Source organism: Hemicordylus capensis, chromosome 4 (assembly GCF_027244095.1).
Source record: "Hemicordylus capensis ecotype Gifberg chromosome 4, rHemCap1.1.pri, whole genome shotgun sequence".
In the NCBI taxonomy this organism is placed as follows: Eukaryota; Metazoa; Chordata; class Lepidosauria; order Squamata; family Cordylidae; genus Hemicordylus; species Hemicordylus capensis.
Window position 1 is genome coordinate 8,496,498 of NC_069660.1, and position 142,093 is coordinate 8,638,590.

At 47.8% G+C, this 142,093-nt stretch overlaps 1 protein-coding gene and 1 long non-coding RNA gene across 9 annotated transcripts; both read right to left on the reverse strand.

Annotated features, from left to right (window-relative positions):
• Nucleotides 1-24,654: 24,654 nt before the first annotated feature.
• On the reverse strand, nucleotides 24,655-88,973 carry ZNF512B (zinc finger protein 512B). 7 transcript variants are annotated; one of them, XM_053248919.1, is made up of 17 exons: nucleotides 88,736-88,973; nucleotides 64,797-64,923; nucleotides 62,175-62,254; nucleotides 59,447-59,575; nucleotides 57,032-57,210; nucleotides 55,773-56,029; nucleotides 53,833-53,904; nucleotides 51,547-51,708; nucleotides 47,010-47,134; nucleotides 45,272-45,364; nucleotides 43,126-43,227; nucleotides 42,078-42,248; nucleotides 41,051-41,242; nucleotides 35,603-35,704; nucleotides 32,443-32,505; nucleotides 28,883-28,981; nucleotides 24,655-26,740 (listed from the first exon to the last, which is right to left on the reverse strand). In XM_053248919.1, the coding sequence occupies exons 1-17, from the start codon at nucleotides 88,859-88,861 to the stop codon at nucleotides 26,447-26,449; spliced, it is 2,373 nt and encodes a 790-aa protein (XP_053104894.1). In that variant the 5' UTR covers nucleotides 88,862-88,973; the 3' UTR covers nucleotides 24,655-26,446. The 7 variants fall into 7 exon arrangements, with proteins under 7 accessions (XP_053104894.1, XP_053104892.1, XP_053104891.1 ...); XM_053248917.1 differs by having other exon boundaries at nucleotides 53,833-53,910; XM_053248916.1 differs by having other exon boundaries at nucleotides 59,432-59,575.
• A 3,615-nt stretch (nucleotides 88,974-92,588) lies between these two features.
• LOC128324390 (uncharacterized) lies at nucleotides 92,589-112,766 on the reverse strand. 2 transcript variants are annotated; one of them, XR_008306824.1, is made up of 3 exons: nucleotides 112,583-112,766; nucleotides 110,589-110,654; nucleotides 92,589-92,707 (listed from the first exon to the last, which is right to left on the reverse strand). It is a non-coding gene; the product is annotated as an uncharacterized LOC128324390 (long non-coding RNA). The 2 variants fall into 2 exon arrangements; XR_008306825.1 differs by lacking the exon at nucleotides 92,589-92,707 and adding an exon at nucleotides 104,201-105,272.
• Nucleotides 112,767-142,093: the final 29,327 nt, after the last annotated feature.

Consider the following 142,093-nt stretch of genomic DNA (forward strand, 5'->3'; position numbering starts at 1 on the left):
CTCTTCTGCACCTTTTCCAGTTCTACAATGTCTTTTTTTAGATGTGGACACCAGAACTGTATGAAGTACTCCAGGTGTCACCTCACCATAGTTTTGTATAAGGGCATTATAATATTAGCAGTTTTATTTTCAATCCCCTTCATAATGATCCCTAGCATGGAATTGGCCTTCTTCACAGCTGCCACACATTGAGTCGACACTTTCAATGAGCTGTCCACCACGACCCCAAGATCCCTCTCCTGGTCAGTCACCGACAGCTCAGATCCCATCAGTATATATTTGAAGTTGGGGTTTTTTATCCCAATGTGCATCACTTTACACTTGCCAACATTGAACCGCATTTGCCACTTTGTCACCCAGTCACCCAGTTTGGAGAGATCCTTTTGGAGCTACTCACAATCCGTTTTGGATTTCACTACCCGGAAGAATTTGGTATCATCTGCAAAATTGGCCACATCACTGCTTACCCCTACTTCTAGATCATTTATGAATAAATTAAAAAGCACTGGTCCAAGTAGAGATCCCTGGGGGACCCCACTTCTTACTTCCCTCCACTGTGAAAACTATCCATTTATACCTACCCTCTGTTTCCTGTCTTTCAACCAATTAGCAATCCACACATGTACTCGTTCCCTTATCCCATGACTACTAAATGTCGTCAGAAGTCTTCGATGAGGAACTTTGTCAAAAGCTTTTTGAAAGTCCAGGTATGCTATGTCAACTGGATCACCTTGATCCACACCTGTTGACACTCTCAAAGAACTCCAAAAGGTTGGTGAGGCAAGATTTACCTTTGCAGAAGCCACGCTGTTTCTCCTCCAGCAGGGCCTGTTCTTCTATGTGCTTTACAATTTTATCCTTGAGGATGCTTTCCATCAATTTGCCTGGAACTGACATTAAGCTAACTGGCCTGTAATTTCCCAGATCGCCCATGGATCCCTTTTTGAAAACTGGTGTTACATTTGCTACTCTCCAGTCCTCTGGTACAAAACCCGATTGCAGGGATAAGTTATATATTTTAGCAAGGAGACTGGCATTTGGCAATGTCACATTTGAGTTCTTTGAGGACTCTTGGATGGATGCCATCTGGCCCTGGTGATTTGCTAGTTTTCAGTTTTTCCAGACAGTTTAGAACATCATCTCTTGTCACTTCTATCTGACTCAGTTCATTAGCCTCCATCTTCAAAAAGCCTGGTTCAGGAATAGGTATATGCTCAGTATCCTCTGCCATGAAGACGGATACAAAGAACTCATTTAGCTTCTCTGCAATCTCCATACCTCCTTAATAATCCCTTTCACTCCCTCATTGTCTAATGGTCCAACTGCCTCCCCGGCAGGTTTCCTGCTTCTGATGTATTTAAATAAGTTTTTGTTATTTCCCTTGATACTTTTAACTAAATGTTCCTCAAACTCTCTTTTTGCCTCCCTTATTGTCACCTTGCATTTCTTTTGCCAGAGTTTGTGTTCCTTTCGGTTCTCTTCATTTGGACAGGCCTTCCAATTTCGGAAGGAAGTCTTCTTCCCTTTGATGGCGTCCTTGACGGTACCTGTTATCCATGCTGGCATCCTCCTGGACTTAGTGGTCCCTTTCCTCCTTTTAGGTATACAATCTAACTGGGTTTCTAGTATTGTGGCTTTGAGCAAACGCCATGCACTCTGGAGCGAAGTGACTCTCTTGGTTTTCTCTTTCAGCTTTCTTTTCACCATACTCATTTTGGAGAAGTTTCCTTTTCTGAAATTCAAAATGTCTGTGTTAGACTTCCTTGGTGATTCTCTCCCCACATGTATGCTGAATTTGATGGCACTATGGTCACTGTTCCCTAAAGGGTCGATGACAATGACATCATGCACCAGGACCTGGGTGCCACTCAGGATTAAGTCCAAGGTCGCCTTCTCTCTGGTTGGTTCCAAGACCCTAGGGCACAGTCATTCAGCGTATCTAGAAATTTGACCTCTTTGTCCTTACCTGACTGTGAATTTACCCAGTCTAAGTATGGGTAATTGAAGTTACCCATAATTACAGCCCTGCCTCTCCTTGATGCCTCCCTGATTTCATGCATCTTACCTGGGCCAAGAACTTATGGGTGGCCTTTATTAGTCAGCCTGCTATTTTCATATAGGAGCAAATATGGGAAAACCTCTTATCAACTAAAAATTGCAAAGAGATAGGGAAAATCAGGAATCCTTACGGGCACAATTTATAGACTCTGCAGAAAATAACAGACAATTGCAAATAAGCCAAATAAATATAAAACTCTTTATTGAAATTAATAGTGCAGCGTATCTGCTGGAAATACTGGAAACTAGAAATACTAGTTTGTCATTGATAAAATTGTAATTTAAGGGGGTAATTGGAAGATTTGTTTTCTTTTTAGTTTTTCTTAGATTTGTTTTTGTGTCAAGCCTTCCATATTAGATCTTGTGGAAGAAGTAAGAACTTGGGTTTGAGCTGATTGGTATTTCGTTTGTATGATACTCTAATGTTTATACCTGCTTGAATTAATTACATTTTAATCCAGCTCTTCCTCCTCCAGGAGCATATGTGATTTCCCCCTCCCCATTATCCTCACAACAATCCTGTGCAGGAGGTTAGGCTAAGAGAGTGGTGGCCTAAGGTCACTCAGTGAGTTTCATAACTGAGCAGGATTTGAACTCGGGCCTCCCCTTGTTGTTGTCCAGCAATCTGTCTGCTACACCACACAAGAAGCAAGTCCCAAGTGCTTGTATTTAAAGGCATGCTCAAATCCACCAGTGCCAGCACCAGGGGGCCCTCAGCCCCTCGATGGACCCCAGTCACTCTGGCACCCCCATGCAAGGCTATGGGCTCAGAGGTGGGCTCTGGGATCAGGGCCCTTGGCAGCTGTCCAACAATGCCCATCCTGGATACCCACCATCTGCAGGCAGGGACTGTCCAATCCTGACCAGGCAAGGCAGCAGCAAGCTCTGATGGGAGCTGCTGAATCAGCAAAGAGGCGGCAACAACTGAAGGATTTGATGCCTGCCTCTTTCTGGACTCTTAGGGCAGCCCTCCTCTCAAGGAGGTACCCAACACAGGAACATAAGAAGCTGCCATGTACTGAGTCAGACTCTTGGTCCATCTAGCTTTGTATTGCCTTCACAGACTGGCAGCGGCATCTCCAAGGTTGCAAGCAGGAATCTTTCTCAGCCCTATCTTGGAAATGCTGCCAGTAAGGGAACTTGGAACCTTCTTCTGCTCTTCCCAGAGTGGCTCCATCCCCTGAGGAGAATATCTTTCAGTGCTCACACATCAAGTCTCCCATTCATATGCAACCAGGGCGGACCCTGCTTAACTAAGGGACAAGTCATAAGAACATAACATAAGAACAGCCCTGCTGGATCAGGCCCAAGGAGGCCCATCTAGCCCAGCATCGTGTTTCATAGTGGCCCACCAGATGCCGCTGGAAGCCCACAGGCAGGAGTTGAGGGCATGCCCTCCCTCCTGCTGTTGCTCCCCTGCAACTGGGACTCAGAGGCATCCTACCTTTGAGGCTGGAGGTGGCCTGTAGCCCTCCAACTAGTAGCTGTTGACAGACCTCTCCTCCATGAAGTTATCCAAACCCTTCTTAAAGTCATCCAGGTTGTTGGCTGTCACATCTTGTGGCAGAGAATTCCACAAGTTGATTATGTGTTGTGTGAAAAAGTACTTCTGTTAGTTGGTCCTAGATTTCCTGGCAATCAATTTCATGGGATGACCCCTGGTTCTAGTGTGATGTGAGAGGGAGAAGTCATGCTTGCTACCACAAGACTGGCTCCTCAAGCAGGCCTCCCCTTCCTCCCAAGTAGACCCCGAGGAGCCAGGTATGTGCTCTGCCTTCGGGGCCAGAACGCAGCCCTAGCTTAGCATCACCTCTCTCCTGGAAACCCAGGGGCAATGGGGAACCAGGTTCTTGGGGCTCTTCTGATGGGGTGGTTGGTTCTAGCTCAGACGGTTCCAGGGGACTATTGTCAGGGGTAGGGATCCAGTCCAGGACAGACTCCCTCTCTTCTTTTCCCCTGGATTAGCATCCAACCGAACCCAAACAAGGCCAAACAATACTAACCTACCGCACAATGTTCCTGTAAGATGTATTGATATGATGCGGCTATTTCATTCTCACCCCATTATTCCTTCAAGAAGGTCAAGGCACCACACATGGTTCTCTTCCTCTTTATCCTCACAACAACCCTGTGAGATAGGTTAGGCTGAATGACTGGCCAAAGGACATCCAGTGAGCTTCATGGCTGAGTGGAGATTTGAACCTGGGTCTTCTGAATCCTGGGCCAGCATGCTAGCCACCACACCATGCTGGCTCTCAGTGTATAAGGAATACTCTGATCATTCTATAGTCAGTGGCTGATGCACAGGTGAAGCGAGAGAGCTGCCTCACAGAACTTCCCAACTAACAGTGGTGCAGTGGGGAAGCAGCAATTTTTTACGCCCTTCCCTTCCCCAGAGAGCCCTCTGTGCCACCCAAAATACGTCCACAAGGGCTATGCATCCCTCAGGGACATATTTTCAGGTGGCACAGAGGACCAAGGAAAGGGAGGGTGTAAAAAATTGCATCCATCTTCTGAATGTCAGCTGCTACGCAAGACCAATACAACCTGGTCTTGTGATGGAGAGTGCGTCATGTGGTAGCAAGCACCAACTGTCCTCTGCTAAGCACGGTCCGCCCAGGTTTGCATTTGAATTGAAGACTACATGTAAGCACTGCAAGATGTTCTCCTTAGGGGATGGGGCCGCTCTAGGAAGAGCATCTGCAAGCTTCCAAGTTCCCTCCCTGGCATCTCCAGATAGGGAGACACCTGTAAGCTTGGAGGAGCCGCTGCCAGTCTGGGTAGACAACACTGAGCTAGACAGACCAAGGTCTGACTCAGTAGAAGGCAGCTTCCTATGTTCCTAATACATGTGGTTTTGGGGACACATTTGAACTTTTATTTTTAACCTCTCTGTAAGAGTTCCTAATTTTCTATCACTTATCGGTCTCAAGGGGTTAACCCAAAGGACCAAATCCACATTGTTGTCTCCTCTTCTTCACGTGGCGCCATTGTCAGCATGTCTCTCTGCTGCGTCTGAAAGAATCTTTGCAGCTTTTGCCAGTTGAGCAGGCATCCCAGCGGCATATCCAGCAAACAAACAAGCTCTTGGCACAGCAGAAGCCCATTCTTTCTCCGCAACCAGGCCCCTCCCTTGCAAGCGACAGGTCATCCCTAGAGCTGCAAGTTTCAGCTGGCTTCTACCGGATGCATTTGCCTGGTCACCAACGCCACGTTAGGTTCTGCCGTTCAGCCCCAGCGACCCATTCCTCAAAGTGCCGTGTTCGTTGAATGGAACAGCTTTGGTTTTACAGGCTTTTAGGACAGCTGTCAGACTTGGGCGGTGGGAAGCAGATGGAAAAGGCTTGTCAATTTGTCTCTCAAGTGATTCTCCTACTCAGTATAAACACAGAGGGACTTTAAAAAAACACCAAAAAATTTTTAGAAGAGAGAAAGCCTTAAGAATTGGAGTTTGCAGCCAGTAAGCTGTGCCAGCATTTTGCCTGAGCTCTGCATCCAGTTAAAAAAATAATCACAGCAACATTTTTGGCTACAACCCTACACACTCTTGTCTGGAAGTGAGTCCATTAAGCAGAGTGTGACTTATTTCTGAGTAAACATGCATAGGATTGAACTGCATGGTGATACTCTCTTTGAGGTAGGGTGACTGGAATAAATCCATCACTTGATGTCTCATCTCTCCGTGCCTTGCAGCGGAATGTGTGACTAGCCTCCACTGAAAATTATTCTCTAAAGTGTAGTGATGGGATGAAGAGCACAGTACATCAGCAAGTGCATAGACCTCTGGATCAGAATGGAAGAGCACATGGCTATTTCACAGCATACACGCTACTTTCCCAACAATGACACTTCTGCCAAAAGTACAAAAAAGGCAATAAACATTTATTTGATACAGTTGTGGGGTTGGGGTTTTTTTTGTGTGTTTTGTTTTGTTTTTAATACATACAGTACATAGATTTGTCCCTTCAAGGGTCTCAGTGGTGCCAGTATTAATATGTATTTTTTACAGTACTCAAGCTGAGGAATTATCTTGTCAATGATTACCAAAAGAACAGATCGTCACAAATCAGGAGTTTATAAGATAGTTTACAGTTAAAACATTTTAATTTTTCATTTCTGTTTTGCAAATAAACACTTTTCAATATATATTTATATATATTTATATATGGTTACAAGTGATAAATTGAAAATCTTTTTTTGTTTTGTTTTTCAAAATACACGTATGCATTAGTGTCTGGAATCAGGAAAAAAAAATTAAAAACCCAAAGCCAAAACAAAACCAACAACAACAGTCAGAGAAGCCCTGGAATAGGTACCGCGATGAAGATCAGGAAGAAAAATGATTCCGCATAGATGCATGCGAGTCTATAGAGAAGGAAGCTAACTTTGGGTGTGTTGAAGTGAATGTGAACTGCACCGGAGCACAGCTCCTGGTGAAGTGCAGCCTTCCTTCACCCTTGATCCATCAATCTACAGCAAGCATATGGGGGTGCCAGCAATCACACGCATCAACACCCCCCCCCCACACACACACCTGTGACAGCTTCCCCATTCATTTCAAGAGAGGGGCAGCGCCATGCACATATTTAATTGTTGTGCCTGGGCCTCTAGATGAGGGCGATTGTCTCTAGTTCTGAATGCATTGCTCTAGGAAGTGAGACTGGCCAGGAGTTGGTCTCCATGGAGAACTACAGTAGCAAGATGATTAATTTCCCTGTATTGAATCAGCACAGTATCTTAGCATTGCATACACATGTTTCTGGCAGTTTTGTCTTCAACTTAACATGCTCCTACAAAGGAGACAAGACCATTGGGTCTCAGAAGGGCTGGTTTTCAGAGAGTGCATGGCTATAAAGCAACTTAAGCACATCTTTCTACATTTTGCTTGATGCACATGTTCTGTTTTCTCCACTGCAAGCGTTGTGACTGCATTAAGCAGATGTAGCAGCATACTGTAGACTGCCAGGTATTTAAGCAATTGACAGCTCGACCCTATGTGGCATCAAATGCACCAAAGAAGAGCATTTCAGTGGACTTAGGCACAGTTTAACTCTGCATAGAACCAGACTGTGAGATCTCTTGCAATGATATGTGAATGCAACGTGGGCACGTTTACCCCATTAGTAGGGAGGAACTGATTGTCAAATTACCCAAAGAGTTCTGCATGGATTCAAACAACCGCTTTCTCCATTGCATGGTGGTTCTGCAGAGGTGGGATCTAAGACTTGAAACCACTTATGTATTCGAAGATCACTTTGAGGTAAAGAGCTATGAAACTCAGCCACGGGAAAGGATTGACACAACTGATTTTTTTTTACCACGTTAGCCCTATCAGACATGATGTTGTAACTGTGTTCAGATGTCTGTACACAGATACATGTTTTTGTGTGAACAACAGTTCATGCATTCATTTTAGAAATGAACCTCAGTACAGGCCCCCTGAAATGCAGGACATAGATAGGAAGTGTATTGCTGTATCTGCATTCAGCATAACATGTGAATAACTGTACCTGTGTACAGATTTGAACCTGTGGACACTGTAAACAGTACAGATTGTACAAGTGTTGAACATCATTTTTTCCTTTTCATTTTTGGACAATGTTCTGGGCGATCATATGGGACTGGGTCATTTGAAAAGTTCAGCGTCTGTTGTAACCACGGGTCAACATGAATTCAACAGCTCTGATTTCTGCATCAGATAAAACAAGTCTCTGAAAATGTCACCATCTGATGGGAAAACAGTTGTGTGAACGCACTCGCCTTTCTATTTTAACAAGCTGAGCAGTAATAAGCTGTGGTCTGTTCAGAGCAGATCTGTGGTTTTGAGAATAGTAGTATATTCCCACATTAACACCAGCAATGCATCCCTTCTGCACTTCTGAGGCTTGTTCCTTCTGCTAGGATTAAAAACAGTGGCAATCATTGCTCTGCCCCCATGCCGAGAGGAAATGTTTGCCCTTCCCATATTCCTTTGCAATAAGTGAAGGCATACTGAGGCTTGTGCCTTTGAAACTGGCCCTATGCCCAACTCTATATATCCAGGAAGATAGACACAGGGGGACACTTCTCAACTGGTCATGCTGTCTCTTACTAGTATCCTGTGAACAGTGGTAAGCTACTGTCAATGCACTTTACTGCAGTCATTTACCACAGTAGTAAACGGCTGCTAACTGAACACCAAATTACTACTGTCCAAGTGAGAATCTGATAGCAATAAAGGAATTCCCGCAATAAAACACTGTGAAGCTAGGAATGCACTCTTAGGCAGAGCTTATAATAAATCTTGAGTCTGTGGTTTCCACAGGCTTTTAAAAACTCAGCGAACTCAATTCCGATGGGTAAATTCCCAAGTGACACCCCAGATGTAGGACTTCATGAAGGTTTCGCCATTCCTAGTTCTCACATGTAGGACTCCTGCTCTCTCATTCGACCCTGAAATGACTTGGGTCATTGCCAGACGTCTGCTTTCTCCAGGAATGATTGTGCTTTCGTAAGTGACGGGGGTCCAGAGGTCAAGTATGCCCAACTCCAAATGGGCTAGCAGATTCAGCACAGGATGATGGGGAGGAGAAAGCAACTGTTGCATAGCACCAGTGCGGATAGATCCACATCCTGGGATAACAGGTTTCTCCTCTTAGGAGATATTGAGGCTAATCTCACGATGCGGGGGAACTGGGCTAAGGGAGCCCAGTCTCGTTTTCCTCCATCGTGAGAACCACCAGGCCCAAGGGCGAGCCTGGTGGTTCAACGGCAGCTAGCCCATCAAAGTAGCCCTCTCCTTAAACTAGGTTAGCAGAGCAAGCGCTCCGCTAACCGTTTTTTTAAATCGTGAGTTGGCACAGTGCGGCAACTCACGAGGAGACCCCTGGCCGGGAGGGTACAACAAGCCTCCCGCCATTGGGGGGGGGGGCCCTCCTCCCCAGAACACCCCATGCACGTGCGTGGGGCATTCCGGAATTTCCGGGGGCATGTGGCCCTGGATCCCCGCTGCCCCAACCGGCTCAGTAACGGAGCCGGTAATCGTGTGGGCGGCCAATCTGGCAGCCCAGGGAAGGCTCAGCGATCATCTGTGGGGAAAAGTAAGTTAACCTGCTCTCCCCACAGACTCACCCAAAGCTCTTCTCACTGATCGTGAGAAGAGCTTCATAGAATTCATTCATACCATCAAAAACTGTTCTACCCAGGATTGGGAGCTGTGTGTGCTCCCCATTTTCAGTTGTGTGGAAGCGAGGTAGGAGGAAAACCTGGCTAGCTTTGGGTGCTAGCAAGGGGCTTCACATTTGCTCCTCCTCCACACCCAGCAGCAGTGCATCCAAGACTTCCAAGTCTTGGAATTACCATATTTACCTCCTTAAAAAGTAGAGGTCAAATACAGGTTATACCTGCATTTATTCAAAAGGAACAGGACTCTGAATTGAAGATGACCTCCTGATTTCCAGTATTTTTTAAAAAACTAGTCTTGGATTTAGGTAAATACAGTAGTGGAAGAAGGAAGACTGCTTCCAGAAATTTGAGGGGTGGTGGTGGTTAATCTGCTATCATTGGTCCACTGCCTGGCCCTTTGGTTCAGCAATTCTGAGAAGAACTTAGGTGAGGTCAAACATAAGAACAAGATCTAATAGGGGCTGAGGATGCTGATCGCAGTACAAGCACGGCAATACTCTTTCCCTTTCCCTTTTTTAAATCGAACGTTTCTAGTGCTAGTGAAGGCAAGGTGGGGGAAACCCCTGAAGACCCGTGAACAGTATTTGCTGAAGGCTCAGAAGCCTGGGATTCACTGAGTGGACATGAGGTAGGACTTCACTCTAAACTGCTCCCAATCTTTGCCCTCCCCTAAATCGCGCCCCCAGCTATGTCCCCTGTCCTAATATTAGTTCCTTCTCAATGGTGCATGCTTGCCAGCCATCCCTAAAACCCTTGTCCAAAGAGAAGACGCACACAGATATTAAAACTGGACAAAACAACATGTACAACTAGAGGAGAGAAGGAACTCAACAAGGCTGTTCACATGAGCAGTCCTGCCCAAGCTTGGGCAACCCTACCTGGGTAGAGATGCTCATTGCGCAGTGCATTGTGGGATATCTGGAGGCCAGGACTCATTTCACCAACCTCCAGAACACCGCACAGCTTACAACAGTGCCAGTTGTGTGGGCGCTCGAGCCGTGCGGCCCTGGACCACGCTGGATCATCTGGGAAGGAAGGTAGGTTGTTTCCTGCCCCACCCCACCCCTTCCCAGCACTCTCAAAGGCCATGTGAATGACCCCAACCTTTGTAATTCAAGAGTGGCCAACCTGAGGCTTGCCAGCTGTGGTTGGATTATGATAGCAGTTGAAGTCCATCTTCAGCTTGGCCACCTCTGCTATAATTTATTAAACCAATGATTGGATCTGGTTTTCCTCATCATGGATATTTTTTGGAAATCTGTGTTGATTTCTAAACTCTTCATTGGGAAGAGGGTTGCAGCGCAACAGTCACACAGAACAGGGACAGATGGTTGATATGCCATCCTCTGTAGCCCAAAAGAGCAGGTAATGCATTTCAAAACCTGGCTAGATTTGAAAAGGTCAAGTTCCCTAGTAAGAGAGAGCAAAAGATGTTGAGGGTCCTCCCTTGAAGGAATGATACTATGGCTTCATACCCAATCTAGTTATTATTTATTGCACAATCTATTTAGAAGATGGTCAACAGCTGTAGATCTGGAAACGATGGAACTTTCGACCATCATATTTACTCTATTCAGACATGATGTTGTACGAGTGTACAGATGTCTGTACATTTGTACATGTGCTTGTGTGAATGTACCTGTGTTCATTTCAAAAGGGGAAATGGGTACACTCCCCGCCCTGATAGAAAGCGTACTGCCCTGCCTGTGTTCAACATAACATGTGAATGACTGTACCTGTGTACAGATCTGTACTCATTGTATGAGTGTTGGAAATAATGTATGAATAGAGCTATTCTCTGCTTGGAAATGGGGGATGGGGTACAAGTAGACCCCAGAATTCTTAGCACCCAAGAAAGTAATGCTAATATATAATGGGAACGTGAGCAACTTGGGAGTACATGTTTTGGCCAGCACAAATCATGGACATATGATCATGTGAGGAGGGGATGTTCCCCATTCTCAAGTGACAGAGAAATTATGTCAGAGAAGAACAGCGCCACAACTGGTCTGGATGGAACAATAGGCTTAGCTGCAGTCCTCCTCCCAGCTTCAGGGGAAGAGCTGGTCTTGTGGTAGCAAGTATGACTTGTCCCCTTAGCTAAGCAGGGTCTGCCCTGGTTGCATATGAAAGGGAGACCAGAAGTGTGAGCACTGGAAGATATTCCCCTCAGGGGATGGAGCTGCTCTGGGAAGAGCAGGAGGTTTCAAGTTCCCTCCCTGGCAGCATCTCCAAGATAGGGCTGAGAGAGATTCCTACCTGCAACCTTGGAGAAGCTGCTGCCAGTCTGTGAAGACAATACTGAGCTAGGTAGACCAATGGTCTGACTCAGTATATGGCAGCTTCCTATGTTCCTAGGGGGTAGGATAACATGTGTCAGTAACTAATCTATGAAGAATCCAAAAGCTGAGATAAATGTGTGGATGGGGCATCAGGAACAGCCAACCTGAGGATGTCCAGCTACTGTGGACTACTACTCCTATCAGCCACATTTGTGGCTGGGGATGATGGGAGTTGTAGTCCAACAACAGCTGGAGACCATCAGGTTGGTCACCCCTGAATTATATAGTCCCCAATCCTCCCTAAAAAAACAACAAAAATGCTCCTCTGGGTTGATCAACTAGGTCCCATTGAAGGACCAATACTGGGTAAATTTATGATTAAGTATAGGTTTGTACCACTTCTCAACAACAACAAAGCATTCTCGAAACAGTTTACAGAACAGAAGAAAATAAAATAATAGTTCCCTGTCCTAATGGATCTCACAGTCTAAAGCAAGGGCTCCCAACCTGTGGCATGACAGATGTTGCTGAACTACAACTCCCATCATTCCCAGCTACAAATGATTTATTGTGCCTGGGGATGATGGGAGTTGTAGTTCAGCAACATCTAGAGCCCAACAGGTTGGGAATCCCTGATCTAAAACCAAAAACAGCAGGAAACAGCCACTGTACTGAGATAAAGTGGGGGCAATTTAGTTGACCAGGGGTATCAACTTCATTGTAGATTCAGAGTTCTTATCCTACATGAACGTCCCTCACATGGGCAGGCCAGGAATGCTGAGGTTAATCACAGATTGCTTGGAAATCACTTTGTGCTTGCAGTGAATTATAATCTTGACCAATCTGCACATACATGAGACAACAGCCACATTATTGCCTGTGCTGCTATGTATCCCGGGACAAGAGGCAAATCAAGAGTTCCTTTAGGGCAGTCTTGTAGTACCTTCACGGGTGTGTTGTGGCACAAACGGTTAATCTTTAAGGTGTCAGAAGACACTTTAAAAAATAGCGAACATAGCTACATTCATTATCTAGGGATTTTTCTTCATTTCCAGTGTGTTTGGGCTTTAAATTAAAAGCCAAAGAAGTATAATGGCCAATAAAAGCCAAATGGTCATCATCTTGGTTTTCCAAATAAGCCCTTCAAGACCATCCAACTTTCTCACACCATGAAAAATGGGCCTGTTGCTAATTGCCCCCCCCCCCCACAATGCTGCAAATTTTGGCTGAGAAGGAAAAGAGCTGGGTTTGATGAATGGGATGAAGCCTGTTGATATAAATTATGGATGAATTCATTTCCTGGCCTTTAATCTTTGGAAACTGCAGCCCATCCAAAACCTGTCCTAGACGCTGCATGTGTATAACAGATCACAGTGAGGTCTGAAAGGATCGGATGTGCTCACAGCCCCAAGCTTAAAGAAGAACTTATCCAGCCTATCCCCATGCGTCCCTCATGAGCCAGTACAACGGGGACATCTAGGATGATCTCACCACATGATCTTCTCTGGTCAAAACTATGCTGGGACTTCTAACTCAATTGCAGGTTGAGCTGCATGGTTTTTCAAGAAAAAAAAGAGGAGGTGACTGGATCAGTTCTGGGGCACTGCAGGCATGAAAATCATTATTATGAAGACTATTCATATGCCACTTTTCAACAGAAGTCTGGGCACCACCCTGGGGTGCCCCCACGTTCTGTTTCCTCTCCCTGAGGTATCCATGAATGGAAACTCGGCTGCCATTTTATTTATTTATATCTATGTAAACCGCTTTGGAAACCTTCGTTGAAAAGTGGTATATAAATATTTGTTGTATTCATATTCCTGTTCATATGCCATTCACCTTCATTTCCTCCCCACTCCCCGACATTTCTGCTGTTCTCATTGACAATGTGTCCCAATCGAAACGCCATGTTGTGCTGAAGTAAGGGCCAAACTTCATACCCCAAGTGAAGGGTTCCAAACTTGTTGTTGGGTACAACTCCCCATCACCCCCTTTGGCCCTTATGGCTGAGAATGTTGGGAGCTGTAGTCCAAACATCTGTGGATCAAAGGTTGGGAGACCCATCCTAAGCTACTTGCAGGAAGATGAAGGGCCATGATTTTGATGCCACCTGCACAGAGCCAGGAAGGAAACATGAACTCCAGCCCCACTGGATAAGTACATTCTGCACCCAGCCCCAAACCCACTAACAAAGTGTCACTTGCTCCTCTAAAGACTATCAATCACTATGGTGTTTCCATGTATTCAAAACATGAGTTGTACTCTATGGAGACTAAAGTACCACCTTGCATAAGTGGAGGAGCAGATGCAGAGAAGTGGTTAAGCCTTTGGTCACCATATGCTGTGGCAGTGAGTTGCACAAATGGGTGATGCATTGTGTGAAGAAGTCCTTTCTTCTGCCTGTCCTATTTTTCCTGCTGGTCAATTTCACTAGATCAGGGGTCCCAAGAATGGACTACAGCTCCTACAGTGTCTATCATTCCCTTTTCCCATTGTGGTTGGGAATGATGGAAGCTATAGTCCAACAACATCCAAGTTTGAGAGCCCTGGCTTAAGCAAAAAAGCCTGAAGATTGAAGTTCTGAGTTCAAATCTCAGCACAGTCAGGCGCTCACTGGCTGGCCTTATGAAGAAGCTACTGCCTCTTTGCCTTAACCCCTACAATCAAGGATTAGCAACACTGCCCGCCCCACAGGTTTGTTACTAGGATCGCTGAGAAAATGCAAGTGCTTGAACACTGGGGGAAAGTGCTATAGAAAGGCCAAATGTTAACATTTGAACAATGCACAGCCCTGGAGCCTGTGAGGTGGAAAACACAAACATAGCCTGGAAAATGCATCCAGAAAAGTTGAGAGTCCCCAAGCATTTCTACTAGCTGGTCTATCCAAATCTATGTCATTCGCAAAACACAGCTGGAAGCAAGAAAATAATATAAGAACATAAGAACAGCTCTGCTGGATCAGACCTAAGGCGTATCTAGTTCAGTATCCTATTTCACACAGTGGGCCACCAGATGCCTCTGGGAAGCCCACAGGCAAGAGGTGAAGCTATGCCCTCTATTCTGCTGTTGCTCCCTCGCAACTGGTATTTAGAGGCATCTTGCCTCTGAGGCTGGAGGTGGCCCATAGGCCTCCAACTAGTAGCCATTAAGATCATAAGAATAGCCCTGCTGGATCAGGCCCAAGGCCCATCTAGTCCAGCATCCTGTTTCGCACAGTGGCCCACCAGATGCCGCTGGAAGCCACAGACAGGAGTTGAGGGCGTGCCCTCTCTCCTGCTATTACTCCCCTGCAACTGGTACTCAGAGGCATCCTGCCTTTGAGGCTGGAGGTGGCCCACAGCCCTCCAACTAGTAGCCATTGATAGACCTCTCCTCCATGAAGTCATCCAAACCCCTCTTCAAGCCATCCAGGTTGTTGGCTGTCACCACATCCTGTGGCAGAGAGTTCCACAAGTTGATGATGTGTTGTGTGAAAAAGTACTTCCGTTTGTTGGTCCTAGACCTCCTGGCAATCGATTTCATGCAGTGACCCCTGGTTCTAGTGTTGTGTGAGAGGGAAAAGAATCTCTCTCTCTCCACTTTCTCCACACCATGCATGATTTTATAGACCTCTCTCATGTCTCCCTGTAGTCGTCTTTTTTCTAAACTAAAAAGCCCCAGGTGCTGTAGTCTTGCCTCATAAGAAAGGTGCTCTAGGCCCCTGATCATCTTGGTTGCCCTCTTCTGTACCTTCTCCAGTTCAACAATGTCCTTTTTAAGATGTGGTGACCAGAATTGTACGCAGTACTCCAAGTGTGGTCGCACCATAGTTTTGCATAAGGGCATTATAATATTAGCCGTTTTATTTTCAATCCCCTTCCTAATGATCCCTAGCATGGAATTGGCCTTTTTCACAGCTGCCGCACATTGAGTCGACACTTTCAACGAACTGTCAACCACAACCTCAAGATCCCTCTCCTAGTCCGTCACAGACAGCTCAGATCCCATCAACGTATACTTGAAGTTGGGGTTTTTCGTCCCAATGTGCATCACTTTACACTTGCCAACATTAAAGCGCATTTGCCATTTTGTCGCCCACTCACCCACTTTGGAGAGATCCTTTTCGGAGCTCCTCACAATACATTTTTGATTTCACTACCGGAGTTTGCTATCACCTGCAAATCTGGCCACCTCACTGCTTACCCCTACTTCTAGATCATTTATGAATAAATTAAAAAGTACCGGTCCCAGTACAGATCCCTGGGGGACCCCACTTCTTACTTCCCTCCATTGTGAAAGCTCTCCATTTATCCCTACCCTCTGTTTCCTGTCTTTCAACCAGTTAGCAATCCACACATGTACTTGTTCCCTTATCCCATGACTGCTAAGTTTCCTCAGGATTCTTTGATGAGAAACTTTGTCAAAAGCTCCTCATTGATAGATGTGTCCTCCATGACTAGCGCTCTCTCCATTTTCAAGCCTTCCTTTGCCTGGGGGCAGTTATCGCTTGCTCTAGGTAACTGGAAGAGCCACACATAATGCAAATCTTCTGCACTTCCTACTTGCAAGGGAACTGTCCTATTAAAACAGGTCTAGAACTTGGATCTCCAACACAGCAGCTTGCGATGTAGCATGGAGAGCTGGTTTTCCAAAGAAGGGAAAAGCCACGAGAAGCTGCCTTCTACTGATTCAGACTATAGGCTCCTCTGACCGGCAGAAGCTGCACAAGACCTCAAGCAGGAGTCTTTCCCAGCCCAGGTATCTGGAAGCCTTAGAGGTTTACTGGGCTTGGGATTGGAAACAAACTCCAGGGGCTCAGTATTGCTTGCCTCAAAGGAAAGAAGAGCATTAGAAGCCCCTGGATTCTTCTCTCGCTCAGATTTAATCTTCCTGTTAAATACAATGGAGACAGTGATGTCTCTCCACTGGATTCAAGAGCGAGACAGAAAAAGGTTCTAGCCCCCCACCCCACCCCAATGCCTGGTTGAAGTAGAGCTGCCAGCCCTGGAGGGAATCTTCAGGGATGGGCATAAGACCTAGTGCAAAAAGTTGCGCTAGTGCAGGAAGATTGCGTAGATGTGCAAAGTTACAGGGATTTTGCGCTCTTGCAAAAAAGCCCCCTGCAAAATATATGAGGTGTACCACAGATTGTGCACCTTGTTGTGCAAGCACAAACATGTTTGCACTAGTGCAACACTAGCCTGGAGTGCAAAGTCCAGACGTAGTGCAACAGCCTAGTGTTTGCACAACATCCTTAGGTATGTGCAGTAATCATCAGGAGGTCAGTTTAAATATCCAGGTGACTATTGAGAGGAAACCTGGAGATGTTAATGGTTTGATGCTGTGAAAAACACTGGAGAGAAAGAAAGATCTGCAGGAATCGCTGAAGCCAAAGTTGGCAACCTTAGACAGGGGGAAACAGCAACTCACTGGGCCTGCAGAGAAAGTGCTTGTTTCATCTGCTCAGTCCTGGAGCTGACGTTTGCAGCGGGGGATTTTGGAGCCTTGAAAGCCTCTAGCTCCCCAACTGCAAATGACAGCGATGGGGCTGTCCAGATCTGGATTGGCTCAGAAATAAGTTGAGCTATCCCCCCCCCAGTTTTTTGGAAGTAGCTTGGCTTATTTTCAAGACAAATCGGATACAGGCAGGAAATGGTCAGGTATTTAGTTGTATTATGTTTTTACCACCTGGGGGTGGGCATGGGGCACCATTCGTATTTTCTGCCTCCGGACATTTCTACTCTGCACACGGAAAGTGCTCAGCCAACAAGAGCAGCGTTTTTGCTTTCCTGAGTCATTAAAGCCACAGGTAGCAAATTTATAAAGTGACATGGAACATATTTTATGGCTTTGAACTGCAAAGCAAGAGCTAAAAATATCTGTGGCATTCAGGCACCTTTTTGTAGCTCTGCTGGAAGTCTTCAGCACAAGGAAACTCTTGCTGCATGTGGCAAGGGGGCCCTCTTGGTATTTACCCGAATCCAAGATGAGGTTGTCCCCCTATTATTTCCTGTTAAAAATCGGGGTGTGTGTGGGGGGGTCATCATCTTGAATTCAGAGTCCTCTTTCTTTGGGGTAAATACAGGTTATATCTCCCCACCCCCCAAGGCATCGCTTTACATTCAGAGCCACCTTCTACTTGGGTCAATATGGTCATTGGCTTCTGGACCCCTTGGCTGGTGGGCTGCCAACATCTTGCAAGGCCACAAGTTCTGCAGGCCTGTGGGCTCAGCCCAGGAACATGTGAGGCAAGAAGAGAGGTCTTTTGAACAGACATGCAGCTTCCCTCTCCATTTAGGAAACACAGCCCAACAGCAAACATTTGAGATTAAGTGACACATTGGAATAAGTGTATGTGTGTGTAAATTCCATAGGCTGTCCTAACCCTCCCACCCGCCACTACACACACACACACACACACACACACACACACACACACACACATTTTGCTTCCCTATTAATAGACAACGGCTGACATCCTAACAGTGCACTTGAACAAGCAAACCTGCGCTACTGCAAGAAAACTGTGCGGCTGCGTGAAGGCATGGGGATTTTCAAAAACACGCTATTGCACTCATGATCAAAAGTTTCCTTTAAAACATATGAAGCATTCCACAGGTTGTGCAGCTGTTGCAGAAGCACAAACAGGCTTGCACAAGCGTAACCTCTGTCTGGATCACAAGCTCCAGGCTTGGTGAACCAGTGCAACATCCTTGTGCAAGTGCACCCTTATTCAGAATGCCAGCTGCTGAAAGCAGGGGGGTGGGGGTGCATTTCAGCTGTGAAACAGGAGCAAAACGGTGTGGCTCCCTGGTGGAAGCCGCATGTATCGCTCCCAGCTGCCTTGATTTCCCCAGAATGCTCCTGTTGTAATGACACTAATCAGGTTCTGTGGAATAAAATGGAAGTTGCCAGCTGCTGGGAGGTGAGCTGTTGTTGTTATGAGACTAATGGCAATGGCGGAAAAAGGACAAGGCCAGCAGCACAAGAAAGGCTAGTTTCGTTACCTTAATCCACCCCACCTTCTGCACCCTACAATTGCCTGCATTCTTTGGAGGAAAACTAGGACAGTTAAACTGGTATTGATTGGATTATGGTGTACATATATTGGCTTCCATATAGCAGAGTGCACCATTGATCCAAAGAAAAACCCCGGACACAGCTTCTGGGGCACTCTGCCCACACTGTCTGCCCAGGTGGGTCTGCCACGTGCCTACCAAGGAGTGCAGCTGTGACAGTACATACGCCCATCACGCCCAATGCAAAGGTCTTCACAACTGCATGCCTTAGTGGGCACGGAGCAGCCCTGCCTTTGCAAGCAGCATGGGACTTCGGAAACAGCACAGGCGGCTCTGCCTTGGATCAGCAGTGCGTTGCGCTGTATGTTAAGCCACTGATAGTATCTAGTCACTTAATCATGCAAGACTTTGATGAAAACAACCCTTTTGATAATCAGGCCTACGGACACTTCTGCAAAATTTGAAATGGCTTGTATTCTAAAATAAGTTGCTTCAATAAATGTGATCACATCACCCATTTTGACTCTTCGCCTGGGAAACTTGTGATCCACCAAGCTGATGGGAGACCCACACCTGCCAGGTATCAGAGGCCACCTGGGCAAGCAGGGGCTCAATATTTCTTAATTCTGCTGCCCTCTGGGGTGCCAAAACCACGTGTGTTGACTACGCCGCAGCAGACCACAATATATGGCTCGGGCAACATTCAGTGTGGTGGCGGGCACAACTTATATTGGCCTGTTTTGAGACAAAGTGGGTAGATCTTGCTTGCTTGTGTCTTTAGTTTAAGCCTCCAGATTAATGGTATGTGCTGATGATTTGCTTAAGGGAAGTTTGAGAAGTCCCCGTCGGTATGGGTGAGAAAAAGACACATGTTGCAGCAGTGGAGGCATTGCAGTGCCTGAGGGCCAGTTCATACATTACAATGTCGTAGGTGCACAGCAAGCTGTACTCCTAAAAAATGGAATGTGAATATGATCCACTCATGCCTGCAAACATGTATATCAAACAGGTCCAGGGCAGAGAGCAGGAGCCAATCTCCCAGGCTTAGGGATGTGCACAGACTGGTCCGGAGCCCATTCTAAGGGCCTCCGGACCGGTCCGGACCTGGGGCCAGTTCGGCGGTTCGACACCGGAGTGTGTGTGTGGAACTTTAAGGGTACTTACCCCTCCCGCCGCTTTCCCCCCTCCAGCGCTCCTGTTTTTTAAAGCATTTGGGGCGGCAGGGTACCTCCCTGCTTCCCCTTCCCCCGTTCCTCGGCAAAAGGCTTCAAAAGCCTGACTGCGTGTGTGCACATCGCGTGCATGCGTCATGTCCATGTGTCGCGTACGTACGTCAGACGTGTGTGTGCATGCACAACGTACGCACATGACGCACAGACGTGATGCACATGCGCAGACAGGCTTTTGAAGCCTTTGTCCAAGGAACAGGGGAAGGGGCGGCAGGGAGGTGCCCTGCCGCCCCAAATGGTTTAGTAAAAGGGAGTGCTGTAGGGGGAAAAGCGGTGGGAGGGGTAAGTACACCCTCCCTCGCCCTTAAAGAGCCCCCTTCCCCAGTGCCAGACCGCAGAGGTGCGGTTTCGTGCACACGACTACCCAGACAGAGACCTCAGCAGGCCAGCCTTTTGCACAAAGAGCCACCACCAAAGAAAATCAGGTCATCTTGAGAAAGGCTTGCATGATTCATTACCTACATTTTATGGACTGCCCCATCTCAGTTGTGAGAGCACTTGTGCGTGCACGAGGCAGCACCCAGGTTCCAGGGCCCAGACTTTTCTCAGACCCTGGTTGAATGCAATTGCTTGCCGTTGCATCCAAAGGTTTCATTTCCCAAAGAGCAAGCTTGGCCAACTTTCTTTGGAGAAATGTGGATGTTTTAATTTAGCTGCTAAGATGGGTGATGGAGCTCATGTTTAGATGGCCCTAGAGAGCTGACCTGACAAGAGGTAAGTTGGCACCTCTCTGCATACACTCAATAATGCATTTCAAGGGAGGGATTTCTCTTTAAATTACTGAAGAGGCTCTCTCAAGCATGAAGAAAGGACTATGACTCAGCAATGGTGGAGGAGGGCAGAGTGCAAAATAAAAATGGGGGATTAACCAACTAGACAGTAAATAGATTTCCTTTCAAAATTAAAAATCCTTTAAAATGAGAGGAGATGGGGGAAATCATTCCAACCCTGCTGTTCATATGGGGCATTTGTATACACACCCACCCAAGATTCTCTGGGGGCCAGTTTCTGTACTAGTCCTGTTGAAAGCAGTGTTCCCTCTAACAGGTATGCCCAGCTATTGTTTACTACAAGTCCCATAATCCTGAAGCAAAGGCTATTGAAGCTGGGGATGCTGAGGGTTGTAGTCAACAACATCTGGGAATCCCTGTTAGAGGGAACACTGATTGCAAGTTTAAGTTTCAAAGGCTGGAAATAGACAAGAGATTTGAAGGCATTGATGGTGTGACAGAGATCCCATTGCCCTTGGTCGGGGCCAAGAATAGGCAGATGGTAGATCAGCCTCTGTTGGTAGATCTCTCACTGATTTGCAGCATTGGTTTCAGATTCCCAATTGTTTCACAGCAACAACAAAGAGGCTCGTTTTCTAAATTAAGCTGCTGAAACAAAGGAGGCTTGGAGGAAAAGTATGGATGGATTGGTGGTGACATGGGGGGGTGAGGAGAAGAATTCCTCCTGAGCATGTGCTCAGAAACACTCTGTTCCTTAATCTAAGCATAAGTCCCGCGCACCCATGACAAGTGCCTTGGATTCTGCACTCCAGCCTGCAGGGTAGATTAAGGGATTCTAGTAAAAACAACAACAGTAGATTCTGTACGCCTGATCACCCTTGGTGGAGACAAGCATTTCTTTTTAAAACAACCTTGGGTTTATTGCAAGTGTGCAATTTGTATAGCTATGTGCTGCCACTTTAGACTATGAAGATTCTGTAGGTTTTTTGAATCACTACAAAGATTTGCAAAAGGAGAGATTATAGGAGGTATGGCACATCACTGTCAGCACTCTGGAAAGACCATCATCTGTCTCCAACCAGCTCTTGAGGTGCCAGGTTCTGAGACTAAACCAGGAAGAAAGTAATCACAGATGTCCGTACCAATGGTCATGGGCACATTCTGCTAGACACATCTCCTGTGCAAGGCCTCCAGAAATGAATGGGATGCAACAGAGGATCGGTATTGGCATAGATTCAGAGATCCCACTACACATGTTGAGGTACTTTTGAATAAGACATGCAGGTGGGTATGTAATTTATCTACCCACACCCATTTCCCTGTCTGCAGCTTGCCATGCCCATAAAAACTAATTCTAGGGGGTTATGGAACCCACCAGAGCAGCTTCTCGGGGGCCGAGAGGGATGTTGGCAGAGCGAGAGAGAAAGAATGAGTCCATGCTGCCCCCGCCCCCTGGCTACATAATGGAAGCACGTTCTGCTTGTGCAAGAGGCTCTCTGGATCCAAGGCATTGTTTTGTGTAAATCCCATTCATTTTTACAGGGCAAAGGGAGGAGAAGGTTGATTCGTTTACAAATGACAGCGCTTTGGCCACTCCTAGGTTGCCATAAGGCCGGGGTGCTCAACTTGGATCCTTCTGCAGATGTTGGCCTACAATTCCCATAATCCCTGGCTATTGGCCACTGTGGCTGGGGATTATGGGAGTTGTCATCCAAAAGCTGCTAGGGGTGGGGGCGCAAAGTTGAGCAGACCTGCCATAAGCCCTTCTTGGTGTTCAGCGCTAATTCAAGATTTCCAAGAGCCACAGGACAGATCCAAACATCACACCTGAACATCTAGTTCTACCAACAACAAAATACCAATTTCATAATATTTTATAGCCATCCATGCTTTAATTAAAAACAAAAGGGGGGTGGGATATGACCCGGCACTTCCTGCTTCCATTTTTGCCTCCGTTTCCACAGAGTGATGATACCATAAGAGGTATGTTGTTAAACCATAGTCCAGAGACCACTGCTGATCCTGTCCAGTGGTCCCCAGGACCATAACAAGAACAGTATAGAGGGAAATGCCCACCCAATGCCAAAGAGGCAATTCATCTTTCAGCATAAGCTGAAAAGCAACTTGCCTCTTCAGCAACACAAGCGTCAAAATACCCAAAACCTTTTAAAAAGATACAACTCCCAACCTGCTATGTGGGCAGTTCTCTTCCATGCACACTCACTCTTGCTGGATTGCAGTTATGTGGAGGATGACAACTGTAGTCTCAATTCAGAAGCCTTTCAAATGTCACAGCTCACAATGGCGATAAGGCAAGAAAAAAGCAGTGGTCCACAAGAACCACCATCCTCAACAGGGGAAAAAAAAACGTTAAGAATTTATGTTCTAAGAAATGCATCTGAATCTTTGCACCTGCCCGGCATTCAGTTTGTGATTTAAACGAGGGGAGGGGAGAGAATACCCAAACAGCAGCTTCTCTTGTTTCAGTCTCCTTGAAACAAACCGGCTCTCAGTTCTGTTGTACTGTGCAAGAGACTGGGACTGCAGTGTGTGTGTGGAAGACATTGCTCTGGATTGGTTTTAGCAACATCATCAGGGGTCCTCCCTCCCTATAGAAGAGGTCAGCCCCTCAAACCAACTGCTACCCTCCCAGCCAATTAAAATGTGCTTAAATATATAGAGCAGGGAGAGAGAAAAGCCATGCTTCCATTGGAGAAAAAGAAATCTCTGACACTTCCATGTGTAGAAAAACTCACAAAGGACACTGTAGGTAATTCCTTGTACTGTTGAGTTGTATGTTGCTGCATGTTAAAGAAACCAGAAAACACCTCCTTTCGCCTAATTCTTCCTTTCCTTTGTAATTTGGCACATCGGAACATACGACGTCGCCTCCCTCTGAATCAGACCATGGGTCTATCTAGCTCTGTATTACCTACAGTGACTGTGGAATCAATCCACAGAGCCCTACCACGGCTGCATGACAGCCAGAGATTGAAGAGAAGAAGCCTTGGAGATGACCTAATGGGAAGAGCTTCCTCCGTTTAACTTCTGCCTGTGGTGGCTAAAGGTGCAGACCTTCTCCCTATTACACAAAAGTGGCAACCCTTGACCCAGGAAGCTCTTCTGATGAAAGAGCACTGTGACGAGGAAGACAGTTGACTAGCAGTAATGCCTCTCCTGCCTGCGTCCGGTCGACCCCCAGCAGCAGGGCTTAATGCAGACGTAACACTTAAAAACAAGCCATTCACACATAACCAACCAAGGTTAAGATGATTTCCCCAGGGCTATTCACATGACCGCACAGGTGGGTGGGTGGCAGGGTTCAGTTCTCCGTGCTGCTCCCAGCAATGTGGGTAAGCAGAGGCCATGTCTCAGAGAATTCCACAGTGCAATGGGTGCTGAGCACAGTGCAGTGGGGCGATCCTCCCAGGGGATGGGCGCTCTAGGTGCCCATCTCGATGACAGCGTGAGCTGCAAGCAGCTTGTGCTGGCACACGGTCCCAGGAGCCTTGCACCCTTAACCTCAGCTATCAGCCGGGCTTCGGCACTGGGTTTAGCACCGAAGCACCACCAGCATCCACAGCCTGGGCGTGGTTGCTTGTGAGAAAAGCATCTCTGTCTCTCGGGCCTTTTCAGCTCACTGAGTCCTAGCCACTAGACAACACCAGTTCTTTTTAGTTTGGTTTCAGATCTTAATTAAGTTTAAGGCACCAAACCATGGTTAGTGCTAACCATGGTTATATGTTATGTCTTCACTAAGTCCAACTACAATCCTGTAAGGTTGTTTCCACATATCTCTCACAGCGGTCGTAAGCCCCTATCAGGGCTGTGCCACTTTCAGATTCCAAGTGTGGGTTCACATGATTGGATGCCCTTCTACACAAGACAACTCCCTTAACAGAGAAAACTTGATGATGGAGAGAAGGGTAGGGTTGAATACTTGTCTTTAACATATAATTTTCTAATATCTGGAGCGAATGTTTTTTTGTATAGAGAAGCATTCAGCATGTGAGCTCCCCTCTGCAGTTTGTACTGCCCCAACACAGATTTACCACATCAGTGAGAACCACAGTAGCAGCAAGGTTGGAGTGGGCCTGGGGACAAAAAGAGGTCGTTCACATAACCGATTAGGACGAATGTCCTACCCAGGTTTGGGAGCTGTGTGTGCTCCCAGTTTTCGATTGTTTGGGAGCAAACCACTAGATAGGAGAAGGGAGAAGCAATTGTGTGGGAGACAGGAGCTGGGGAGGACAGGGCTGTTCTCCCCAGTTTTAATACCCAGCATTTGACCAAAAGCTGTCCTCCCCAGCTTTTCATCCTACCTTGATTCCACACAATCACTTCTCCCTCCTCCTACCTAGTTGTTTGCTCCCACACAACTTAAAACTGGGAGCGCACACAGCTCTCAATCTTGGGTAGGGCACTTGTCCAACCCGGTTTTCAGTTGTGTGAATGACCTCAAAGTGAAAATGGGGCCCTGCTCCCCGCTTCTTCTTCAGAGAGGGATGAGCAGGAGAGCAAGGAACAAGCTGTCAGCAGGCTCCACTCCCTCAGAGGCCCGGGGACATGTGTCCTGCCCCCTACCCCTTGTTCAATTGTAGCTGCACTCCTGGTGAGAACCAGGCACAAGGCTTCCTGTGCACTTTGATGCAACCAGATGTATGGGAAGCACACCTGGAAAAGACACCCATATTCCCTCTAGTACAGGACATTCCTGTGCTAAAACTGTGAGGCTGGTCAGTCATGCACATTCGGCAGCGCATACTGGTCCCACAACTGATCCCTTTAGCCATGTGATGGGTGAAAGATCAGCCATAACACAGGTGGGCTGTGGGGATCAGATCGATTGAAAGAACATAATATACGCACCAGGATACAGTGAATAACAAGCCCCATGATGCCACACAAATAGAATCTTCTAGAGAAGTCAACTGGGATTAAATAATGATGAATGAATTATACCAATGTAGTACTTTCCTTTCTCTTTGCATGTTCTTGAACATAATCAATGAATAGTCTCCTTTCAAAGCTTTCTTAAAAGTATAAGTTTTACAAAACTTTTGTGGTTTCCACAATAAAACTATCCAGGTAATTTACACTTTGGAAAAATGACAATCTTCAAAACTCCCAAAGAGACGACCTCCAAAATGTCTCATTGCCAAAAGCCCCAAAACTTTAGTTTTCTAAAAACACTTCATTTTCCAAAATGTTGACCAAAACAACAGAAATAAAAGAGTTTCCAGAATGGACGGCAATCTCTTGCCAATCTACTGGCAAATCTAAATGGAGCATAAACTCCAAAATCAGGGTAACAAAAAGACAACAAAAATTCTGAAATATCCATTGTCAAACAATTTGATCAGAACTTTTCTTTTTATAAAAGCATTTTCTATGAAAATTATAAAAGAAAGCTGGTTTGCAACCACAATCACAACAATAATTTCATTCATAGAATTCCCACCAGCTCTATTTCCTAACACATGACTGCTACCTGAAAAGCAATCCACAAATAAAATAGAATGAAGAGCTTACAACTGGGTTCCTATTGCACTTGTCTCTCCCTTCGCTCGAACAGCACCCGTTTGCTCTCCTCCCGGATCAAACAGCACAAACCCGCTCTCCCCTTGCTCGAGCGGTGTCAGTTTCAAAGACGACAGCAGGAGGAGGAAGAGGAGGAAGTGATCAATGGAGCTTCCCGCCAGCAGCTGTAGTATTCGACCGGTCCATGGACAGGGTGCCCAGCCCACAGGTGCCCACGAGCACAGGTCTATGCATGGTCCCTGGGGCTTTTCAACGCAGGAATCCTACCGTCTTTTTTTCCTTTTCTTCCAGTGTGAAACAAATGTCCGTGATTATGCTTTAAAGTGGTATTCCATGTTTAAAAAGGGGTGAGCAGAGGGTGGGGCCCCCAGCAAACTGGGAGTATTCCCCTTACCCCATTACCCTGGGCTGTAAACTAATCATTAAGGAGTCTTCTTGATTGTTTATTTTTCGGGCATCTTGCTCGCACCCCCTTTTTTGCTGTGCAGAGCCTTGCTGCCTCTCTCTCGCCCGTCAGGGCTGCAGTCTGCAGTCTGCCACGACCCTGTCGCTTTCTTATGGTTCGTCTTTCCTATCGTGCTCTCTTTACTTTTAGCGGACACTTCCGGGGGTCTTTCCTTTGGCTTTCGCCCCCTTTTCTTCCCATCTGTGCTTTGCTTTTTTTCTTCATTGCTGGGAGCGGTCTGTTCTTGGTTCTTCTTTTTCCGGATGACTTCTGTAGAAGTTTGAAACCAGTTCTGTGTTCCAAGAGGAACAGAAACAGATTCTTGGTTAATACTTTGCTGTTATGTGGGCCTTAACACGCCCTATTGCCCAAGCTGCACGGGGCTTTATAGCACAGCGCCTGTGCTCTGAACCATTCTGGAGACTCACAGGGAAAGCGGTCTCAGAACTGGTGGTGAATATGATACTTGGAAGACACAAATCGTGTCTTCTGGACTTTCTGATGCAACATATGATGTGGTGGGGGTGGGAAATCAAGGTTATGTGAATCACTAAGGGAAAAGACCAAGTTAAATCATTCATTTAAATCAAATTTTCCATTTTGGACTTTATATAGTTCTTGAGCCAGAATGTGTTTGCTCTAAGAATTAACATATTTTGGATTGCAACTAAATAGATCCTTTACGTAGCCTTTGCATCATTCACATTTGGCCATGTAGCCCTCATGCCTTTTGTAAAGTAGAACCATGTCTGCTGGTGGACAGGTAGGTACATATGCACGGAGACAAAAAAAACATACACTTCATCCTATGCACCCCCCTCCCATTTTTTGGAAACAAGTCCCACTGAACTAAGTGGAGGTTATTTCTGAATAAAGATGCACAAAATTGGGCCGTAACAAGTGTCCAGAACTTTCCAGGAGCAAGAGATGGCAGTGTTTCACCATGAGATGGAAAGTGAGTGGCCACATTGTTTGCTTGGGAATAATAAATAGTAATGATTTCAGAACTGAATACAGTGTAGAGCTCAGGTAGCTGGGCATAAAACAGAAATACAAATTCACCCCAGCTGGCCTTAGTGGATGATGCTGATGAGATACAGGATGGTATCACCTGGATTCTAGTGCTTGTGGTGTCTCGCTAGTCACTGGCTCACAGGATCAACTCATAATATAAGCACATAAAAGTGTAAGATTTTATTACATCAACATTTCCTTCTCCCTAAGGAAGAAGAGTTCAGAAGACCAGATTATTTTCTTCTTATTATTATCTTTGACTGATTTCTGTCCTTTGGAAATCCAAGAAAGCACACAGACAAATAGTAAAATCAAAAAGCTTATTCTCACGCAAATTCTAAGAGTTTCACGGCTGCTGTCTTCTTGGATTTCCAGAGGATAGAAATAAGCCAAAGATGTTGTGTGTGTGTGTGTGGGGGGAGAATCTGGACTTCTGAACTCCTCTTTCTTGGGGGGAGAAGGGAATTTTGAAATAATAAAAGCTTACAGAACTACTGTGTAGTATGACACAGACTGAGATTGCTTCCCCACAGTTCTTTCTTTACAAAGAAAAGCAGCCTTTCCATACATTCATAAGAGGGCCATAAGATCATCTGGAAAAGATGGCACTTTGTATTAAATCCAGATTTCATTTTAAATCAGATTTATTTAAAAAAAATCAGTTTCAAAATATTAAAATCTGATTTTATTACCCTTCATTATCCTGGAAAGCCCTGCTTGACTACAGTCCGGTGGTTTTCAAAGCATGTTCTGGAGTTCTTTGGACAGTGAACCCTGGGGTTATTTGGAAGCGGATTAGGAAGTTACTTGCCCTCCGCTCCGGAGCTTTAGAGGGAAGGGCCTTAGTTCAGTGGTAGAATCTCTGGTTTGCATGCAGAAGGTCCCAGGCTCAACCCCTGGTGTCTGCAGGTAGGGCCAGGAAAGCCCCCCATCTGAAACGCTGGTGAGTTGCTGCCAGTCAGTGCAGACAATACTGAGCTAAATGGGCAAGGGTCTGACTCAGTTTCCTTGTCATGCAGGGTCACAGTGTGAGTCTGCCCTACTACGGCACCACTCACAGCTCAGATGGAAAGTGACAAGACCCAACAGGCCTGGCTAGCCATGTGATCAGAGTGTGCAGCTTGGATCGTGCCCCAGAATCCATAGGAGTACGCTGATGTCCTGCTGAAGACACTTGAGTGTTCCCAGGCACACGAGTCAATGTGAAAAGAATATCTTGAAGTCAGAAACCTAGAAAGCCTCTCTGATCATACAATGAGAAAAGAACCACGCCCCCCCCCCCAAGGGAAGGCTCTAATCCAGCCATTCTCCATTGCAACGATAGCCCTCCAGGCCTCAAGAGGGTTTATAGCAGCTGCCAATCTACATTTGCAGTGGGATGTTTCCCCAAAGCGATTCGTCAAGAAGACCCGGCCCTTACCTCTGAGTGAGTCTTAATGATGTGGTACTTGACGCCACTCTCTGAGCTAAACTCCTTCTGACACAGAAGACATTGATACTTCCCCACAGAGTGGTCGCCCTGCAAAAGAAATGCCAGTGAATTCTCCCTCACTACTGCCACTTCTTGTTATATGTTTCCCCTGCTAACTGGGCAAAGAGGCACCTTTCACCGTGGTGATTCCCTTTATTTAGCAGGGGGAGAGTAACTGGCCCTATCCACTCCCAGAACAGGACCTCCAGTGACTGTTGCTGGTGTCTATCTTGTGTTTCTTTTTAGATTGTGAGTCCTTTGGGGACAGGAAGCCATCTTATTTATTTATTATTTCTCTGTGTAAACCGCCCTGAGCCAATTTTGGAAGGGCGGTATAGAAATCGAATTTTTATTTTTATATATATATAAAATAATATTTCTCTCTCTCTCTCTCTCTCTCTCTCTCTCTCTCTCTCTCTCTCTCTCTCTCTCATATTCTGCTCTTCCTCCAAGGAGCCCAGGGAGGTGTACACAGTTATGCTTCTCCTCACAACAACTCTGTGAGGTAGGTTAGGCTGAGAGACAACGACTGGTCCACAGACACCCAGAGAGTGCCTTGGTTGCATGGGGATTTGAACTTGGTGCGGGGAAATGACTTGACTAGTAAGCCAGAGGCTGCCAGTTCGAATCGCACTGGTATGTTTCCCAGAATGATACCTATATCGGGCAGCAGCAATATAGGAAGATGCTGAAAGGCATCATCTCATACTGCGCGGGAGATGGCAATGGTCAACCCCTCCTGTATTCTACCAAAGTCAACCACAGTGCTCTGGGGTCACCAGGAATCAATATCAACTCGACAGCACACTTTACCTTTACCCCTCTTGTCCTAATCCAACACTATACTATTGCTCTTGTTCAACAATTATTCTTGTCCAAATTACACAGAGATTGACCAGCAGAGTCTGGACTACCTTCTGCCTGCCCGTGTATGCTAAGGTGCTGTAAAATTCTAGTGCCCAGTCAATTAAAGCCTTGCTAGGAGAAATATCATCCCCTTACTCTTCCAAATATGTCTGGATTCAATATTGCTAGATGTGCAACCCTCACAGGAGCCAGCAATTTAATTCTACATTATGGACATCTATGTGGAGTGAATACTTTCTCTAATTCACAACAAATTCAGATCAATAGAGCTTTTGGAATTTGTCGTTTCAAGGCGGCCGAGCAGCTAATTAAAACGCTGGATTTCTGTTATCACCGACCTTGTGAAAAATGAATAAGGCTCTATCTACCACCAGAGAGTGTGTAATACATTCTTTATTGACAAGAACATAATGTACGAGTTCCCAAGAGCAGTGGAGGTGAGGGAGACCCTTAGAGAGTTGGCTTGTAACTGGATCTATGGTATCAATTTGAAGCAGGCAGGATTTTTATGTCTGGATATAGAGGCGGCCCCACACAACTGGGAGTACTGGAATAAACATTTTCTGGGCCTTTAGCAGCAATAGCTACTCACAGCAACACATTTTAACAATGGGTTTGATAAATACGAGAACAAGCTTCACGCATTTCATGTTAAGGAAGGGGAATTGGTCTTGTGATAGCAAGCATGAATTGTCCCCATTTGCGAAGGAGGATCCGCCCTGGTTTGCATATGAATGGGAGACTACATGTGTGAGCACAGGGGATGGGACCACTCTGGGAAGAGCATCTAGGTTCCAAGTTCCCTCCCTGGCGGCATCTCCCAGATAGGGCTGAGAGAGACTCCTCCTGCCTGCAACCTTGGAGAAGTCGCTGCCAGTCTGTGAAGACAATACTGAGCTAGATAGACCAATGGTCTGACTCAGTATAGGGCAGCTTCCTATGCTGAAACAGGCATGCTCAAAAGTAGAAGCTTTTTGCTGCTCATCCTGGTGGTCCTCAAAGACACTGCAGGTGGTCTGTGGGGGGAGAGGGGAGGTAGTGCAGTAATGTAATAATAATATAATCCCACTGGTAGGCCTACTGCGGGTAAATGTATGGTGACGAGTGCACTATGTTTGTGAGTGAGCATAATAAAAGTAAAAATAGCTGCGTTTTTAATACCCCTCAATATATTTGATTCCTGCCAGCTATAGGCTATGTTTATTTGTCTGTTTGTTTGTTTGTTTGATTTATATACCGCCCTTCCTAAAGTGGCTCAGGGCAGTTTACATTAAAACAAAAGACATACAATTGAAATAAAAAGCAAAACAATTAATTTTTTTAAAAACCATGTGAACCAGATTAAAATTAAGACAAGGAAGTTCTTTGCACGATAAGTGTGAAGAGCTTTGGGCGGGTCTGCAGGGAGAGCAGGTTAACTTGCCCAGCAGACAATCGATCAGCCGCCCAGATGATTACCAGCTTCGTCTCGGAGTCAGTGGGGAGCCAGGAGGTTTGGGGGCCTCCCGGTTCCTGGAAGTTGCACAATGCACTGCGCAAATGCGCAGTGCATCGTGGAGAGGCTCCCAACACTGGTCGGGAGGCTACTTGTGTGTTGGTGCTGTGTGGAGCTGCACAGCAGCGACACACAATCAATTAGTCCAGCTTTGGAGCACCATTAGCCCAGCTTTCGTACCCCAAACCCTGGCTAAGTGGTGGGCTACTTTACAGGGCTCGCTGTGCCGCCACCAGGAGTCACACGGCTCCCGGCGGTTCACACGGGCAGTGAATACTGGGCTGGGCTTCCCTGGCCCGGTTTTTGCTGTGCCTGTGAATAGCTTCTAGATAGCACTAAAAGCCAGGCTAAAAGGGTGGGTCTTTCAGGCTCTTTTGAAGGCCTCCAAGGACGATCATCCTCTTATAATATAAACATAGATTTATATTATATGTTTAAGACGTTTAGAACGGCTGGCTGGCCTGGCAGTCTGCAAAAGCTTTCGACGGCGATGTCGTGGTCCACAGAAAGGAAAAGGCTGGGATCTGCTCCCCTAGAGGGCTTCTCTCCCCAGAGGCACTTCCTGTGACTTTGACTGCCGTCAAACCAGCCGTCTGTGGGAAGAACAATGCAGCGGGAGCAGCCCTGATCCCTGGGATCCTCCAACCTGATCCCCAACCTGAAGACTGAAGGGGGAGGGGGGCGTGCTCTTTCTCCCACTGCCGCGGCCGTGCCAGCAATTTCTGCCAGAGGGTGATGCCAGAAGGGACTAGCATGGACTCGGGGACAGGGTTGCCAAGCGGATAAAAAGCACTCCTGGCCACTGCCTCAACCTGAGAAACCAGGGAGAATTGGGGAGCGGGGTGGGGTGAGGGATGCTCTGGGGGTGCCTTGGCAGCCCCCCCCCGGCCGGACCCTTGCAGCCCCGGGACATTTGCCCCCTCCCCCACTCCGCTCCATTATCTCTATGCACCTGGCTCTATGCACCTGACCTATTCTCAGGAGTCTTCAAAGGAAAGGGGAGATCAATAGGCATCAGAGCAGTCTAAAGTTGGCCAAACACAGCTAAAACCTGGAAGCCAGTTAAAACCAAGAACGGGAAAACCCCGGTGGATGCAAAACAGCAGAGACGCCCACTAGGAAGCCATTCCAAAAATTAACGCGTTACCTTGTTGCAGTTTGCAAGGTGGGCTTTCAAGCCAGAGACGCTGGAATAGATGGCTGCGCAGCACTGGAAGGGAAAGAGTGAAGCAGATGGTGAGGAGGGCCGGCCTCCTCCCCCCCCCGCCCTCTCTCCGAGCCCCGCTCTTGGGCTGCAGCCTCGCCAGTCCCAGGAGCAACTCCCGCATTGCGAGCCCCCCTCCCTCGAAGCAACACAAGGCTAATTGGGTAGGCGGTCCTCCGCTGAGGTCTCGCCACGTGCTTCTCATTAGTGCTAATGGGAGTCCTGTCACTCCGTCCCTGGCAGGAAAGATGTCGCCCTGAATGGGTCTTTTGAAATACAGACGTTTCCAAGCCGTTCCAGGAGGCCCTGCTGGGTGACGGGAGATCTTACGGCAAAAGCCGCGGCTTCGAGGGAAACTGGGCTAATTGCCCGGGCGGTGGCACAGTCCATTTCAGAGGCTTTTTCAAAGACATGGGCTAATTAGTACCCCTGGGCCACTCAGGTAGCAACATCCTCCTGGTGTAAGAGTCCCGATACAGGGATGTGCACAAACCTGTTTGGAGGCCCTTTTACGTGCCTCCGAACAGGCCCGAAAAACTGGCGGTTTGACCAGTTCAAAGGCTGGGGGGGGAGACCTTTATGGACTGGGGAGAGTGCTCCCCCCCCCCGGAACCACGTCCCCCCCGCCGGCACTGCAGTTTAAAGGGGTCTGGCGGGGTGGCAGTGTACCTCCCGGCTGCCCCGGTGCCTCCTCGGCCTGGAAGTGGACCCAGCGCACATGTGCACGTGTGAGCACGGCATATGCGCACACGTGCCTGACGTGAGCACACACACCGCGTACTTGCGGTCCGAGGAGGCAACGTGGCGGCAGGGAGATATGCTTGCCGCCCTGCCGTACCCTTTTAAACTGCAGCATCAGCAGGGGGAACGCGCTGCGGGGCAGGGGATAAGAGCACCCTCCCCAGTCCTTAAAGGTATCTCCCCTCCATCCTCGAGCCACCCCCTGCTGGTTCTGTGCACGTCCCTATCCCAATACCCTGTTCACAAGCCTTTCCAAACAGCTTAGAGCTGGACACCCCTGGCCATGACATCACTACACATGACATCACTACACATGACATCACTACACATCTTCTGCCTATATCTGTGCTGGGGAGTCTCTCTCTCTCCCTCTCCCTCTCAAGCACACACACTCATACTCACACGAGGATAGGCCAGAGAGAACATTGAAGCCTCTGAGGTGTCCTCTCCTGTGGCCCTGAGTGGAGCTCTCGCTGGTTGGGAGGATGTTCTTAGGCTCCCCTTCCAACTCACCAATGTTCTCTCCAAACAGGGTGTTGCCCTAGAGGCCTCCGCCCCATGGCAGATAACCTCAACACTGGGAAGGCTGAGGGGGTGGCCCAGCTCAGAAACAATGTCTGCCTTTCAAGCACAGCTGCACTACTTCCTTCAATGCAGCCGGCGCCCAAGAGTCATCTGCTGCTCCACCTTGGCTGCTCTGCAAAGGCTTCCCAGTGATGTCTGCATCGTCACAGAGGAGCCTAGGGCAAGGATTCTCAAACATAGGTCCCCAGATGTTGTTGGACTACAACTCCCATCATTAATGGCCTTCAGCCATTGCAGATGGGGAGGAGAGCTGGTCTGGTGCTAGTAAGCCTGAATTGTCCCCTTTGCTAAGCAGGGTCCACCCTGATTTACATTAGAATGGGAGACTACATCTGAGCATTGTAAGATATTCCCCTTAGGGAATGGGGCCATAGCTGAGAGGAAGAGCATCTATACCCTTGCATGCAGAAGGTCCCAAGTTCCCTCCCTGGCAGCATCTCCAAGTTAGGGCTGAGAGAGATTCCTGCCTACAACCTTAGAGAAGCCGCTGCCAGTCTGTGAAGACAATACTGGGCTAAACAGACCAATGGTCTGACTCAGTATATGGCAGCTTCCCAAGTCCCATGGCATTCCTTTCTGCAACCCTGGAAATCCTGAGGGGTGGTCGGCCAGCCAGCTAAGAAGCAGAGCCCTGCCCACAGATGTTGACCCCAATGGCACTGCCTGGTCTGGCAGCGGCATGCAAGGTGCCACCTCTGGGCAGACAGATGTTGGCGGACAGGGTAGAACCAGCTGGGTGACTGGATGCAGTGCTGGGGCCACCAGCTGGCTCTCCTTCCTGCAGGTGATCAAACGATGGCAAAGGTATCCAAAGCGGCTTTGTGGCGTTTTGCCCTCTTTCTTCTTGTCGACATATGTGTCTGATGCGTTGAGAAGACTGAACGCAACAGCCCTTGAGAAACTGAGAGCCGAAGTCTGCAAACCACGCTGGATTTGAATAACCAGCTCCTCCAATTGCATCCGCAGGATTTAAACCTCAGTGCCACCTTTCCCCTAATTAGGACACTTACACAACATTCCTACTGAAAAGCAAGTTGCTTCACAGGCTGAGAGAAGCCTCTGACACATCTGGTGATGTTCCAGAAGCAACTCGCCACAGCTCTGGTGCCAGCCGTTCTCAGACGGATGCAAGCCCACCGCTGGCCATCAACCTATGCTTGCCATGGAGGGACCGGCCACATGAGCCACACGGCTGGGATGTGGGGAGCTGTCATAACGGGAGCCCAGGCGTAGGTACCCAACTGCATTTTGCAGATTCCCGGCTTTGGACCTGGCCCTTGCTTGGCCCAGCTGTGAGAAGGGATGGCATTCCTTCTCCTCCTCCTCTGCCTCCTCTCTGTGCTCTGACCCTCTGTGTTCCCCAGCCCTGGCTCGACTTTCTCTGCCCATGCAATTGTGCAACGACACAGACTGCAACATCAAGACAGGCTGTGCAGCCGTTGGGATAAATTCTGGAGCAGGGCCAGGCAGGCCGCTGGAACCTGAAACTCATTCTAGATCACATTTCCCCAAATTCAACAAATCTGGGTGTAAAATCTAGTCCCGCTGGACGTTTCTGAGTAGCAGCAGTGCGAACAGTCCCTGCAAAAGTGATGCACCGTAACTGGATCTAGCATCAAAATGTGAAGCACTGCAAGAGAGAAAGGAGACCAGTTTGTTCCTGCCCTCTGCTTGCTCCGTCACCCTCTGTCCCTTTTACATCCACCTGCTCCCTGCACAATTCAGGCATTGCCTGAATCTCCATGTGAAAAACATAAAAAGGGGAATCAGGCCTTACATTGTTAGGGCAGTTGATGTGTCCTTTCTCCTTTACTTCATTCTTCCATGTCTCTAGAAGCTTTGGATTCAACTTCGGCAATCCAGGACGGGTGTAATTTAGCTACCGAACAAGAAGTTCCAGTTAATGGGAGTCAGCACATAATGCTCAGCTTCACAGAACAAGGGGGCAGTAAATTTCCCAACTCTCTTAAGTATTCTGATCTCTTAATCATGGCTGAGAGACTAGAAGTGTACTGCAGGCACATTTGCGGCTCTCCCAATCCTGCATGAATTATTCTCTTTTGACTATGATGCATAGTACAAACTTAGGTTATGATGCATAGTACATAAACTATGATGCATAGAACATAGAACTATGATGCATAGAACTATGATGCACAGAACATAGAACATAGTACATAAACTATGATGCATAGTACAAACTTAGGTTAATGCTAACCAGGGCAGCTGCTGTAGCCAGAGTTTGAAACTAGCAATTTCATCAAAACTTCTACTTCTGGAATCGCATCACTGTAGCCCTTGGGGAAACTACATTTCCCAGGGGCTCCTTGCAGCCCGGTGCAACAACATGGTCAAATAACATGGCATGTGCAAGTAGGGTGGCTGGGGAGGAAAAAGACCTCCCTCCCTCTCCCTCCCTTCATTTGCCCTACTTGCCATGGCTTGCCACTACCAGAGCACCACTCTGCTAAGAAAAGTGGGAGGGAAAGAGACATGGGGTGTGGGGTAAATCGGTGGCAGAGGGGTTAGAAGCTCGGGGCGGGGGTAGGTTCAGTCTGAATTCAGATTGACTTGGAAATAAGCCAGGCTATTTCAACATTTTGGAGGAAGTAGCTCAACATATTGTTAAGTCAACCCATACTGAGCCAGAGAAGCTTGCCTCTCGCTAGCTGAAACCGGGGTTTCAAGTGAGTCGCTGTTTGGGAAGATCAAGTTTGCGGTGGTCCGCTGGAGAGCTGCCACCAAATTTTGCTGACTGTGAATTTTGAGATGAATGTGGGTTTCCTGCTGAAGAGTCAGAGTCAAAGAGGCAAGCAAAGAGAGCCCCAATAAGACGGCGACATTTCTCCAGGGGATTCCGCCACATCCCTACTTGGGAAATACTAATGCAGGTTGTTAGTCAACCTGGGTTGCGAGCGTCCTCCTCTGCCTCTCACAAGCACTGGAGGTCCTGCTGGCAGTCTGGGGCTCTTGAGGAAGCTGTCCTCGCAGCGGGCAATGTTGAGAAGACCTGGGAGTAGAGACGCTACTGAATCTCACACTCTGAAATTTCCAGGCAAATTTGGAGACATTCAAGCCAAAGATATCCACTGAGACAGTGGAGGGGATGTCGCTCTGTGGCAGAGCACACGTATTGCACTGTGTGCAGAAAGTCCTCAGTTCAGTTCTCCAAATCTTCCCCTAAAGGGGTCTCAGAAGTGCTGGAAAGGCTGAATCCTTGGAAAGCTGCTGCCAGTCAGAGTTAGTCAATAGTGAGCTGGTCTGAAGACTGGTCTGATTCAATTTTGGTGACTTTATGTGTTCACATCAAGGAAAAAACTTCTCTGGGGGCGGGGTGTGTGGCACATCCCTACTATGGTCTGGATCCTTTAAGTTGACCAGGGTGAGGAGGGAGGTTTGGTCTCCTGTCCTTTGGGCAGGGAAATGGTCTAGACCAGTGATTGTCACTATTTTTCAAGCAGGGGCCACTTGGGCAAAAAACCTTCCACATGAGAGCCGTTTCCCACTGGGCTGACCTTCAAACAGTACTGCACTTTTCATAGTGCTGGGAGGGCCCTTTCAGAGAGACGGAGGAGCCCTCTCTTAAGAGCTCTAGGAAGAACGCAGTGGGCAGTGCTACACTTCCCAGCAAGATGGTTCAGGGGCTTAAGAGGGCTCTGTTCCCCACCGAGGAGCCCCCAGGGCTGGTCAAAGCACAGCACTGTGACGATGGTCATCTCCGCATAGGTTCAGCTTTGGCCAAAGCTTCACACTGGCCCAATAAACCATTAGTCAAGGAGCCGCATTTGGGGCTGATGGGGGCCCACCACCAGCCCCTGGGGCTTACAATGAAGAGCACAGGACTAGATGACTTTGGGTTCCTTCTGGAACCTATGAATCCAGGACATGGGGCAAACGTCATGTCCAGAGAATTTTTAAAAATGCATTTGTTCAGCCTTCCAGTTCCACAGCAAGACAAGAGAGAATTCAGATTTCAGAACACCATATCTAAAAAAGGACATTGTAGAACTGGAAAAAGTGCAGAAGAGGGCAACCAAGATGATCAAGGGCCTAGAGCACCTTTCTTATGAGGCTAGGCTACAACACCTGGGGCTTTTTAGTTTAGAAAAAAAGACGACTACAGGGAGACATGATAGAGGTCTATAGAATCATGCATGGTGTGGAGAAAGTGGATTGAGAGAAATTCTTCTCCCTATCCCATAACACTAGAACCCGGGGTCATTCCATGAAATTGATTGCCAGGAAATCTAGGACCAGCAAACGGAAGTACTTTTTCACACAACGCATAATCAACGCATAATCAACTGCCACAAGATGTGGTAACAGCCAACAACCTGGCTGGCTTTAAGAGGGGTTTGGATCACTTCATGGAGGAGAGGTCTATCATTGGCTACTAGTCGGAGGGCTACCTCCAGCCTTAGAGGCAGGATGCCTCTGAGTACCAGTTGCAGGGGAGTAACAGCAGGAGAGAGGGCATGCCCTCCACTCCTGCCTGTGGCTTCCAGGAGCATCTGGTGGGCCACTGTGTGAAACAGGATGCTGGACTAGATGGGCCTCCTTGGGCCTGATCCAGCAAGGGTGTTCTTATGTAACTTCCTTGCAATCTAGCAAGGTCTCATTTCCCCAGAAGCTGACACTGTGCTTTATAAACATCGAGAGGTGCATCATGGCTCCATTAAGCCTGGCCCTCAGGGATGGAACATGCATTTTCCTTGCCATTTGTTTCCATGTACAACAGGAAGCTTTCCACCTATGAGGAAGCTGTTGCAACCTAGTCCTTGAGAGACTGTCTCCAACTGCCTCCAGCCAAGAATGGAGGCCGGTTAACACCGGCAGCTTTATTTAATCAGCTTTCAATGTTTCGTTTTCTGCTCTCTTGTGAACAGTGCTCTTATTTCGCCTAAATTGATCGGGAAGAATTATTGACTGGAGAAGGTCCGTAACTCCTTCAGAAGATCAGCCAGCAATCAGAATGCAGAATCCTGTGATCCACTGGGCCACAGCGATGACCCACTCCAACCCCCCACTAATCACCATTCAAGCCTCAAGAATGGAGATGACAGCTCGCCCAAACCAATGCACAGACCTGAAGGCTCAGCATTCACTCTGCTGCAGGAGGCACACCATGCCAGAATCTACCCAGGAGGAGGAATCCTGGCTTTACAGTTAGGAACAGTTAGGGAGGAGAACTGGTCTTGTGGCAGCAAGCATGAGTTGTCCTCTTTGCTATGCAGGGCCCATCCTGACTTGCATTTGGTGCGGGTGGGGAGACTCCATGTGTGAGCACTGTAAGCGATTCCCCTCATGGGATGGGGCCGCTCTGGGAAGAGCATCTGCATGCTTGCAGGCAGAAGGTTCCAAGTTCCCTCCCTGACATCTCCAAGATAGGGCTGAGAAGATTACCCCTCCTCACCCCTGGCTACTATCTTTCAAAGAAAAGTTAGGCTTGTTAGTGCTAATGATGAGCTTAATGTAACAGGCAGTTTCACCTTAAGGGAGCAACTAAATGAGATAGCTGAAGATCCGTAACTGAATCTTCTCTCTTCCCCGCCGCCACACTTTTTTTTTTTAAAGGACATGTGAGGCCACTTTCCCCGACCCAAGTCAGGTTAAGGCTGAGGCAGTGAGGAAGGGATTTAACCCACCCTTTCACTGTTTCATGGTGCAAATTCCCTCTTAGCGGTTATTTGCCCCACAAGAGGAAACATCCATTCCAGCGGTGGGTGCATCCAGGCGTCCGTAACCTGAGCAGGGAGCCCACTGTGGAATTACACTGACCCTCCTTTGGTCAGCTATAGAACCCGATTCCTCCCATCTGTGCCTGAATGGGCTGTGCACAGCACAGGCTGGCTGGCCATTGTGACAGTCACAAAGCCACCTCCCACAGCCCTCTCTGGAGCCGTTTTGCAAACTCAAGACAACTGACTGGGTTGGTGTTTTGTTTGTTTGTTTGTTTAAGTAAGCTGAACCAAATGTTTATTTGCATAAAACTGCCAAGGCGCTTGAAAAAAAATAAATGCAGACAGCTTGCCTACGACATGGTCATCCAGTGGCAGAAACAAACCCCCCACCCCACAAAAAAGCACACTGACATCTTTATACGTATACCTGTATGGACCCCAATGGACCCAGTTGCAATACTCAATGAGCCTAAGAGGTGGGACTGGCTGGCCTAATCTCCGCTGCACTGCAGCACCTCCACCTGCAGATGGCCAGAGGTTGCAACTGCAGCTACCAGCTCAGAGCAAGAGTCAGGTGACACAAGGGGCTCGTTTAGGGTTGCCATATTCTGGCTTTCCAAATCCAGGTGCCTGATTTGCATATTATGTAAATTGGCTGGAAAATAATTTTCAGAATAGTAACTGCACGTTTTGCTCCGTAATTCCACTTCTACAAGGGCTAGAGCTTAGCTTTTTTTTTTAAAAAAAAGAAATCTGGGAAAATCTGGGAGGGCTAAGGAAGCTGGGTGAGATGCTTAGAATCCGGGTGAAACCCGGAATTCCAGGGGACATGGCAACTCTAGGCTTGTTCTCATGATCATCTGGGGGGTGGGCTGGAGGGAAGGCATGCTCCTGATGATGTCTCTCAGACAACCAGAGCCTCCTTTGGGCTCTGCAGCTCGTGTGCCTACATGAAAGCTGCAGCAGCATTCTCCATTGCTAAAATCAGGAGCTGGGACTGACACATATACCACAATGCACTGCAGGAACAGCAGAGAGGCAGCTCTCAGTACTGCAGCAGCTCTCCTCTCGCTGGCCCCACAAGCCACAGAACTCTATGGTTAAAATGGCCGCCGGCTGCCCGGGAGCAGCTGAAAGCTGTGTGGCAGCACAGATAACAAAGAAGGTGGTAGGATAGGCTCTCCTACGTCATTTTCAACCTGGGTAGTGGATCTGTATTACCCAGGTTCAGAGCTGTTGGGACTGGAGGCCTCCCACAGCTCCTCAGATGACCATGGATTCCTGAGTTAACCCCATCCTACCCAGGAACCTGTGGTCGTGAAAACAGGCTCAAGGAGTCAGTAGGGTCATCCTATTACATTGCTGACTCTGGGCCAGCAATTATGAGCTGCTCTTTGCCTGTCTGATTTGCAGTTTGCTTGCTTGCAGACCACTGGCCCCAAAAGTCCCCCAGCCAATCTCTTGCATAGGTGTCATGGAACAAGCCCCCACCCCCACCCCCGGATTCCACTTCTAGAGACATCAAATACACCAGAGGCTCTCACTCGCTTTGTTTCAGGGACCAGATCATCCTTCATCCTCCGCTTGGTCCAGTCCTTGGCCAGCTCATCCTCGGCTATTTCCTGCAGGTGGAAGACAGCAACTTGGGCTGATGTGCGACGGATTCTGCCACTTGGAGTCCTTTCAAAATCTTCAACCGGGCTGACTTCGGGCTTCGTTTCAGGCTGTTCAGGAGGCTGAGAAGAGAGAAGGGTTTGGAGCGGAGACCGTTACCAGAAGAGGGGGAGATCTGGTGGCGGTCAAGAAAGCTCAGCTCCATCTCGTGTCAGCAGTTTCAAGGGACAGCAAAGGTGCGGTCGGCAGTATTCAGCCAACAAATGGCACCAATGTTCCCTCTAACAGGAATTCCCAGATGTTGTGGACTACAACTCCCATAATCGCCAGCAAAGGCCATTGCGGCTGGGGATGGTGGGAGTTGTAGTGGCCAACATTGGAAATTGCTGTTAGAGGGAACACTGAATGGCACATGCTTAAAATTTGTACCTGGCGTATCTGGATATATTCCATGCGTTCATTTACAACAGTAACCGCCCAAAAAGGGCAACTTCAGACATTACACAGAACCTCTCTTAACACGAAGACCTTGGGGTTGGGTGTACTCACATGCTCACATCCCTATGCAATTAATTAATTAGATACTGTTTTAATTGTGTTTTAATCATTTTAACTGTTTCATTTTAACTGTTGAAATGTTTTAATCTTTTATTGGCTGTTTTTATTGTTTTGTAAACCGCCCAGAGAACTTGTGTTTGGGGCGGTATAGAAATGTATTAAACAAACAAACAAACAAACAAACAAACAAACTTCCTAGGTTCGGAAAAGCCAGGACAGGTAGATCTGAACATCATGGCCAATCTCAGCTTCTTGAATAACATGGACAACGTAGTCAGAGCCTGTGTCTTGAATAACACTACCTCACAGGATTGCTGTAAGTCCAAACTTGATCAAGACTGCAACCATGGATAAAACCACAGCAATAAATGGGGGGGGGGCACACACAGCAACCCTCACCGTCGACGGATGCTCCGACCGCACATGGTAGTCGTGCCCAGCCTTGGATTTGTAAGTCTTCCCGCAGTGTGGGCAGCTGAAGACTGGTTTTTCCACTTCAGAGGGCTGCTTCCCACACCGCTTCTGATGGTACTGGTACCCCATAAGGCTCGAGAAGGTTGCTATGCACCCCTGCAGAGACGAAAGCAACAGTCAGGGAATATGACCCGCATGCTGTGGGGGGCATGCGAGCAACTCCAAAGGGCTACCGGGAGCCCTGCCTGCTTCACTCACACACACACCCCTCTGCCTTCCTCCCTTTCCTTGGAAGGAGGGTTGAAGCCCGCACTGCAGACTCCAGCCAGCAGTTTGACCAACTCAGCGAGACAGACAAGAGTAGCAACGAAAGCTGCTTCCTAGGAATGAGTCCAGCTGCTGCTAAGAGACTGAAAAACAGACCTCAACTTCCCACTCCCCAAAGTGGCAAGCACAGCTCCATTATGGGCTGAGGATAGGGTTGGTGCTGGCAGCAGGGAGGGCAAGTAGGGGAATGCTTCACTGGTGGATTTCTGTCTCTTACAGAGCTCTGAGATGCTCAAGAGCCCTGCCAGATAAAAAGCTGGCAGCTGGTAGTATGAGGCATCATTCATAAATAGAGAGTGCAGGACAGGCATCAATGTTTTCCATGGGGCAGCCTAGCCTTGCACGTGAATTTCATCATCATGGCCCACATTAACAACATGGATTTAATGTTAAATGTGGGTTACCAAGATTAGCGTGATTGTGTGAACCCACACCAAGTAGGTTTATGGCTCGGGATGAATCTGAGGTTCCCGCCTTGGCATGGGTCCCCACAATCACATTAATGTCGGTAACCCACATTAAACCTAGATTCAAATGGTTGTGTGAACCAGGCCATTATTTAAGCCAGGGCTCTCCATCTTGGTCCCCACAGATGTAGTCAAACGACAACTCCTGTCATCCACAGCCATTGTGGGTGGGGATGGTGTTTTCCTTGACCCTGCTGGTGAGCTCGGTGCAAATATTAGCAAAGAGCGAAAACAGATACCTCGTTGGGGCATTTTAGTTTCCCCATCTGCTTTAGGACCTTCCTCAGCCTCTCCCGCTCTTCGTGTTCATTAAGAGGGGCAGCAGCTTCCACAGGAACAGGCTGGAGAGAAGGAACCGAGAGAGGATGCAATGTTATCTACCCACTCATACCCACCCTGTGCTGATTTCAGCCTCACAGAGACTCAAGGCACCTCTGCCTTAGTTTGGAACATGGGGCCAGGTTAGCAAAACCCACAGGTCAGAGTGGGCAAACGTGGCCCTCCAGCTGTGGTTGGACTACAACGCCCATCATCCCTAGCCACAGTAGCCAATAGTGAGGGGTGATGGGGGCTAAAACAGCTGGAGACTGGAGGGTCACGTTTGCCTACCCCTGCTACCAATAGATGAAGTGCATTTCTGTTTCTACCACAGCTACTAAACCAGACTCCAGAACCTGTGTTTCTACGCTCTGAAAGCCTGAGACGAGAATTTTTCCTCTTATAATTCTTTAATTTAGGTTCATCCAATGAAGCAGTCTTTGGAACAGATTCACTGGGCAACAGACGACGACTTCTTCATGCAATGTGTAATTGACTGATGGCGCTCACTAGCACAGGATGTGGTGATGGTCCACTAGCCTAGATGGCTGTGGAAAAGAATTAAGACACATTTATGGAGGGGAACAGATCTATGAGGAGCCAGGAGAAAAACCTTCATGAGCAAATGTAGCATACTTCCAAGTAAAAGATGCTGGGAATAAATATGAGGGGAAGGTCTGGAATGTAGGAAACAGTCTTTTACTGAGCTGGTCCATCTAGAGCAGGACAGGAGGACCTTGATATTCGTGGGGTTTCTGTTCCCCGCTGCAAGTCAGACAAAAAAACTCGCAAATATCGAGTCATTGGGGGGCTATGGGATGGTGGGGGGGAGGGTTAGGTTCCCAGTCATTGTGAAAATCATCCAAAATTGCCCAATTTGGGGGGGGGGTGCAGGGGGAAGCTGGCTACCATGTTTCGCTGGTCCCCTTGAGTTGAACTGTGTCCCCAAATGGCTAGAAATTGGCTGAAAATTACAGAGTTTAAAATAAAATGTGTTTAACGGAGCCATTTTTAGGCTCTCAAACACAAAATGGCGGCCGGTAATGACCTCTGAGGTAATTTACAGCCACCCCCAACCCGCGGATACGTGGAATTTTCCCCACTTATTTTCTGATCTCCCCCCGTGTATACTGAGGTGGGATGTTAATTACCCGACCGCGGATATGTGAATCCGTGGATGTAGAGTCTACAGTATCAAGGTTCTACTGTATTGCCTAAACTGGCTGGCAGCAGCACTTCAAGGTCCAAGGCAAAGGTCTTACCCAGCTTTGCTAGCCAAAGATGCCAGGGGATAAATCTGGGGCCTTCTGCAAGCAAATCAAGTGCTTCACCATGGAGCTATGGCTCCTCCCAAAAAGCTTGCAGTCAATACTGAGCTAAACGGACCAAAGGTCTGACTCTGTATAAGACAGCTTCACAAGTTTGCAGCAGTGCCCAGGGGCGTCTGGTCAGCCACTGTGGGAAAACAGAATTTTGATTCGGAACCAGCAAGGCCGTTCTTATGTACAATGTGCTCTGCAATGGGAGACTTCATTGCAATACTCCCCTTGCTGTTCTTTTAAGCCTCCCTTCTTCCCTGGGAACTTCTCAGAGAGACAAATTCTGAACAGGGGCAGGAGGATAAAAGCAGAAAGCAGCCCAGCAGTGTCATCAAAGGCTATGCGTACACAGGGGCTCCATGCAAGTGTAGAAAAACACACTATGTCAGGTGGACATAGCATTTGCTCCTGAGAACTTTGGCTTTTTATTTTTCAAATTAACAAGTTCCTAGCCCTCATGGTTGCAAAGATATAGTTAAAGAGCATGAGCAATGCCTGGTAAGACTGCAGAAGCCAGAAGGGTTGCTGAATCAGACTTCTAGTTGTTTGGAGGTGCAGCTGCATAGCAAATTGTCCCTCCCTCTGGCTACCAGAAACAGAAGTAGCAGCAAACATTATAGGACACAGCATGCCAAATAAGAGCAGTGTTGCAAACGTACAAAATGTTGCAACGTACAGTTTTTCTTGGTGTAGCATTTTGTCTTTTCTTTTGTAAACAAAGGCAGAGTGCCCAGGGGACTGCCCTTACCTTGTTGACGTGTTCAGCCATGGTGTGATAATTCAACCCAGCTTTGGACTTGAACTGCTTCTTGCAGTGCTGGCATTTCAAGGCATCCTGCAGCTGAACAAAGCAGACTGAGAATCAACAAACATATTCAGTGCAGAAGGCTGGGCTGGACATTAGCCGTTTTGGCCTAAACCCAAATAGGAAAAACATGACATAGGATGGAAAAGGACATGCAAGCAACAAAAAGCTCACACACTCAGCACAAACATGAAACCCTCTGCTGTTCTCCGTAGCTCATAAGAACGTAAGAACAGCCCTGCTGGATCAGGCTCAAGGCCTATCCAGTTCAGCATCCTGTTTCGCACAGTGGCCCACCAAATGCCTCTGAGGAGCCCAAAGGCAAGAGCTGAGGGCATGCCTTCTCTCCTGCTGTTACTCCCCTGCAACTGGTACTCAGAGGCATCCTGCCTCTGAGGCTGGAGGTGGCCTATAGCCACCAGACTGGTAGCCAATGATAGACCTCTCCTCCATGAATTTATCCAAACCCCTTTTAAAGCCACCCAGGCTGTTGGCTGTCACCACATCCCATGGCAGAGAATTCCATAGATTAACACCCCACAACACCCCAAATTTGCAACAGAATGGAGATTCTGGCAGAGGCGCTCAGTTTGTTCGGGGTGCTTTTCTGGAAGAATCTGACATTCTGGTCCAGGTTTTTGTGAGATGCTGGGAATGCAAGGCAGTATGGAGCTCATAGGAAAGTTTCATAAAGAGCAGGACTCAGATCAGTAATAAGATCTGGTGGAGAGAGAACTAGTAAGGGAGGGGTTCTCAAACCTGAGTCCCTAAATGGGACTACAACTCCCATCATCCCCAGCCAGGGTGATGTTTAGCTTAGGCCCTAGAGACTGGCACAGGTTCTCAAATTTGGGTTCCCAGATGTTGTTGGCCTAGAATTCTCTGTATCCAGGGGGATGATGGGAGTTGTAGTCCAACAGCATCTGGGGACCAAAATTTGAGAACCCCTGGAGTAAGGGATGGTGGGCCAATGCCCCAACCCTCATTCTCCCAAACAAACCTCTTTCCCAAATCAGGGGTCAGCCCAAAAAGACAGCAAGTAATTATAAAGAGCAGACCAACTCTGAGCATGTGCAGGGTACTACCCTCTCACCACACAGCCTCAAACAATCCCACATGTCTGGAATTAAGGGACAGAGTCTCCTCGTCGGAGGGTGAAACTTCCTGGCAGGCTGGAGGACTGACACCTCTCCTTCTACAAACCAGATGACAAGTACTACAGTGTATGTTAGGCATCAGGAACTGGTCGCCCCCGGCCAAATCTGGTTCCTTGGGTGGCAAGTGGAGGGAAGGATGCTGCATCCACCTCCAACAAGCAGGGACAGCTCTGCCCCCACCCCCTGCCCAATACCCTTTCAAAGTGTGGTTGTGAAAGGGGGCTGGCGCCGGCCTCCTCCAAGGGAATGGGCCACGGCAGCATTTTGCACATTATCTCAGGCCATGCCTGGAAACGAGGGAGAAGCCACTTCTTTGCAATGGGGAATGGAAGCCGGCTATTTTGGGGGGTGGGAACTGGGCCCCCACCCCTTCCAAAGCAGCACTCCGGCAAAACCAGTTGCTGATTAGCTTTGCCCATTTGCTGTTTCAACCGCCTAATAACGCTTCGGAGGTGGGTGGGGAGAAATGCTTCTTCTTCCCCATCCTTTAATCTTCCCCAACTTAGGAGTGTGCCGTTTCCTACTTTTTGGCAGACTTCCATGTGCTTCTTGAGACCGAGGACGGTCTTCCGAGTGATCATGCTGCAGGTCGGGCAGGCCACCTCCCCCTTCTCGCTGATGGTCCGCTGCCACTGCTCCTCGGGGCTCACTGGAGGAGGTAAGAAGCGCAGGCAGAGGATTCAGGCATGAGGGGCCCAGAGGAAAGCCCAGCGGCAGCTTGCTGGAGGCCCAGAGCAAAGACACGATCGTGAAGACAGCTTTGGCCCGGCGTGTTGGAGTTCTGTTGGCTTGTTTGGCAAACTGCAGCCGTCGGTCCCCCCCACCGACAATTGTGGGGGGATGGACTGGGACTGTGGTGGGACAAATGGTTAAATCTCCCTTCCGAGCCATGCCATGTTCCTAGTCCAGATTGAGGCTTCCCACAAACTGCTACTGGGCTGGTTCAAATGATATAACTGGCAGAACATGTGAATAGGAAGCAGGGTACCGAGCGTGCAACCGGCAAGATGTGCTCCACGGATGTCCTGAAGTTCTCCCGGCACATCCCTTGATCAGTAAGGGCAGCCGGGGGAGGGGGGGTGCTGTTCATCTGAATGGCCCCCTGGAAGATGTGGTTAGGGTTAGGGGCGATCTGGATAAGCAGCTCCCACACACGATCAAGGGAGGCGGGCATCCGTGGAATATATAAATATAAATATAAATATCTCCATCCGACACATGCAGGCCTGAATGTGTTTAAAATCTTATCTAATTTGGCCCTAAACTCAGGTACTCAAGACCTTGTCGCTCTATCCAGTTATCATGTTATACGTGAGCCCAGGTGTCTGTACACACATACATGCTTTTTCTGTGAGTGGCTGCATCTGTGTTCGTTTGAAAGTGAGCCTGGGTACGGGCCCCTTGCAATGCAGGATGCAGACAGGAAGTGTACTGCTTGTACCTGCGCTGAACATCATGTGTGCCTAACTGCAGATCTGTATGTGTGTGTACCGTACACAGACTGTACATGTGTTTTAACACAACATGTGGACCAGGGGCATGGAGACAATCGAGCAAGGGGCGGGGATGAGCGTCCCTCAGCCACCAGGGTCTGGGGAGCGGCCAAAGCACCGCCTCACCCTTGCTGAGGGCCATCTTCTTGCCCCCTTCCACGCCCAGCCAGTGAATGAAGCGCTCACTGGTTGGGAGTGGGAGATGCACCCCTCTCCCTACCGCCCCCAGCTGGTGTTCCATTATAATGCTAGCTGGGGGCGTCTTTCCCTGCCTCGCTCCAAGCTCCGGTGGACCCTCTCCAGCGCAGGGGCCACACACACCCCTGCACCCAACGTCAGACGCAGAGGGCATAGCCCATACTAGGGCCAGGGACAGTCAGCCCCCTGTGGATTTTCCCATCAGCGGTGCATTGAATTGCTGACTGGGAGCAACTTTCTCTCCCTCCTTGTCCCTGGTACTGGCCACACCCCCTGTGTGTGACATCAGGCGCAGTGGGCGTGGCTCAGGCACATGCACGATTAAGGGCCACAGGGGAGGGGAGCCACCGGCAGGAATTTGTCCCCCGGTGAGCTCCCTGCACCCCTGGTGCGGACAGGGCTTTTGCCTTGAAACATGGGGCTGACGCAGATCACTTCACCACGGCAGGGCTTGCCAGCTGGCCACAGACCTACAGGTTTTCATTCTTCAAGTAACCATAATCACCTATTTAAAAGAAGTTTCCAATGTCACAGGGGGAAATGGCTTGTCTACTTTGCATGCCTAGCTGCTGGTCCCACTTGGGTGGCATGGCTACAGGTAAAGAGCAATTCACATGATGTGCACATGTCAGGAAATCCATTTCCAGGTCTTGGCTGGGCCTGGAAGTGTCTAGGTTTCTTTGTCGAGCTGGTTACAGGACAGGAAACTCTATTTCTGCAAGTTAAGGGGCTCATCTTAATCCTTGTGCCATAGAAGCCGTGAAGGCTTTGTACAGTCTCATATATTATGCTGCCTTAGAAATGAGGCTGCATGCACTCTCACCTTTACACATGAGTAGACCTCACACTTACTCACAAGTACACCCCATACTCTTACTTGCGAGCAGACTCACAACTTTACTCATAAGAAAACCCTTCATCATTGGTACAAGTAGACCATCCACTCTTATTCATAAGACTCTGCATCCTTACTTATGAGTAGAGCCCATTCAGGTGATGTTGAGCAATGATTCATGAGGAAGGTTGACTGTCTGCTTGTGCGTAGGGATACACTTACTCATGAGTAAAATCCCACCATCACTCACAAAGAGGCCACAGGCTTACCTGTGAGTACACCTGCAATCTTACTCCCCAGTGAATACACCTCACTGCAACCTTTACTCTCCAGTGAGTACACCTGCAACCTTACTCCCTGCAACCTTACTTCCCCAGTATCTCCATGCGGCTGGACCATGCTCTCTGGCTTCATCCTGCTCCCAGGCTTCTACGGATGGATGGCCGTGCCTAGCAGAGAATGAAGCTGCAGAGGGCGGTGCAGCAACATCTGTGGGGCAGCATGTGACTGTGGGCAGCCTCCCACTTGGCTGGGCTGGTGTTCTTTGCACACATTTGCACAATTATAGATCCTCCACTGAGGTGGAGTGATGTGAGGAAAGGTTAACGACACTGTGACTTCTGCAGCCTTGTCTTCTCATTTCGATATGCCTGGCAAACACAATAATGCCTGAACTCTAGTGACATGCCCATCTTAAAGCAATGGAAGACGGCATTTGGCAGTGGTTCCATTAATGCAACTGTTCGGGACACCACACCATCTGGGCCAAATCTGGGCCGCCAATGGCTGAGGACCAGTTCTGAGACATGTCTTTATTTAAATGGCGCACCATAAGGCTGCCAAAGAGACAGGATCTCAAGCAAACACAGGCCTGGCTTTGTTCCGGCTGCAGCACACTGGACTAGGCCAAAGTGAGGCCTGCAGAGTTGTTTATTTGACTGGCCTCACATTGATCAGAGATTCAAGAGCCGGGAACATGGAAGAGGCTGCAGCTGTGTTTACTTGGAACATCCTGCCTTCCTCAAGCCAGCCGTGGATCCCCAGAGAAGCCCGCTTTTGCCTGGCTCAAGTGCTGCCTTCAGATGTTCCAGCAACCTGCTTGCCAAGTCCTAAAGAGGTGATCTGAAGGACAATTCACACGCCTCAGCTAACAAAACAACACAAAAATTGTATGCCACTTTTTAAAGTGAGGGGGGGATTGGGCATCTGCTTTGCGCACAGAAGGTCCCAGGTTCAATCCGTGGCAGCATCTCCAGGGAGGGGCTGGGAGAGACGCCTGAAACCTTGGAGAGCTTCCAACAGTCCGTGTAGACAATACTGAGCCAGAGGGACCAAGGGTCTGACTCGGTATACGGCAGCTTCCTATGTTCCTAGAGCTAGAACATACTCTCTTCAGTGGCAGATTACAGAGCTGAGCTGAAATGCCCTCTGCAATTTCACAGCCCCATTTGCCAGCAGCAAAATGTGGGGGGGAGTGGTTCTCCGCTGCTGCCCCTATGAAACAGGCAACGGCAGTGAAATAAAGGATAAGCCAAACGGGCAGTTTTAATTCCTCCCACAACTGCCCAAATTTTGAGCAAAATTCTAATGCTGAGAGTTTGTTGATGTTGTTGCTGATCAGCATGAATGCAGCTCAGCGTTGAAGTACACCCCTGTGGTGTCAGAAAAAATAAACAGCTCACATATGTTTAAATGGCCAAGTGTCCTCACAATGTACATAGAAGCATCAGTCCAAGTTCTTTTCCCAATTTTGCTTCCATACACACTGCAGGGATCCTCGGTCTTTTAAATGTGCATTACATGCGGCATCCGCAATTGCTGATGCTATACCTGTCGCTTGTCATTTAAATCTGGGCATGTTCTGGAGTACCTGGGGGCGGGGAATCATTTATTTAAATTTCACTTAAAATGGAAAGCATCAAGCAAATCTAAGCACCATAGCTAAGCATGGACTTAAATCCAGGTCTCCCACAGACTAGATTGTCACTGCACACTTCACATTTATTTTGTAGTTGAGGTTTCTCAGTTCAGTTTCACATGTTATGCTGTCTCTGTTGATTTGCATTTGTATTCTTGTTTGAGATCTGGTTTTAATCTCCCCCACCCCTTTCTCTCTCTCTCTAAACCAAGGACCTGTCAGTTGAGTGGTATGCAAATCTGATAAATTACGTGAGTGAAGCACACCTATATTTGCCATCAAAGGACTTTTGTTGGGAAGCTAGAACCAATCCCAGCTCCCTACTAAAACAGCTGTATGATAAATATGCCTGCAGCCATTGTTTGTAATATCCAGACATGTACACCTACATAACCACAGTGTGCAAAGAGGCCCAATATCCTAGAAAAGGGGCTCTCAATCTCAAGTCCCCAGATGTTGCCAGACTACAACTCCCCTGCCACAAAGTCCAAGGGATGATGGGGTTTGTCGTCCGACATCATCTGAGGACCCACAGTTGGGAACCTCTGTTCTAGGGGAATAATACAGAGCCGTAGGGACCCCAACCAGCACCAGAAGCCTTCTGCTAAATGGCCCACCTGTTGTAGAAGGAGCTGCCGAAGTTAGAGCTGCCTCCTTTTTCACGCTGGATCCCGGCAGTTTCTTTTTCAAGTCTTCGTTGTTGCTGCTGCTGCTGCTGAGGGCCGCCTCCAGCTTCTTCGCCCGATGTGCTTTTGCCTTGTCCTCAGCTTTTGCCAGCCCTGCGAAAGAGGAGCGGTTTGCAGAGAGAATCAGCACGGAGCTGCACGTTGTCTGAAGACAGTGGCCGGCGGGACGGGGCAGCCCTCTGTCGATGGGAGCGACTGGCTGGGGCGGCTGCACAACTGCAAAGGCAGACGGCATAGCAACGGGGCTGCTGCGGAATGCCTTCACAGCGCTTCCGGGCAACAGGGCAGGATTCCTTTCCACTGTTTCCAATGGAAGCGCCACCTGGGAGCAGTTCGAAGTCATTTCGCAAGAGCCCCATCGCTACATCATCGGGGCTGCCTTTCAAATTGTGCAATGAACCCAGAGAGTCCCTGCCATCGGCTGGCTGCTGCCGCCATGTCGGCCACTGTGAGCTCAGAATTTTGGGAGATGGGGAGCAAAAAGAGGGGGCTGGAATCTCTCCCCCAACCACCCAGGTTTTGTCACCGCCTGTTTTGTGGAGATGGTGTTCCTCCCAGTTGCTGGCAGCTGGCAAACCCCCCCCCCCACAAAACCCCCATGGGATGTAGCTCTGCAATGACATAGCATCATTCTGAGGGAAGAAATGGTGATGCACCCCACCCTCTCACCACCACCACCACCAAGGCACCACTTCCTCCTCCCCCAAAAATCACTGAAATGCTCCCCTCCAGATTTAGCCATCTATAAATAAACTAGTGAAAGAGGGATGAGATGGATAAATGAATCAGGTTCAATTCTCGCCTCTGGCACCGACTCACTTGGGGACCCTTAACCTTTCAGCACAGTCTCCCCTCACCTGTAGCTGCCATATGGGGACAATAATGCTCGCCTATCTTACAGGGGGGTTGAAGGGAATTCAACAAAGTAATGCAAAAGAAGCACTTTGTCAATTCTGAAGTGCTATATGAATGTAATGCGCTCTGTGTGGGACTGCCTTTGTACAATTTTGTCTCTGAAATTTTTTTAAAAGGCATTAAAGGCACATTTGTTCACCCAGGCTTTAATTAAACTTAAAATTAAACACAATGTTAAAAACTGTAATTTGTTTTAATTTGTACTGTTTTATGTAAGCCACCCGGAGGCATAAGTTTTAGGTAGTATATAAATACGTTAAATAAATAAACACAGGAGACCCTCGTTTTTTGCGGGCTCCGCAATCACGGTTTCGGCTATTTGTGGCCAGGCTAAACAGACCTGGTTTCCATTACTGCGGGCTGCAAATGCCAAAAACCACAATATTTGAAGCCTTACGCCTATGCGAACAATGGGCTTAGGTTCTGTAGTACCTCCTATAGGTGCAAAGATCCAAATATCGTCATTTTCAGCATTTGCGGTGACTGGGGGGAACATAACCCTGCCAAAAACAAGGGTTGCCTGTATTATGATTAATTTAGAATAAGCAAATTGGGAAGGACTGTATGGGGACAGGAGGCTTGTTCCCCGTGGAGAGCGTGGACAGCAGAGGCGTTCAGACAGTACCTCTGGAAACCCCAGGGTTTCTTAAGGACAAGATCCAAAATGGTGGCCCAGCTTCCCCAAATGACAGCTTGCCCATCACTGCTGATGTTTTCCCACAGTGTGTGTTTCATGTAAAGAGAACAGTGAGGCCCAGGAGGGTTTACCTAGTGCTCCACTGAACTGAGTATGCCCCCAAGGATAAGTTCCTTTTCACTGAACACAAGGAGTTCAATGGCAGAAAAGTCAACGTGGGAGGCCTTTCCTGAAACCAGACAGGTTGAAAAAGCTCTGCATCTGAGCGGGGGAACGCAGAAGGTAGAACAGGATCTGGTGGGTATCTGGGTAACTTGCAGTAGACTGCAATACTTCAGCAATAGTAAGTTTGTTTTGTTTTAAAGACTTACACCCAGACTAGTGTTGCACTAGTACAGGGATTCCTCACCCTGGGTCCCTAGTTATTGTTGAACTACAACTCCCAGCATCCCCAGACACAGTGGCAGCCATTGTAGCTTCCCCATTCTGGTTGGGGAAGATGGGATTTGTAGTCCAACAACAACAACCTTGGAGAAGCTGCTGCCAGTCTGTGTAGACCATACTGAGCTAGATGGACCTATGGTCTGACTCAGTATAGGGCAGCTTCCTATGATCCCCTGCTCTAGAAGGTCCACAAGTTAGAATGAGGCCAGCTTGTATTTTACCTTTCAGTCCGAATGTTCCTGAGATGGACGGTTGCTCCCCAGTAAACTTCTTAGGGGTTTTCTGTTTCCTTCCTAACTCGAAAAGGAGAAATCAGAGATAAAAATTTGGTCAAACACCTGCATGGTGAGTTCAGAACACAACAGCTGTCCTTATCCTGTACTTATCCAAATTAAGCCGGTTTGCAAATGGTGGCCTGTTTTGCATAGTTTGTTCTCTTTCCTTGAGCCACAGGGCTAAGGACATGCCTAAAGGCTGCATCTTCTGGCTAGAGACAGTCCAGCTTAGTCTCCCCGCTGACTTTTCAGATATGGCCAGCAGAATCCCCTGCCTTCCAAGGAGGCTGTCTGTTGCATTTCTGCATGAGTGACCATCCTGGGCTGCCTGACTTCCAGCCAGGAGGCGTGTCCAGATTGGTGACTCATGCAGAGACACAGAGCGTGGCCTCTTCTGAATCTTGGGCTTGGCCTACCCATGAGCTAGCAGAGTTCCCAGGTGGTCAAGTGGACTGCACCACTTCAGACTGCTGGAGGGGATATCAATTTGAATACCATCCCATGTGAAAATAAACTCCCTGCAGACAGAAAACTAGCACAGCTGGGAGACTCTATCCCAGCAGCCCTTTCCCTGCTGGGCTGGTTTTCAATTTTACTGGGTGTTCTTAACACATGGGAGCATTCAAAAACACAGTCGTCCACCCACGGTCTGAAGTGGCATGGTCCATTCTGCCACTGCGGCATTTCATCGCCACATTCTGCTTCAGGGATGGACCAGGCTTGACTTCTGCACCATTTCAGCTGGGGTAGCCCAGGGCATTATAGTGCCTCAGGCGTCAAATACTGCCTTCCCCATGGTGGGGGAGGCCAGCTCCCTTTTCAAATCAACCGTGAGAGCTTTAAGAGTGGCTCAGAGGACAGGGAGGAGGGAAGGTTATGCTGGCAGCCTCCTCCCAGGAGCATGGCTGCCATGGAACACCAGGGGGCAGGGGGTGAGTGTCCTTAGGCCACCGCCCCAAGCACTTCTGGGGGCCACCAGAGGCTCACCCCCCACTTCCCTCCACTCCTCCAGGGGGCCCCCAGACACTCGTCCTCCTCCACATTCCCTGCACCCATAGCTGCTAGTGGCAAGACGGACCTGCTGCCCTTTCGCAGCTCTGATTCCATTCAGCACTTCGTTCACGTGCCATTTGGGTCAGGTCGGGTCCATTCTTGCTCTGCTCAGAGCAAGGTAGGGAAAAAATGCACCTGACCCAACCTGAACAACATGTGAACAAAGAGACGCATGGAAACAGCAAGAAGACAGCATGTCTGTCTTGCCACTAATGGCCATGCGGGTGTGTGTGTGTGTGTGGGGGGTGTGTTGGCTAATGCGCGCTTGCGTGTGCGCACAAAACAACATGGGGGGCGGGGGGCAGAAAGGGCCTGTCCTGTGACTGCCAGCTCCCTGCGTGCTTTCCTCCTCCTCTCCCTTTGTGCTTCCTGAAAGCTCTGTGAGAAGTGTGAGGAGAGAGGCTTTTTGGAAAGCATGTGAGGGGCAGACCAGTCCCAAAGAGCTGCTCTAGCGGCAGCATCTGGCCACCCTGCTGGTGTCCCAGTGACACCTGCTGCCTGAGGCAACAAGCTCACACTGCCTCATGAAAGGAGCAAGGTGCTCCTTGCACGGCAGCCAACGTTTTCAGGCGGAAGAGTAAAGCGTAGCTCCAATTCTACATTTGGGGAAGGGGTGGGGCCTGAACCCCAGGTGGACATAAGACCAGCTCTGCTGGATCAGGCCCAGGAATGCCCATCTAGTCCGGCATCGTGTTCCCCACACCGGCCCACCAGATGCCTCGGGGAAGCCCACAGGCAAGAGGTGAGGGCATGCCCTCCCTCTCTCCTGCAACTGCTTCTTGCCTCTGAGGCTGGAGGCGTCAGAAGTCTGAGAAACCCTGCTCTAGTCTTACTGTGCTTCATCCTCTCGGGGTCTTCCTCCTGCACAGCAGCCTGTCTGCTCGCATGGTGTTTGGAGCTCCGGCCACCAGACGGCTGTGTGGCTGGGGTAGCCGCCTCCACTCTGCCACCAGCTGCCTTGGCTTGGGACTCTCGGCTGCCCTGGTTCATGGGCGCGCACTCTCCGTTCTCGGGGCGCTGCAGGGCAACAGCCTTCTCCATCTTTGCCTGTTTGGGATGGACGGTGGAGGAAGCTGAACCCTCGGCGGCTCTAGGGCAAAGCACATGGGGCTGAGGCAAAGCAGCGTCAAGAAATCACAGCTTCGTGGCTGAGCAGGTTCTCCCACCCCAATCCACGTGAGAGCTTCCCCTCTTCTCTGGCTCAGCCACTAAACAATACAGGAGAACCTCAGGATTTGTGGGGGTTCTGTTCTCCGTTACTACCGTGGATACGGAAAACAAGAATACTGGGTTATTGGTGCAATGGGATTGCGGAGGTTAGGTTCCAAGAGAGGAAAATCAGCCCCTTTTTTGCCATTTTCATTTTTAAAATGGGGCTAAAAGGCCCTAGAAATGTAGGGGGTGGCCTAGTGTGCTCCACAGGACCCCAGCAGTCCAGAAATGCCCCCCAGGAGTTGAAAATCAGCCGAATATTGCGAATTCTTCATGTTCCTCCCATTGTAGCGGCTCCCCCCACCACTCCCCCTGCATCTGACGCCAGGAGCAGGGGGCGCGGCTTCGCTTACAAACGGGGCCATGTTCCTTATCTGAGAGCAAATACCGGCCAGCGCTGCATTCCTGGCCGTGCTGTGAACGTGGCGCTGGCTGGCATTTCCTCCCAAACAGGGTGTACGGTCCCGTTTAGAGGCGAAGCCGCACCCCCGGCATCTGACGTCAGACGCAGGGGGCGTAGCAGGGGCACCAGGCGTGGCCTGATTGGTGGCGGCCCGGGTTCTTTGAACCAGTCCCCTCAGTGGTGGCTCCACCCCTGCTTACCGTGCTCCCTGCATCCTCAGCAGTCAAACAATGCCCCCAAGAGTTGAAAATTGGCCACAGATCAGCCCCAAATCACCATTTTTGGCCCATTTGAAATAAATGAGCCAGGCTCTCAGTGTCAAAATGGAGGCCAGAAATGACCTCTGAGGTCATTTCTGGCCACCCCTGCCCCACAGATTTAACCCCCCGCTTATACCAAGGTCGGGTGTCCTTTACCCGACAGCGGACACATGAAACTGCAAATAGTGACTCTGCAATCAGTGAGGTTCTCCTGTACCTCTTCTTGCCTCCGGCCTTGCCAGCGGCTTTCTGCACTTTGTTCTCCAATGGGGGCGCGGCCGCTGGCAATGGCCTGTCCAGATGGTTCCAGAGGCGGTGCTTCTCCAGCTGGGTTTTGGACGTAAAGGCGGCTTCGCAATAGGGACAAGGGAAGGTCCGCTTCTCCACGATGGCGCTCTGCAAGAAAGCAGACAGAGGGAGAAGGAGGTGGCACCGGAGCACAGGCTGAAGGCTGGCTTCCACACGCGGCAGAAGGAGGAGGCAGAAAAATCCTGACACGGTAGGGTGGATTGCACAACTTTGGGCTGCAGGTCTCATTCTTGCATGTGCCCATGGAAATTTAACAAACAGAAAGCCATCACATTCAGGCGCAAAGTTCTAGCCTACTTCACTTCTTGCTATACTAGCTTTCTACTTGTGGGGAGCTTGTTCAGCAAAGGAACGTTCAACAGTGGTACCTCCCATCTACAGTCTGTAGTGGTACAGTCCATTCTACCACGACCCCAGCATTCTACCTTTTTTGCTCCCACCTGTTTTTACCACATGTGTAAATCAGGCCTCAAGGAAACTCTCTGGTCTTCCAGGCTAAACACTGTGCTAGAAGCTAGGGTTGCATTTAAGGCCTTAGTTGATTTAACTGTATGACTAAGCTAATGAATTAATTAACTCGAATCAATTCAGTCACTCCCACTCGGCCTTCCTAGCTGGAATATGAGGATAATGCCCACCTTACAGGTTTGTTGTAAAGATTACATCAAGAAAACATAGGTTAAATGCTTTTCACTCTCAAAAGCACTATACAGATCCTAAGTACTATTATTATATTTGTATAAATCAGTGGAGGGGGAGTAGTTCTGAAGGAAGAAAAGATAATGTTCTTTCTTGGTTTTGAGATGTGACATCCATGTGTCCAAAGAGGCCTCTCCTTTGTGTGAGGAGAAGGAGGAAGATGTTCACCCCCCATAGGTTTCTAAGAAATTACATTTAATATAATTAACACTTTTTTAAAAAATCTGCAGCCCAATTAATCAGGGGTACTTTTTTAATTGATCAAAACATTAATAATTAGTTAATTAATTAGTTAACTAAACATTGCAGTCCTGCAAAAAACTAGCCACCAAAATATTATGCTACCAAAACACCTGCATTCTACAACTTGCCTAGATTTATGCAAATCAAGCACATTTATTTATTTATTTGTCTATCAAATTTGTACACCGCCCCAAACTTTCGTCTCTGGGCGGTTAACAATAGCATAAAACAAGTTAAAAACATATACAAAAACTTAAAACAATTTAACCATTTAAAAATAAACCAGAGATTAAAACCTAAAATTTGTTAAAAGCTTTGTATGCATTTGCCTGGACTTTGTAGACAGGCAGCTAATACACTCAAAAATAAATACATACAGTTTGCATAAATTATTTACAGCCATCTCACAAACCGGTTTAACACTGATTTGTACCAGATGTACCCCAGACCCTTGCAAGCTGATTTTTACAATAGGAAGGACCAGAAACTTGCAATTCTTTCTTATTCCTGAGATTCTCAGGCTACTAACTTCCACACTCTGTGTCATAGGAACATCCGTGCTGGATCAGGGCCAAGGCCCATCTAGTGCAGCATCCCGTTTCCCACAGTGGCCCACCAGATGCTCCTGGGAAGCCCACAGAGCCGAGGCATGCCCTCTCTCCTGCTGTTACTCCCCTGCAACTGGTCTTTAGAGGCATCCTGCCTCTGACAATTTCTTCACCGCAGCACTACAGTCATAGAGTCACAGTGCTTGTGTTCCCCAGGGCATTAGACTGGGACTCTGCTTACCACTGCCCCTTGTGGTGATACTTCACTGCTGGACCACTGTTCCCTCTAAGGTGTGCACGTATATGCACGTGCACACATTTTTTGATGTCCATTCAGTTAATTTTGGATTCCGCTCAGGTTGAATCAGGAAGGCCCCACTCTGAATGCCGGTGCGCACACACTGCCTTGATACTGCCGCCCAGAACAAAACTCATTTCGCCAACAGATGAAAAAAATTAGAGAGAACACTATGCTGGACCGGCCCCCTGAACCCTGTCATTGGTTCTCCTTACTACAGGAAGAGTATAACAGGCTTCCTGTCTGGTGCAGACCTTGACTAGGTTTTAAGGTCTTCTTGGGCTTAGTGTGTCAGCAGCTCCTAATCCGACTATTTACTCTTAGCCTTGTTCTTGCGGGTTTCCCAGATGCATTTGATTGGCCACTGTGGGAAACAGGATGCTGGACTAAACAGCCCTGTGTTCAGGCTCCTCTTAGGTTCTTAGTCCTGGAAACGCACGGTTAAGTAAGGTGAGACAGACATATTCAGCATTGAAAATAATATAATTGTAAATGTGGGTCACCAAAATGGAACACAGACCTCTGTCCTCCTTACCCCTTGACAGCGCTGGTAGTGGTATTTCAGGCCGTAGATGCTGGGGAATTCCAGCCAACAGCCTGAGTTGGGGCATTTCACCCTGGAATGGGCCTTGAACTCATCTTTCCACTGGTTCATCAGAGGCAGCTGGAAAAAGGAGATAAGGGGGTGGGGAAGAGACATCCATATAGCACATGGCCAAAAAACACTAGGGATGTGCCCAAACCATGGTTCGAGCACAGTTTGGGAGTGGGAGCTTTAAGAAGTGGGAGTGGGAGCTTTAAGAGAGCAGGCCCTTACATCGTGTTGCTGACCACACAAATGGTGCCCATGCACGTGTGGACGCCATGTGCATGCTGGCGTCGCGCGGCGGGGAGGGGGGGATACTTGGGCTGAGCACCGCCCCAGCAGGAAGCTGCACAGAGTCGCAGAGAGCAGGTAAGGACCTGCTCTCCTCTTTCTTAAAACTCCCACTCCCAAACGGTGCTCAAACCGCGGTTCAAGCCACGGTTCGGGCACATCCTAAAAACTCTACCTAATTCACCATGAGTAAGAACAAAACACCCAAAGGAGTACGATAGCTGGTTAGCAGGCTATTCAACCTGTTGTTTACCAGATCTGAACAGCACAAATCAGAACACAACAGGGCAAAGCCCAGCCTTTGTTCCCGTAAGACACCTGGGTCCCAATCCAATGTCTACACCCCTACAGATGGAAAACAGGTGACAGCATTATTGCACTTACAGCTTTCTCTGTGTTATCACCCCTTCGTTATTCCTACCCACCAAATGATTAGGGCAAAGTTGCAGTCATTTCTGCACAGAGAAAAGGGTGAGGGTAAAAGTTACGAGTGGGGTTAGGGCAACAATGAACAAATTGTTGTCCTCTCTCCATGGAGTAATATTTGGAGTAATATTTGCAGTAATATTCCTGCCCATTTTCATTGCTATTCCTCTGACAACATCGATAACATTTTATAGTGGTGTTTGTGCCTTTATAATTTTTTAAAGTGTTTAAAACACCACTGCAAATTTGGCCACTACGGGCCCGATGGTCAGGACAATAAAAGCATGAGAACACACTGAAAGTACTGCAATGATATTGTCTGTTTCCCAACTCCTCGTCAGAAACTACAATAAGTATTTGTCCCACCAGATGGTACCAACCACCCCAGCTGGCTCATGGACTAAAAGACCATATCTCAGCCATCACTGCAGCACCATCACTGCAGATGACTGGTACAGCCTCCTCCGTGGATGGGAACCCTAGGCTCAAAGGGGTTCTTTAATGAATGAAGATATCATGGCACCAGTGTTCCCTCTAACAGGGATTCCCAGATGTTGTTGACTACAATTCCCAGAATCCTCAAGCAAAAACCATTGCAGCTGGGGATTCTGGGATTTGTCAACAACATTTGGGAATCCCTGTTAGAGGGAACACTGCAATGCACAACTGCAGGCTCTGTGGTGTGGTCTTAGGGATAATTGCCTCTAATGCTACCTTTCCAAGAAGGATTTCCCTACACTTCCTAGCTGAATAACATATGCTGGTTTTCCACCCATGGAGCAAATACCCTATTTACCCAAACAGAAGGCAACTCTGAATGTAAGGAGATGCCTTAAAAGATAGAGGCTAAATATAGGTCATACCAGTATTTACTGAAAAGAAAGAGGAATCTGAATCCAAGACAAACTCCCCCCCTCCATATTTATTTATTTAACATATTTCTATACCGCCCACTACCAAAGTTTCTAGGTGGTTTACAATAATGAAAGAAACCAACAACAACAACAACAAATATTTATATACCGCTTTTCAACAAAAGTTTCCAAAGCAGTTCACATAGAGAAATAAATAGATAGATAGATAGGTAGGATGGATCCCTGTCCCCAAAGGGCTCACAATCTAAAAAGAAACACAAGACAGACATGAGCAACAGTCACTGGAGGTACTGTGCTATGAATGAATGAATGAATGAATGAATGAATGAATCAGACATGACTGTCTCCATCCAACCTGCCAGAACTCCCCCACTTTGAGAGAACTGGTGCGCCTGCCATCCATTTGCTCTCCTCCTTTACTTGGGAGCTTCCCATACCAAAATTAAGTGTGGGTTATTCAGAGGTTTTGCACAAATTCCAAGTGCAGTCTTACTCCCTGTACACATACTCCTTCAGGCTTCCACTCCTTCCTAGCACGACCTTGTTTTCTGTACACATGCCAAGCAGGGACCTCATGCAATTTTTACAGCACCATCTGCTGGCCAGCTCTTGCATTTTGAGAAGAACATGCTTTCTGTGTACAAGATCCCAGCTTCATTCTCCATCATTTCAGATAACAGGATTGAGAGAGACCTGTGTTTGAGATCTCAGAGAACCTCCAAGTAGGGGTGTGCAATTCGGTCTGAATTCGAGCCAAATTCAGACAGAACCGTGGGTATGTGATCCGGTTCAGACAAACCAATCGGCTGGTCGGGCTGGTTCAATGAACCAGCTCAAAACAGTTTGAAGCAGTTCGCAATTGAACCACTCGAAACCAGCCCAGTTCATGGCAGTCTGGTTCACAATGGAACCAGTTCTGCACATCCTCTAAATGACAGTCAAGAGATAGCGCATTGGACTAAATGGACCAATGGTCTGACTCAGCACAAGACAACTTCATAAGTTCAAATCCAACAAAACTGCGCTGACCCTTTTCCTCTCTCCTGCCGCACTACCAGAAAGGTAAAGTAAATTTAAAATCTTACAGGAATATCCTTCAGGGCCTGGCTGTCTGCCTTTGGTCTTCCTTTCTTTTTGCTTTCTGTTTTGTCATTGGTTGCATTTCCTATAGAAAAAACAATTGGAAATGTGATTTAAATTAACACATATATTAACTTGAGGTCTTATTGGATGTTCACTGATTTTAATTTATTTCCCATCTCATGATCACAAAGTCTCAAAATAGCCTAACTCGAGTGATTCTCAAACCTGGATCCCCAAATATTGTTGGTCTACAACTCCACTAATCTTCAGGCATAATGCCCACAGGCCATTATGGCTGGGGTTGATAGGACCTGTAGTTCAACAACATCTGGGGACCCAAGGTTTGAGAACCGCTGGTGTTAGGTTATATCCACACTGCACTATTTTCAGTGAAGTAACATGGCTTCATGGGGAGTTCTAGCTGTCATTTTCCAGATGCAATATTTCTTCTCTATGCGCTATCATGTGGCAAGATTGGAGATTTACCATCTCTTCAGTTCTGCAGAAATAAGTCACCTTGTGATGACTTTGCCATCTCAGCAATGAACATGAGAATTCACCCTTTCGCTCTCTCAGTTTCCCCCTTCTCCATCTGTTCTGCTGTACTGTACTTAAAATGAAAGCACAGCTGGGATCATTGTGACTGCCCTGAAGTCTCTCAGCAGCAAAAAACAAACAAAAAAAACCCCAAAAGACTGGTCACAGCAGTCCACTCCCAGAGCAATCTGCTTCGAAGACAGAATCGACTTTTCGATTCACAGCTGCAGTAATCCTCCCCTGGTTTGGTTCTCCAACCCTGGTTCTGCTTCAGTATTTCCTCCGGCACCCGATCCATTCCTGCCTTTCCATCTGCCTTTGTCTCCCTTTGCCTCCTTCACTGGCCTTCATCCCATCAAGACATAGGTCCAAGGATGCGATACGGCCATATCTCTCGTCTCGACCCAATCCTGCAAAGACTTTAGGGCAGCTCTGGTGAGTCTGGCCCAAACACATGCTGATTTGTTAGTCTCACCAGACCTGTTCACACATTATGTTCAAGGCAGGGGCGTAAGAAGGCTGGAGTGGGCCCAGAGACAAAATTTTAAAATGGGCCCCTCGCTGATACACACACACACACCACAATATATAGTCATGTGACTTGCCTCTGGGGGGCCCCTCGAGGCGTGGGGGCCCCCAGGCAACTGCCTCCCCTTGCCTAATAGTAGTTACGCCCCTGATTCAAGGCTTGCACAACGAGGTACAATTATTCACATGCTGTGCTGAACACAGGTACACCAGTACATTTCCTATCTGTACAATGTATTCGAGGGGCCTGTATCCAGGTTCACTTTTAAAATCAATGCCGGTACAGTCATGAAAAGACTTGATTAGCAAGTCAGAGGTTGCCGGTTCGAATCCCCGCTGGTGTGTTTCCCAGACTATGGGAAACACCTATATCGGGCAGTAGCGATATAGGAAGATACTGAAAGGCATCACCTCATACTGTGCGGGAGATGGCAATGGTAAATCCCTCCTGTATTCTACCAAAGGCAACCTGTGGGCGCCAGGAGTTGACATTGACTTGACAGCACACTTTACCTTTACTTTACAGTCATTCACACAAACATACACATCAGAACGCAGGTACAACATGAGCTTATATGTCATCTCCAGTTATACTGTGTGGGCCCAAGATGCCCAGGGCTGCTTGCTGCAGCCTCAGATGGGGTTGCTGTCCCCTGCAGTCTTCCTTCTTCTGCGTTCCTTTCCCATGCTCCTGGGAGAGTTAGGGAGCCAGCGTGGTGTAGTGGTTAGAGTGCTGGACTAGGACCGGGGAGACCCTAGTTCAAATCCCCATTCAGCCATGAAACTAGCTGGGTGACTCTGGGCCAGTCACTTCTCTCTCAGCCTAACCTACTTCACAGGGTTGTTGTGAAAGAGAAACTCAAGTATGTAGTGCACCGCTCTGGGCTCCTTGAAGGAAGAGCGGGATATAAATGTAAAATAAAATAAAATAAAATAAAAATTCCTCCCTGGCCAGCCCTTCCTGCTCCCTTTTACACAAAGGTGCCCTGCGCACTATGAAGTGAAGCCAACGTCAAAATAGTTTAGCCATTATGGCTGCCATCAGCAAACTCTGGGAAATGTTTTGTAAGGAGGGAAATATTCTCTCTTAAAGATTGCTGGCTCCTTCGCAAAACTACATTCTCAGGAATCCTTGTCTGGTACCCATGACGGTTAAACTGATTTGAAACCATTGGCATGTATAGTGGCAAAGTAAGGATTGCAAGTCGGTGGTACTCCTCCTCCCTGGCTTGGGAACAGGCTCTGAATAGCCTCTTCCCAGAACACAAGGAAAACAACTGACCTGCAATTTTTACAAAGCTGGGGGAGACCTGAATAGGTTCCCCATCTCCCAACTCAAAGAAGTTCATCCAGATAAAAGCCCGAGAATCTTTAATTTGAGAATGGCTGTTCCTCCTCTCCAGAGGGGTAGAAATATTGCATTGGAGTTCCTCTAACCAGAATGCTCATTTATCAAGAAGTATCTCATTATGCACTCTCTAGTATTTGACTTTTCTCCCCATGGTGTTGCTCTTGATTTAAAAGTAGCCCCATCTGGAACGGATGACATGCATCTTTACCAAGCCTTGATTGCTCATATGCTGGGTTTATCTTCAGCTCTGTCTTGTTGCCCTCTTTTTCTGTGCTGTTCTTGCTGGATCCTGCAATCTTCTTCCCACCCCTGTAGGAATAGGAGTCCGCCATTGGCTGAAAGCAGAAGAGAGAGGAGAATGGGATCAAACATCGCTGATTGTTCAAGGAGAGAGCAAGGATGGAGAGCTACACATTAACACTTATCATCATGTTTGAAAAGCATCTCAGCTCTACCTGTTCCAAAGTTTGAAAGTTCCCTCTTGCAGAAAAAGGAAACTGGAAGGGCCTGAAGCGAGATGGAGAAGGAGGAGCTACTGGACTTCTTTCTTCTTCTGTTGCTTTAAGTATACTCTAGTTACTTATCACTCTCATTGAAGCAGGGAAGAGCAGCTTTTTCTATATTCCTTTTAGTGACACCATTAACCAGGAAATAATACACATACTCCAAGAACTACACAGCAACATGTAGGGCAGGGTTAGGGTTCTCAAACTTGGGTGCCCAGATGGTGTTAGACTATAACTCTCACTAAGCATTTTGCCATGGCTGGGGATGATGGGAGTTGTAGTCCAGCAACATTTGGGGATCCAAGTTTAAGAATGCCTGAAGTAGGATGAAACAACTCTTATAACCCCACATGGTACTTTATTTCTTATGCACTCTACTTCTGACTAAAGAAACCCGAATTTTCTGCAGATTTTCACAAGCTTCCAGGTATTTCCAAATATAAGAACATAAGAATAGCCCTGCCGGGCCAGGTCCAAGGCCCATCTAGTCCAGCATCCTGTTTCACACAGTGGTCGACCAGGTGCTGCAAGGAAGCTGAGGGCATGCCCTCTCTCCTGCTGTTACTCCCCTGCAACTGGTATGTACCCCTACAACTGTTATACTGATGTGGACAAGACAACCCCATGTATTATACAGCCAATGTTCTCTCCACATCCAAAGGCAAATAATTTATTAAAGAAAGATGGCCTATATTCTCTGAAAGACCTAACAGACAAGAGGAGTCTGTGCTTTGTTCCTTTTCTCATTTTCACTACAAGATATCAGAAGGGGAGGGGAGTGAATTTTAATGAGATCTAAATGATAAATTTCCAATTTCCCCTATTAATGGGAAGCAGTTCGAAACAGAGAAATGTGAATCTTATCTAAATTCTCTGTATTAATAATTCAACTGGTCTTTCCTCTAAAATTATGAGCATCAAGGGAGAGTCCCGCTGGAAGAATTTTTCAACCTCAGAGCAGCTATGACTGAAGAATGTTTAAATCAGTAAATCAGCCTAAGATCCCCAATAGCCATGTCAGAGTTATGCATTGCAGACTAGAGTCTCCAATGCAGAGTTGATTCTGCAGGAATGTGGACATCAACTTTGTTATTTAAAGAAAATAACGTTCATATCATCGTGGTTGCACAGTAACTGAGAAAACCCATGGGCAGTTTCATCTGAGTTTGGGGGTGAATTCAGACAACACAGCTGAACTCAGTATGGTGACTGATTATATCAGGGTGCCCAAATGTTGTTGGACTACAACTCCCATCCTCCCCAGCCACAGTGGCCAAAGGCCACTGTGGCTGGGGGTTATGGGAGTTGTAGTCCAACATCTGTGTACCTAAAGTTGGGAACCCTTCGCCTGTGTGGACATGGAATTTGTCTCTGCTGGATACCAGCCTGGATTTGAAGTCTACACTTGACCAGATTCATTTGCTGAACCAGGACTCTCATTGCCAGAAGTTCTCCTTGCAGACGCACCTCCAAACCAGGCTTTTATTCACATTTTATTATCTGCAAACTGTACAACTGCAGAATTGCACAATGGTGGAATTGTACAATTGTGGGTTTTTCAAAAATTAAAATGTATTGCTTTTATGCTGCTAAAAGCCAGAAATATTTTTAGTATTATTATTTATTCATTTATTTCCCTCCCAATTTTCCACAGGAGCACCAACGGTGGAGAAATCTTGCTTTTTAATGGCTACTGTGAGGCAGATACAGAGGAAAATCTACTGCCCACATTCCAACATCTGTAATTCTAACGGAGCAGAACCCACAGAATAATGGAGCAGTTATGTAGTGGAATGGATGGACTCTAACCTAAACCCGCTTTATACTGAATCTAACCATTATCCATCCAGCCCTGTCTGGTGCACTCTGACAGGCAGCATCTCTCCAGGGTCTCAGGCAGAGTTTTTTTCAGTTATGCTACATGAGATCCTCTTAACTGGAGATGCCAAGCATTGGACCTGGAATATTAGCCTGTGCCCTACGCATAAGCTAGCCAATCATCTCTGTCAACTGGCCATGGAGTGAAACTGATCTTGCCATCAACCCTATTGTCAGTATGGCGGTAGTAAGGATTGGGGCCTACATAAGCACACAAGCTTGCTTACCATCCCATTGTGCCCATTTTCATAGACAAATCCTAGTTCAAGGGCTCTCCGCCGGCACCGTGAGGAGACTCCCTGAGTTCAAAAATAAACCTGTTCACTCCGCTCAAAATGCACAGCAGGTGACTTTGCTTTTCCACCTGGAACAATAGCTGACATACTGCGCAATGCTGGGTCTGCCTTGTAACGGAACATGTGTGAAGCTGCGGAAGAGCAAGAGTTGTGCAAACACAGCTGCATGATGGGTGGCCATTGGAAAGAAAGGCTGTCCATCACACAGTGGCACTTATGTGTTGATTTTAAAATATTTCTACCCCGCCCCACCCTCAGTACACTGCTGCTCAGGGCGGCTCACAACATTAATAAAACAGATACAGTGTAAAATAAGATACTAATAAAATTAAACAAGTTACGTTAAACAACTTTAAAAGTAAAGTGTGCCGTCGAGTCGGTGTCGACTCCTGGCACCCACAGAGCCCTGTGGTTGTCTTTGATAGAATACAGGATGGGTTTACCATTGCCTCCTCCCACGCAGTATGAGATGATGCCTTTCAGCATCTTCCTATATTGCTGCTGCCCAATATAGGTGTTTCCCATAGTCTGGGAAAGATACCAGCGGGGATTTGAACCAGCAACCTCTGGATTGCTAGTCATTTCCCTGCTGTGCCATTAGGTGGCTATAAAAAGCTCAGGTTAAAATGACAATTGAATTTTTTTTTTTTAAGTTTCAAATTAAGTTATGGACTTAATCACAGGACTTCCAGTGACTGTTGCTGGTGTCTATCTTGTGTTTCTTTTTAGATTGTGAGCCCTTTGGGGACAGGGAGCCATCTTATTTATTTATTATTTCTCTGTGTAAACAACCCTGAGCCATTTTTGGAGGGGCGGTATAGAAACTGAATGAATGAATGAATGAATGAATGAAGTTAAGTTATTTAAAAAGCTGAAAACTAAAAACTAAAGAACCTACCAGATATAAGCAGCAGATAAAACATTTAAAAAGCCTCTTTAAAAAGATGTGTTTTTAATTGTTGTTGTTTTTTAAACACTGAGTGAGGGGGCATAGCGTAGGTCTTCGGGGAAAGTGTTCCAGAGCTGAGGGGCCACAACGGAAAAGGCCCTGCCAATCAGATCTCTGTTAGTGGTGGGGCCATGAGCAAGGCCTGAGATGATGAATCAAGGGCCCTGGCAGGTTTGTAAGGGCGACTGCAGTCCGACAGGTACCCTGGCCCCAAGCTGTGTAGAGCTTTAAAGATCGAGACCAGCACTTTGAATCTAGTCCGGAAGCGAACCGGTAGCCAATGAAGCTGACGCAGGATGGGTGTAATACTCGTGAAGCGACTTGTGCCCACAAGCATCCCTGCAGTAGCATTCCGGACCAGCCGAAGCTTCCGAACCATCTTCAAGGGCAGCCCCATGTAGAGCAAGTTGCAGAAGTCCAATTTGGATTTTACCAAAGCATGAGCGACTGAGGTCTGGTCTGACTTTTCCAAGTAAGGTCTCAGCTGGCATACCCGCCGTAGCTGGGAAAAGGCACCTCCGCGCACCCCCATCACCTGCGCCTCCAAGAACAGTGTTGGGTCCAGAAACACCCCCAAAGTGAGGACTTTGTCTTTCAGCAGGAGCGTGACTCCATCCAAGACCAGATTTACTTCACTACTCAGATAATCAGTTTTACCAACCCAGGGCACTTCCGTCTTATCTGGATTCAGTTTCAGCTTGTTTGCCCCCATCCAGTCTAGAACAGCCTCCAAGCCCCAGTTCAGAGCATCCACTGCCTCCCTGGTGTCTGAGTCATCAGCACATTGAGGGCACCACAGCCCACACTCACAGATGACCTCTCTCAGAGGTTTAATGTAGATGTTAAACAGCACGGGAAACAGAATCGATCCCTGTGGCACCCCAAAGGCCAAGGGGTGGAGCAAGCATCCCCCAGCACCACCTTCTGAGTATGACCCTCAAGGTAGGAGCGGAGCCACTGTATAACCGTGCCCCCAAGTCCCAACCCAGAGAGACGTCCCAGAAGGATACCGTGGTCGATGGTATCGAAAGCCAATGAGAGGTCCAGAAGAATCAACAGAGTCACACTCCCTCCCTCCATCTATCTCCTGGCGCAGGTCATCCACCAGGGCGACCAAGGCAGTTTCCATCCTGTATCCAGGTCGGAAGCCAGACTGGAAAGGATCCAAGAAATCAGATTCATCCAGGGCTGCCTGCAGCTGAGACGCCACAACACTCTCCAACATGTTGCCCAAGAAAGGGAGGTTAGAAACTGGCCAGAAATTATTTAAATCATCTAGGTCCAATGAGGGCTTTTTAGTAGGGGCCTGACGACTGCCTCCTGCAGCTGAAGGGTCACCACTCCCTGCTTCAGAGAGGCGCTCACCAGTGCTCCTTCACAGGGATCCCCAGATGTTGTTGACTACAATTCCCATAATCCCCAAGCAAAGGCTATTGCAGTTGGGGATGCTGGGAGTTGTAGTCAACAGCATCTGGGAATCCCTGTGAGAGGAAACACTGGCATTCACCACCCCTGCCACCCATGGACCCAGCCGCTCCCTAGCAGCCTTCACCAACCATCAAGGGCAAGGGTCAGGCAACACAGTCCGCAGCACAACTTGCACAATTCTTGTGTTTTGCACAAAAGTGCTCTTGCACAACTGTGCGCGTGTTCCATTTCAAGGAAGATGGTGTGGGGAGCAGCCATTGCTACAAGTATTTCGCTCTCTGCTCCTTTCAGCCCTCCTCTGTTCAAAACACAGGCTGTATCCCAAGGCAGCGTGGGGACTTCTTGCTGAGCAACCAAACTGCCCCAAGCAGTGCTTTGGTTTCCATCCTCCTACTATGTTAGGGACTACCGACTGGCAGTCGTTGGGGCAAAATCTAGCCCGCAGAAGGTTGCCAGCTGGCCCACTGACCACCAAAGCATCATCCCCGCCTTCCTGCTGCTCTGAATCAGACTGCTTCCCACATTGCTGGCTGCCTACAGGACACAAACTTCAGAGAAGGAGACAGTGTACCATAGTGGTTATAAGCAGGCGGGCTGGGAGGTCCCTGGTTCACGTCTACTCTGAATTCACCGGGAAGACTGTCCATTTGCTGCCTGCCTACTCATATATTTTTAAAGAAATTAAACATTACAAAAATGCTACATGTCTCCAGTGCTTGTAAGGAAGTCAAAAGCCAGGAAGCTTAAGATATCTATAAAATTACTGAGATATAGTGCAAAAACTGCACACCAATCATCATATGTATTTACCACACATGGCATGCACACTTCTCTCCACCTTTATGCCCCACCCATGGGCTTGCACCCTCCAACCTCCTTCTTCATGATTCCAGTTTCCAACACTTCTTGGCTTTGCCCCCAGTCCTAATTGCTGGGCTCCAATAGTCCCAGAGAAACTAGAGGCCGAAAAACAAAACAAAACCCAGCAGCACCACATAAGAGGCGCTCCCTGGATGCTCTCCTCCCGTGTCTGCTTTTGCTTCAAGTCAACTTCCCCAGGTATTACGCCTAATGTGGTCTCAGGCAGGGAGCCAGTCAGCTTGCTTGACATTATTAATTAATAGCGCAGCTGCTGCAAGCAAATGGTCACACTGCTGCTTGGGGGAGTGAGGTTGGCCCCAGAAATATAACGCGAGGCTTGTCCCAAAGAAGTGATTAGCCAAGACATTGGGTGGCGATCCTGATTGGTACTTATTATAATCTGGTTTGGGCTTTTTAAAGTGCTAAAATGGAATGCCTCACATAAGAGAAACCAACCTTACAGCAAGGACTGTGTGTTTGGGTACACAATCTGCAAATTCTTTCCATTCATGTTAGAGATGAATCAAACCACCTTGGAGGAATTTATAGGAATGAATGATGCCTTCTACCTCTCATTGGACTATTGATCCATCTAGCTCAGTATTGTCTACACAGACTGGCAGCGGCTTCTCCAAGACTGCAGACAGGAATCTCTCCCAGCCCTATCTGGAGATGCTGCCAGGGAGGGAACCTGGGACCTAGATGCTCTTCCCAGAGCGGCCCCATACCCGAAGAGGAATCTCTTACCATGCTTACACATGTAGTGTCTCATTTGTATGCAACCAGGGCGGACCCTGCTTCACAAAGGGGACAATTCATGCTTGCTACCAAGCCACCTAATGGCACAGCGGGGAAATGACTTGACTAGCAAGCCAGAGGTTGCCGGTTCGAATCCCGAAACACCTATATCGGGCAGCAGCGATATAGGAAGAAGGCATCATCTCACCCTGCACGGGAGGAGGCAATGGTAACCCCCTCCTGTATTCTACCAAAGACAACCACAGGGCTCTGTGGTCACCAGGAGTTGACACTGACTCGACGGCACAACTTTCCCTTTACCACAAGACCAGTTCTCCTCCCATAGACCAGCGCCCGCATAGACCAATCAGAATAATGTCTACTGTGATGGGCAGTGGTTTCAGGCAGGAGTCTTTCCCAGCCCTACCTGGAGATGCTGCCAGGGACTGAACCCAGAACCTTCTGCATGCCAAGCAGATGATCTGCCATTGAGCTACAGCCTCATCCCCTGAAATCCCATGTGGTGGAGAGGTTGTCTGGAGAATCTTGGGTAGAAGAATTCCACAGAAAATCTGCTTCCCAGGGCTCAAAGGCAAGGAAGGCCCCATTCATGTGTCTGCCAGAAGGGAGGAAGTGTTGGTGCAGACCAATGTTACCACTTTCTGGGTTGTGCCCACAGTTCTCCCCTCTGGCAGACACTCTGGCTCCCCTCTGGCTCAGCCTCTAGTCCAGAAGGGCCATGGTAGAGCATCTGGTCTGCATACAAAAGGCTCAGTCCCTGGCATCTCCTATTGATAGAATCTATCTATTCTATTAGTTGGAAGATGATGGGTAAGGCTCCAGTCTGCCAGCCAGAGCAGACAGCACTGGACTAGATGGACCAATGGCCTGACTCAGTATAAGGCAGCAACATATGTTCACAGGTGATTGATTGATTGATTGAGAATATTTCTATACCGCCCAAAACTTGCATCTCTGGGCGGTTTACGATTAAAATCATTTGAAACATTAAATCAATCAATTAAAATCATGTAAAAGATTAAAAACATTTAAAATCCAGTATTAAAATTATTAGGTGATGCTTTTAGCAGGGAGAATCCAAACTGTGCATCAGAGGCTACAGCCTATGTCGCAGTTCTGAATGCTCCTGGCCTGGACATGAGAACTACAGTTCTTTGTCTTTCTCTCATATCTGCTTCAAATGTTATTAGAGAAAAAGTTATGCAGCTTTCCCTTAAAAAAAAGAAAAAAGTGTGCACTGATGCTCAACACCCCATGTTAAAATGCACATTAAAAAATTTTTCCATGTGAGCACATGAACATATGCAAGCCCATATTAATTTGTAAAAGAATGGATTTCCAGTTATCTACAATTGCACTCATACACTCTGATACAGCTGAAGAGATCCACACACGGAAGCAGGTTTCCATGAGCATGCCACTTCCTTAGTTACGAAGAGAAAACTGGACGAATATCAGAATACACATTTTAATTGGATACCTTCTGTCCTCTTGCAGGATGGGGCTCTAGCTCCATGGTAGAGCATCTGCTTTGCAAGCAGAAGGTCCCAGGTTCAATCCCTGCAGCATCTCCAGGTAGAGCTGAGCCTGAGAAAGACCCCTGCCTGGAACCCTGGAGAACTGCTATGAGGCAGAATGGACAATGGACTGAACTAGAGGCACCAATGGTCTGCCTTGCTATAAGGCAGTTTCCTGTGTTCCACGGCTTCCAATGCCATGCTCATCCAGAATGAACATCCCCGTCCACATTCTGGTGAAACTAGTCATGGGTAGTACCTATTTAAGGCACTACTAGAGCTGGATTGTGGCATTTAAGTGCAGTACATATTCGTCACACAGGGCTGAATCATTCATGCGCACGAGTGCATGAAACCTGTGACGGCATTTTAAAAAGTGGGAAATGAAAACAGTGAATTATGAACTAAAGAATAAAAATGGTGGCAATGAAAATGACAGACTGTGACTGTTCCTTGCAATATTACTGCAGTGCCTGTTCCTGAGAACGTAGATTCATCAGATCATTCACGCGCATGCTTGCACTAACTCCACAGTGTTCAGAAAAACTGGAAACTAAGAGAAACAATTTCTATTCATAAAGCAGCAGTAAGCAAGCAAGCAAGTAAATAAATAAATATATGTGCACACATACACCCACACCCATATATGCACACACTTTATTACCTTCCCACCTCCACAATCCCCCTCCACACAACTACAACCTTGGACATATTGAAGCAGTTTTAATTTCTTTAAAACACTTTTTAAAAAAAACCTCAAAAATGAAGATACTTACACACACACACACACACACACACACACACACACACACAAATCCTCTTCAATAATGCTCACAAGACCTACAGGTACTGAAATATCTTCAAATGCTTGGAAGGACAGAAGGAGCAAACCACAGAGAATCTGTATGGACATCTCTAGCCACTGGGGCTCTGCAGTTTGGGGGAATCTCCAGAGGACAGCTGGTCTTGTGGTAGCAAGCATGACTTGTCCCCTTAGCTAAGCAGGGTCCACCCTGGTTGCATATGAATGGGAGACTAGAAGTGTGAGCACTGTAAGAGATTCCCCTCAGGGGATGGAGCCGCTCTGAAAAGAGCATCTAGGTTCCAAGTCCCGCCCCCGGCAGCATCTCCAAGCTAGGCCTGAGAGAGATTCCTGCCTGCAACCTTGGAGAAGCCGCTGCCAGTCTGGGTAGACAATATTGAGCTAGACAGACCAGTGGTCTGACTCAGTATATGGCAGCTTCCTACGTTCCTAACCAGCTGACATCATCATGTGGTTTGCTAAGACAGTCTGCCATTCCATAAGAACAGCCCTGCTGGATCAGGCCCAAGGCCCATCTAGTCCAGCATCCTGTTTCGCACAGTGGCCCACCAGATGCCGCTGGAAGCCACAGACAGGAGTTGAGGGCGCGTGCCCTATCTCCTGCCATTACTCCCCTGCCACATGGAAAACGAGCAAAGGCCTTACCACTTACTTACTTACTTACTTATCTATCTATCATATATTTACACCGCCCAAAACTTACATCTCTGGGCCAAAACTTACATCTTAACAAGATTAAAAGTAAAACATTAATTAAAAACAAAAACAAAAAATTTAAAAGTAAGAAATTTAAAACACAATTTAAAATTTTAAAACAATATTCTAAAGAACAACATTAAAACAATCAAAACAATATCAGTTAAAGTTCTGGGTGAAGAAATGCGTCTTTAGAGACTTTTTTAAAGATGTCAGAGATGGGGAGGCTCTTATTTCACTAGGGAGTGCATTCCAAAGCCTTGGGGCAGCAACGGAGAAGGCCCGTCCCTGAGTAGCCCCCAGAGGAGCCGGTGGCAAATGCAGACAGACCTCTCCTGATTATCTCAATGGGCAGTGGGGTTCACAACGAAGAAGACGTTCTCTTACGTTGTCACTTGTCAGACAACTCCGGATTCACCATGCAGGAGAACACGTAGAGCCATGGCGTACTGGAAAAGCACTCGCTTTATTATCATTTATCTACACATTCAGACAGGTGCCACCGACTGGTCTGTTTCATCCAGACATCGAGTCCTTCCCAAGGACCTGGGATGGCTGGATTTTATCACCAATGTTGTTGCTGTTATTATAGATATTGTCGCAGAATATAGGCTGTTCCCAGTAAAGTTGCTTTTTGGCTGATGGTGATTTCTGTGGCCCCTATGGTGTTGAGGTGCTCTTCAGGTTGTTTTGGAATTGCACCTAGGGCACCAATTACCACTGGGATTATTTTGGTCTTTTTCTGCCACAGCCTTTCAATTTCAATTTGTAGATCTTTGTATTTGGTGATTTTTTCTATTTCTTTTTCTTCTATTCTGCTATCCCCTGGTATTGCTATGTCGATTATTTTCACTTGTTTTTCTTTCTTCTCAACTACAGTTATATCTCGTATATTGTGTGGCAGATGTTTGTCTGTTTGTAGTCGGAAGTCTCAAAATATTTTTGTATCTTCATTTTCTACAACTTTTTCAATTTTATGGTCCCACCAATTTTTGGCTACAGGTAGCTTGTATTTTTTTTTGCAGATGTTCCAGTGTATAATCCCTGCTACCTTGTCATGCCTTTGTTTGTCGTCATTCTGTGCGATCCTTTTACAACAGCTGATTAGGTGGTCCACGGTTTCATCTGCTTCTTTACAAAGGCGGCACTTGCTGTTTGTGGTGGATTTTTCGACTTTTGCAATTATTGCATTTGTTCGTAGTGCCTGTTCTTGTGCAGCCAGTATTAAACCCTCTGTTTCTTTCTTCAAGTTGCCATTCTTAAGCCATTGCCAAGTCTTGGTGATGTCTGATTTTCCACTTATATTGGGCAAATATTGACCATGCAGGGGCTTATTTTTCCATTTTTCTGCTCGGTTCTTGACTTGTTCTTTCTTGTAGGCCTGCTTTCTTTCATTGGTGTTGAATAGTTTCTAGTTATTGACCATTTTCAGTGCATCTTCTTCACTGTCCTTTATATATTCTTCAAGGCCTCTTTTCTCCTCCTATACTGTTTGATTGACTTATTATTATTGTTTGAGTATTTATTTCTTGTTTACACAGTCATACAGGTGTTATTGACTGGTTTGTTTTATCCAGACATCGAGTCCTTCCCAAGGACCTGGGATGCCAGAATTATATTGTCAATTGTTATAGATATCGTCGCAGAATATAGGCTGTTCCCAGTAAAGCTGCTTTTTGTAATTGGCCGATGGTGATTTCTGTGGCCCCTATGGTGTTGAGGTGCTCTTCAAGGTCTTTTGGAACTGCACCCAGGGCGCCAATTACCACTGGGATTATTTTGGTCTTTTTCTGCCACAGCCTTTCAATTTCAATTTGTAGATCTTTGTATTTGGTGATTTTTTCTATTTCTTTTTCTTCTATTCTGCTATCTTCTATTCTGCTATTAATAATAATAATAATAATAATAATAATAATAATTCGATTTCTATACTTCTCTTCCAAAAATGGCTCAGGGCGGTTTACACAAAGAAATAATAAATAAATAAGATGGCTCCCTGTCCCCAAAGGGCTCACAATCTAAAAAGAAACATAACCAGCAAGAGTCACTGGAGGTCCTGTGCTGGGGGTGGATAGGGCCAGTTACTCTCCCCCTGCTAAATAAAGAGACTCAAACGGTAAAAGGTGCCTCTTTGTCCAGTTAGCAAGACCTTCTGCTTTACATGCAGAAGGTCCAAGTTCCAGTCCTCGGCCTCTCCAGGTGTGCCTGGGAAAGACCCCTCTGAAATCCTGGAAAGCCACTGACAGTCTGTGTAGACATCATAAGGCAGGTGCCCCCAGGGTCTGACTCAGTGGAAGCGGCCTGACATACCAAGTCAAACCATCGGTTCATCTAGCTCAGTATGGTCTCCGCTGAGCGGTGGCAGCTCGCCAAGGTTTCAGGCAGGAGTTTTTGCCAGCCCTTCTTGGATACGCCCAGGACTGAGCCTGGGACCTTCTGCGTGCAAAGCAGATGGTAATTCGGATTTACACCACTTGTGCTCAGAGTTCCCTCTAAGGTGTGCACACGTGCGCGCCCGTGCACTCACAAGTTTTTGGAGGTCCACTCGGTTCATTTTAGATCCCGCTCAGGTTGATTCAGGAAGGCCCCACTCCGAATCCATGTGCGTGCACACTGCCTTGATACTGCCGCCCAGAACAAAACTCATTCCGCAAACAGATGGGGGGAAAATCAGAGAGAACACTGCTTGTGCTGTAATACAGATGACCAAGCAAGCATGAAGCAGAAAACCTGACCACACAGGAAGCTACTGGCTTATGGATTCCTGCACAAAAGAAGCCCAGCTGTCTTGTTATGGCCCAGTCATGACGAAGGCCATCACAGTCCAAATGAACACGGGAAGCTGACTGATACAGTCTGCTTGGTCAGCATGGTCTGTACTGACTGGCAGCAGATCTCCAGGGCTTCTTCAGGCAGGAATCTTTCCCAGTCCTACCTGGAGATGCTGCCAGGGAGTGAACCTGAGACCTTCTGATTGCAAAGCAGATGCTCTACCACTAAGCTAATGCACTGGCCTCAGCCACTCTTGATATAAGACACAGCAAAATGACCTGCCCTCAGTGGGGGCACCTGTCGTGCCTCTGCTCCAAGTGCCAGGTGCAGTCCGCAGGACACACCCAGAACAAAAGCAGATGCAGAAACACTGGGGTGAATTCCTCTAAAGTAAAGGTAAAGTTGTGCCCTCGAGTCGGTGTGGACTCCTGGCGACCACAGAGCCCTGTGGTTGTCTTTATGCCATCTTATTTATTTATTTGTTATTTCTCTATATAAACCACTTGGAAACATTTATTGAAAAGCGGTATATAAATATTTGTTGTTGTTTGGTAGAATACAGGAGAAATTTCCCATTGTTGCCTCCTCCCATGCAGTGTGGGATCATGCCTTTCAGCATCTTCCTATATCGCTGCTGCCCGATATTGGTGTTTCTCATAGTCTGAGAAACATAGCAGAGGGGATTTGAACCAGCAACCTCTTGCTTGCTAGGCAAGTTATTTCCCTGCTGCGCCATTAGGTGGCTGAATTCCTCTAAAGGAGCATAATTTGTATTATTTAATTAATTTTTGTATTATTTAATTAATTTAGAATATTTATATAATGCTTTTCAACCGCCCCTCCCCCGCCAAGTTCTCAAAGTGGTTTACATCAGAAGAAATGAGAAGATGGTTCCCTGTCCCAAAGAAACTCACAATCTAAATAGCAACACAAGGGAGGAACCAGCAACAGTCTCTGCGAGGGATGCTATGCTAGTGTGGATCAAGATAGTTGCTCCCCCGTTGCTAAATATAAGAAACGGCGCATTGGTTCACTTACTGTTAAGGCTTCTTCTGGTTGCTGCTGCCAGGGACATTTCAATGGGTTATCCCTTCTCACTAGCTCCTAGGCAGGACAGATCTGACGCATTAAGGCGAAAACACGCCCACTTGAGGCTGAGGGGGATACCCCCGTTCCAGTTCTTTCGGGACAAGACAGGTAAGGAATAAGCAAACAGTACATTACGACACATAAGGAGGCTCTTCACACGATTAGTGTGAAGAGCCTCTAGGGGGTTTGCCTGCTCTCCCCACAGACAAGCAATAGTCTGCTCTGGGCGGCTGCAGTGGCCACCCCCACGACTGCCGGGTCCGTCACGGAGCCGGCCAGGGCTGTGGAGTTCGGGGGCCGCGTGGCCCCTGGAAGTTCCAGCATGCCCTGCGCAAGCGCACAGAGCATGCTGGAGAGACCCCCAAGCCGAGAGGCAGCTTTTCAGCCTGCCGGTCGGAGGTCTTCTCGTGAGTAGCTGCGGCACGGAGTCGTGCCGCGGCTACTCACGATTTTAAAAACCGGGTTTGCGGAGTACTCGCTCCGCAAACGCAGTTTAAGGGGAGGGTTACTTTGGCGGATTAACCACCTGGAGGCCACTTGGCTCGCCTGCGAGGCCGGTGGTTCTCACGGTCAGGAGAAATCGGGCTAGGTTCCCCTCGCCCGATTTCTCTTGATCGTGGAAATAGCCTCAAGGAGTATCAGAGGTTGCAGTATAGCAGAGGCTGCAATGTGTGAGGATAGGAAGGATGTAACGTTGTCTGGAGCTAGTCTAGACACCAGTACCCTCAGAGGAGCCAGGAGCCTCATGGTTTGTAATAAGCGATTCCTTTCAGGGATAGGCAAGCGCGACAAAAACTGGGCGGGCCGAGATGTCCCTGGCAGCAGCAACCAGAAGAAGCCTTCACGGTAAGTGAGCCAAATGCTCCGTTCTTGGTTGCTGCTGCCAGGAACATCTCAGTGGGACATACCACAGCTTGGCCAACCAGGGCGGGAGCGCTTTTGCCTATTCCTGGGGAAGGACCCGTTGTAACACCCTCCTGCCGAAGGCCGCTTGAGCCAAGGCATGGGAATCTATTTTATAATGCCTGGTGAATGTTGATGGGGCAGACCAGGTCGCTGCCCTGCAGATGTCTTGCACTGGCGCATTGGAGGAGAAAGCTGCCGTGGTTGCTGCTGCCCTTGTAGAGTGTGTGGGGACGTGCGAAGGTGGCTTTAGGTGTTGTGCTTCGTAAGCCGTGACCATACACGCCCGGATCCATTTCGCGATTGTAGCAGAAGTAACTGCTGAGCCCATGGAGCTCGGATGGAAGGAGAAAAACATCGTGCCTGTAGTCCGAAAGGAGGCTGACCTCTCCATGTATCTCTTTAAGCATTGGCGTACATCTAACTCGTGCCGCAATTTCTCCTTTGGGTGAACCAGGTGAGGGCAGAAGGACGGTAGAAACACGTCTTGAGACTGTTTCTCAAGGAAAACCGCCACCATCTTAGGGCGTAAATGGGTCCGGAATCAGCCTGACAGCGTCTTTCTGGAATATGCAGAAAGATTTGTTAATAGATAACGCTCTCAATCCCGAAATGCATCTGGCCGATGTTATGGCCACCAAGAAGGCCAGTTTAAATGACAGGACCCTGACTGGGATCGTGGAGATGGGTTCAAATTGTGAGGATTGCAGCACCCTTAAAATCACATGCAGGTCCCATGTCGGGAATCTGTGAATGACTGGGGGTGATAATAGCATGGCCCCTCGCAGGAATCTTTTAAGGTGCGGATATGTCTGCCAAGTGTCCTTAGGTCCTTAGTCGGAGTAACGATGGTGGCTCAAGAGTTGCCACTCAGTTTCCAAGCGGCAAGCTGTAACCAGCCCAGGTTGGGGTGATTTACCGGGCCCTGGGTGAGGAGATCTCTGAGGATTGGGGGTTCCCACGGGGGTTCTGTTGCCAGATGCAGAAGTTCTGGGAACCAGGGCCCTCTGGGCCAGAACGGTGCTATCAGGATGACTTATGCCCGAAGAAGATGTATCTTTCTTAGGACCCTGGCCAGCAAGGGTGTTGGAGGATAGCCGTACAGGAGCCCCCGTGGCCATCTGCTCGAGAGTGCGTCCACGGCGGCTGCCTCCCTGCAATGGAACCTGGCCATGAAGGCTTGCGATTTCACGTTTTCTGGGGTTTGTGAAGAGGTCGATGATGGGTTTTCCCATCCTCGTTGTGATCTGTGTGAAAACCAGTGGGTTCAGGGACCATTCTCCCAGGTGAAGGTCCTCCCTGCTCAGCCAGTTGGCGATGAGATTCAGCTCTCCTTTTACGTGGTGAGCTGTTATGGAAATGATTGGATTCCACCCACCTAAGAAGAAGAGTCATCTCCTGATACAGAGACCTGGACCGGTTCCACCTTGTCAATTGATGTGGGCTTTGGCCGTGGTATTGTTGGTCTTTATCAACACGTGCTTTCCTTACACTGTCGATTGAAATGCCTCTAGTGCTAGTCAGATGGCGTGCAGCTCCCACCAGTTTATGCTGTGTCCCCTCTCCTGGGGGTCCCACAGACCCCGAGTTGACAGATACAGACAATGTGCTCCCCAGCCCCTGTTGCTGGCGTCCGTGGTCACTATGAGCTTTGGGGGGGTGCAGGAACTCTTTCCCTTGTAGGAAATTGCCTGGTGATAGCCACCACTGGAGAGCTTTGCATAGCTGAGGAGGTATGGGCAGTCACATCCTCTTTTTCCCTGCGATGGCTGACTGGTGAGGTAGTAACAGGAACCACTGCAATTCTTGCAAGTGAAGGCGAGCCCACAGAAACACTTTTATCGTTGCCATCATGAGACTGAGAAGTCTTGCCAGTGATTTCAGAGGGGCTGCTGGTGCTGCGAGGGCCTGTCTTACCTCTGCTGTAAGTGTCGTGTATCGGTCCTGGGATAGGAAGAGGTGCCCTTGTGCCGTGTCTATCACCATGTCTATCACCATGCCCCGGTGGTGAAGCTTGTGGCTTGGTGTCAGCTGGCTCTTTTGTCGGTTTATTAAGAACCCGTGTTGATCCAGCACTGACATGGGTAGTGCCAAGTCCTGGTGCACTTCCTGTACTGAGCGTGATTGCATGAGCAGGGCGTCCAGTTAAGCGAATATCCAGACCCCACGCAGACGGAGGGGCGCCACCAGAGGTGCCAACACCTTTGTGAACACGCGGAATGCAGAGGACAGGCTGAATGGCAGAGCAGAGCACTGATAATGGCGGCCGGCACACATGAAGTGAAGAAATGTTCTGCTGTCCGGGTGTATCGGGACATGCAGGTAGGCTTCCTTTACATCTATCGATGCCAGGAGGTCCAGGTGGTGCAGAGCCTCTGACACTGATCTTAAGGTTTCCATGAGAAATTGTTCTCACCTGACCCATCTGTTCAGGAACTTTAGGTCTAGAACTGCTCTTCTGGATCCGTCCTTTTTTAGGACGGTGAACAAGACAGAATAGACACCGCCTCCCTCCTGGGGTGTGGGAACTGGCTCCATTGCCCCTATTTCTAACAGATGGTGAATGGCTGGTAGCATCCCCAAATGCTTTGACCATGAGAGTCAGCAGGAACCTGGGCTCTGTGTGTGTGTGTGTCCAGTCCTATCCTGTACCCATATTGGGCTACCCTTAGAACCCAGTTGTCTGTGGCGGAAGATTCCCAGGCGGGAAGGAAGTTGGCAAGGCGTCCCCCCAACCTGGTTATCTGCATGTCATTGCTGAGAGTTTGGCTGTTTAGGTTGCGTGGACTGTTGCCTGTAGTTTCCAGCGCTTCTATATTGGAAATGTTGTCTACTCCAGGAGCCTCTTTAGGCTCTGGTATCTCTGTCCCGGCCCCTGAAGGGCCGGAAAGCTTGAAAAAGCTGAAATGAGTGAAGGTTTCTTTTAAACGGAGGCCTCTCTGGCCTCCGTATTACTGATGGCCAAAAAACCTTCTCTCGTTCTCCCCATGGTACTACATCAGATCTACCCTGCCTAGGAGCTAGTGAGAAAGGATAACACATTGAGATGTCCCTGGCAGCAGCAACCGAGATGCCACCATTTTAAAAAGTACCTCTTGGCCCTATTGGGGGGAATGCACTCAAAAGTAAACCTTTTCAGGGGAAAGAGATCGTGGCTCCCATTTTAAACCTGGGGGTGGTGTGAGAAGGCCTTCAGCTGTCACAAGCCTAAGAAATACGGAACAAAGCCATGAAACATGGATGGCTAAACTGTTCTTCATAAGGAAGAGGCACTACCTTCCTGACCACCGACTTTAAAAACTATTGCTGAGTCACATGAATTTAAGAAGAGCCCTGTTGAATCAGTCCAAGCGTCCAGAGTCCAACATCCTGTTTCCAACAGCCACCAGAGAGGTGGGGCTGCTGATCAGGTGGGCAAGACCCCATGAGCACTGCTATCCACATGATAGCATCATTCACATGGACCCCCAGGTACACAGGATCCCACCACAGGAAAGAGTCATTCACACTGGAGTGTGTGTGTGTGTGTGTGTGTGTGTGTGTGTGTGGATGAAGAGGCCCTTTACACTAAAGTAGGGCTTCTCAAACTTGGGTCCCCAGATGTTGTTGGACTGGCTTTTGTGGCTGGGGATGATGGGAATTGTAGTCCAACACCATCTGGGGACTCAAAGTTGAGAACTCCTGCACTAGACAATTCCTAGACATCCACCAAAACTCTGTGTATATGTGTGTATGTGTGTGTGTGAATTCTCACCAGGTTTATTTCAGACATCTGAGAAAAGCAGCTGTTCCCTTCTAGAACTCACACCACAATAAATCTGTTAGTCTATAAGATTAGAGCTAAACACTATCCTGGCATTTATTTATCTATTTATTACTTTGGGTGGGGGCATCCTCCCTACAAAGACACCTCACCACACTGTATCGTTACAACTCCTCTGAGAGGTAGGCTAAACTAAGAGTGAATGGCCCAATGTCACCACATCTTTTTTTAAAAGGGTATTGTAGAGTTGGGAACTGGCAGTCTCTGGCTTGCTAATCAAGTCATTTCCCCGCTGTGCCATTAGGTGGCTTCCAGATTATGGGAGAAACCTCTATCGGGCAGCAGCAATCTAGGAAGATGCTGAAAGGCATCATCTCCTACTGTGCAGGAGGAGGCAATGGGAAACGCCTCCTGTATTCTACCAAAGAAAACCACAGGGCTCTGTGGGTGCCAGGAGTCGACACCGACTCCACGACACCTTTTACTTTAGAGTTGGGGACGGTGCAGAAGAGGGCAAACAAAATGATCAAGAGCTGAAGCATCTTCCTTACAAGAAAAGGCGACAGCAGTTGAAGATTTTTAGTTTAAAAAAAGATTACTAAAGGAAGACATGATAGAGATCTATAACATTAAACATGGTGTAGAGAGAGTCGATAGAGAGAGGTTTTTCTCCCTCTCTGAAATCAGGGTTTCAGGAATTCAATGAAATAAGGAATTGAAAGGAGATGTATTTATATTTACAGTATATATCACTTTTCAACGAAAGTTCACAAAGCAGTGCACATAGCGGGGGGGGGGGGGAGTCCTGAACCACTTTTTGGAAGGGCAGTATATGAATCAAATATAAACAAACAAACAAACTTTACTGTCCCAAAGGGGCTCCCAATCAAAAGAACAACACACAAGAGAGATACAGCAACAGCCAATGGAAAATACTGCATGCTACTCTGAAATGGGACAGTTGCTCTCCCCCTGCTAAATACAGGAGAGCCCCCCCCCCTTAAAAGGCACCTCTTTACACATTTAGCACAGTTAGGGCAGACCAAAGGAAGTACTTCTTTAAACAGCTTACAATTAATTTATGGAACTTGCTGCTCCAATATATGGGGATGGCCACAAGGCCAGGGGCCCATTCACATGTTATGCTCAACAATCATACATCAATATACAATGTTCACAGGTACAGATCTGTACACAGGTACAGTCATGCTGAACGCAGGTACAGAAGCACACTTCCTATCTGTCAAAAGCTTCTGAAGGGCCTGTATCCAGGTTTTAGAATGAACACAGGTACAGTCATTCACCCCAATACGCACATGTGTGTACAAACATCTGTACGCTTGTACACCATAATGCAGGCCTGCTCAACCTAGGTCCCCCTCCGCTGTTTTTTAACTACAACTCCCATAATCCCCAGATACAGTGGCCAGTAGCCAGGGATTATGAGAATTGTAGGCCAACATCTGCAGGAGGGCCGAAGTTGAGCAGCCCTGGCAAAATGTCTGAATTGGGTTTAAATGATTTAAAAATGGGATTAGACAAATTCATGAAAGAGAAGTCCATCAATGGCTACTAGTCATGATGACTGGATGCTGCCCCCAGGTTCAGAGGTAGTACGCTCTGGAATAGCAGCTGCTGGGAAGCAATGGTCGGAGAGAACACCATTTGTCTACATGTCCTTCTTTTTGGCTTCCCAGAGGCATGCAGCTAGTCACTGTGGGAAACAGGATGCAGGACTTAAGAGGAGTTTGGTCTGATCCAGCAGGCCTCTTCTGCTGTCAGCCAATGAGCTTCATGACTGAGCAGGATTTGAACCCAAGCCTCTTCAGCCAAGTTACTTCCAGTCTTGGTGCCTGGCTGAGAGAGGCCACCAAGTGGCAGTGGGAAAAGTGGTGGGCAAGGGAAGGGTTAATCACCCCCGCCCCCCCGCTGCCTGATAGTCCACCCGCCATGCCCCCCACCCCCACATTAGCTATTTCAGGCAAGCGCCAGGAGTGGGGGGTGGAACCCCATGTTTGCCTTCTTACACGTAGTTCCGACCATAGGGATTCCCCTCCTCCTAGCCTCCTGGTGATTTCTACAATTTTCTTTCTTTCTGTGCAACATGTGTACCATTTTGGAACTTTCTTAAAATGAAAGTTCTTGGACATGGGACCTCAAGAGCACTATTCCTACATCCACTATACAAAGAACAGATTAAATTAAATTAAATTAAATGGACTTTTTTTCTGCAGACATTGCACTTAAAAGAAAAGTGGAAGGAAGGAAGGAAGGAGTCGGACGCGTACTGTATTTTGAATGGAACAGATCTCCTGCACAGCAGTTTTTAAAAGATAAGCTTTAAAAGAGGTATAATTCTGCTCCATCAGTGCAACTGTGGATTTGTTTGTGCATACGATTAACTGAAGGCTGCTCTTTCTGGAGGATTAGCAACTATTACCATCACCATTCTGCTCACACGCAGAAAAGCAAATGTGAACGCACAATAATGATAATTTTAAAGGATACTAAATGCCATTGATCCATCATTACTGACAAGAACTGAAAAGCCCCTAACAAGCTGTAGAAACAACAGTCCAGTCGCTCTGCGGATCTCTACCCTGCTTACTCTCTGCCAAAGGCCTTCTGGACAGATGACCAGAGCACCTGCATGGACCTGGGATAGCAGAGTCATGACCCCATTATGGGCTCCATCTGTGGCCTTTGCGAAGTCCCTCTTTCAGTCTCAGTTCTCATGCCTCTGAAATGGGAGGCAAGATTCAAAGACATTAAAACATCAGGGACTTTCCTTCTCAGCTCTGCCTTGCTCATGCCAGAATCTTCGGTTGTTCAATGTCACCAACGCACATGGCAATTCAGAGTTAATACAAGCAAAAGAGCGGGGGTGGGTGGTGGGAAGGGAACAAGTATCTGCCCCAAGGAGCTTACAAGGCGAGACATGGGTAACAAGGAACGAATGTAAGCCAGTTCCATTATGCATTATAATCAAAGAGCCCTGCTGGATCAGACCAGATGCCAGACAAGCCCAGCATCCTGTCTCTGACACATCCAGGAAGCCCACAAGCGCTGGCTGCCCCTTTGGCTTGTCCCCCAGCAGTTGGTGTTCAGAGACACACACTGCTTCTGGACCTGGAGGTTCCAATGATGGCTAGCAGCCAATGCTAGGCTTATGGGGTTTGTTCAAAATCCTGAGGCTCAGATAGGAAAGGTGGGTTTTGAGGCAAAGGGAGGAGGCACCACGTGGCCCCAACTCAACTGAATGCAAGAGCATTTGAGGCACATATGAAGGCTGCCAACAAAACGTGGGAGTGGGGTTAGGGCCTCTCTTAAGGCCATATCCCGACAATCCGTTATCTCCTGTCTCCAAGCCCTGCAGACATGATAGTGCAGAGGCTCCCAGCCTCCAGGCCCCACATGTTGTTGGACTACAGCTCCCCTAAGCCCTGGCCACAATGACTGAAGGCTGGAGGTGATGGGAGCAACGTCTGAGTACCCAAGACTGAGAGTCCAGCAACGTCTGAGTACCCAAGACTGAGAGCCCTTGCACTAGCACAGTAGCAGGCAGTCTTGGGCACTCTGGCTGTTACTGAACGACAACCCATCATCTGCAGCCACAATAAATCAGGACAGGTCTATCGATGGCTACTAGCCTGGTGGCTTTAGGCCACCTCCAGCCTCAGAGGCAAGATGCCTCTCAACCTGTTGCAGGGGAGCAACAGCAGGACAGAGGGCATTCTTCCACCTCTTGCCTGTGGGCTTCCCAGAGGCATCTGGTGGGCCACTGTGTGAAACAGGATGCTGGACTAGGCCTGATCTAGCAGGGCTGTTCTTATGTAAATCATTGCTGGGGATTATGGGAGTTGTAGTTCAACAGCTGGAGGGCCAGTGGTTGTCTGCTCTTGTCCTAGTCACGCAGGGCTGCTCAACTTTGGCCCTACTGCTGATGTTGGCCTACAACTCCCAAAATCCCTAACTATTAGCCACTGTGATTAGGAATTATGGGAGCTGTATTAAAAAAAAAAATAGCTGAATGGCCGAAGCTGAGCAGCACTGTTAGTGGGAGGGAAGGTGGCAATACAGGCTATGCTCTCCCTGCACAGAGTGTGGAAGTGTCTGAGCCAAGAACGCCTGCCTTTCCCAAAGCCAGCCCTTCCTGGCTGAGGGCCACACTGTGGGGAGTTGGATTTGCCCGAGAACAGCATCTGTCAGAAAGCGACACATGGTTCCTCACCACCCAGGAGGGCCCATAGCACATGCAAGGCAGACCCAAGCCATTCTGCCGTCCCAAGCACATGCAGCGCACGATCCGTGCGGGGTGCTCCAGCTTCCCAGAGGATAGCCACACAAGGCTCAGTGGCAGACCACAAGCCTTGCATGCATTTGGGCAGAGACTCCACCTCTGAGGTCTCCTCTGGAAAGGGCTGAGTAGCAGCCACTGGGGAAGAGGTTAGGAAAAACCCTTGTCTGAGTCTGCGGAGAGCTGCTGCTGCCAGCCAGAGTAGACAAGACTGAGCTAGACGGACTGAAGGTTTGACTCCATAGAAGGCAGCTCCGAATGTTCATCTTCTCTGCTGGGGGCCTGGGGATGTTCCACTCAGATCACACTCCTCTGCACTGGCAGCCCTAAAAAATACTGGCACCCCCAGAAGTCACTTGGGTTGCTTGTGCAAGAGCCTGATCGCATCGGTCTACGCGTGAGTCTGCCTGCTCTTCATGGCCCTCCCCAATCCAGTGCCCCCACCATGGGTGATTCAGTCTCTACGGCCTTCTTTTTTCCTTCTCTTCCAGGATCGGGGACTGCTGACCTTGACCTGACCTGACCTGAGGTGCCCCCAGGATTCTGCTCCCTGCCCTTGACAGCAGACCCTCTTTGCCAGCCCAAAAGCCCCCCCCCACTTGCCCAGTGACCTCCAGGTGACCTGCTCCCGTGCCCTTTGCCCCTCGGCTGGGCTCCACTTCCCTAAGGGTCATGTCAGTCACAGGGCAACACACCTGCTGCGTGTGTTTGGGGGGGGGTTTACACCACCTGTCGCTGCAAGGCCAGGCTGCTTAGTTTGCAAGGGGGGAGCATATTCTACCCCAGAGGGAGAAGCCAGCCCTGGACTGGAAGATGTTGTGTCTCCCCTCCGATTTCTCTCTTGCTCTCCCCTCTGCCTAGATTTCTCTAACTCGTTGGGTTTTGTTTTTTTTAAACAGGCATCGATTCCTCCCCCCTCCGCCCCACTTTCTTTTTCCAGTTTTTTGTTTGTTGGTTTCCTTCTTCCCCTCTTCCTCTCCCGAAAATAAATAATTAAGAAAATGCAAGGGTGTGGAGGAGACAGCAATGAGATTTGTTTTTCCTCGCAGAGAGGGGGAGGGGGAGCAGGGACGGCGGGGGTGGGGGGAGCACCCCACCCCCACCCCCACCCCCGGGCGATCGTTTCCTCCGTGTGCCTGCAAACCAAGAACCACCCTTACGACTGCTACAGCTCTCGAGGCACGGGTCCCCGCTCCCGCCTCTCCCCCCCCGCGCCACCCCCCTCCTCCAAAATTTAAAAAAAAAATTATGCATACAAAATAAATAATTAAAAGCCAAGGAAAAGCAGTGAAGCAAAATGGCGACTTTTTATGTAGAAGGAGGCGAGGAGGGAGAGGGAGCGAGGGATGGGAGAAGAGGCGAGGGGAGAGCGAGAGAGAGCGGGGGGGGGGGCGAGAAAGAAAGAGGGAACCTTTCTCCTCCTCCTCCTGCTCGCGGCCGGCGCTTCTGCTGCCCGCCCGGCTCTCTCTCCGCTCCGCGAAAGGAAGCAGCCAAGCCCTGGGGAGGCGGCGGTGGCGATGGAGGCCGGGCAGGCTCGGGGTGGGAAAGGGCCGGAGGGAAGCAGGGCGGGGAGGCGAGGCGAGGGCTGGGTGGCGAAGGGGCTCCCTTACCTCGGCGCGGGCGGGCGGGCGGAGCGCTTCCCGTCCGCAGGGCCCCCCGTGCGCGCACAGCCCGCAACAGCCGCCGCGATCCGCCCGGCCAAAGCGCCGCCGCCGCCGCCGCTGCAGCTGGCTCATGCGCGGAGACCCCCCCCCACCGCGCGCGCGCTTCTTTTCTCCAGACACCCCCCGCCCGCCCCGCTCCCTTCTTCTTCTTCTTTTTCTCCTTCTTCTTCCTTCTCCTCCTCCTCCTCGCTCCCTTTGACAGTTTTACAGCCGGAGAAAGAGGGAAGCAGCAACTTGCAACTCTCGCGTTATTATTTTAATCGTGCAAACTGCAGGGAGGGATCGGCCCCCTCCCAGGCGCCCGCCAGGAGACGGAAAGGCGCGCGGTGGGGGGGGGGGGAGCGGGAGTGGGAGAGAGGGTGGGTGGGTGCGCGGGGGGAGGGCACCTCCCTGGCAGGTGCGCGCGCCAGGAGGAGCCACCCTTGGGCAGTTCAGGTTGGGGGCACAGCAGGAGTGGAAGAGCCGCGCAGCGAGGAGGCACTGCAAAGCGGGCAGTGAGGAGGGCGAGCAGGCGGGGAGTCAGGCTGCATTTCAAAATGTATTTCGCGGTGGTTTCCCGTTGCTGGACTCTCTGCTTAGCATCACCCCGATATTATCATCATCATCTCCCTTTCTTTATGCATGGGAGTAAACCCACCACTTACTTCCGAGTACATATATGCATAAGACTGCACTGATACAGGACTTTGGGGGGAAGATATATCATTTACGTTTACACAGATCCTGGGTGGTTTTTAAAAGTACATTTTCCATAGGAAGAACGGAGCGACGAAGAGTCTCGTGGCACCTTGAAGATGGCAAGCTTTGGGGTTGCAATTTTGCTCCGGCTTCCTATTAGTGGTTCATCATTTATTTATCACACCCAGGCAGGCACCTCCTTTCAGGCAGCCAGGACAGGAAATGTCATTGGGTGTGTGAGAAAATTGAACTTTTTGCAGATTTCAGCAAACATGGTTTTCAGAGGAAGAAAGGAACGACAACAAAGAGTCTTGTGGTGGCACCTTGGAAACGGCCGCATTGATTGTGGCATAAGCTTTTGTGCAGCCAGAAAGCAGTAAAACCAGAAAGCAGAGGTGCAACCGAAAGTGGCTGCATCACACAGGAAGGAAGAGAAAGCAAAAACCTTGAAACGCATTAGGCAATCTTGAAAAAGAGCTGATAGATAAACTTTTCTTATACTCATTGGACACAATCCCACAAAAGTTAGTTGTAATGTGATTTTTATAATCTCATTGCATTGTTCTCGATGGTGCAGCCCAAGCAGCCCTTTTGTCTAAAGCTGCAATCCTATGCATGCTTACTTTGGAGTAAGCCCTCTTGAACTTAATGGGACTTACTTTTGAGTAAACATGCATAGGCTTGCACTATTTGTCATGAGCAAATTTGCTGGGTTGTGCCCTGTGGCTTTGCCTGCTCTTCATAAATGGATGTGGGGCAAAACCCACCATTAAAAGCATGAAGTGGGCAGAGAGTTGTCCACTCCGGATGCAATCACCAGCGGTTGCTTTCTGTGCTGGGATTCTTACCAAGAATGCTGGACGAGGCAGACCACGGCCTGATCCAGCCAGGCATTCCCTATGCTCTTATGTTCTACTGCAAACTAAGCAATAAAGCAAAATGCAGGCCTGATTCTTACGGAGGTGGAGAAACCCATATGTCTACCTTTCAGATTACAAGGGTCACATGACCAGTGTTCTCTCTAATGTTTTTTCATCTGTGTTCGGAATGAGTTTTGTTCTGGGCAGGAGTATCAAGGCAGTGTGCGCGCACAAGCATTCAGGGTGGGGCCTTCCTGATTCAACCTGAGCAGGACCTAAAATTCACTGAGCAGACATCAGAAAATGTGTCAGCGCACGCACCTGCTCACCGCTTAGAGGGAACAGCGCACATGGCTGAAAACTCTTCCAGACAAAAACACCACCAAACCCTTCACACAGAAAACTAGCTGTCAGGGAGAAGGCTAGGTGAAACCCCTTCTCTATGACATGCTTATCAAGTTAGAGGGAAATTCCCATACTGAATGAGGAGGAAGTGGATTATACTGGCACAGCATAATTTAGATGAGTGTTTTCAACATTCCGCCATTATATGCCGGGGGGGCTACTGCTGAACTCCTTGGCATTTATGCAGTGGGGTTCCACAGAGTTCCATTCTTTCCCCTATGCTGTTTAACATCTGCATGAAACCACTGGGAGAAGTCATCTGGAGATTTGCCCATCAGTATGCAGATGACACTCAGTTGTATCTCTCTCTTTCATCAGATGCTGGTGAGGTGGTGACTGTCCTGAATCAGTGCCTGGATGCAGTAATGGACTGGATGAGGGTGAAGAAGCTGAGACTCAAGCCAGACAAGACGAAGTCTTGCTGGCCGAGGGTTCCTCTGCCTGGGTGAATGATGTTCACTCTGTTCTCGATGGGGTTGTACCCCCGCTGAAGGACCAGGTTCGCAGTTTGGGGGTGCTCATCTCCTTTTATCAGTTTCGGTTGACGCACCAACTGTGACCTTTCCCTGACAGAGATAGCTTGGCCATAGTTACTCACGCTCTTGCTTAGATTACTGCAACATATTGTGAGTGAAAATGGTCTGGAAACTGCAGCTGGTACAAAACAGAGCTGCAGGGTTATTGACTGGGGTGCTTTCCAGATTACACCCTGCAACAGGGTCACATTGAATCTGTGAAGTGTGCTTCTACGCTTCCTGTGTTGTGACACCGCAGAAAAGCAGGGTGCTATTCACCTTTCTAATGCCTTGTTTCGAATTTAATCACTGTGATATAGTGCTATGATATCATACAGGTGAAACTCGGAAAATTAGAATATCGTGCAAAAGTCCATTAATTTCAGTAATGCAAATTAAAAGGTGAAACTGATATATGAGACAGACGCATTACATGCAAAGCGAGATAAATTAAGCCTTAATTTGTTATAATTGTGATGATCATGGCGTACAGCTCATGAAAACCCCAAATCCACAATCCCAGAAAATTAGAATATTACATGGAACCAAGAAGACAAGGATTGTAAATAGAACAATATCGGACCTCTGAAAAGTATAAGCATGCATATGTATTCAGTACTTGGTTTGGGCCCCTTTTGCAGCAATTACTGCCTCAATGCGGCGTGGCATGGATGCTATCAGCCTGTGGCAATGATGAGGTGTTATGGAAGACCAGGATGCTTCATTAGCGGCCTTCAGCAATTCTGCATTGTTTGGTCTCATGTCTCTCATCCTTCTCTTGGCAATGCCCCATAGATTCTCTATGGGGTTCAGGTCAGGCAAGTTTGCTGGCCTGACTCAAGCACAGTACACTGTACACTTTTCAGAGGTCCGATATTGTTCTATTCTACAATCCTTGTCTTCTTGGTTCCATGTAATATTCTAATTTTCTGGGATTGTGGATTTGGGGTTTTCATGAGCTGTACGCCATGATCATCACAATTATAACAAATTAAGCTAAGCAGGGGCCACCCTGGCTGCATATGAATGGGAGAATAGAAGTGTGTGCACTGGAAGATATTCCCCACTTAGGGGATGGAGCTGCTCTGGGAAGAGCAGAAGGTTGCAAGTTCCCTCCCTGGCAGTTTCTCCAAGATCGGGCTGAGAGAGATTCCTGCCTGTAACCTTGGAGAAGCTGCTGCCAGTCTGTGAAGACAACACTGAGCTACATAGGCCAATGGTCTGACTCAGGATATGGCAGCTTCCTATTTCCATAACTTTAAAAATATACTGCTTTCTAGACAGAAGGGAAAGAGACGGACACGAATAAGTATCATTAAAACATGCCACAACTTTTTTAGAAGAAGAAGAAGAGCCAAGGCCAGAAGAGGTCATTTCAGCTCCTCAGAGCTCTGTTGCAGCCAGAGAACAGGCCCTAGAGAGGTGGTGGGAGAGCGGCTGTTCAAGGCCTGCCGTGTGTCCTGCGTGAAGGAAGGAGAAAAAGAAGAAGAAGACACAAGGACTCCTATAGGTTTCCATCCCTTAAAAGAGTTGGGGTTTCAAGAACTGGGAGGCTTTTCTTCTCCAGGGGGCTCATAGAGTAGGAGTCACTGTATATGGTTAAAAAAAGGCACAATACAGAAGGGTTAAGGCCTTCCACTGCAGTCCAACTGGTGTAATGCCTACCACTATTTTGCTGATAAAACTATCCTGAAGGCAATCAAATCAAGCAGGAGGCTTATGGGAAATTTCTGGGAAGAGAATGTGTCGTTTTGGACACAGTTGTTAAAGCATTTGTTATTTTTAATGATCATTGCTCTCTCTCTCTCTGTTTAAGAAAAAGAAAAAACAAAGTACAGATTTAAGGTGAACACAAATTACCTGCTTCTTGTTGTATCCTTATTCAGTGCTGAATAATCATGAGGTGGGATCACACTGTCACTGTTACTCAATCCACTGATTTCATTTAACTGAGTTTTTTTCAGGGGGGGGGGAGTGTGACTTTATCTTAGTTGAAAGGTTTTACAAAGTTTTCGATGTTCAACAACAGGAAGTTCTACCTAATGATTTGGGTAAGCTCTTCTCCATAGTGTCTAGTCAAAACAACTGGAAATTCAGCAATCCAAAAACCTTTGGTTTAAGATGAGAGTTAAGATGCTTTACTTTTCTGCCCGCGCTCTGAAAAGAATGGAAATTGCAACTGAAGGTGCCCATCTTAACTTTGTACAGTCTGGTATATGACGATGGCTTTAGAAGTGAGGCTGCATGCATCCACACTTTGGCTTGGTCTTTGGGCTGGACATTGGGCTGGGGAGGGATGCATCCAGGCAGACATTTAACAAGTGCAGTTTCCCTAATTACTTCCTAGAGATGCCTCTGGTGAAATTCTGCCTGATGCATCTCTGATCACTGCACAGGAGACTCTCCTATCCTGGCTGCTCCTCCGACCCTGTTTACGGTCGTGAAAACAACCCTACACATATTACCCGCATTTGTCAAATAGCCCCTGACATGCATCGGCTTGCACTATTTGTCATGAGCAAATTTGCTGGGCTGCTGCAGCTCCCCTCCACAGACACATGTTGGAAAGCATGGCTTTGCACGTTGGCCTCCCGCAGCATGGGGAAAGGGGAAGGAGGGGCCGCCACTGGGGTCTGTATTTGGGCCTGTACAAATCCGTTTGGATGGCAGCCAAGATCAGGCCGGCTGGTAGAGTGGCAGAAACGGAAATTGGATCCTATATGCTCAACAACCACTGTTGCTGTTCCCTGAAGCCACGCTGGGGATGGAAGTGGGGTTGGGCTGGAGGAGGGGGCTGGTCTTGCAAAAGGCAAGCCTTGGTTGCCAAGAACAGGCAAGTCGGAACAGCTGCTGCTAAGAATTGCAGGGGCCCGGACTCTGGAGCGTGGGCAGGGCAGGGAGGAAGGCTGCCAGGAGGAAATGTGTGGGGGATACCAGAAGAAGAGAGGGACAGTTCTCGTGCAAAGTTCCCAGCAGAAGTTCTTGTGCAAAGGTTTGACCGTTTGGAAAGTGGCAGAGCGTGAGACCGACACAATGCACACACACACATACATGGATCGTGATGAGCACGCTTGTGCAGGGATTATGATCGTCAGCCGTGGCTGCCGTGTGGGGTTGCCGAGTCCTCAAGGACTCTGAGTTTGTGGAAGCCTCCCCATCTTCAGCTAGGCATGAGCAGAGCTGTCCTGTTCTCCTCCAAGAAGTGCTGGTGGATCGTGGAAGGAGTCCATTCTGCTCCAGGTCTGGTGCAGAGTGAGTGAGTGAGTGAGTGAGGGTCCAGTTCCACGGGGCCTCAGGCTGCAATGGGCCCCCTCTTGTCTGCTTGCCCAAAGACCACTGCTAAGCTCCCAGCATGTGGGGTGGCGAGGGCACTTTCAATGCACAGGTCAGGGTCTGACTCGGTATCAGGCAGTTGCCTGTGTCCCTATATACCTGCATTGGTGGTCTGTGGCAGGCACAAAACCTCTTGCCCTTTACCTTTTTGAGTTTCTGCCAAATGGAGTAGTCAGGGAAAATGGCAAATTAGAAATGGTAATATTACTTGTCCGTGCTAATTGCAGTACAAAGGGCAATGGGAGGCAGAGCAACAGACATCCAATAAACGCACCCATCCTTCAAAAGAAATGCAATTTACAGCCAAGGACAAATATTTGCCCAGAGCCCACTTCTCATCTGCCCACCTCCCTCTTTCTCCCTTCCTCCAACTACCTGCTTCTTCTCTCACCGAAGCCTCTCTGCATTCTCACTGAATGGATTTTGAAGGGAGGAGCCAAAGAAATCAAAAGATGAACGGGGGGGGGGAGACAGGGGTTCAGGATAGGACCAGTTGTGGGTTGACAAGTGAGAGGGAGATGATTAAACTGAGCGGCCACCTCTGTCAATAGCTAGTAAGGGTTCAGTTCTTCAGCAGTTTGGTCCTTAACTTATGAATGGCAAAGCATGGTGTGGGTGGTGGGCGCGGATTCATTGTTCGGTGAGAAAACTCAGTACAGTGACCTGAGAGAGCTTGAAGAGGCACAAGGGATCCGTGGCTTCCTCATAGACTGTTGTGGGTGCAACCAGGAGCGTTTTCAGACAGCAGGCTTTGCTGCGGGTTTACCAAGGTTTTTACTGCAAGTTTGAATTTGAAAAAGAAAAAAGGAAAGATGCAAAAAGTGGATTTTTTAAACCCTGGATTTAAAATCGGGCTATGTTCCCATGTGTACTGAAAACCCAAATTGTGCCATGTGCAGTGCTCCCCAATAGCTCACAGGGACTTTGGGGTAAATCTGGCTGATATGTGAATGCACACCTTCCATGCCAGAGAAGATGTGAGCTGAAAGCCCCATCTGGAAATGCTCCAGGGAGCTTGGAGGGCAAATGTCCCCAGCTTGGACCCAAACACATCTGAAAAGACTCCTCTGTTCCTGTGTCCTATCAAGACCTCTCAGCTTGATTGAAGACACCCAACCCACCTTTTCTGAGAGGCCTTTGGCTTAACCCAAGGGTTGTAGGAACGTAGCAAGTCGCCTTATATCAAGTCAGACCACTGGTCCATCTGGTTCAGTGCGGTCTACACTGACTTGCAGCTCTGTAAAGATTCAGGCAGGAGTCCCAGCCCTGGAGGGCTTCAGGGTTCAATTCCTGGAGATGCTGCCAGGAATTGAACCTGGAACCATCTGTATGCAAAGCAGCTGTGGCCCAGTCCCCTCAAATGTAAACACCCATCCAAATGCAAACCCTTCTTAGCAAAGGGAACAATTCATGCCTGCGACCACAAGACCAGCTCTCCTCCATTCAGACACATGCACACTGAATAAGGCTGCCAAGTTCCATTTTTGACAGGGCTTCAGTGCCTTTAATAGGTGTGTGAAATGGAGAAAATTAAACAGATGAAACTTTTCCTGGCATAAAGTAAAGGTAGAGTTGTGCCGTTGAGTCAGTGTTGATGGAGACCACGGTGTCCCGGCGACCATGGAGCCCTGTGGTTGTCTTTGGTAGAGTACAGGAGGAGTTTACCATTGCCTCCTCCCACGCGGTCTGAGATGATGCCTTTCAGCACCTTCCTATATTGCTGCTGCCTGATATAGGTGTTTCCCATAGTCTGGGAAACATACCAGCAGGGATTCGAACCAGCAACCTCTTGCTCCCTAGGCAAGTTATTTCCCTGCTGTGCCGAGATGTATAAAGAAATAAGAACAACCTTACTAGATCCAACCAAAGATCCACCTGGTCTCCCCACCTCTTGAAAGCATCTGGTTTGCCACTGTAGGACCCAAGGGAGGCTGCCAGTATGACTTATTATGGTTATCTGAATCTCCAGAGTGTTCCCAATAAAGCTGGGGGGTTGTGAGGAAATTCCCTCAACACTTGCCCACCAGCACCTGGGAAGGCAACACCTGCATCACACCAAGGGGTTAGCTCTGTCAGCCTCCTTCCCCTTCAGAAACAGAACAGAGATACCTGACTGGTGAGGAAGCCACAGAGTTATAGCATTTTCTTCTGTGGAGACCATTAGACAGCTTTCCCCCTCAGAAGCAGAAGGGGTTGTTTACACTGGGAAATTTTCTGCTCTTTCGCTGAAGCCCCTCTCCCCACACCCTCGCCAATGAGGTCCATTAGCTTTGCCCACCTGCTTGTCTTAACTGTCTGAGCTCATGAACATTCTATCCCATTGACTAACATAGGGGCAGTTAGGGGTTTTGGATGTCCTGGGAACCCTTAGGTTTTCTTCTTCAGATTTTTGTGAAACCAAAGTATCTGCGGGCCATCCCGAGGTTGCTCGCACTTGCCCTTAGGTTCTCCAATTCTCTGCCCAGAAGGATCATAACATCAGCTCTTTCGGATCTAGTCTATAGATTAAGTGCCCAACAGACTGGAATTACAAAGAGGTAGATCCCAACTAGACATTAGGAAGAATTTCCTAACTGCAAGAGCTGTTCAACAATGGAACAGTCTGCCTCATGCAGTTGTGGCCTCTCTTTTTGCTGGAAGTTTTCAAACAAAGGCTGGGCAGCCATCTCTCAAGAATGCTATAAAGTTTCCTATACTGAGCAGGGGGTTGTCTAGAAGCTCTCCAAGGTCCCTTCCAACTCTAACCTTCCATGATTCTGTAAGACTGCTCAAGAGATTTTGAAAATGGGGTTTATGCAAACAGGTAACTAGGTTAAAGCTCCCCGTTTGTGTGCAAAGCCTCTGGATTAGCATTTTCACTGAAGGGGTGCCTAGCCTGGCTGAGCTCGGAAGACCTAGAATACAGCTGTTTCTAGAATCCTTCGGAAAATGTCTCACACCTCTTCTCTCTAGTGCCGGAGAGCTCTGTGGAGGATTTCTGCATTTCTAATTAATACTGTATCTTTCTATTTGCCTCCTCCAAGCAAACATATATTTGAATTCAAGCACAGAACAAACAATATTCAAAACAAAACAAAACTCAAATGCTTGTGTAGATGTTACATTTATGTGCTACAAACCATTCAAAGCAGTCTCAAACCGTCTGGGTCTATGATACCATCAAACAGGGGTGTCGGACCCATGGGTTGGGGCAGCCAGACAGCCCACCCAGCAGATGCCCAGACACTGCACCCCGAAGGTTTCACACACACCCCACCAAATCTCTCATATTGATAAGTGGGGTCATTTGGTATGCCAGGCCAGACACAACACCTCCCACTTATTACTAGTAAGCTTGCTGGGTGGAGCTGTCAAAAGTCTAGGCAGGTCTTGGAAGATATGAATAATTCCCGCATAAGCAATATATACTTCTACAACCCTAGCCCGATTCAGACATTATGCCGTACAAGTGTTCAGATGCATGTAATACACATGTTTGTGTGAATGACTACACCTGTGTTTGTTTTAAAAGTAAATCTGGATACAGGCCCTTCAAATGCATGCCTCAGATAGGAAGTGTACTTCTGTAGCTGCATTCAGCATGACATGTGAATGACTGCACCTGTGTTCATCTGTACCTATGTATACTGTACACTCGTTGTACAAGTGTTGAACATAATGTGTGAATGGGCCTCGTATCACCAAGCCCAAGTGTCTTAGGCCAGGGGTTCTCAAACGTGTCCCCAGAAGTTGTTGGACTCCAACTTCCATCATCTCCAGCCTTCAGCCATTGTGGTTGAGGATGTTGGGAGTTGTAGTCGAACATCTGGGGACCCCTGTCTCAGATGTATTTTTGTGCCTAGGAACTATTAGGGTTACAAATGAATAAGTTGAATAAGAAGAGTTACTTTTCTGCTCAGAAGCATTCACCTGCTTATACTGATCAATGGCAGACATGGTGAGGAAAATTATTCAGAGTAGCCCCATTAAAATTAAAAGGACAAGTTAGGCATTGCCTAATTTGATGTAAACCATTTAGAGTCATTTGGGTTGGGCAATATAGACATGTAATAAATAAATAAATAAAGGTTAATAACTTGTCCTTTTAATTTCAGTGGGATTACTTTGAATAATTTCCCTCATCATGTCAGCCACCTTCTTTAAAGAAAGTAGAATGTAGTTGCTCCTTACCCCAGGAGTTTCAAACCTGGGACCCCAGATGTGTGGCTGGGGATGATGGGAGTTGTAGTCCAACAACATGTGGGGATCCAAGGTTGGGAATCCCTGATCTTGCCCCTTATTTTCTTCTCTGGCTGACTGAAGTTTTCTGACAGAGTTTTCTCCAGCCTTGCTATCTCAGATATTGTAAGTAGAGTGGCAGAAAACTGGGATTAGGACCTCCCGCATACAAAGCATGCATTCTGCCACTGAACGATGGGCCACACATTATAGCCTTGGAACTATTCTGGCACCACAGACATGGATCTAAATCTGGGCAGGCATAGGAAAAAACGAGGGATTGTGAACCAAGGACATCCATGCTCCTTGCAACAGATCCAGAAGCAGGAGCTCTGGTGGTATCCTGGACATTGTCGTTCCTGAGGGTGTTCAGGATCCTGCTGGCATCCTGTGGTGTAGTGGTTAGAGTGCTGGACTAGGACCGGGGAGACCCGAGTTTGAATCCCTATTCAGCCATGATACTTGCTGGGTGACTCTGGGCCAGTCACTTCTCTCTCAGCCTAACCTACTTCACAGGGTTGTTGTGAGGAGAAACCTAAATATGTAGTACACCGCTTTGGGCTCCTTGGAGGAAGAGCGGTATATAAAAAATGTAAAAATGCAAAATACCAAAAAAAAAAAATAGTCTTGTGGTAGCAAGCATGACTTGTACCCTTTGCTAAGCAGGGTCTACTCTGCTTTGCATTTGAATGGGAGACTACATGTGTGAGCACTGTTAGATATTTGAGGTCCCAGATTCCTTCCCTGGCATCTCCAAGATAGGGCTGAGAAAGACTCTTGCCTGTAACCTTGGAGAAGCTGGTGCCAGTCTGTATAGGCAATACTGAGCTAGAAGGACTAATGGTCTGATTCGGTAGAAGGGAGCTTCCTATGTTCCTAAGTGCTCTACAAACTAACTGTTCTCCACAGAGAGGGAAACAGTGTTAAACTAGTTAAGGTCCGCAGTGATTCTCAAACTTGGGTCCTCAGGTGTTATTGGACTTCAACTCCCATAATCCCCAACCAAAGGCCACTGAGGCTGGGGATTATGGGAGTTGAAGTCCAATAACACCTGAGGACCCAAGTTTGAGAATCCCTGGTCTATAGTCTAGAAATGGTCTTAGAGTCAAGTTAAAAAAAAATCCAGTTAAATTATGTGACTAATAGTCTGTTTTGATCTCACTGTCCCCAAAGTGTTGTTTCATAAAGGCCATGATGCATCCTCCAAAATGCAGCATCTTTTGGTGAGCATAAATAGGTGCAAAGTTAGTTTGAGAGGGTGTGTTTTTAAAAGCAGAGGGTTTCTACTTCTATTCTTCTATTTGCCACGTAAGTTGTTATTGTTAGAGAGTAATTACTTATCCTTTATAAGTCATTGGACAAGAAGCCAAATTTAACTGAGAAAGAAGAGTTTGATATTTATTACTAACTAAACATAGCCTAAGAAAACAATAAACAGACTAAGGCCGTATTCACACATAATGCAGAACCACAGTTTGATGGGCCAGAGGTTCCGTGAGTGTTACTTGTTACGAAATGCAAATCTCCATCTTAACTCAATAATATCTTACACATACACTCTGAGTGCTCTGAATGGGGGACATTCCTCCCTTTTGTTACTAAATGGGGACAGTTTCTTATTTTTGTCATTGAGGGGACAAGTTACAGACCTAAGCCCTTTTCCACAATAAGTAGACATATAAGTTCAGACCCATTAAGGAGGAGGTATCTCCAGTTTGGAGGAAAAATCTCATGCCTGGATTGGACTAAGGCCAGCGTTACATCAGAGATGCGCTGACTCTTTCCATTGGGTCCTAGAGCTGTCTCTCTCTGGAAGAATGGGAAAGACTTCTCCCTCTTTATTCACTATAAAATAGGGGACAAGAACCTATTTCACGGTTCTATCACGACAAGAACCCCAACATTTTGTCACCAGTACGGTCATGAGTTGCCAGCAACTTAATGCTGCTTCACCTAAGGACTTGCCTACTGCTAGACTAAGATAAAACTCAGTGCTAGTTAGTTAGTTAATGTTTTGTACTTTCTTTTGGATTCCTGTCTGCCAGTTTCCTCTCTTCCCCCCAATTCTTTATTCTATGTGCAATCCTTGTTTCTTAATAAAGTTCATATACTTAGAAGTAGTTTCAATCTGGTTTAAAAGATTTTGGATGGTTACTTGCAAGACTCTTCCCCATGTGCCTCGTAAGGTCATGTGCTACTGTTGAGCTGTTTTTAGAATAATATATTGTTGTCTAGAGCTGGGTTGTGTGGACTCCGGCTGTACAGTGCCTGTAAGGCCCGAGCCAGACAGTTCTAGGTTGCTGAAGCTGTGTCTAAGCCTGGTCAGTGGCTTTGGATCAGTCTTCAACTGGTGGCAGCCTACCTCGAAAGAGCTGCGTGCTCCTAGATTGGGATCAGAGCAATCTCTCTACTGAGAGTAGATCCCAGGAAAGTGTAGATGAAAACCCCGTTTTGTCGCATATGCGAATGCGAGCATTTAGGGGTTGGCACAGCGACGAACCCAAGGTTTCAGATTTCTAACTCTAGTCTGAACCCTGGGGTTGTAGTGAGTTCCATCGCTGCAACTTGAGGTTTGATGCAGTCTGCAGTACATCAAAATTCAGAACCGCAGGCTGCGTCCCCTGGAACTGGAGTTGAGGGAGGAAGTTCCTCCCTCAACTCTTGCCGTGATTGGCTGTGTGGATTGTCCTTCATGAAAGAAGGAAGCCCACACAGCAAGTTCCCCCTCCTCTCTGCCGTCTTGCTGACTGCAGAGGGGGAGCTCTCCCTTTCATCCATATTAGGACAGGAGAGCAGGGGGAGCGGGGAGCAGAACATTACGTGTCCATGTGGCCTAACAGTCTCATAGGAAAAGAGAGGGAGAACCTCTCAGTTTGAATTCAAGGCAACAAGTAAGGAGGAGACAAACAACAAACAAACAAAAAACACAGTGACTGCACCCCCAACAAGCCAGTACACAGACACGTTCAAATACATACAAGCATGTCTTAGATCTAGAACAGAGACAACGAGGCTATTCTCATGACCAGGGAAAATCGGGCTAGGAGAGCCTAGCCCAATTTTTGCTGGTTGTGTAAACCACCGGGCTCGCAGGAGAGTCCGTTGGTTTACAAGCGGGTAACCTGCTTAATTGCCCCTGTCCTTAAACCGGGTTTTTAAAATCGTGTGTTGCTGTGGTGTGGCTCTGTGCCACGGCAAACCACGAGTAGATCCCCGAGCGGGAGGCTAAAAAGCAGCCTCTCGGCTCGGGGGCCTCTCCAGCATGCCCTGTGCCCCTGAACTCCCAAGCCCCCACCAGATCTGTGACGGAACCGGCCGTCGTGTGGGCGTCCGCTGCGTCCGCCCAGGGAGGGCTTACTGATCATCTGCAGGGAGAGCGGGCTTAGTCTGCTCTCCCCGCAAACCTGATTGGGCTCTTCTCACTTGACCGTGAGAAGAGCCTCAATGTCTGTAGCAAACCCCAACGGTCATAGTGCAAATCATTTTCGAACACATGTTAATACCCAACAGGCTGTGAGCTGGCCCTTTCCAAGCCATTTGCTCAGTTAGAACAGAACAGGATTTGGATTTATAGAGCAGCTTTCGTAGGCTGCTTCTTTCAAGCCCCTTTGCAGAGAGGCCTGATTCAGATGTAGTGCTGGCTGTGGTTGAGCATTACATGCATGGCTGGCATGAGCCTTTGGTTTACACAGTTCCCCTCCCACCCCTTTTAGCATCTGGGGAGAAAGTTTAAAGTTTCCGTCTGAGGTTTGTAACAAACCACAGTTTCCTGTACCTAGGAACATAATAGGCACACAGGAAGCTGCCTTGTGCTGAGTCAGGCCGCCGATCCATCTAGCTCACTGTCGTCACCTCTGACTGGCAGCAACTCTCCAGGGCTTCAGGCAGGGACCTTTCCCAGCCCTACCTGGGGATGTTTGAACCTGGGACCTTCTGCATGCAAAGCAGAGTCACTTCCACGGAGCTGCAGCCCTATCCACATCCCTGGTTTGCGATTCGGGTTGTAGCCCTATTCAGACATGATTGAATGGAGGCTGCATTTGCGTGCCGCCTCCGAAAGTGCGCTGGAAGCCCCGCCTGGCCCATCGCCCACTGCCAGTTCCACATGCCAGTTTCCCTGGCATGTCACTGATGAGTCAAGGCATTCCTCTGGAGAGGCAAACACGATCAGCATTATGGCAGGTGGTCCCATGATCAGCAGGCTCGGGCCACTGTGGCTGTGGATGATGGGAGCTGTAGTCCAAAGCCATCTGGGGACCCAAGGTTGGGAACCCTTATTCTATGCAGGGGCTTAGCTAGTGGAGAGGGGGCCTGTGTTTGCCCCTCTCCCTGGAAGCCCCTTGGAGTGAGGGAGATAATGAAGAAAATAGGGAGGGGTGGTGGTGCTTGGGGACCCTCAGGAGCAGTGTGGGGGGGTCCTTTGAACCCATCCGCTCAGTTATAGCCACACCCCTGGTTCTATGGTTTTGTATCAAGTTTGAACCTATTCACTGAACCTTTACATCTCTTCATGACCTGGCTCCTTTTTATCTATCTCCTCCATCGCTTTTGCTCTGTTCTCCTCTTTGGTCTCTCTGTTCAACAAAAATTAATTTTCCTATTAAACCCGCTCTCTTGTGGCATTCCTCATCTTTGTGTTCTCTCTCTTGTGGTTCCCCGTGTACGGAATGTCCTTTCTTTCCATTGTCTTTCCCCCTCTTTTTTGTCCCGCTTCAAGACATTATTTAAAACTCATCTTTGTGCTTTTGCACTTCTTGATGTATCCAAGGTCTCTTTCAGCTCTAAAATTCTGTTATTCTGTGGTTTGGTGCCCCCCCTCAACACCCCCCCCCTTTCCTTCCTATGGACAGATGCATTCTTTTCTCCTTTAACTCTTTTTCCTTCTTTCACTCTCTCCAAGCTTGAGCAAAGTTCCCCCATTCACCCCATCTCCTGTTTCTCTCTTCTTTTTCTTTGGGGCTATTCTCACAATCAGCAAAAATCAGGCTAGGAGAGCTGATCGTGTAAACCGCTGAGCTCACAGGCGAGCCCGGCGGCTTACAAGCAGCTAGCCCACTTTTGTAGCCCTCCCCAAAGCCCGGGTTTGCGGAGCGAGTGCTCTGCAAACCCAGGCTTCCCAACTGTGAGTAGCCGTGGCATGGCTACTTACGAGTAGACCCTTGGAGGGGAGGCGAAAATCCGCCTCCCAGCTCCGGGGTTCTCCCCAGTATGCCCTGCGCACTCACACAGGGCATACTGGAGCTTCTGGGGGCCGCACGGCCCCCGAGCTCCCAAGCCCCCACTGGCTCCATCACAGAGCCGGCAATCGTGTGGGCAGCCGATCCAGCCGCCCAGGGCTCCCTCCCTGCTCTTGTGCGGGGAGAACGGGCTTTTACAAAATCTATGGACAGGGACTTGGTGTTTTAAAATTTATTTCTGTACTGCACCTCATGCATTCTAGGCACTCAATAAATAACGGATGATGATGATGATGATGATGATGATGATGATGATGGAGCAGATGATGCTATGGGACTAAAAGTGCCTTTCTGGACGCTTCCTTGTTTCCCACCTGCTCAGCCTGTATCTTAAAACAGTTATAACAAGCAACCATTGAGAACCAGGGTAGTGTCATAGCTAGAGTGTCAGACTAGGACTGGGGAGACACGAGTTCAAATCTCAGTTCAGCCATGAAACTGACACTGGGTCAGCCACTTCTCTCTCAGCCTAACCTACCTCTCAGGAGTCCCATTCACACGTTATGCTCAACACTCGTACAACAGATCTGCACACAGGTACAGTCATTCACATGCTACGCTGAGTGCAGGTACAGCCATACCCTTCCTATCTGTATCGTGCGTTTGAAGGGTCTGTATCCAGGTTCATTTTTAAAGTGAACCCAGGTACAGTCATTCACACAAACACATGAACGCGTGTACAGACATCATAATGTCTAAATCAGGCTGAGGTTGTTGGGAGGATAAACGTAAAACCGTGTTATGAGCTAGAAGTATAAAAATAAATACAAATTAATTAAAATTGCTCTCTCTGCACAAGTCCCCTCCCGCTCAGAGAATGGGGTGAAGTGGGGGAATGGGACGCTATGTGCAGGTGGGCTGTCCAGGAAAGGTGTCAGATGCTAACAGCAGTATCTACATTCCAGCCAAGGGAATGCACTTTCTCTTCATTCTGAATGCAGTTCTTGGGATGGTACAACTTGTCCCAGATCCCTCCAGACGTTGGGCTGCCTGCCCTGAGCGCTGGCACGTGTCGTGTGGGTCTACAAAGAGGGGAGGCTTGACGGATGGGAGGCGGGTGAGGAGGTCGGCCTCTCCTGCCCTTTCCATGGATAATTGTTGGAAAATGAACAGCCTGTCTCTCTCCGGTGAATGAATCAACTCCAAGCTGTTAGGATAAATTGTGCTCATGGCTCGTGCCACCGAGTCCCCCTTCCACAGCAGCAGGGCCGCTGCTGTAAATCAGCCGCCGACGGTCCTAAAGTGGGGGAGAAAAATGCCGTTGTCTAATCGGGATTTATGGGGCAGTAAACTTCGCCTGCCGCTTGTTAAGTGCACAATGCACTGTCCCTGGGCTTGAAAGGCATTTGGCAACTCCTCTCCTGCACTCTGGAGTGGACTTCCATGATATCTCAATGCACAGGGCGTTCTGATGTGCTTTTTGTCCCCACCCCCCACCCCCAGCATGCGACTGCCGGATCTGGCACAGCATCAAAGGCTCATTTATGGCCCATTTTCTCATGTGGGATGCGCCATCATGTGCCAGCAATGCGCTCCTGCCATTAGCTTACACTCAAACAGTCTGACTCTACCCAAGAGGATAAATGGACACAATTCATTTGATCAAAATGAGGACACTTGAGGTCAAACTAAACATTATTTTAAGCACATGACTGAGGCTACCATGCTTGTTTTTATTCAGTAAATTGCAGCCACATTGGGAACGAACATGGGTGGGGCAGGGCGAAGGGGGCTAACCTTCTGCCCTGCTTTTTTCCTGGTCTGGATCAGGCTCTGGTGGCTGCTATTTGCTCTAGTGGGCAAAAAACTCCCACTGCACCAGTGGTGGCCTGAACTAAATGAATGAAGTTTTAAATAACCAAAATGAATCAAAAGCAGGGATCTTCAAGGCTGGGCCCCCAGATGTTCTTCCACTCCCATAATCCCCAGGCCCAGTGGCCTTTGGCTGAGGATTATGGGAGTTGAAGTCCAAGAACATCTGTTGAGGATCCCTCGATTAAAGGAAAAACCAAATTCTATTCTTAGGAACAAAGAAGCTGCCTTCTACTGAGCCAGACCCTTGGCACTGAACCACATTTGCCATTTTGTCACCCACTCACCCAGTTTGGAGAGATTTTTTTGCAGCTCCTCACAATCTATTTTGGATTTCACTACCCTAAATAGTATAGGCTCATCTGCAAATTTGGCCACTTCGCTGCTTACTGCAACTTCTAGATCATTTACGAACAAGTTAAAGAGCACTGGTCCCAGTACTGATCCCTAGGGGACCTCACTTCTTACTACCGTCCATTGGGGAAACTATCCATGTACTGTATTCCTACCCTCTGTTTCCTGTCCTTTAACCAGTTACCAATCCGCACATGAACCTGTCCCCTTATTCCAAAACTGCTAAGTTTACTCAAGAGCCTGTGGTAACTTTTTCAAAAGCTTTTTGGAAGTCCAAGTATACTATGTCAGCCAGATCACCTTTATCCACATGCCTTTTGACACTCTCAAAGAACTCTAAAAGGTTATTGAGACAAGACTTTCCCTTGCAGAAGCCATGCTGGTTCTCCTTCAGCAAGGTCTTTTCTTCTGTATTTTTAACAATTTTGTCCTTAAGTATGCTTTCCATCAATTTACCTGGTACTGAAATTAAGCAAACCAGCCTGTAATTTCCCAGATCTCCCCTGCATCTCTTTTTGAAAATCAGAGTCACATTGGCTACTTTCCAGTTCTCTGGTATAGAGCCTGATTGTAGGGACAAGCTACATATTTTTGCTAGGTCGGAGATTAGTAATTTCACATTTGAAATCCTTCAGAATTCTCGGGTGAATGCCATCTGGCCCTGGTGATTTGTTAATTTTTAAAGACAGTTTAGAACATCTTCCCTTGTTGCCTCAAATTGGCCCAGTTCTTCAGCTGCTAAACCTGAAAAGCTCAATTCCGGAGAGGATATATGGTCGGTATCCTCCACTGTGAAGACAGATGCAAAGAACTCATTCAGCTTCTCTGCAATCTCCTTATTCTCCTTAATAATGCCAACCACATCCTTGGTAGGTTTTCTACTTTTGATATATTTAAATAAGTTTTTGTTATTCCCCTTGACACTTCTAGCTATATGCTCCTCAAACTCTCTTTTTGCATCCCTTATTGTCTCCTTGCAGTTCTTTCGCTGAAGTTTATGTTCCTTCCTGTTCTCTTCATTTGGGCAGGACTTGCATTTTCTGAAAGAAGTCTTCTTCCCTTTTATAGCTTCCCTGGCTCTACTTGTTAGCCACGCTGGCATCTGCCTGAACTTGGTGGTAAATTTCCTCCTTCTTGGTATATATGTACTTCCAGTATAGTGGTTTTAAATAAGTTCCATGCTTTCTGGAGTGATTTGACCCTCCTGACTTTCCCTTTCAACTTCTTTCTTACCAGTCCCCTGATTTTTGAGAAGTTTCCTCTTCTGAAGTCCAACGCATCTGTCTTGGACTTCCTTGACAATTCTCCACTTGCATATATGCTGAATTGGATCACACTATGGTTACTGCTACCCAATGGTTCTGCAACTCTGACATCTAGCACCAGGTTCTGGGTACCACTCAGGATTAAGTCCAAGGTCACCATCCCTCTGGTTGGTTCAGCAACTAACTCGTCTACTAGTTGGAGGGCTACTAGTTGGAGGGCTAAAGGCCACCTCCAGCCTCAAAGGCAGGATGCCTCTGAGTACCAGTTGCAGGGGAGTAACAGCAGGAGAGAAGGCATGCCCTCAACGCCTGCCTGTGGCTTCCAGCGGCATCTGGTGGGCCACCACTGTGCGAAACAGGATGCTGGACTAGATGGGCCTTGGGCCTGATCCAGCAGGGCTGTTCTTATGTTCTAACTGTTCTAAGGCACAATCATTTAGCATGTCTAGAAATTTGGCCTCTCTGTCATTACCTGAATTTACCAGCGGGGAAGTAATCAGCCTAGAGAGCAGGAGGCTGTTGGTTCAAATCCCAGCTGGTGTGTTTCCCAGAATATAGGGAACTCCTATATCAGGCAGCAGTGATATAGGAAGATGGTGAAAGGCATCATCTCATACTGTGTGGGAGAAGGCAATGGTAAACCCCTCCTGTATTCTACCAAGAAAACCACATGGCTCTGTGGTTGCCAGGAGTTGACACCAATTCGACAGCGCAACCTTTCCTTTCCTTTATGTCTGGGTAGCTGAAATCACCCATTATTACTGCCCTGACTCTCTTTGACGCTTCCCTTATTTGTTCCTCCAACTCCAGGTCACTCTCAGCACTTTGATCCGGAGGGTGATAGCACGTCCCTAAGAACACATTTCCTTTCAGTCCTCGTAATGTTACCCATAATGATTCTGTGGAGAACTCCGGTCCAAATAACTTTTCTAGCTTGCTGGAATCTATCCCTTCTTTAATATACAGTGCCACTCCTCCCCCAATCCTCTCTTCACTGTCCCTTCTGTAGAGTTAATATCCAGGAATAATCGTGTCCCACTGGTTCTCACCGTTCCACCAGGTTTCCATTACACCCACTATATCTATGTTTTTCATTAGTAACCAAGCACTCCAGCTCACCCATCTTGGCTCAGAGGCTTCTGGCATTGGTATACAGACACCTATATGCCGGGTCCCTCACCTGGTGTTGGCGTGTGCTATCTCCCTTACCATCATTTGACCCATTTAGCAAGCTGTCCTGTGTTTCCTTCTGCTCAACTCCTGGCTCTACTTTGTCCCCTTCTGATTTATCCAAAACATGTGCACCCTCACACCTTAGGGGGTTTTGCTGGCTGAATGAGATACCTCCCAGTTCCTGTTGGCAATTCCCCAGGCATCATTTTAAAAGCTGCTCTGCGGCCCTTTTGATTTTAAGTGCCAGCAGTTTGGTTCCATCTTGGTTAAAGTGGAACCCATCCTTTTCGTACAGGCTTTGCTTGCCCCCAAATGTATCCCAGTGCCTAACAAATCTAGACCCCTCCTCCCGGCACCAACGTCTCATCCACACAGTGAGATCCCTCAGCTCCACCTGTCTTGTTGGCCCTGTGCATGGAACAGGTAGCAACTCAGAGAACGCTACCTTGGGGAACCTAGGTTTCAGTATGCTACTTAGCAGCCTAAATTTGGCTTCCAGGACCTCCTGACTGCATTTCCCAACATCGTTGGTGCCAACGTGCACCACAACAGCTGACTCCTCCCTAGCACTGCCTAACATCCTACCTCGACACAGCATGGCCTCCACAACCTTTGCACAAGGCGGGCAAGTCACCATGAGGTCTGCACGTGGGTCACAGACCCATCTTCCTATGCCCATAATGATTGAATCACCCATTACTAAAAGGCCCCCGCCCCTTGGAGGAACATCCTCTGTGTGTGAGGATATGGGTGCATCACACAAGGAAGGGGTCCCTGCTAAGGGAGTGTTGCCCTCTTCCTCAGACCGATGTCCTCCTTCCCTGAGACCCTCATTCTCCATGACAGCAGAAGGGCCCTCAGCCTGGGAGTGGGATGCCTCTACCACATCCCTGAGGGTCTCGTCCACACACCTCTCTGCCTCCCTGAGCTTCTCCAGGTCAGCCACCTTGGCTTCGAGGGAACAAGCCTGTTCCCTGAGAGCCAGGAGCTCTTGGCACCAAGCACACACCCAGAACTTCTTCCCCTCAGGCAGATGGTCATACATGCAACACTCCCCTCCCCTGGAGGCATTCTCCCCTCTAGCCCCTCTCCTGGAGGCATTCTACCTTCATAACTGGTGTGATTGCCTATTTAGGGTATATATTTGAAGCTATGTACTGGGTGCAGTTATCAGCTAATTAAAGGTTTTTAACTTGTCCCCCAAGACAATCACAGAAGTTGGGTAGTACTCACTTCATTCTTGCCCTGGGTGTCTTTTCTGTGATGAAGGGAGAACACTTATGTGCCTCCTCACAGTGTTCCCTGCTAATTCCCTGCCAAACTCCTGCAGAATTCCTTTGATATAGCAATAGCAATAGCAATAGCAATAGCACTTACATTTATATACTGCTCTATAGCTGGAAGCTCTCTAAGCGGTTTACAATGATTTAGCATATTGCCCCCAACATTCTGGGTACTCATTTTACCGACCTCGGAAAGATGGAAGGCTGAGTCAACCTTGAGCCCCTGGTCAGGATTGAACTTGCAACCTTCTGGTTACAGGGCGGCAGTTTTACCACTGCGCCACCAGGGGCTCTGTTTGCAAACTCCTGTTAGCAAAGTTCCTGGGAGCAAAGCTTCTCTGGTCTGAATCCTGTATTCAAGATGAGCAGGCAAACTGACTCTCCTCAGGAATGTGACCCCTCCCAAAAGGTAGAATGTCACTCACCTGGAATGAATCCCCCACTCAGGCTAACTCCTCTGACAAACACTTCCAGCCAGCCAGAAATCAAACCCTAGAAAATTACTACCCTTAACAAACTTAGCTTCTTGGTAGTGGTCCTATTGTCCTCCACACTATGGATGTTTGTTCCTGAGTAGACAAATCATGGGGAACCTTCTCAAGCTATAGAGCCTTTTAGTGGTAACCCTGCCTCCCAATAGTGACATACTAGTTCCCTCAGACATACCTCCCAACCGCGGGTGATAGCGACATCGGACGACCCTCTGCCTTGATTGTCATTCTGAGGCCAGAGCTAGAAAGAAAGAAAGAGAGAGAGAGAGGAGAGGAGAGGAGAGGGCCTCCCCCCATGTTTATTTTAGTTTTATTCTTGCTGTCTATATTCTAGTTATATCATTCTTTTCCCTTTGCATGTTCTGTTCAATCATTTCCCCCCACCGCACCCCAGGCCTCCCACCCCTTTTTTTACCTCAGGCTGAGGTCAGTTTATGGCTACTCAGCACCTTTTTAAACTGTGTGTGTCCTGAGCAGCAAAGCTCCCGGCCTCTGACGGGCACGACTGCTGCCTTGCCTGTTTGTGGGAGCCCTACCAGATGGATTTGTGCCCTATCTGCAAGGCCTTCACGAGGCAGGCCAGGAGGAACAGGGCCTCCTGATGAAGATGCAGGCATGAAGAAGCACCAGGAGAAGAAGCATCCGGAACCTCGGAAGCCGCCCACTGTCTCCGTGGCTGCCTCTCCAATGCTGGGAGAACTAGACTCAGAGGAGGAGGAGCAGGACGATCCCGGTGATCGTGTGGAGGAAGGTAAACCAGACTGGGATCGCAGTGACAGCAGTTCCAGTACCGAGTCACAATGCTTCGTGGTACTAGGAGTGGGAGGAACAGACTAGGAAGGAGTGCCCCTTTAAACTCTGGGCCAGGGAGAGACCTTATTATACCCCTGAGCAGCACCAGGCTTGCTCCCCAGGCTGTTATGACTTTGACTATGGGCAGGCCCCTTGGGACTTTGTGCTTATTATGGACCCTAGAGGCCCTCCTGATTTTAGGGGAAGATGCAGCTGGAGCCTGGGGGACAGGGAGTGGCAACGAGGCAAGGACGACCCGGGAAGGCAATGGTCCCGTTCATGCACCAGATCTCACTCACCGAGGGCTAGGAAAGATGATTTGGCCCCTAAAATACAAAAAAGGGGAAAGGGAAAACTGCAGCAGCCACTCATTCAGATAAGCTGGCAACTCAGCAACCTGATAAACCTAAGCAGAAAGCACAGCCTTCTGTCCCTCCGGCTTTGGCAGATGCAGTGTCTGATTCTGATGAGGACGTAACCTCCTCTGCTAACAAGGACCCTGATGCGACTTCTGGGTCACCTGTACCTGATGACACCTTAGATGGAGATAAGGGCCAACCCACGGAGGATTATAGACCCTATTCGGAGCAGATCCAACATATGGCATCTGTTCTGGGTCTAGAAACACAGCAATTAAAACATGAGACGGCTGACCCAGTGTTTGATCTTATTAAGCCTTCTACTCTCGTACCTGTGTCCTTGACGTTCCTCCCCACTGTCTCGGAAGTAGTTAAGGCCACTTGGGCCACACCTGCATCAATCCTTCCGACACCCAAAAAACTAGAAAACCTATATAGGGTACATCAGGCTGACACCCTAAGCCAAATTCCATTGTAATCAAATCATCCCAACATGGTGCCAAATATAAACTTTTGTCAGCTCCTTCAGATCCTGATGGGAAGAAGTTAGATTCCTTTGGGAAATGTATTTATGCCACAGTGAGCCTTCAGCTCCGTATTTCTAACTATTAAGGGTGTCTGGCTGGTTATACTCATTTCATACTCGAGAAACTTGAGCCCTTCCTTCAGCAACTCCCGCCAGACTGGAAAGAAGCCACTATGACCTTCCTGAATGAGGGCCTACAGATTACAAAGCAACAACTGCATTCAGGGAGACATGAGGCAGACTGTGGATCTTGTAATATGGCTGCAGCTGTGGCATTGCATCATCATGCCTGGCTCAAATCTACCTCTCTGGGCCATGAGACAAAATTTTGTATAGAGGGCCTCCCCTTTGATGGGGACAACCTATTTGGAAAAGAGATGCTAGAAAGGATTCATAAGCTCAAAACAGCTGCAAAGTCCATGGAAATTCAATCGTTCCCGCAGAAGCAAAACAAGCAACGCTTTTGGACTCCCTTAGGGAGCCAAAGCCTACCTTTCATCCTTTTCGTCACCAAGCTCAACAGAGGAATAGATACCAGCCATATAAGTCCTTTCGTAAGCCTTCCACTCCTACCACCAAATCCACTCCAAGGCCCAAGCCGCCCTGCAACAAGAGAGCCTGACTCTCTGTCCGCTTCAAGAAGACTCCTCCCATTTGCAAGCGCCTGCCAGGATATTACTGAAGACCTGAGGATATTAACCATTATATGCATGGGATATGCGATAGAGTTTCATACTCTGCCCCCTTTTGGGGAACTTGCTTCATGCAACCCAACCCTGCATCAGGAAGTGAGCTCCTTACTCAAGAAAACGTTATTCAACAAGTATGTGTCAACACCGCAACATATTTTTATTCCCGGTATTTTGCTGTCCCGAAAAGGGATTGTGGTTTGAGCCCCATTTTAGATCTATGAGACCTCAACCAGTTTGTTCAATTAAAGCATTTCCGGATGACCATCCTTACCCAAATTTTGCAACTCCTATTGCGCAATGACTGGTTTGCGGCCAAAGACCTACAGGACTCATCCTTTCATATTTCTATCAGAACGCAGCACAGAAAGTATTTCTGCTTTTGCATTGGAAAGCAACTCTGTCCACAGCTCCGAAAGTCTTTACCAAATGCATGATGGCACTCCGCCAAAGTGCCATCCAGATATTCCCATACTCGACGAATAGCTTTTGGTAGCTGAGACCAAAGAGAACTTAATCCAGCACATATAGACAAGACTGAACCTTTTAGAACACCTGGGACTATGTGTGAACTGGAAGTAGTCAAAACGGACTCCCACAAGATCTATAGAATTTCTAGGCACTATCATTGACTCCAGGGGAAATGCTCACCTCTCTACCACTGTGGAGAATAGCAGACATCAGAGCCATGGCCCACAAGATCCTGAGTTCCAGGCGCCACCCAGTGAAATCTGTGCAGAAAATGCTGGGTTTCATGGCCTCCACTACTGCAATACTAAGTCTAGAGGACCTTCATATGTGCCTCTTGCAAAAGTGGTTCCTGTCATCGTTCTGCGCACAGGAAGATCGTTCAAATGCTACGCTACTATTACCAGACACTGTCCACAACTCAGTACGTTGGTGGGCCAGACGCTTGAATCTCCTAGAGGTCAGGACCTTTGTACATCTGGCAGCCACAACGTCAATAAAAACAGATGCCTCGAATTTGGGCTGGGGCGCCCACTGTGCCAACCCCAGCATATCAGTCCTATGGAATGGGTGCGAAAGCACTTGGCATATCAATTGCCTGGAGCTCTTAGCCATATGGAAGAGGATGAAAGCCTTCCTCCCACTGTTGGGCAGCACCTCCATGTGGATCATGACAGACAATGTCATGCCTGTGGCATGCTTAAACCGCCAGGGAGGTTCACACTCCCCTCCATTATATGCCATCTAGCTATGGCTATTTGAACCTGGTGCCTAGCCCACCATACATGGCCTACAGCCATGCACATTGCAGGGAGGGAAAATGTATAGGCAGACAGCCTGAGCTGCACCCGTCATGAGCAGTGCCACGAATGGTCCCTAGATGGTTCAGTAGTCCAAGGCTTATTCGAACATTGAGGACATCCCAGTATAGACCTGTTTGTGATGGAGGAGAACAAACAATGCACTCAGTTCAGCAACAGAGCAAGTCACGATCGCAACTCCTTAGGAGATGAGATGCTTTTCTGCTGTTGTGGGCCAAAGGTTTCCTCTGCTTGTTTTCCCCACTACTGCTCTTACCAGCAGTATGGGGGAAAATCAGAGAGGACTTGGCCGATTGTATCCTGATCACCCCCGGTGGCCCTGTCTTGCCTGGTTCCGCGCATTGTTAGACCTTGCCAATGGTCAGTTCATGACATTACCTGATCATCTAGATCTTCTTACCCTAGAGTGGGGATCAGTGTTTCACCCAGACGTCAGAAGTCTACACCTCATGGCGTGGAGTATTTCTCTCCACTGATCCAGGATAAAGCAGTGTTGGAAGTAATTTCAGCTGCTAGGAAGCCTTCCACTCAACGTTCCAATGTTGCAAAATGGAAATGTTTCACTGTTTATACAACCACCAACCTGGAAATACATCGAGATTAAGCTAGAATTCAGAAGACAAAGCCTGATTTGTGTGTGGAGTGGGTCCAAGGATCTCGAAGGGACTTCGGGATATGTTTGGCTGGTGTGTGAATGCACACACTCTCTGCCGAAGGAGATTCGAGGTAGAAGCCCTGTCTGTAAAGCCTCCTGGACCCTGGCTCCAGTCAGTGCTAGGCTGCTAGTTTGTCCACCTAGGTAGATAGCTCTACCAGCGTGCTTACAAGATGCGCTCCAAGCTCACCAGGGAGTTATTTGCACATGGCTTCGTGCTGCGGGGCAAATGTTGAGCAAAGCCACTTCAAAGTACACTCATGGCATTGAGGGAAGCAGCCCCTTCCCTCTGCTCTCCGGTTTTGTTTTGGTGCAAGTTCACATGGCATGCCTCCGTGTTTTCCTTCTAGCCAATGGCGGGTGGGGGAGGGGAGGGAGAGAGAGAGAGATTACTAGAGAGCAATATCTTCATTTCTGAAGAGAACATCCCTCGTATCATGCTAATGATTCTATGTCAGTGCCTCTCCCTATTTGCTCCGGCGCTTTCAGAAAAAGTAGCTTAAAACTGGCATTTTATAAACCCAGAAACAACTTGAGATAAGCTGGAATTCACAAGACAAAGCCCAATTTGCGTGTGGAGTGGGTCCAAGGATCTCGAAGGGACTTCAGGGTAAGTTTGGCTGGTGTGTGAACGCACACGCTCTCTTCCGAAGGAAATTCAGGGTAACACCCCTGTCTGTAAAGACTCCAGGGTTTGTCTATGCAGGCGTAGACATCCATAGCATGAAGGAAAATGGAACACTACAAGAACTACCATTACAGGAAGCAACCTGACTTTCTCCTTTCCCTTTTGTTTTCTTGATGGTTTTTATTTATTTATTTATTTCTTATTTATTTCCTTACTGTGTTTCCTTGCTTGATAGGAGAGAAATACAAGCTTGTTGCCTCCTCTTCCTTCAAGATCAGCAGGCCAACTGATCCATGTCTAACATAAACTCCAGGGGCGTAACTATAATAGGGCAAGGGGAGACAGTTGTCTGGGGGCCCTCTGCCTTGTGGGGGCCCCCCAGAGGCAAGTCACATGACTGACTCCCCCAGCCGTGCACCCGCCCGGGCTTCCTTCAGTTGTATTCATCCTCTGAAATTGACGTGAGTGTTGAGACCTGGAGCTACCAGAACAGCAGGTCTTTCTCTAGTACCATTAAATGACTTGCATCGTCCACAATTTACAAAACCTTTTAAAAAACAATTCAGGATGATGTTCTATTGTGACACATAGGTTTTAGATATAGATATAGATATATAAATTTTTACTCTGCTTTTTGTTACCACTATTCAGCCTCATTTAAGATTCCTTTACTTCATGAGCTGAGCTTCAGTGAGGGGGTCCCATTTTAATATCTTGTCTCCCACTCCAACCTTGCTACGCCCCTGATAAACTCCATTCATGTGTTAGAGTATAATCTGGGCATGGTGTACATACTTATACATCTCTACACATGTACACTTATTCACCCCTGGTTTCGAGAGCATGCACAGGAGTACATTCACTACCTGTAGCCTGCATTGATGGGGCCTGTATACAGGTTTATGTTTAAAATGAACATGCAGCCAGTCATGCATGTAAAAGCATGTTACTGAGTACTGTCTGAATAGGGCTACATATATTATCTTAAACTAGTATTTTTAAGCCAGTTAAAATAACAGGCGCTAGTAGGGTGCTGCCGTCGCCATTGCCTTCCTCGCGGCTGGGCTGGATCCGCCGCCGCCTCTGTCCTTCCTGCGGGCCGGCCGGACCCGCTGCCACCGCCTCTGGCCTCCCGGCCGGGCGGAAAATTCCGCCGCCGACGCCAAGAGTGCCGCCTGCCGCCGCCGCCTTTGGCCTTCTCGCCGGGCGGAGAGTTACGCCGACGCCGCCTAGAGTGGCGCCTGCCACCGCCGCCTCTGTTCTCCTTGCGGCCGGGCGGAGAGTTCCGCCGCCGCCGCCAAGAATGCCTCCTGCCCCTGCCATCTTTCCCCTCCCCGTGGCCGGTCCGGACCCGCCGCTGCCGCATCTGTTCTCCTTGCGGCCGGGCTGGACCCGCCGCTGCTGCCCCTGTCCTTTTTGGCGGGCGGGCCAGCCAGACGTGCCGCCGCCGCCTCTCCTCTCCCCATGGCCAGGCTGGACCCGCCGCTGCCACCTCTGCCCACCCTGTGGCTGCCTCTGGCCCTTCCGCGGCCGGGCCGGCCATCCGGCCAACATGGCCGCCTGGTGCCTGCGGCCGTGTCTCCCTCGGCCGTTCTGGGCATGTGCTCCGCGCATGCCAAGAACGGCCAAGGGAGACACGGGCGCAGACACCGGAGGACACGGGCGCACACCCAGGCACTTTATTATAGAGGATACAGTTTATATGCCTGGCTGCATGAGGCAGCAAGATCTCATAATCAGCCTCTCTGGGACCTCCTGTGTCCTCCTCTTCCAACTCCCAGAACTGTCTCTACCTGCAGACATTTTCCTTCCATCTATATTTAAAAAGCTTTCCCATATTATGGGCCAATTAACTCAGCCTCCACATCTAATGGATATGGAATTAGCAAATGGTCACATCACATCACAGCTTTTCTCCCAGCCCTAATTCTCTTTCTCTCGGAGAAGCACTGATCTCGGTTGGTTGAATTGCTCTTCCATCTTCCCACACTTGCTATTGAAAACATTAACATACACGTGGAAAGACAAAGTGTGCATTTAAAGAGACGTCTCGTTCGCTCCTCCAGCTGCAAGAAGCTGGTCTAGGGAGGAGCTGGTCTTGTGGTAACAAGCATGAATGGTCCCCATTGCCAAGCAGGGTCTGCCCTGGTTTGCATTTGAATGGGAGACTACATATGAGCACTGGAAGATATTCCATTCAGGGGATGGGGCCACTCTGGGAAAAGCACTTTCATGCTTGCATGCAGAAGATTCCAAGTTCCCTCCCTGGCAGCATCTCCAAGATAGGGCTGAGAGAGACTCCTGCCTGCAACCTTGGAGAAGTTGCTGCCAGTCTGTGTAGGCCAGGCCTCCTCAACTTGCCCCCCACAGCTGTTTTTGGACTACAGCTCCCATAACCCCCAACCATAGTGGCCAATTGCCAGGGATTATGGGAGTTGTAGGCCAACTTCTGCAGGAGGTCCAATGTTGAGCAGTAAACAATACTGAGCTAGATGGACCAAGGGTCTCACTCGGTAGAAGGCAGCTTCCTATGTTATATCCCACCTTGAGTATTTTAGCAGAAAGGAGGTATATAAATGTAGAAATAAAGAAATACATAAACGAATAAATTATTTGAATATTTATTTATTTATTATTTTGGAATAAAAGTGGGGATATGTACGTTTCTAAATTTCTTAATAATACTAAATAGTCCTTCTTTACATGCTGTTAGCTAAGCTCTACATAATGGCTTTCATATTCTTATAATGTGGAAAGTCAAGTTTGGGTCAGAAACGTCTGCCAGTGCCGTATATGTTTTTTCAGGGGTAAGGTTGCTGTATTGTGGCTTTCCAAATCCGGGTGCCTAATTTGCATATTATATAAATAGGCTTGAAAACAGTTTCTGAGCAGAAAAGTGACTGCACGTTCTGCTCCATAACTCCACTTCTATAAGGGCTAGAGCTTAGCTTTTTTTTTTTTTTTAAAGAAAGCTGAAATCTAGGTGAATCTGGGTGGGCTAAGCCATCTGGGTGACATGCTTGAAATCCAGGTGAAATCTCGAATTTCGGGGGGCATGGCAACTCTTTTCAGGGGGGAGAGGGAAATGGGACCCCCCCCATGACTTCAAAATCTCTGGAGACGTTACGTCTTTCTGTATCACCAGTCAGAAACAGCTCTTTTGCTTGAGGCAGAAAGTCCAAATGCCGACACTGTTTGGTGGTGTTGGAAATGAAATAAATCACACAGACAGTTTGCTGTCTGGTTTAACTACTGCACCTCAGAATCTGCTGCACATGACAGACAGCCTTCCCCTGAGCCAGCCAGCCTCCAGGGTCTGGGAGCTGCATGGCGACTGGGAGGCTGGGACTGGAACACTGGTACGGAAGAAGCTTGCATGGAAGCCGACTTCTTTGTCCTTGGCGCTTACTCAGCAATTGTGAAGGTTGTCAGAGCAGGTCAAGGGATGAAGCTCTTCACAACTGGTATCGATACACAGAAACCTAAAAAAACCAGGGCCTCAAATCGAATGCGGTCTTTTAAGTGAAGGAATTCGCCGTGCTTCAGTACATTTCAATTAAGGAAGCCCACCTATATTACCGGCCAATTAACTTACTGTCCACAAATAATGGATATGGTATTAACGAACTGTCAAATCACAGCAATTCTCCTCCTAGCCTTAATCCTCTTCCCTCAAAACAGCACTAAGCTATTTCATTCCCTCTTTTTAAAGGAACAGAAAGAAAAGAAAAGTAAAGAAAAAAGAGTTTTCCTAGGTTCTGACTAATTAATGTTATAGATGCACATGGCTGGAACAGCCCCTAGATTAGCATGCTGCCAGAAACCTAGTTTATATAGAGACAAAAGTTTTGGGAGGTATAGAAATGTAATAAATAAATAAATAAATAAAATACAAATATTGTCTCTGTGTGTGTGTGTACACACACACACACACACACACTTAAGAACATGAGAACAGCCCTGCTGGATCAGGCTCAAGACCTCCTGTTTCCCACAGTAGCCCACCAGATGCCTCTGAGAAGTCCACAGGCAAGAGATGAAGGCAGGCCCTCTCTCCTGCTGTTGCTCCCCTGCAACTGGTACTTAAAGGCATCTTGCCTCTGAGGCCGGAGGTGGGACATTTATATCCTGCTCTTCCTCCCTGGAGCTCAGGCAGTGTACACAGTTTTATGTTTATCCTCACAACAACCCTGTGAGGTAGGTTAGGCTGAGAGATAAGTGAATGGTCCAGAGTCCAGAGATAAGTGAATGGTCCAGTGGGTTTCATGGCTGAATTGAGATTTGAACTCGGGTCTCTCTGGTCCTAGTCCAACACTGAAACCACTACACCATGCTGGCTCTCACTGAGATGGTAGACCTGGTTGCATGGGCTGTACCATATTAGTCTGGAAGTGGAGTCCTACATGACTGAAGGTCCCTTCATGCAAAAAACAAATAAAAATAAAATCTTGCACATAGAAAACTAGATATCAGGAAGAAGTTTAAGGTGAACTTTCTCCCTGACATGCTAACTTTCTGTGTGCAGGGGATATTTTGATGTGGAGGAGCATTTGACCATATGAGCCTGACTTGCAGACAGCAGCATACAGCCAAAACAGATTTACCACTTAAGCGAGAACTAAGCCCTAGGTATCACAACACTATCCTCAGCAAAAGGAGGAAGCTCTGATTAGACCACTTCTTAAGAAGCCTTCCTTAGATCCCTCAGTAATGTGTAGATAGGCCAGTCTCCAATCTCCCATTGTTGGACAAGGTAATTGAGGGAGTGGTGGCTAACCAGCTCCAGGCAGTTGGGAGGAAACCGATTATCTAGACCCATTTCAAACTGGCTTTAGAGCAGGATATGGGGTTGAGTCTGCCTTGGTCAGCCTGATGGATGACCTTTACCAGGGAATCGACAGGGGAAGTGTGACTCTGCTGGTTCTTTTGGATAACTCAGTGGCATTCAATACCATCGACCATGGTATCCTTCTGGATCGCCTGGGGGAGTTGGGGATAGGGGGCATTGCTTTGCTATAGTTCCGCTTCTATCTCTCAGGCAAATTCCAGATGGTGGAGCTTGGTGACAGTTGCTGTTAAAAATGGGAGCTATTATATGGAGGCCCTCAAGGCTCCATTCTGTCACCAATGCTTTTTAACATTTACATGTAACCGCTGAGGGAGGTCATCAGGAGATTTGGTGCAGAGTGTTATCAGTATGCTGATGACACCCAAATCTATTTCTCCTCCTCCTCCTCCTCCTCCTCCTCCTCCTCCTCCTCCTCCTAATCATCATCAGCAGCAAATGGCATTCACTCTCTAAATGTCTGCCTATGAGCAGTAATGGGCTGGATGAGGGATAACAAATTGAAGCTGAATTCAAGCAAGATGGAGGTGCTCATTGTGGGGGATCAGCATCTGAGGGATGAGTTAGATTTTCCTGTGCTGGATGGGGTTACACTCCTCCCCCAGAAGGAACAGGTACACAGTTTGGGAGTGCTTTTGGATCCAGGCTTCAACCTGGTATCTCAGGTGGAGGCTATGGCCAGGAGTGCTTTCTATCAACTGGCTGATTCTACAGCTGCATCCATTCCTTGAAGGGAATGATCTCAAAACAGTGGTGCATCAGCTGGTAACCTCCAGGCTTGACTATTGTAATGCGCTCTATGTGGGGCTGCCTTTGTACATAGTTCGGAAACTTCAGTTAGTTCAAAATGAGGCAGCCAGATTGGTCTCTGGGACAACCCGGAGAGACCATATTCTGCCTGGCTTAAAACAGCTGCACTGGCTGCCGATATGTTTCCGGGCAAAATACAAAGTCTGGTTATTACCTTTAAAGCTCTGAATGGCAGATATCTGCAGCTCGCTGTTGGCCTTTAAGAGAGGCCTAAAGACTTACTTGTTTGGCCTGGCCTTCCAAGGTTTTAAAATTGTTTTAAATTATTTTAATTGATTTGAAATTGTTTAAAGTGTTAAAATGGTTTTTATATTGTTTTAAACTTCCAAAAAACTTTTGACAAAGTTCCTCATCAAAGACTCCTGAGGAAACTTAGCAGTCATGGGATAAGGGGACAAGTACATGTGTGGATTGCTAACTGGTTGAAAGACAGGAAACAGAGGGTAGGTATCAATGGAGAGCTTTCACAATGGAGGGAAGTAAGAAGTGGGTCCCCCAGGGATCTGTACTGGGACCGGTACTTTTTAATTTATTCATAAATGATCTAGAAGCAGGGGTAAGCAGTGAGGTGGCCAAATGTGCAGATGATACCAAACTATTTGGGGTAATGAAATCCAAACAGAGGCACTCTAATCCCCGGACCTTGGGGCTCCGGTCCATGGCCTCCAAGGTCCGGGGGGCCTCCAACAGCCACCCCGCGCCTGCCTGCCACAGCGAACCTAGATGTTTTGTTGTGGTGGTTATTTTTAAATCAAAGCCGCCACACGGCCAAGGGGTGGCTGCCGGGCGGTCGACCTCCTCCTCTCCTCCCGCTCGAGGTGGCGGTGGGGGGATCAACTACTGGGCACGTCCTCTTGGCCCAGCAGCTGTAGTGAACTGTGAGGTGTGCCTGCCCAGTTCAGAGGAAGATCGTTGCAAGCAGGCTTGTTATGATCTTCCTCTGAACTGCGCAGGCACGCCTCACAGTTCACTACAGCTGCTGGGACAGAGGATGTGCTTGCCCAGAGATTGCTCTCCCCCACCTCCAGTGTGGGGAGAGGAGGAGGTTGACTGCTCGGCTAACCCCTGCCTGGCAGCCACCCCTTAGCCGTCTGGTGGCTTTGATTTTTTTTTAAAAAAAACCTGTAGGTTCGCCACAGGAGGCCGCCTAAAGGTTTCAGGGGCCTTGTAGCGGGGGGGGGGGCTTACGGGGGGGGGGGTCCTTACAGTGGAGGGGGCCCCCTCACGGAAGGGCTAGTCCTGGCGTGAAAATCACCTAAGTGTTCCCCCTGCATCCAAAACAGAATGTGAGGATCTCCAAAAGGATGTCTCTAAACTGAGTGGGTGAGTGGGCGACAAAATAGCAAATGCAGTTCAGTGTTGGCAAGTGTAATTGGGTGAAAAACCCCAACTTCATGTATACGCTGATGGGATCTGAGCTGTTGTTGACTGACCAGGAGTGAGTGTTAAGACCTGGAGCTACCAGAAGAGCATGTCTTTCTCTAGAACCATTAAATGACTTGCATCATCCACAATTTACAAAACCTGTACAAAAATAATTTAGGATGACTGCAGAGAGACATGATAGAGTCTATAAAATCATGCATGGTGTAGAGAAAGTAGTTAGAGAGAAATTTCTTTCTCTCACACATAACACTAGAACCAGGGGTCATTCTATGAAATGGATTGCCAAGAAATTTAGTTCCAACAAATGGAAGTACTTTTTCACACAATGCATAATCAACTTGTGGAATTCTCTGCCACAAGATGTGGTGACAGCCAACAACCTGGATGGCTTTAAGAGGGTTAACTTCATGGAGGAGAGCTCTATCAATGGTTACTACTCTGAGGGCTATAGGCCACCTCCAGCCTCAAAGGCAGGATGCCTTTGAATACCAGTTGCAGGGGAGTAACAGCAGGAGAGAGGGTGTGCCCTCAACTCCTGCCTGTAGGATTTATTATGTTCTTATGTTCTTAAGTAGTGTGTTTTAAATTATGTTTGCTTTTATGTTTTTTAAACTAATTGTACACTGCCCAGAGCCTCTGGATTGGGCAGTTTATAAATGTAGATAGATAGATAGATAGATAGATAGATAGATAGGATGCAATGGGTTTATCCCTTGCAGAAACTACATTTCCCAGGGTTTCCAATTCTGTTTGGCTCAGAAAATAAGCTAAGCTGTTTCTTGGTTGATTTTTCAAGTCAGTCCAATGCAGTCCTCAGGGAAAATACGATTGACTTCCCTGAGGATTGCATTGGACTGACTTGAAATTTTTTCCACGCACTGTGTTCTTGAGGCAGGTTAGGCAGAGAGGCTGTGCCTCCACCCCTAACCCATAAGTGTCTGGCTATACACATGGGGGCACTGCTCAGGCATTCAGTGAACGTGCGTAGGTGGAGGGTGACGCCTGCTTCCACTGTGCTGCCTCCCCCTCCCCTCCATACACTCTCTTTCTGGGGTTGCAGTGAGGTCTGGAAAAGGATTTGAGCCAGAGCTTCACAGTTGGGAGCAGGCCTGTTTTTGAACCTCAACCTCTTGCACTCAGACACAAGTTTCTATGGCATCCCCTGTAGTGAGTCATATAGATTAAACAGAGACACACACAAGGCACCCTCTCAGGGACCACTGCAAGAGGCAAGCCCTCTCTCTGCCTTGGCCTGTATTATTCTGTCCATCATTTTGACAGGCATTTTAGAAGTCATAATGTTGGCCAACATCCGAACACTGCACTCATGCAAGACTGTTGTGCTCGCTCGCTTATTATTCATTCATTCCGTTTATATAATGCCCTTCCCTAACCCTAACCCTTCCTAAATAAAAAATGCATAACAATTACAATCAAAAAACAATAAAAGCAGAGTAAAAACCCATTAAAGCAGAGTAAAAGCAGATTAAAATGACAACTAAAAGCCAGGCTAAAAAGATGGGTCTTCAAGGTTCTCCTGGAGTGTTTCCACACAGGGCTGTTAATGCGAATCTCCTTTGGAAGAGAGTACGGAAGAGAGTATGTGCGTTCACACACAGCCAAATTTAGCCCGAAGTCCATTCAAGATCTTTGGAAGCAACCCCCCCCCCACACACACACACAAATCAGGCTTTGTCTTCCAAGTTGTCTCGATGTATTTCTGGGTTTTAAAAATCCTGGTTTTAAGTGGGTTTTTCTTAAAACACCACAGAAAATGCCAGGGAGGGACATTGACTAGAGTCTTTGCATAATCATTAAGGGGATAAGAGGAAAGCACTCTTTAGGGATGCAAACAGAACTGCCTTGCCTACACGTGAAAAGTGGGAAAAGACAGTTTTCAGGAAGCAAACTCTTTGAAAGTTCTAGTTACAAAACCTCTGTGTATGCTGAAGTTGACTTTTTTGAACAGTATTAGTCTGCTTGCTTAAGGTTTTCACTGGTTAAAAAAGAGGTTCTGCCAAACTGATGTAAAGCATACCATGCATGTGTGTGAAAAAAAAGGGAAGACATCTGTTAGAATATACAAATGCTCCCAGTCTAGGACATGAGGTTTTGAAGGCAACATTGTGTTCCTCCCCTTAGAGCTCCCAAACACACACACATGCAACACACACACACACACACTTTCTCTCCATTGGCTAGAAGGAAAACACAGAGGCATGCAATTGTGAACCTGCACAAAAAGAAAACCCGAGCGCAGAGGGGAGGGGCGGCTTCCTTCATGCCAGCTTTGGTCAAGCTCCGGAAGGCCAAGGAAGATAATCCCCTTATATCGGGGGAGCGTGTTCCACAACCCAGGGGTGACAACAGAGAAGGCCCAATCCCAGGTCACCACCAGATGGACTGGTGGCACCCGAAGAGGGACCCCTCCTGATGAACTATTTAGTTGTGCTAAATCTGCAGTTTGTGTTCCAGATTAGTGTCGCATTAGCACAAACATATCTGCATTTGTGCAAGAAGGCGTGCAACCTGTGGGGTGTTCCATAGGTTTTGCAGGGAATAGTTGCACAGTTTCAAAAATCCTGGTGACATAACACTGCAATGTGATCTTCTTGCCTGACTGCAACTTTGTTGATTGCACAAGCGCAGTATTAGTCAGGATGTCAGATAAATACTACTACTAATAATAGTAATCATTAGGAGTGTCTTCTCTCTCATTTCCCCTTAGTTTTAAGATCAGTTAGAGAGGCCCAGCCATACATCCCATCTCGTTTGGATGCCAGATGAACACCCACAAGGAAAAGGGTTTTTTTCTGTGATAGCCCCCGGATTTTAGAAAGTCCTTTGGAAGTTCTCCTTCTCTGGCATCCTTTAGGAGGCGGGCAAAGATGTCTAAGTTCCACTGAGCTTCTTGGAACTCAGCTTTTTAAATATATTCTGCCCCTGGTTTTGGTGGTTTGGGGTTTTTCAATTTTTCATTTGGAGTTTTAAATTTTAATTTTCATGTCTGTTAGTGGTGTATTATTGTTTTGTATTTTGTGTTGTAAACTGCCCTTAGAACAATTGTTGAAAGGTGGTCTGTAAATACCATCAATAAATGAAACCCTCATCCTAGTTTTCCTAGGTCTCTGTCATCATATTTCTGCCCTCAAACAAAATTGGAAGCATGCCTCAGTGATCCCATGGATAAAACGGTCTGGGGGAATGAAGCTTACAGAGCAATGAGTGAGTCAGGGAGGGAATCAAGATGCTATTAATCTGGCAGGGCACGGCCTGAGCCATATTCTGCATTCTGCATGGATCTCCCTCCTCTCTTCCCCTAGCATCAGCTTAATTAACAAGGTAGGAAGAAAAGACCTTTGAGAGAATCTTAATTATATTATCAATCTAGCCCCAAATGGCAAGTGATCCATTGCAGGCGCTGTTCTGAGTTCATTAGCAAGGAACTGAGATTGATCGGGCCAGAAATGTTAGCAAAACGTTGTAGGGCCCCCCTCTGCCCCTCCTCGCCCCCTACCTGCTTCCTTAGTTGCATTGGGGGCCACAGCCAGGATGATGTCCACCCATGCTACCTCCACAATTGAGGGGTGCTAGGTTCATGCCCTGCCTCTGCTTGAATTATGAAGGGGGAAAGGTAGTGGGCACATAGTGATATCCACGTAGTGATATCCACAAGTGATATCCACAATCCACATACTGCCCCCGACTCTCTGTGGTTTTAACCACATTATTATTATTGGCTGAGATTCAGTGCAGCATTACATCCCCGTAACACAGCTTCCTAATGAGGCGAACTGCGGTTGGTGGCCTCAGGCAGCGAACTCTCAGGGGGCATCAGCTGCCACAGCCCCACTTGCCTGCCATTGGCTGACTCGGTCAGAGGCGTAACTATAGGGGGGGCAGGGGGGGCACGTGCCCCGGGCGCCATCTTTTCTGGTCACGTGGGGGGCGCCGCCATGACAATTTTTTAAAAAAATTAAAAAAAAATTTTTTTGTTAATACAAATGTTTCCTGCTCAGTGCAGCAGCGCTGCAGCAGTCAAGGGAGCATGTCGGCACCCCCTCCCCCACGAGTGGTCCCTTGCGCGCTGCCCGCGCCCCCCCCCATTGCTTTGCTGGCGCCTGGCGGCCAGTCAGTGGCCTGGCTTGGCAGCGGCGGCGGGCACTTGTGAGGAAAAACCTAAGTATAATGTAGTATGTTGGGGGGGCGCCATTTCAGTGCTTGCCCCGGGCGCCGTTTTCCCTAGTTACGCCTCTGGACTCGGTGGCAGCACACAAAGATGCCCCGCTCTGCTCCTTGGCACACTGGGCTTGGAAAGGAGGGAGGAGGGAGTGGAGGAGGACGTGTGCCAGAAAGGAGAGGAGAGGAGAGGAGAGTGGTGGGCTAGAGCAGAGGTCCCCAGCCTTGGGTCACCAGGTGTGGTGACAACTCCCATCCTCCTCTGCCACAATGACTTTCTCAGTGGCTGCTGGTGGTGTCTCCTTTGAATTTCTTTTAAAATTGTGATTCTCAAGGAAGGGGACTCTATCTATCTATCTATCTATCTATCTAACACATTTTTATACCGCCCAAAACTTACCTCTCTGGGCAGTTTACAAGAAGATAAAAACAACACTAAAACGTTAGTTAAAAACAAAAACAAGAAATTTAAAACACAACAATTTAAAAATTTTCAAGCAATATTCTAAAACAACATTAAAAGCAATCAAAACAGTATCAGTTAAAAGCCTGGGTGAACAGATGCGTCTTTAAAGACTTTTAAAAAATTGTCAGAGATGGGGAGGCTCTGGAGCGCGTTCCAAAGCCCAGGGGCAGCAACGGAGAAGGCCCGTCCCTGAGTAGCCACCAGACATTCTCATTCCTTTGGCTAGGTAAATTACTTTGAGACCTTTTTTTTTGTTGTTGGAAAGCAGTATATGATCTATTTTCAATAATAACAAAATCCACCATTCAGCACAGAGTTATGTTTCCATGACGCCATGCTGTGGGGCGGCTGTGCCCTTCAAGAGCAGCATTTGGGGTGCACAAAAGGGGCGGTTGCACAAGCAGCACTTTGACAAGTTCCCTTGTGGTCCTGAATGGGGAAAGTGGCAGGAAGCTTCTTGTGCAATCACCCGCTTGTGCAACCACAACCAGCTGCGGCTCATCCAAACGAGCCGGGGGGAGGGCACTAAACGAGGAGCAGCTGTCTCTGGTTCACGGCAGCCCGATTGCACCTGTTTCTCCCACCCTTGCCCCATGCTGCCTGCAGGCTGGCCACTCATCAGGTAGAGCTGTGGCTGCGATTTCCAGTTACAAAAACAAAAGCAAGCATGGAAAGACGTCTTCTTCGCCATGAGCCCCATCGTCCATTGAGATCTTCCAGAGAGATAGGTCTAAAGTTGCCACTGGCTCATCTGGCAGCTAACGGAGGCCTTCTCCGTAACTGCCCCTGGGCTTTGGAATCTGCTGCCTGTTGAGATAAGAGCCTCCCCATCTCTGGCAACTCTTAAAATGGCACTGAAGACATATTTGCTCACACATGCTTCAAATTAGATGTCTAGTTTTAATCTTTTTAATGCTGGGTTTTAAATGATTTTAATGTCAATGATTTGAATTTTTATATGATTTTAATTGTAAACCACCCAGAGACGCAAGTTTGGGGTGGTATAGAAATATGTTAAACAAACAAACAAACAAACATAAAGACGAAGCACTTGATTTTTCGGCCATTCCTGGAGTTTTCTGGAATGGATAGTAGCTGCAGCATTAGCTCCCATGCTGTTATGCTTATGGTGAAAGGGGCCTCTAAATTTATACTCTAGGTTGTATGAAAACGGAAATGTCTATTTTAAAAACACATTTCTTTGATGGGTTAAATAGGTCAGTCTTCATGGAAGAGGTGGATGCATCTGGCTTGTTGAACGCCCTCTTATAAACCTTCTTCACTTTAATATATCTGTTTCCCTCCATCTACGGTTGGAAGGTATATACAAATCCTGTGCCTGTTGAACTTTTCCACTTGAGAAAGAGAATCTTTAGGGTTGAACATGCAATTCTCTCTCTGCAGAGGTGATGATCTTTTATATATGGTTTGCTGCACGTAGCAATTACCTGTCTGCAGGAGACAGATGCTAACTTAAGGGTACGGGGGGTCACACACACAGTTCCATTATCTGCTCCTGTGAGATCCTTGAGGTTTAAAATGTACAGATTATTTCCTCCTCTCTTTTCCGTTAGCTTGTGACAGCATTCCTTGATGTTTTTAGCACATCTGCTTGGAGGGGAAACCCCCTAAGGATGGAGAACATGGAAAAGAGGATAGATGTCTTCTTCCCCTCCCCAAGCAGACGATGATAATAAAATCATCATCATCATTATCTATAATAATCTCAGATTATTATTATCTGAGAAAATAAAACAAGAAAATATTATTCTTGTTAACCAATATAAAGCAATTCCTAAGATTTAAAAAGCATTCCTGTACCAAATAAAACAATCTTATCAAATAACAGCAACATGCTCAGCACTTGTGGTCTTACATCAGTTTATCTCCACATATGATTCCAATGGGATACACACACTTTCCCGCTATTATTAACAAACTGCTCAACTCTATGCAATAGCTGTAATTTTGTTCATGATCATTACCTTCCACATTTTATGGAGCCGCTCTCTCAAATTGTTGGCTGATCTGAACATCAGATAAAGATTATTTATTGTTGTTGTTGTTGTTTACACGGTCAGACAGGTATTATTGACTGGTTTGTTTTATCCAGACATCGAGTCCTTCCCAAGGATCTGGGATGGCTGAATTTTATTATCAATGTTGTTGCTGTTATTATTATAGATATCGTCGCAGAATACAGGCTGTTCCCAGTAATGTTGTTGTTGTTGTTGTTAATGGCAGAGCAGCTGAAATTCACCCCACCCCCATTTTGCTTCCCCATTTGCTGGTAGTGAAATAGGGAGGCATTTAATGGGTTTTGGGGTACAGCAAGGAAGCCAACTAGATTGATCTCAGGTGATGCTCCTTCATAGGAACATAGGAAGCTACCTGGTACCAAGTCAGACTATCAGTCCATCTAGCTCAGCATTGCCTACACTCACTGGCAGCATCTCTGTAGGGTTAGAAACATAGGAACATAGGAAACTGCCATATACTGAGTCAGACCATTGGTTTATCAAGCTCAGTATTGTCTTCACAGACTGGTAGCGGCTTCTCCAAGGTTGCAGGCAGGAATCTCTCTCAGCCCTGTCTTTGGCAACGTACTGTATGCTTGGGTAGTTTGTTGGTTCAATAAAAAAATCTTGTCCTATTAAAAAAAAAAAAAATCTTGTCCTAGCTTGGAGATGCTGCCAGGGAGGGAACTTGAAACCTTCTACTCTTTCCTAGAGCGGCTCCATCCCCTGAGGGGAAGATCTTGCAATGCTCACACATCTAGTCTCCCATTCAAATGCAACCAGGGCAGACCCTGCTTAGCTAAATGGGACAAGTCATGCTTGCTACCACAAGACCAGCTCTCCTCTGGTTTCAGGAGTTGTCTCTCTCAGTCCAACCTGAAGCTGCGGCCAGGGACTGAACCTGTGACCTTCTGCATGCTAAAGAGATGCTCTCTATCCCTTAGCTACAGGCTCCTTCTTCCAAGGGGTGGTGGCTGCAGAACAGAGGATGGTGGGAAAGGCTGAGTTGGGGAGTGGGCAGCAGTTTATTTTCTTTTGCTCCTCTAACTGCCCCAAATTTGAGCCAAAATTTCTCTATTGAGAACTCTTGGCTCAATAACAACAACAATTAAAAGTATGCCTTTTCTGCCTTTCGGCCACTCAGTCTCCAATAATTGAAACAATATTTAAGGGAAGGTCTTCTTGGCCATGACCCCCACCACCCATTAAGATCATCTGAAAAGGTTCCTCTACAGTTGCCACCAGCTGGTCTGGTGGCTCCCCAGAAGCAGGCCTTCCCTGATGCTGCCCTGAGGCTTTCAAATGTGCTCCCTGTTGAAATAAGAGCCTTCTCCTCTCTGACAACTTTTAAAAGGTTAGACAAGACACATATGTCACTCAGGCTTTTAATTAGATCTACAGTTCTAATAGTTAACACTTTTAACATGTTTTACATTTTAGATGGTTTTAATGTTTTAATTTTGCTTTAATGGTACTTTTATTGTAAACCACCTGGAGACGTGAATTTGGGATGGTATAGAAATTTGTTAAATAAATAAATAAATAGAATAAGAAGACTTCCAAAAAAGCAAAACAATTGGGGAGAAATTATAAAGCAGGACACGTTAAAAACACAGCATTGAACAGAGTGCAATGAAACCCCGCTAAACGCTTCTGCAAAGAAAATCGTGTCTAGCTGGTGCTGAAATGGTGCTAAAGTGGACACGCAATGTCTAGATTTGGGGTGGGGTTGGTAGGGATGATAAAGATGGATTGTTCAGGTCATCATTCCAAAGAATACGCCCATCTGTTCTAACTTTTGTGGGACAGATCACAATTCAAAGATAGCAGAGTCCATGCCTAATGCAGGGGGGAATATCCCGCCTTGCTGCAGGGAGAGGGTGTTTATGCCACTCTGTCACCACTACCCCCTTTTAAAGCATGCCTGGATTACATGTCCCCCTGTGCAAAAGAAGTAAAGGAGGCTGACACTGTTCCTGGGCTTTGAAAATTACAAAGCTGAAGCCCTCCAGTGCAGGTATTCTCAAACTTTCTACCTTTGGAGAATCCTTGCCCGTTAACTTGTCTCCCATGGAACTGTGGGTGTCGCAGGCAATTATGAGACACTTATAGGCAGTGTGGTGTAGTGGTTAGAGTGTTGGACCAGGACTGGGGAGACCTGAATTCCAATCCCCATTCAGCCATGAAACTCACTGGGTAGCTCTGGCCCAGTCACCTATCTCTCAGCCAAACCTACCACATAGGGTTGTTGTGAGGATAAACATAACCATGTATGGACGCTGGGCTCTTTGCAGGAAGAGCGAGATATCAAAATAAAAAATAAATAAAATATATTTATTTAGTATATTAGTGCAGCACCTCAAACTCATGTCTCTGGGCGGTTCACAGTGAACATAAACCAAATTAAAAATATTAAAACAGTTTAAAACCACAGTTCTAGTTTTTTAAAAAGCTCTGTCACTCGCCCGCTCCCTGCAACTTGCTCGCTCGCGCGCCTCCTCCCCACCACTCGCTTGCTCACTTGCGCCCTCCCTGCTCACTTGTCCTCCGCACCCTGCTTGCTCACTCACTCGCCCCCTACCCACTCCTCTTCCCTGTCTGCATATGGAATCCCCACTCCCCAGTCACCACGGTGCTTCTGTTCTGTTACCTCTGATTGGTAAAGCACTGTGTGGGCGGGGCTTGCCACGTACGACCTTAGTGTATTATATATATATAGAAGATGTGTCTTACGGTGCATACTGGCTGGGCCTGTGGAGACTCCTTCTCATGCTACCTGAACTGGATGTAAGCTGGGGGTGTGCATGGACTGGTTTGCGGTCAAACCGATCCACCATGAACTGGGCCAGTTCAAGCAGTTTGATTGCAAACCACTTCAATCCGGATCAAGTACTGCATATAAATTCTGGTCACCACATCTTAAAAAGGACATTGTTGAACTGGAGAAGGTACAGAAGAGGGCAAGTAAGATGATCAGGGGCCTAGAGCACCTTTCTCATGAGGCAAGGCTACAACACCTGGGACTATTTAGTTTAGAAAAAAGACGACTGCAGGGAGACATGATAGAGATCTATAAAATCATGCATGGTGTGGAGAAAGTGGAGAGAGAGAAATTCTCCCTCTCCCATAAAAACTAGAACCAGGGGTCATCCCATGAAATTGATTGCCGGGAAATCTAGGACCAGAAAATGGAAGTATTTTTTTACACAACGCATCATCAACGTGTGGAATTCTCTGCCACAAGATGTGGTGACAGCCAACAACCTGGATGGCTTTAAGAGGGGCTTGGATAACTTCATGGAGGAGAGGTCTATCAACGGCTACTAGTTAGAGGGCTATAGGCCACCTCCAGCCTCAAAGGCAGGATGCTTCTGATGGCAGGATGCCCAGTGGCAGGGGAGCAACAAAAGGAGAGAGAGAGCATGCCCTCACCTCTTGCCTGTGGGCTTTGCAGAGGCATCTGGTGTGCCACTGTGTGAAACGGGATGCTGGACTTGATGGGCCTCCTTGGGCCCGATCCAGCAGGGCTGTTCTTCTGTTCTTATGCCGCTGGGAGCCTACTGGCAGGAGTTGAGAGCATGCCCTCTCTCCTGGTGTTACTCCCCTGCAACTGGTATTCACAGGTGATTACATTTGCACAGGTGATTTCAGCTGACTGGCAGGGCAGCTCATGGGGAGCTGCAAACTGAGCTCAGACTTGGGAACTGCAGAAATGTAATCCAATCACCTCATTTCATTTTTAGGATTTTTATGCGTGCTTGCAATTCGATTCAGGGCACGATGGAACAATTACTTTGGTACAACGAAACAATCACAATCTGTACAAAGAAAACCAAACCCCCAAAAGGAAATTAAAAAAAAAAAAAAGACAAAGGAACTGCATAACAATTAATGTAACAGTTTTTTGTTTTTTTTAAAATGATTCAGCCAAAGTTAAACACTTTTAAATCCCAGAGGTTCTAGCAGGAGGAAAGTGCATGTTTGAAGTGCTTAATGCAGCTAATGCAGCAAGCAGGATTTTTTTTTTAATAGAAGTATATAAATGTGAATATTAAAACAGGTGCAACAGTAGCTTTTTTCCTGCAATGGGTGTTCTCAAGACCATTGTAGCTGGGGATGATGGGAGCTGTAGTCCAATAACATCTCCAAGTTTGAGAACTTCTGTCCTACAATATAAGTCGTGCTTCCTGCCATCATAATACTAAATGACAGTTACACACATGCCAGCGATTCAAATACTGATCCAGTCCATTATCAGTCTTGACCCTCTTCCACCCAGCATCCTCCCCACTTTCAAACTAGTAACTCTCTTTTTCAGTCTTTTAGAATCCTATCTACATTTATTCATTTGAATGTGTATTTGTTGTCTTTGCAAGCACAGTCAGCTAAAAGTGTTGCCAAGCTGCTGGAGAGATGAGAGAGAGGTGGGTTCTTGACATCACAGCTGCCAGCCAATCAGCACTGTGCACAGCTGGCTTCTGCTGCAAACTTGCAGAACTAGTTTCCCTTGGCCTCTGACCCTGGAGAGAAAAATTATGCACCTGGTGAGTTTCCAGAGTGGTCCCACAATTCAAATTGTGTGTGTGTGTGTGTGTGTGTGTGTGTGGTGTGTGTGTGTGTATGTGATTGTTGAATTTATATACCACTTTTCATTATAATAATCCCAAAGTGTACAATAAAATTGTCACACTAATTGTCTATGGACAATAATTGTCCACTGTTTCCTAACCTTTCCTCCCATGAGACACACTTAGATTAAGAAAAGACAATTGGGCCACACTGCTCCCGCCCCCGAAAGTCTTTTATTTTATTTTATTTTATTTTTTGCAGTGGGAAAGCTGCTGTATATTTGTTAGTTTTTTGGTTTGTTGTAGTTGTTGTTGTTGCTTTCCCCCCTTGGTGTATTATGGGATGAGTCAGCTGCAAAAGCTGGAAATTTAACCTCCTGGCTTTGCAACAGATTCACTCCTTTATTATTGGGAAGGGGGTGCCCCCTTTCTGTTGGGAATTCTCTCTCGTAAGAGAAACCCTTTTTTCATTATAGCAGAGTGCACAGAGGCACAAGACAGCGGAATTTAGTTAGGCATGCGTGAATGCTGAGAGTAAAATAATTTGGAGCCAGTTCATAGTTTAAAATCAATATAAGCAGTATTTATTAGAGAACTCCATTCGAGATAGGAAAGTGAGGGGATAGAATCTCTAATCTATCTATCTAGCTGGATGCAAATGGATTCTGCATCTCTGCACACATGGTGCAGGGGAGAGAGGAGCTTGCATGTTGCAAGGGAGAAGGAAGGGAAGAAGAAGGGAAGATGAAGTGGCAGGAAGGAAGGAAGAAGGAAGGAAGTCCCTGAGATTAGCAATCTACATATCAAAGGGATAGTGTCAGAGCAGTAGAGAAGGGATGACCAATGTCTTGACCCTCTAGCCCTCCGACTCACTAGTCTGTCCTCCTATGTCATTGAGACAAGAGACAGCGCATAGTCCTTCACTTCCAGCACTTTCAAACGGCTAGCCCCTTCCTTACTGATCTTCAGATCTCTATTGGACTTGTCTTTTTTGCCAGGCTTTTGCCCTGTAGTTTACTTTATTTGTTTTTTGTTAGTTATTTTAGTTTTTAATTTAGAATGTAATTTTTAATGTTGCCTTGTTTGCATGTTTTTGTGCACCGCCCGGAGTCTTCGGAGTGGGTGGTATATTAAACGTTTCTAATAAACAAATAAATGTGGAGAGTTCAAGTTCTTGGCTTTGCAGCAGACTCCCTCCTTGATGCCTGGAAAGCACTGGCCTCCTCCTCTGTGCATAAAGGAGTGAGTCAGTTGCAAAGCCAGGAGTTCAAAATCCCTGCGTTTGGAGCTGATTTGCCCCATAAAGGAAAGGAGGCATCGCCTTCCTAATGCATCAAGGAGCGAGTCAGGGTGGGTGGAGGGCACTCCCAATGCATTATGGAGTGAGTCAGCAGCAAAATCAGGGAACTCTCCTCTTTTGCCACTGACTGAGAGCGAATCAGTGCAGTTGCATTGGCTGCTGATAAGCTTCCAAATTCCAGGAAAAATATAAAGTGCTGGTTATCACCTTTAAAGCCCAGGTTCCCTGAGAGAGCACCTTTCTCTGCAAGATCCCCACTGATCATCAGGAGAGGTCCATCTTGGGGTGCCACCAGTTTGTCCGGTGAGAACCTGGGATTGGGCCTTCTCGGTAGTTGCCCCTAGTCTGTGAAACACACTTCCCTCCCGTGGGTATAAGAGGTTTATCATTCCTGAAAGTTTGCAAGAGAGCAATAAAGACCCACCTATTGATTGTGAACCAGCCTGAGCTGTTTTTGGATGGGTAGTATATTTATTAAATAAATGAATAAATGAATAACATCTGGAGATCCAAAGTTGGGGAGTCCTGCTGTATGGCTTACGTTAGGGGTATGCACGGCCGTTGGTGGCGTTTCGGTTTGAATTTGTGCCAAACCTCCACTCTGCGAACCCACTCAGTTTGCTTGCCGCTTGCTCACCCCCGCTCCTGCCCCATCGCAGTTGGTTAGCACACCGGGCCACACGGCAGGCCTCAGCATTGCTCTGGTGGCGGCCGCTGCTATGGGGCCGATTCGAGTCCAGACTCCGCTTGCTCCCCCGCCGCCCACAGCCATCCCCTCGCCTTGGAGGACACACGGCAGCAGGCGGCTGCCTCCTGCAGGGCCAAGCTCTCTCTTGCTAGGAGAGAGACTAAAAGAAAATTTTGGTATTTATTATTTATTTTTATCCATCCAAAGGGTCTAGGCGCTTGGGGAGGGGGGGGCGCAATTTCAGTGTTTGCCCTGGGCGCCGTTTTCCCTAGTTACACCTCTGGCCCTGGCCTCTCAGACTCTTGCTAGCAGAGGGAAAATTGCTTCTCCCCTTCCCATTCTGAAAGACAGGAAGTTATACAGACAAGATTTTAGATCCTGGCAATGCATTTCTGTAGGTCATTCCAGCCAGTTTTAAAAACCATTCTCCGAAGAAGACAGTCAGCTGCAAAGCAAAGACAGTGAACTTTTAGGGTTTCAAAAGCTCTCACTTTCCATAGACTTTACTTATGCTGCATTGATTTTATTTCCTTCACTGCTTTTTTTTAAAGGGCTGTTTTGCGGCTGCCTGTTTTTAATCTCCCCTGCATCTGAAGTCTATTAATCCGGGTTTCATTGTGTGTTTATTTTGGGAACGGGCCTGGAACGCCATTGGGAGAGAGGCACACTCAAGAAACCCAGGCAGCAGCATTGCTGGGGCACGCTGCAAGCAGCAGGAAGATGATGAATGTGGACTGCAAAAAATATTCATCATCAGTGTAGGGGGGGTAGTCAGTGGGGGCTTGGGAGGCAATAGCAGAGAGAGAAACTGAGGCTTTTGAAATCTTACTTGAAAAATGTGAGTCACAGGCTCAAGGCCTTAAGAAACAGCTGGCTAGTGGCTAACCACAGATCGTGCAACAACATCGATTGAGTCTGAGTTGCTCCTTTTATGGGGAGCTGGATTAGTGGGATGAGAACATCCAAGTTGAAGCACATTCCGGGTCATGTTTCCAGTTGCTTTGTTGAGCCCCCTGGTGGCCAGTTATTAAAAGGGTTCCACTGAAGCAGTTTTTGGGATTCACAGGCCTGAGGAGGATCAAGCCCCAATGAAGCAGGGTTACTTCTGAGAAAACACAGGGTTACCTCTGAGAAAACACAGAACTACAGAATATTAGAGTTGGAAGGGTCCTTGGAGATCTTCTAGTCCACCCCCTGCTCAGTGCCAGAATCTGCTACAGGGATATAAAGTGGCTGCAAAACTCAAATGCATGCTGAACATCAGTTGTGTGTGAGCCATTTATTTTCCTCCCTGCTTTCTCGGGTATTGTGTGCAGAAAGGCCAAGTAGCCACAGCCACACACAAATGGGTAATCGGAAGAATCCAGCTTATTGGAACAGAGTGAAAGGAAGCCACAGGGCCAACTTTACATTTGAGATAGGAAAGACATAGGAACATAGGAAACTGCCATATACTGAGTGAGGCCCTTGGTCTATCTAGCTCAGTATTGTCTTCACAGACTGGCAGCGGCTTCTCCAAGGTTGCAGGCAGGAGTCTCTCTCAGCCCTATCTTGGAGAAGCCGGGGAGGGAACTTGGAACCTAGATGCTCTTCCCAGAGCGGCTTCATCCCCTGAGGGGAATATCTTGCAGTGCTCACACATCAAGTTTCCCATTCATATGCAACCAGGAAAGACCCTGCTTAGCTATGGGGAGAAGTCATGCTTGCTACCACAAGACCAGCTCTCCTCTCCATAGACCTATCCTATCTATCAGCTACATAATGAATAGGTAGGGAGAGTGAGAGATGTTTCCATCTTTTCTCTAGGGGAAAAGGAAGAGGACTGACTCACTACAGGAAATACCTGAGGAGTCAAGGCAGGGGTCACAGAATAGAGGCAAGTAGGGACAGGTAAGGAGACCCTCCCTAGCTACCTCTACTCCCAGTGTCACTAGTGGTCATTAGGCTAGTTGGTGCAAAAGGTCAATGCACTGGAACTCCATCTCCAACAGGTATATGGTCATTCTCCTCCGTGAAGACAGACGCAAAGAACTCATACAGCTTCTCTATGATGTCCTTATACTCCTTAATACTCCTTCATGCCCTCATCATCTAAGGGCCCAACCTCCTCCCTGGCAGGTTTGCTGCTGCTGCTGATATATTTAAAGAAGTTTTTGTGATTCCCCCTGACCCTTAAGAACATAAGAACAGACCTGCTGGATCAGGCCCAAGGCCCATCTAGTCCAGCATCCTGTTTCGCACAGTGGCCCACCAGATGCCGCTGGAAGCAACAGACAGGAGTTGAGGGCGTGCCCTCTCTCCTGCCGTTACTCCCCTGGAACTGGTACTCAGAGGCATCCTGCCTTTGAGGCTAGAGATGGCTACAGCCCTCCGACTAGTAGCCATTGATAGACCTCTCCTCCATGAAGTCATCCAAACCCCTCTTAAAGCCATCCAGGTTGTCGGCTGTCACCACATCCTGTGGCAGAGAGTTCCACAAGTGGATCATGCGTTGTGTGAAAAAGTACTTCCGTTTGTTGGTCCTAGACCTCCTGGCAATCAATTTCATGGAGTGACACCTGGTTCTAGTGTTGTGTGAGAGGGAAAAGAATTTCTCTCCACTTTATCCACACCATGCATGATTTTAAAGACCTCTATCATGTCTCCCCACAGTCGTCTTTTTTCTAAACTAAAAAGCCCCAGGTGTTGTAGTCTTGCCTCATAAGAAAGGTGCTCTAGGCCCCTGATCATCTTGGTTGCCCTCTTCTGTACCTTCTCCAGTTCAACAATGTCCTTTTATAGATGTGGTGACCAGAATTGTACGCAGTACTCCAAGTGTGGTCGCACCATAGTTTTGTATAAGGGCATTATAATGTAAGCCGTTTTATTTTCAATCCCCTTTCTAATGATCCCTAGCATGGAATTGGCCTTTTTCACAGCTGCCGCACATTGAGTTGACACTTTCAAGAAGCTGTCAACCACGACCCCAAGATCCCTTTCCTGGTCCGTCACTGATAGCTCAGATCCCATCAGCATATACTTGAAGTTGGGGTTTTTTGTCCCAATGTGCATCACTTTACACTTGCTAACATTGAACCGCATTTGCCATTTTGTCGCCCACTCCTCCAGTTTGGAGAGATCCTTTTGGAGCTGTTCACAATCCGTTTTGGATTTCACTACCCGGAAGAGTTTGGTATCATCTGCAAATCTGGCCACCTCGCTACTTACCCCTGCTTCTAGATCATTTATGAATAAATTAAAAAGCACCAGTCCCAGTACAGATCCCTGGGGGACCCCACTTCTTACTTCCCTCCATTGTGAAAACTCTCCATTTATACATACCCTCTGTTTCCTGTCTTTCAACCAGTTAACAATCCACACATGTACTTGTCCTCTTATCCCATGACCGCTAAGTTTTCTCAGAAGTCTTTGATGAGGAACTTTGTCAAAAGCTTTTTGGAAGTCCAGGTGGACTATGTCAACTGGATCACCTTGATCCACACACTCGTTGACACTCTCAAAGAAGTCCAAAAGGTTGGTGAGGCAAGATTTACCTTTGCGGAAGCCATGCTGGCTCACTCCCAGCAGGGCCTGTTCGTCTAGGTGCTTTACAATTTTATCCTTGAGGATGCTTTCCATCAAATTGCCTGGAACGGACGTTAGGCTAACTGGCCTGTAATTTCCCGGATCGCCCCTGGATCCCTTCTTGAAAATTGGTGTTATGTTTGCTACTCTCCAGTCCTCTGGTACAGAGCCCGATTTCAGGGATAAGTTAAATATTTTAGCAAGGAGGTCGGCAATTTCACATTTGAGTTCTTTGAGGACTCTTGGATGGATGCCATCTGGCCCTGGTGATTTGTTAGTTTTCAGATTTTCCAGACAGTTTAGAACATCATCCCTCGTCACTTCTATCTGACTCAGCTCTCTTGCCTCCATCCCTAAAAAGTCTGGTTCAGGAACAGGTATATGCTCAGTATCCTCTGCCGTGAAGACAGATGCAAAGAACTCATTTAGCTTCTCTGCAACCCCCATATCCTCCTTAATAATCCCTTTCACTCCCTCATTGTCTAATGGTCCAACTGCCTCCCTGGCAGGTTTCCTGCTTCTGATGTACTTAAAGAAGTTTTTGTTATTCCTCTTGATACTTTTGGCTAAATGTTCCTCAAGCTCTCTTTTTGCCTCCCTTATTGTCACCTTGCATTTCTTTTGCCAGAGTTTGTGTTCCTTTCTGTTCCCTTCATTTGGACAGGCCTTCCAATTTTGGAAGGAAGTCTTCTTCCCTTTTATGGCTTCCTTGACGGTACCAGTTAGCCATGCTGGCATCCTCCTGGACTTAGTGGTACCATTCCTCCTTTTGGGTATACAATCTAACTGGGCTTCTAGTATTGTGGTTTTGAGTAAACTCCATGCACTCTGGAGTGAAGTGACTCTCCTGATTTCCCCCCTCAGCTTTCTTTTCACCATACTCCTCATTTTGGAGAAGTTTCCTCTTCTGAAAGTCAAAATGTCTGTGTTAGACATCCTTGGTGATTCTCTCCCCGCATGTATGCTGAATTTGATGGCACTGTGGTCACTGTTCCCTAAAGGGTCGATGACACTGACGTCACGCACCAGGTCCTGGGTGTCACTCAGAATTAGATCTAAGGTCGCCTTCTCTCTGGTCGGTTCCATGACCAACTGTTCTAGGGCACAGTCATTTAGCATATCTAGAAATTTGACCTCTTTGTCCTGACTTGAATGTGAATTTATCCAGTCTATGTGTGGGTAGTTGAAATCACCCATAATTACAACACTGCCTCTCCTTGACGCCTCCCTGATTTCCTCCTGCAACTCCCAGTCACTGTCGGCATTATGATCCGGAGGGCGATAGCATGTCCCCAGTAGCACGATTCCTTTCCGGCCTTGTATAGTCACCCACAGGGTTTCTGTGGAGGACTCCAGTCCACTTAGGTTTTCTAGCTTGTTAGATTCTATCCCTTCTTTAACATACAGTGCTACCCCTCCTCCAAGGCGCCCCTCCTTTCTATAGTGTTTATATCCAGGGATAACAGTGCCCCACTGGTTCTCACAGTTCCACCATGTTTCTGTTATGCCCATTATATCTATTTCTGGGTTAGCAACCAAGCACTCCAGCTCACCCATCTTGGTTCGGAGGCTTCTGGCATTGGCATACAAGCACCTGTACGCTGAATCTCTTCCCTGGTGTTTGCTATCTATCTTTTTACCAGCTGGCACGGGCTTCTGTCTGCTCTTTATGTGGTTCTTCTCTGTCCCCTTCTGTTTTATCTGAATCCTTTGCACCTTCGCACTTTAAAGGATGGCTTTTGCCGAACGGGATACTGCCCAGCTCCCATCGGCTGTTCCCCAGGCATCATTTTAAAAGCTGCTGTGCAACCTTTTTGATTTTAAGTGCCAGCAGTCTGGTTCCATCTTGGTTCAAGTGCAGCCTCTCCCTTTTGTATAGGCCTTGCTTGCCCCCAAAATGTGTCCCAGTGCCTAACAAATCTAAACCCCTCCTCCCGGCACCAACGTCTCATCCACACATTAAAACCCCTCAGCTCTGCCTATCTCACTGTACTTGCGCATGGAACAGGTAGCATTTCTGAGAATGCTACCTTGGGGGTCCTGGACTTCAAAATGCTACCTATCAGCCTAAATTTGGCTTCCAGGACCTCCCGACTGCATTTCCCCACATCGTTGGTGCCGACGTGCACCACGACAGCTGTCTCCTCCCCAGCACTGCCTAGGAGCCTGTCTAGATGCTGCGTAATGTCTGCAACCTTCGCACCAGACAGGCAAGTCATCCGTGCGGTCAACACGCGGGTCACAAACCCATCTCTCTTTCCCCCTAATGATCGAATCACCCACTACAAGGAGGCCCCCACCCCACAGAGGAGTATCCCCTGTGCGAGAGGATATGGGCTCATCATCCACGGAAGGGGTCCCTTCTAAAGGAGCATTTCCCTCTTCCTCAGACCGATGTCCTCCTCGCCCAAGACCTTCATTCTCCCTGACAGCAGAGGAGCTCCCAGCCCTGGAGTGGGATGCCTCTATCACATCCCTGAAGGTCTCTGTCTCTCTGAGCTTCTCCAGATCCGCCACCTTGGTCTCGAGGGAACGGATTTGTTCCCTGAGAGCCAGGAGCTCCTTGCACCGAGCACACACCCACGACTTCTGCCCATGGGGCAAATAGTCGTACATGTGGCACTCTGTGCAATACACTGGGAAGTGCCCCTTCCCCTGCTGACCTTTCTTCATACTGTTTTTGTTGGCTCTTTACAGTATTTAGGGAGCTTATTTTCCATTTATTAGATATTTTGTTAGGATAGGTCTCAGCTGTAATGGTCAGCTATTTAACTGTCCAAACAGCCTTTCCCAAGAATATGAGGGAAACGAGGGAGGGATATGTACTTACGTTCTCTTCTCCACCAGGCTCCTTGTGCTCCTTGTGATCACAGGGGCTTGTTCCAGGCTCCCCTGCACACTTCCCGCTAAACTCCTG

What these genes read in the sequence shown, in the direction of transcription:
- ZNF512B (XM_053248915.1), bottom strand. Translation starts at nt 88,861, where the DNA reads ATGAGCCAGCTGCAGCGGCGGCGGCGGCGGCGCTTTGGCCGGGCGGAT. An exon ending in AGGCCCTGAAGGATATTCCT is followed by an intron (nt 59,576 to 62,174) that starts GTAAGATTTTAA and finishes TCCTTTTTCCAG; the next exon opens with CTGCCTCTGATGAACCAGTG. An exon ending in TGGTCCCTGAAACAAAGCGA is followed by an intron (nt 35,705 to 41,050) that starts GTGAGAGCCTCT and finishes CTTGTTCGGTAG; the next exon opens with CTAAATTACACCCGTCCTGG.